A 144,179-nucleotide genomic window follows, 5' to 3' on the forward strand; every position below is an offset into this window, starting at 1 on the left:
CTCTGAGAATTCCTGTCACGAGATCTAAGTTATGTTGGAAATCTCGAGAAATTAGGCTAAAAATCTATGAAAGTTCCTCTTCCGTGAGTTGGATCTTGATGTTGTAAGCTAGATGTCGCGGGAAAAAATCCTGCACGAGATCTATCTCAAGTTAGAAACCTCATTGAGTTAAGCAAGAAATCTCTGAGAATTTCTGTCACCAAATATAAGTCAAGTTAGAAATCTCATCGAGTTAAACTAGTAGTCTCCTAGAATAACTGTCACGAGATCTAAGTTATTCTGGAAAGCTCCAAAATTAAGCAATAAAGCTAAAAATCTCATGTTCCCTGATATAAGTCTTGTTATTGTAAGCTAGAAATCTCGGGAAAAATCCTGTCACGAGATCTAATTCGGGTTAGAAATCTTAATAATTTAAGCTAGAAATCTTGAAAAAATTCCGGTCCAGATATCCAAGTCAAGTTAGAAATCTCGATAAGTTAAGCTAGAAGACTCTGAAAATTTCTGTCAACAGATATAAGTCAAGCCAGAAATCTCATTGAGTTAAGCTAAAAACCTCTGAGAACCACTATCACTAGATGTAAGTCAAGTTAGTAATGTCATTGAGTTAAGCTAGAAGTCTCTGAGAATTCCTGTCACGAGATCTAAGTTATGTTAGAAATCTCGAGAAATTAGGCTAAAAATCTATGAAAGTTCCTCATCCCTGAGTTGGGTCTTGATTTTGTAAACTAGATGTCGCGGGAAAAAATCCTGCACGAGATCTATCTCAGGTTAGAAACCTCATTGAGTTAAGAAAGAAATCTCTGAGAATTTCTGTCACAAGATCTGAGTCAAGTTAGAAATCTCTTCAAGTTAAACTAAGAACCTCTGAGATTCATTGTCACCAGATATAAGTCAAGTTAGAAACCTCATTGAGTTAAGCAAGAAATCTCTGATAATTTCTGTCACAAGATCTGAGTCAATTTAGAAATCTCTTCAAGTTAAACTAAGAACCTCTGAGAATCGTTGTCACCACATATAAGTCAAGTTAGAAATCTCATTGAGTTAAGCTATAAGCCTCTGAGAATTCCTGTCACGAGATGTAAGTTATGTTGGAAATCTCGAGAAATTAGGCTAAAATTCTATGAAAATTCCTCTTCCCTGAGTTGGGTCTTGATTTTGTACTCTAGATGTCGCGGGAAAAAATCCTGCACGAGATCTATCTCAAGTTAGAAACCTCATTAAGTTAGGCAAGAAATCTCTGAGAATTTCTGTCACAAGATCTGAGTCAAGTTGGAAGTATCTTCAAGTTAAACTAAAACCCTCTGAGAAGCCTTGTCACAAGTTGTGACTCAATTTAGAAACCTCATTGAGCTAAACTAGAAGTCTCTGAGAATTCTTGTCGCGAGATCTAAGTCAAGTTAGAAATCTCATTGAGTTAAACTAGAAGTCTCTGAACATTACTGTCACCAGGTCTAAGTCAAGTTGGAAATCTCGATAAGTTAGTCTAAAAAACCTCTGAGAATCCTTGTCACCAGATGTAAGTCAAGTTAGAAATCTCATTGAGTTAAGCTAGAAGTCTCTGAGAATTCCTGTCACGAGATCTAAGTTATGTTGGAAATCTCGATAAGTTAGTCTAAAAAACCTCTGAGAATCCTTGTCACCAGATGTAAGTCAAGTTAGAAATGTCATTGACTTACGCTAGAAGTCTCTGAGAATTCCTGTCACGAGATCTAAGTTATGTTGGAAATCTCGAGAAATTAGGCTAAAATTCTATGAAAATTCCTCTTCCCTGAGTTGGGTCTTGATTTTGTACTCTAGATGTCGCGGGAAAAAATCCTGCACGAGATCTATCTCAAGTTAGAAACCTCATTAAGTTAGGCAAGAAATCTCTGAGAATTTCTGTCACAAGATCTGAGTCAAGTTGGAAGTATCTTCAAGTTAAACTAAAACCCTCTGAGAAGCCTTGTCACAAGTTGTGACTCAATTTAGAAACCTCATTGAGCTAAACTAGAAGTCTCTGAGAATTCTTGTCGCGAGATCTAAGTCAAGTTAGAAATCTCATTGAGTTAAACTAGAAGTCTCTGAACATTACTGTCACCAGGTCTAAGTCAAGTTGGAAATCTCGATAAGTTAGTCTAAAAAACCTCTGAGAATCCTTGTCACCAGATGTAAGTCAAGTTAGAAATCTCATTGAGTTAAGCTAGAAGTCTCTGAGAAAAACTGTCATGAGATCTAATTTATTGTGGAAAGCTCGAGAAATTAAGCTAAAAATCTCTGATAATTCCTGTTCCCTGAGTTAGGTCTTGATATTCTCAGCTAGATGTCTCGGGAAAAAATCCTGTCACGAGATCTAACTCAAGTTAGATTTCTCATTGAGTTAAGCTAGAAGCCTCTGATATTTTCTGTCACCAGATATAAGTCAAGTTAGAAACCTCATCGAGTTAAGCTAGAAGTCTCTGAGAATTCCTGTCGCGAGATCTAAGTCAAGTTAGAAATATCATTGAGTTAAAATAGAAGTCTCTGAACATTACTGTCAGTAGTATAGATATACGACACTGGGATCGGGGGGGGTGATCCCTACAGGGATCATTGGGTATAGATTCCTAATGATCCCTATGTAAATATTTATACCTAATGATCCCTATGTAAAATATTTATACCTAATGATCCCTATGTAAAATATTTATACCTAATGATCCCCATGTAAAATATTTATACCTAATGATCCCAATGTATAATTTTTATCCCTAATGATCCCTATGTAAAATATTTATCCCTAATGATCCCTATGTAAAATATTTATCCCTAATGATCCCTATGTAAAATATTTATACCTAATGATCCCAATGTATAATATTTATACCTAATGATCCCAATGTATAATTTTTATACTTAATGATCCCTATGTAAAACTTCGGTAAATTATTGAGTATTCCCACTGAACGTTGTGGAACCGGGAATGGAATTAAGTTTTGGTCGGTGCATATTTTCCCTTCTAAAGTTTGGGGGTATTGGCTTGTTTACATGTAAAAGGACGTTATATATCTATTATATGTAATAGGAAAGCACCAGATTTTGGCAGCGTAGCTTAACTGTTGGCTGCGGTGAACGATTTCCTTCAAAAATGCATGTTTATTGCTGAATCTCAAAGAAAGGAAAATTCGTCAATTGCGGCGGCCGCCACCTCTATTTAGGTAAAAGCTAATGATCAATTTGACCGAAATAAGAATGAAAAGTTTCTTTAAGCCAAATGAAAGTAAAAAACAAAGAAAAATTTTGCAACACTGAAAACTCTAAAATAATGAAATTGGCTTGAAAATTTCGACATTTCCATTTTCCGTGTCTACAGAAGACTGAAAAATAAACGTCTGAAATCTATGACAAAAGCTTTGATTTTATAGAAAGGTTGAAAGAGCTAATAAGTTGTAGTGGGTTAAGATCTTGAAAAACGAGAACACTGATGAAAGCCAAAAGTGCCCAGAATTATTATCAAAACTTGTACCTAACTTGTTACTATAAAATTGAAGTGGATCAAAATTTCTTGGGGTCCGAGTAGAGGAAAACGCATGGCGCTCGACTCTCAGCCGAAAGGCGGCGTTTCGAAACCCGTCCGGAAATTGTACTGAAAGGAGGCAACAGTAGCTGGTATGGTGATATCCCCCCATAGATCGATTTTGTACTTTTTTATCACTTTGAATTAACTTCTCGAATTACTGCTATTCAGTTAACAATTGGGTAAAATTTCAATTACTAAAAGAATGTATTGTTCAAAATGAAATTGTAAAGTGTATAAAACAGCTATATTAAATGGTTAGTTAATGGGTAAGCATGTGAGTTAGGAAACGTTTCAAAACATGATCAGTTATATAAACAAAATCAGAAGCATCACCATTAAAGTTTTTATCAAAAATCAAATGTGCAATATAAATACAAAAAGAACCGCACATGGTAGAGTTTGAGTCTTGCATGGGAAAGTTTGTCATCAATTCAGTCACTTGATGAAAATTCTCGTTCAATCGTTTATACAGATTGGTGTACTGCCAGAGAGGAAGACCGAGAGGATCAGCGAAGTATAAAACATTTCTTCTGTTGCATATCACAATCCAATGTGTCCCCGGAGAATCTGATTTTGAAGTGTTCACAATCATAAAGATGTTGTTTGGGATGTGAGGTGGAAAATTGTCGGCTGCAAATACTCCAAAAAACTTATATTTCAGATGTTTACAATTCTGAATGAGGTCCTGCAACTGGATTTCATCCATTTTCAGACTGTCGAAATGGGAAGGACGTTCTTTGTAACTTTGCGGTCGGAGGTAATAAATACATTGGATGAGCGTATACCCCAAACAAAAATTTCCAGGTTTGCTGTCAAAGCGTTTGAGAATTGAAGATCGAGTGAAACTGAGCAGTTAGTAAGTTCTGGATGCAAGAAGTCATGAGCTGCCTGCTGTGTGCTAGTGAGATCAAAACACATAATAAAGTGCTGTTGGTAGTTATCCAGAGTGATTCCCAGCCCGCAGTGCAACAAACCCAGCGCTGATAGTGTGTTGAAGAAGAGACGCTTATGATCTTGTGTACTGATTGGTGTACTTGCTATTGGTAAACCATTTCGTCTCAAAGTAACTTGCTCCAGTCCAAATTTTTGATAATGAAAAGGATTCGTTCGGTTTGTTCCTAGAAATGCATTATTTGTGTTCAATGCTATGATAATTTGTCTCACCGGTTCACGAGCAAAAATATCTTCCTGTTGCCAGCTGCGCTGACCAGCTGTTGCAAGAAATGTTTTTGTAATTTCTTCTTGATATGGGTAGTTCGCAGGAGTTTTGAGCAAAGTTGATTCAATGGCAGAGAGCACATGGTCGGTCACAGTCATTTTTCTAACATACAGGTTCGCTTCGAGTATTTGCAGCTTGTAATGCTTGGCAGCATCTTCCGATATAATGAGAAAGTCTTCATGAGAACGTCTGTAGGAAAGTCTGAGGGTAACACCGCTCAACAAATGCTTGTCACATGTGAAAAAATCAACTCCAGCGGGTCCATAGAACCAAATTTCATTCGATTCACGGACCAGTTCTCGTTGAGGTGTGAAATCAGCTGCATCTATTGCAGCGGGATTGTTTTCAAAACGATATCCCTGACACTTAAGCCACGAGTCCTTGGCTCCTTTGCTGTTAGAAAATTCTGTTCCAATAAAGCTTTTATGCGCAAAATTACTATTGGCATTTGAGATTTTGAGTCCATTAGCAGAGAGGGTACAGTCAGAGAAAAGGGAATACAGGGAGTTGTTTACGAGGAACGGTGAATCAGACACAGTAGGATCAGTGTTGTCGTATCGCAGATCAGCTCCACTTGATTGCGTTACTTTGCATCGTATTTCCAAATAAATTTTTTGCAGGTCAACAAAATTATTACGGTCACCGGTGATTTCAAATTCAAGCATTGGTCCATTAGGTGAATAGACAGGTCCAATTTTTTGATCAAAAGCGTTTTCAAAAGTAATCAAAAGAGGTTGTTTTTCAAACAAATCCAGAGAGCTATGGGTAGCTTCATTGGGTAACAAATTAGCGATCATTTTTTATGTTTGAGAAAAAATCTGCTCGACTTCTCACTGGTCTGGTTTTTCTTCGAATGATTGTTTTTCTTTTTCGAGCCCCTACTGACCTTCTTCTTCGTAATCCATTCATTGGTGTCTTTCGACGACGTCGTCTACCACCACCGAGTTGTTTTCTTGCAGTTTTTGTGACAGTGTTTTTCAATGCTTGTTTAGGAGACTTCTTTTTCATAGCGACATCAATTAGTTCTGGCGCTGCACTCATCAAAAGTTCTCTGCCCAGTTTTTTCGCAGCCGGTAGAATAACCCGTCGTGCAAACGGTATAGCAACACGACCAATACCAGCAGCCAAAGCGCCAAATCCACTGCCGCGTTGTCGGTAGTGTCCAGAGAAATGAGGAAGTGAAGCTTGCTTTGCATAATATTGTTCCATTGGTTTTCAATCAAAGCGCTTGAATTTTAGAGTCAACACAACTTTACCAGTTCCTGCAAAGGGCACTAGTCTTCCAGTTTCTGTGCGCAACTGTACCGATATTGATTGTACAGATGAAGTGAATAATTTTTTATAGTCTAAATTAGTGAAGTTTTTTCGATGATTAGGTTCAATGCTGCAGGCACTACCGTTTTTGATGCGTCTATTTGAATCAATGACGCGTAACAATGGGGCCTTTGCATCACCAACAGTTTGGTATTGAATAATGTCAATATAGACAAAAATTAGACTTGTCCCACTTGATAAGTCATATGGGAAATGAGATTCGTACAGTTCGTTTCCCTCATAAGATGCATCGAAGGAGGGTATCATTTTGTATCCAATGTGATATTCACCGTTCTCATCAAGCTTTGCATTGTAGCCTAACAGACTGGGTATTTGGGGACTTGGGAATGAGATTCCTTCATTTGCGTTCATCCAAATGCTCATGCTATTCGTGATTTCTTGAGGACTCGCATCAAAATGAATTTTGTCTTTGAGTTTTGTTTTTATCTCATTAATCAATTGTTCTATAAAAGTGTACTCTCCTGATTTGATAAAAACTTTTTCGCCATAGTAGGGTCTGGAAATTGTATTCGGATTGCCAGCGTTGGATTTACTGGCTACTACTTCGGATGCTCTGAAGTACGTAAATTCCTCATCAGTAACATTGTTTAATTTTGTGGGGAAAATTATTTCTGAGAGAGCAACTCTCCAATCTCCGTCTAAAGCTATTTCTTCTTTACAAAAATTTCTAAAACTGGCCAAAGTGTTGTCTGGGAAATAATCCATTGATGCTGTTGAAATCAAATGTACAGTAAACTCATCACTGCCCATTTTCGTTATAATCAGCTTTGTTTCCAATTAAACTAAGTTCTTTTTCATAAAATTTTCCGCTGATTTCTTCCTTTTCCGCATCAATGAGACTGTATGTTGGAGGGTTTACAGTAGGAATGGCAACTATTTCAAAAACTTCGTCTGTAAAAATCTGCTTGTAACCTTTTCTAAAAGGCAAGTCAGTCTTCGCTATTCGCACATAATCACCAACATAAAACTTTGGTTTCTGTACCAACTTCGATGAACTGTTTGCAATTAATGAAACTAAAGCAGGTACATGTTTTCTTGTGACCTTGTTTGGAGCCAATTTTGTAACTCTATTAACGCGTGAGTTAATCGTTTGAACAAAACTTTGTAATTTTTCAATATAACTGTAAGTCCATTCAAACTCCAAATATTTGTAGATAATATTTTTCAGCGATCGAATGTTTCTTTCGGCAAACGCTGATTTTTTTTCACTGTGAGTATTGTATTTGATGATTTCTCGTTTAGTACATAACTTTTCGAACTCTCCTTTAAACTCGGTGCCTTTGTCAACCCAAACTTTTTTTGGTTGTTTTGTTTTGATCATTTTTTTGAAAGCTTCGGTTGTTTCTTTAGCATATTTGGTCTTCAGGGGTTCCACTCGTAAGTAGCGAGAGAGACAATCGACAGCAACTAATAAATATCGTACCCCTCGGTTATATTTAGCCAATTTATCAACATAAGCCAAGTCAAGAGACCAAATTTCGTTGATATCGTTAACAATCACTTTTAGCCGAGGATATGTTTTACGAAACAATCCATACTTTGTATGTGATGATTGAGATCTCAGAAATTTTCTAACTTTTTCTGGTGAGAGTTGACTAGCATTTGTTAAATTTTTAACGCTACCAAATGCAGCTGGACCTTTCGTGTAGAGTAATTTGAGTTTCTTTTCTTCACTGATAGTAGGATTTCCATTCTTTTGTTGACGTTGTCGCAAACGATTCTTTACTGCTTTCATAGTTTTTATCATCGTCGTCATCGTCGTCGTTGGGGAAAAATTCTTTTTTCTTGGTTTTTCTTTTGTCAGATTGCTTGGTTCTGGGTTTGAGAGTTGTCGATCGAGTCTTCGAAGAGGAGGGTTTTGATATCTTCGAGTCCTCAGTTGTCGGGTTGTCGGAGACGAAGGAGGAAGAAGTTGAGGGCTTAGCTGCTTCGCTCTTAAGCGAGCGGAGAATCTGTTTGGCATAAGTGTTAGACACTAAGCTAGGATCAAGATTCAGTTCTTTCAAAATTTGAGGATAAAAAACACCTTCAAGTTTTTTTGTGTTTTGCTGTGTATCGTACAAAAAGGATTCAATTTTAACGAGTGTTGGTTTTCCTTGAATTAGAACATATCCGTCAACGTCTAATGTCAAGGATTCAACTTTGAACAACTGCTTCAGCACTATGTTTGCCCTTTCCAATTTATTAGCTTCCAATAGCTCTTGAATGGATTCCATAATCTTTCGAAACACTTCAGCGGTTTTTCCATAACTTTTTTCATCCTTTTTTTCTAATCTCTTTGAACTTGTCTGCTGCTGAGAATTGTATGATTCAATATTTTCTTCTGCTTCATCATCACCATCACCACTGAAATTAGTAAGCGCAGATAAATTTCTTTTTCGAAGATTTGGTACTACATTACTAGGGGTTAAGGGAATAGGAGATGTTGGGTTTAATGGTGGTGGAGAGTCACGGCTGATATTTCGTTCTCGAAATCGTTGTATGTAATTGAGTTGAGATGATTTGTCGTTAATTAATGGATTATGAAGGATTTGAGATTGTGGTGCAGTTTTTTCATCTGGAGCATATGTTTTTCGAGGAATGAGGATGAATTCTTCAGCATACATGCTTAAGGTTCTAGTTTTTCAGGTAAATGTAACACGATTCTCCGATTGATTTAACCAGTGAAATATTGTTTGCCAGAACTTTTCGTTTTTCTCGGATACTAAACTTAGGGTCAACAATTTTTCCAAATGGTATTTTCTTACTCTCGATGAAACTCTTGTTAGCTGGAACATGTCCCAGAAAAACATTTACAAAACAATCGCAAAGAAATCTAATAAAATTTGAATCAGCTCCTGTCAAAATTGATCTACAATGGCGACTATTGAGCATTTGCTTCAATATACATAATTCTTTCTCTTTCATTTTCAAGAGATGTGATAACTGCTTTTGAGGATGGTAAATAGAAAATGGTTGGTGATGGTGGAACTATGTTTGACGAATAACGAAGACATTCTGAAGTTTTGGGATCCAAGTCTATCAACAGATGACCGAAATCTTCTTTCGTTGCCAACTGATACGCATGACGGAGGAATTTTGCATTATTCAACTGTCTGCCTAAATAATCAATTTGTTGAATGTCTCGAGGTGATTTGAACAAAATTAAATGAGTTGTATTCAAATCTATTGTACGTGATTGCTTACTTTGCTGAAATAAATTGTGCTTGACATAAATAACATGAACATTTTTATGTCGGCCTGCTGTAGCTAATTTAACAAAATCTTTTTCATTAAAAATTTCTTCACAGGTATCATCAAAGACAATCATACAATCCCGTAAGTTATTAACAATTTCAAAGCTGGATAATTTTATAAATTCAATATCAAATTTGTTGTGAGAAACAAAGGAACGGTATTTGGGTTGATCGTGAAGATAAAAATAAAATATCTTGTTATACGATGGATAGAATGTACCTTTGAGAAGCATTTGAAAAATTAAATCAGTTTTGCCAGATCCTGAGGGACCTGAAACGGACATAAACAGACGATCTTTTGTTGAAATGATCTTATTCATTATTATAATTTGGGATTGGGTAACATGTAACCAACTGTACTGGATAGTATTGAAAGCCAAATGGCAGTCTCATCACAACTAAGGTTGTAAAAAGACAATTTTGAAATAGATAAAGAGAGCAAAATGAAAATGAAACAGACTTGCGTGAAAAAGACAACTTCTGCAGACGGAAGAGAAACAGAATTACAAAATTTCCAAGATCTGTTTTCGTGAGATAAAGACTTTTCGGCAACACCAATGTCAACAAAGTCGCAATCATTGTTCTCGACAGTGGTGGTTTCTTCAATTTCCATGTTTACTGGAAGACTTTTTTTGCTTATTTGTATCAAGGTTGATAGTTACAACTGCATACCAATCGCCTTTTTTTCTCTCTGATCTATTGCCGTTTGGTTTGTATTTTATTATATATCTTGCTATGTTTTTGTCTGTCAGAAGTATCCGAACAATTTTTTCTACGTTTCCGGTACTGATTTCGTCTAATAACTCTTTTGGTAAATTCTCACCTGTTAAACTCACATTTTGTGTGTTTTCTTTTGGCAAAAATATTTTTTTGAAATTTTGAATTTTCAAACACGACATGTTAGCAACTAGTAATCTCACAAGATCAAAAGAAAATGAAAACAATCAATAATTATATTTATTATGATTCACAAAACTTGGCATATATATGTGATTCGTCATTTCGGTTCAACAGGCAAATCAACTCCTCGTTCAATGAAGAAAAACTCATACTTTGTGAATTTGTCATGTTTACAATTAGATTTGAACTTTACAACAAAATGAGCAGCAACTCTGATAGTGGCTTGAACTAAATGTATTTCCTCAACGTTATCAGTTTTGACTAATTCTTTCAGTTCAGCTGGAAGCTGATGGTCATGCAAATGGATTTGTCTTCTCTCTCCCAGCTGAGGTTGCAGCCCTTCCAGGTTGAGATTGAACAACGGAATTGACTGGCGAAATTCCTGGAGTCTGGACATTGTACAGGTGAAAGTAGTCAAGAACTGTAAAAAATTTCCGTAAATTATCAATTTCGATATCGTTCAGTGTAATTTGTTCGAATTTTTGTAGGAGAGGTTTTCCTCGACAATCTAATATGCCTGTCCGAGTAAGAGTAACTTTAATTCTTGGTTAATAAACTGTTTTCAGGACTCTGATTAGTCATTGAAGCGTAAACCACCAAATTTGGAGATAAGGTTGTTTGCATCATTGGACAGTTCATTTTGTAACCAATCGAAAAAAACTTTGGATTTTCTACGGGTACAATGCTTTAATAATTGATGCGAGGGAAGTAAATGAGAATGTCGTTTGCAAATATGTTTTTCTTGACCCAATAACTGTTCAATCTTTGGGCAGCCAATATCTTCCAAATTGGTCACGGGTAATTTCAAGTATTCAGCTAATAAAACAGATTTTTGTGTACCTTTAGCAAAAAAATGGGAATTTGGGTTCCTCAAACGAATGCTGTCAAAAATTTGATCCAAGTATGGGTAAGGGTATTCACCTTCGTCCCAACGAAGCCCGTGTAGAAATTTAGATACCCAATTGTACGCTTTTTTCTCTTCTTTTGGTAAATTGTTGAATTGAACTGGTGGCAGAAAATGAATTGTATCAATTGTATTAGCAGAGCAAACGGAAAGTTCCTTTATGATCAAAGGTTTCTTGCCACATTTAAATCCTTCAATATCTAAAATAATGAGATGGTTGAAAAACACTTTTTTAGTTTTCTTTCTTTGGGTAAACATGACTTTCACTCAACATTCCAACAAACGAAATAACTTTGGTCTGAATGTTTTAAGAAATAAGCAAAACGCAATACCTGTCACGTGACCCAGGTAACAGTTTTTTATTGGACAAGGCAAAACATATGTGTACCCAGGACCGGTATGATTTTTTTCTTGCAAATATCCTGCTGCGTCATGCAAAATAGCATGTATTCTAAGAAATTTGAAATGTTTCAAGTGTTTGTCGAGCGACGAATTGTCTATTCCAATTAAACCACCATATGGTCTGTTTTTCAAAACAAAATCCAAATTAATATCAGCATCTAAATACAAACAAGTGGCTAAAAAATACTGAAATCTGACTGATTTGTCTGGATATTGTGATTTTAAGTCTATAAAAATTTCATGAATGAGTTTTAAATCGAAAGTTGAAATCATGTTTACTGAACTCAATATAATGAAAAAGGAATAATGAAAAGTATCAATTAAAACTTAACTTTCTCTTCAACAATAAATTTCACAAACAAAACATCAGTATCTACATCAAGTTTTCCATATCCACTTGTCAAAATATCCATTATTTTACAAAATGCGGCAGAATGGGGTCCATTAATTAAACTTTCAAATCTTTTCAAAGTTTCTGTATTCATCTCATCTGTTTGAACATGTCTGCTTTCTGTATGTTTCTTTGAAACTGAATTCGAAACTCTTACGGATTTGTTTGACGTCGACGATGCAGCATGCGTAACTGTATTATCAATTCGTTTCTGTCCCCCAACGGCCGGAGATTTCTTGCAAACGTTTTGATTTGGTGAAGTTTGTTTGTTAGATGATGTTGTAGAAAGCAATAAATTGGGTAAACGTTTTTTGATTGCAGTGAAATCTAACAAATCGAGATTGGCTGCAACAGGTTGTGCTGAATAAGTGAGAGCTAGTTTAAGCTTGTCAAATAACTCACCGTGTCCTTTGACATCTTTAGCAGGAGAAACTAAGTATTTGAAGCAAGTGAAAATACAAGGAACACTGAAACATTTTTGGGAAGGAAAAAATTGGTTTAATTGTTCCTCTGAATCTACTTGAATCAATATATGGTAATGAGTTTTTTTTTCATTCTCGACTGAAAAAGGGCAATATTCAGATTTGAAGTGGCTTCCAAAAGCATAATTTTTAAAAGTAGATAAATTAGGAATTTTTTCAGTGATAACAAATTTGAAATTTGGTTGAAATTTTTTGAAATAATCAGGTAACACAACTTCGAACATAGCTTCTGCCATTTTGTAAAGGAAAATTAATTCGAGTCGTGCTTGAAATCGTTTGTGTTTGAGGAAAGTTGAGATTTCCTGGCTCGTTTACAGTTAGACTGTGGTTTGTCTTTGTTTTCAACAGTATCAGAAATTTCACTTGTTTGCGCTCGGATTGACTTTCCCGACTTTAGTAATTTTGAAAATTCTTCACTGCTTAAGGAAAGTCTTTGTACACATTCAAATTCAGCGCCTTCAGTTGCTTTTTTGAAAACTTTCAGGAATACATAAGTTCCAGTTTGGTCATATGTTTTCAATGTAGCACGCACTAATCTTTTACTGTTTTCCGAAATATCGAAATAGCAATCGCCAAAATCTTTATCTGCATTTGCTGTGGTGCTTGTTTTTGTTTTATTCATTGTAACGAGTGAGAATTCAAAGTAACTTGATTCAAAACTGAATAGAAAGAAATGAATGGTTTCGATTGATTGTATATGTCTACAAAAGAAAGCGTTGTATCTATTTTAATTTATCTACACATGTAGTTTATATCGCAAAGATATTGGATTGCAATTTAGTTCAAATGGATAAGTATTTTGTGCATGTACAACTGATAAGAATTTTAATGGGTGTTAAAGGTCACAATGTTTAAACGTTGTTTTTGATACAAGCTATTTGTTTGAATGCAATTTAGATAAACATAGAATACCACGCAAGGTAAAATAAATATTTTACACACCCTCCCGTATTAAACTGATCAAAAACTACATAGGAGGTCTTGAAATTTCTAATTTTAGAAGAACCAATCCCTATTTTAATCTCTTGAGGCGTTTTCACAATTCATTTCAGTTTCATTTCTCTCCGCGTTACGTTTGTCCTTTTCTTCCAACTTTTCTTCAAAAATGCCTTGTTATATTATTGCCGGATATTCCAATCACGAAAGAACCATTTTTTATGAAACCGTTCACGGTAATTTTGTAGCAATAATTAACGAAGAAAAAAGTTTCAATTCTGATGAGTGGACTTGTACTCATCACGTTATGATTCCCAAAAATTTTTTACATTTATTCAGTAAACTTTCCTTAAAAAACTCAAAGAAGGACGAAGAACTGAATATAAAGTATTTGAGTTACCTTACAAATTCCGGTAAATATACGGATCCTGACGAGCCTCTTGCTCTTCAGGTTGATATTTCAACTTTATCAAAACCAGTAAAAAAAATTTTGTATAAATACGATTGTGATGTTACTCCGATGTGTGAAAACCAGTTAGAATACTTTGAAGAAATTGAATTTTTTGATCGTTTATGGGGAATGGAACAGATTGAATCACCATTATTAGTTACCCCGAAAGCTGATCCTTCTCCTACAGTGTCACCATGGCTTGATGAACCAGATTCTTCAACTCCAACGCGCACCCCCGAAGCGACAGTGAGTAATCATATGGAAAATTTGACTCCTTCTCTATGCCTTGCACCAAAGAAAAAACGGAAGCTAACAACACTAGAGAAAGCGCAGGAGTATTTGGACCTTATATAACTTTGAAACTGAGGTTGAGTTTTATTGATTTTTGTTTGTTTTTATTGTGTATAATAAATTAACTTTAAAATTGAGTTTGAGTTTATATCTTGTGTTTGTTCATTATTTATCACACGATTGTGTTCTGATTAAAAATTTAGTATAAAAGCCTTTAAAATTTGAAGTTAAAAAAATCAGTTTTTTTTTCAATTAATTGACTATTTTTTTTTCCAATTAAAAACAAAAAAGTCCGTAAAATTTTCATTTTTTCCACAAATAGGAGTTAACATATTAACATTGATGTTCTTATTTACATGATTGATCTTGAGAAAAATTGAAAAGCATCCATATTTATGCTAATTTTTTTGAAAACAAGATAAAAAAATATCAATTTCGTTTTTTGAAAAAAAAAAAAGATAATTAACGTCAAAAAACTGTAAAAAAATAATTTTGGTTGTAAACCTTTATTGTCATTTGTTTATTCATTTAATGATCATACAAATTGAGTATAATAAGAAATAGTATAAAAGATGTTGAAAACCAACTTTTTGTTAAAAATAAATATTTTTTTAATGTTTTCTAGTTAAAAATTTGATTTTTTAATTACAAAAAGGAAAAAAAAATGCAATAATTTTTTATTTTTCTTCAAATTGGATTTACCATATGATCATTGATACTGTTGTCTCCAAAAATGATCTTTATAAAAAAATACAAGCATTCATCATCATGTTAAATATTTGAGAAAAATAATAAAAATCAAATTTTTTAATTGATGACTCATCGTTTTTTCATTTTTCCGAAAAAATGCGATTTTCAACCAGAAGACGCAATTTTTTATTATGAGCAAGTAGTGTTGTTATGAAAGTGCAATGAGGGGCACAACTAATGAGATTGTGGGAGTAGATGTTTTTTCAATAGTCTTCGAGAAAAACGCTAATCCCCTTAATCCCCCCTAAAACAACAAACTCATTTTTCTTTACAGAAAAGTATTTTTTCTGACTTTTTTTTCATATCGAAAGACAATTGAGACAAATTCATGATGACATGGACCGTGCAACCGCTCCGTGATTGACATCATTGGTAACAATGCGCCTGGAAAGTTAAAAAACTGACAGTTTTTCAGTTTCTGTTTTACTTATTCATCATTTCAACTGTTTTTGATTCAAATTTTGACATTTTTATAGAGTATTCTGTCCCCATGACAATTGGGATATTTAGGATTTATCATGTGTTGTGACATGCTCAACTTTTATTCGCAATTTCGAAAATTTTCTCAACTTATAACTTGAATTGATAAAATAAAAAACTAAAACTTTTATCTCTTGGCTCTAAAATCATTTTGGATAAAAATTTAGCTCAAACTTGATTTGCTTCGATTAACTTTTATCATTTGTAGTAATGATAACAATTCAAACAGCAATTAATCTGTTTCGCCCAATCGAATTTGAGTTTGACAGTTATGGCGGGAAATTCAAATGTAATTCAAATTTCGGCGGGAAAAGAGTTCAAATTCAAAGTTAAGCGGGAAAAGCTATTCAAATTCAAACCGAGAAGGGGAAAAAGGAATCGAAGCGCAGTAATTTAAACTTTTTGGCGTTTGGTTGGGATTCATTCCCTTTCCTGCTTCGCTTTAAAACAGTTCCAGAGCGAAATGGGTTTCAAGTGTAACTATTGTCCCAAAGTTTTTACAATAAAAACTAATAGATCTCGTCATGAACGAAACTTTCACGCTGTTGAAAAAGAATTACCCATTTTTACTTGCTACCATTGTAATTTTAACACTTTACTGCTATCAAAATTACAGCAGCATATTGAATCAGATCATCAAAAATTTAACAATTTATGTCGGTATTGTCGGCTTGGTTTTTGTGAACTTAAAGATTTCAAGGATCACATGCAATCAGAGCATGGGTTACCTGTTTTGGATCAACAACTAACATCACTCAGCAACCCCTCTAGCTCAATCACACAAGCAAGCGATATTGATAACTTTCCAGCTTCAATTGAAGTTCATGAATCAGCCATGAAAAATACGTTAATGACTTTTATTATTCCCAACCAAAATATTGAACATGATCTTATCGAATTTATGACCTTGAAAAAAAATGAGATTCAAAGTTTGATATTAGATAGAACCTGTAATGGACCCTGCAAAGTACAATTTTCGGCTAAACTTACTTTAATCAAGCATGCTACTGTTGTTTCGGACCAAAGCGTGCAACAACCTGAAGACGAACGCATTGAAATTTTCGCTAATTCTATGATGACTCCCCTTTATGCAAACGGTTTGTCTGATGAATTATTTCTCGAAATGCTCGGAAAAATGGAAGCTGTGTTCCAGAATTTTTCAGCCCATGGTAGCGGCTGGGTTCTGCAGCGTGTAAATGAGCTTTACATTAAAATCGGAAAAATGTTACCAATCAGAGGCTCTTCGTTTATACCTCTCCCTGCAAAAATAGCAAATTCGCAACAATTAATTAATATTCGTAATCACAACGACCACAATTGCTTTTTGTTATGCTACACTGCCGCCTATCATCTTAGATATAAGCCTGATCTAATAGTCGGTAGGTTAGTTGATCCTAAACTTGAAGAGACAGATCCACACACCTATACAAAGCCTGGAACGCATCAGGCTTCTGATGATTTCGTTATGCCTATGAGCTTGAACACGATTCCTCAATTCGAGCGACTTAATAACGTTCAAGTAAACGTGTTTCAATATCAAAAAGGAGATCTCATTCCAATGATTGTCTCAAAGTTTGAAAGTTCAGATAATTTTATTATGGATCTGCTTTTGTTATATGAACCCGGAATGCACCACTTTGTTTTGATAAAAGACCTGCTCCGATTTGTTTGTGAAGTTCGAAAGCAAAAATTCCGAAGTTTCCTGCAGTTGTGTCGTAACTGTTTTCAAATTCATTACAATGAAATTGATCATAAAACGCATGAGCGATTATGTAAAGATCATGAACCAGCTGTAGTGATAATGCCAACAGCTGAAAATGGCTGCCACAAGTATAAATTTAAAAACTTTCAAGCTCTCTGGTATGCACCTATTGTTGTTTATTTTGATTTCGAATCGTTCCTGAATCCCGTTACAACATGTATGAACAACCCACAAATTTCCTCATCTCGCGTTCTAGAAAAACATGAACCCTCCGGGTATTCAATGGTTGCTATTGATCATGAGTCCTCAGAACCATTTTTCTTTAGTCTTGACAGCTCTGAAAATTGTTTAGAAAACTTTATCAAAGAGTTACATCTATTAGCCCGAGACGTTTACATCTATAAACGGAAAGTACCACATTATTTGGGAGATCGCAGCCAACTGCGTAAAGAAGAAACTTTAACCTGTTGGATTTGTCAAGAAAACTTCAGTGAAAGCGAAGAAAAGTGCCTGGATCACTGTCACTCTTCGGGAAAATTTCTAGGATGGACCCACGACAAATGTAATTTAGCGCGAAGAAACATAAATTACATTCCAGTCGTGGGACACAATTTGCAGAATTATGACATGCATCATATATGTCTAGCGTTGAACGAATGTGACTCGCGTAGTACAATACAAGTCATTCCATCCACCGATGAGAAATATATTTCACTAATTATCGGAGTAGTGGTTAAAACCATTACACGAAAAGATCAAACAACACAAAACATTTATGAGTATCTTCGTTTTATAGATTCTTTCAAGTTTCTAAACTCATCACTACAAAAGTTAGTTGACAACTTGCCTGACAACAAATTTACAATTCTGGAAAACCACTTTCAAAACGTAAGCCAAACTTGTAGAACTCTCATACGTAGAAAAGGATTCTATCCTTATAATTACATGACCGACCGTAAAAAGTTTGACGAAAAAGAGTTACCGCCTCTCGAAAAGTGGGTGAATAGTTTAGACGGAGATAAAATTGCTATTAGTGCTGATAACTTGGTTGAAGCAAAAGAAGTTTTTAATCAATTCAATTGTCAGAACCTGCGCGACTATCATGACTTATATTTGTCATGTGACACATTGCTCCTAGCCTGTGTCTTTGAGGAATTCCGCTCTATCAGCTATGAAACATACAGCCTTGATTGTGCTCATCATTTCACCGCTTCCAATTTAGCTGGTGACGCTTTCAAGCGGGTATGTAAAGCTGATGTTGAATTGCTAACGGATCGAGATCATTTAGACATGGTTGAAAAAATGATGCGAGGTGGTACTGCATCAATCTTTGAAAAACGACAGTTCACTGCAAACAACAGGCAAATGAACGAAACATTTAATTCGAGCGAAGATACTACCTATGGCTTCATGGTTGATGCCAACAACTTATACGGTGGAGTAATGCAAACTCACAAACTGCCTGCACGTCATTTCGAGACAATCGGAGTTAGAAATGAAAGAAATAATCAAGAAAACGAAGATGAGAATTCCATGTCAATAGAAGAAATTTTAGCAACCCCTGACGATTCAGACTACGGTTATATTGTTGAAATTGATTTAAAATACCCTCAATTGTTGCATGAAAGTCACCGTGACTATCCACTGGCACCCACTAAGGAAGTTGTTCAAAAAGATTGGTTGAGCAGATACCAAACAAATATCTCAGAACAAATGAAAAACAATGAAAACTGTGGACCCACAATAGGTAAAGTGAAAAAACTTTTACAAACTCTACATGATAAAACTCATTATATAATTCATTATAAACTCCTGAAACTCTACGTGAAGCTTGGTCTTATCGTTACAAAACTGTATCGCATCGTAAAGTTCAAACAAGAATTGTGGCTCGAACCGTACATAACTCTAAATACAAACAAACGAAAAGCGGCAAAAAACAAGTTTGAAGAAGCCCTGTACAAACTATTGATCAATTCAATTTATGGAAAAATGTGTGAGTCAAAAAGAAAGAGAATGAAAATCAAGATTTTACGAGATGCTGAAGAAACAATGCGAAATATAAGTAAGTTTGAATTTGAAACCTACAAAATTTTTGGCGAAGACATGGTTGCATTGACATTAGCACCAACGAAAATCAGATGGGATGTACCCACAATTGTAGGAGCGTGTATACTAGAGCTAGCAAAGTTTGAGATGTACAAATTTCACTACGAGGTTATGAAGCCCAACTTCAACTGTCACCTCTTGTACTCAGACACTGACAGCCTAATGTACGAAATAAAAACGGAAAAAAACTCGAATTTTTATGAGAAACTGTACGAGAAACGTGAAATTTTGGACAACTTTGACTTCTCCAATTATCCATCGGACCACTTCCTCTACAATGCAGAAAACAAACTTACAGTTTTAAAGTTTAAAGACGAATTCCCGGGTGATATAATTACAGAATTCGTTGCATTGAAGCCAAAGCTTTATTCAATACTATCGCAAAGTAAGTACATTTCCTTCAATAATACCGGCTCAAAATTGTTCAAACAGCGCTTTTTATTTTCAAAAATTAAAAAATTTCGAAAAATTTTTTTGAAAAATTTTGAAAGAAAAAAAATGTCAAAAATTTTTGTTGGAAAAAAAATTAAAAAAAAATTCGTCAAAAAAAATTTGGTTAAAAAAAAAATGTTAAAAAAAACGTTTTGTAAAAAAAAATTTTTTGTCATCAAAAAAAAAATTTGGAAAAAAAAATTTTAGAAAAAAATTTTGGAAAAAAAAAATTTTTATGAAAAAAAAATTTTGTCATCAAAAAAAAAATTTGGAAAAAAAAAATTGAAAAAAAAATTTTTTGAAAAAAAATTTTTTGAAAAAAATTTTTGAAAAAAAAATTTTGAAAAAAAAAATTTTGAAAAAAAAAATTTTATGAAAAAAATTTTTTGTGAAAAAATTTTTTACTGAGTGAAATTTTTGAGATGACTTAGGTTTTTTGGTGCTTCTGTGGGTGGGGGTAAGGGGGGAGGTATAGGTTAAATGGTTATCACCTTTTTTTTAAATGAGAGGGGGGGGTGTGGATCTTCTGAAAAGGATGCGTTCATACTTTTTTTCTTCAATTTCAAGTATTAGTTTACAAAACATTTAGATATATAATGATTAGTGAGCATCATTTTTTTAATAGATACACGGAAGCACTCAGCAAAAGGAATCACTAAGGTGACTCAACGGTTGCTAACTCATGAAAAATACATCAAAACTCTCGCGTCTGGAAACCTTGTACGAGCCGAAAATACTCGCATCATCTCCGAGAGGCATATTCTGAACACTGTTCGAGCAAACAAAATCGCATTATCAGCCTATGATGATAAGCGATACATCCTCAGCGATGGTATCTCTACATTGCCATACGGTCACTATAGAACAGTAAATGCTTCTATCTTTCCCGATAGCAATCAGGATGATGATGATGATGATAGCGAAAGGAACGTGAGTGAGACTAATAGCACCAGTCACCACAAAGATCAAGATTTAGACGATTGGCTGAAATTTTTCGAGGAAGAAGATGAGATAGTCGACTGGGATCACGAGAGCTCGAACCAAGAAGAAATCTTTACGCAGGATACGAATTATGTGTCAGAAGATAGCTTTCTTGTGTTAGATACTCAACCGAGCCGTTCGTTGAGAGACCTGTTGAATAGTATCACCAGCTATGAAGCTCCAGATCCAGGTAGAGTTCGTGTCACAGAAATTGTTGAGAGTGATATCGAAAGCGATGATTTGGTTGATCCAAATGCAGTTACTTCTTCTTCGTCGTCGGATGATGAATGGTACCTCGACCGCGAAGCAGTTGAAGATTCAGCACCGCAATCAAAAAGACGTAAAACAAACAAAAAACTCTAATGTTGTGTGTTTGATTCAAGTTGAATACAAAATTTAATGTTGTAAATTAGCGTACTGTATTATACTTACTTTCCACGTTTGTTCACTGTTAGGTAATGGCGGGCTACTTTAAATCCACTTTTGGTTTTGTGTTACTATTTTATCTGGAGTGGTTTTGAGAGTTTTCATTTTGGAATTGACCCCAAACTGCTTTTGGTGCGTTTAACCGACACTTACTTCAGAAGATTGTGTGTATAATTCAACCATTTCAGTTCATATCTCTTTTCACCAAGACCAAAGCGTTTGTAGAAACATTGAAAGAACCAATTCGCAAAGACCTTCAACAGCAAAACACAATGAAAAGTTTTAGTTCAATTGGAATACAACATAGCTTGCCGAGCTATAGGTGGTGGAAAGAAATAATATATCGCCAGTACGATTTTGTTTTAACCAACACAACTTTCACATAGGGATCATTAGGTATAAATATTTTACATAGGGATCATTAGGGATAAATATTTTACATAGGGATCATTAGGGATAAATATTTTACATAGGGATCATTAGGGATAAAAATTATACATTGGGATCATTAGGTATAAATATTTTACATGGGGATCATTAGGTATAAATATTTTACATAGGGATCATTAGGTATAAATATTTTACATAGGGATCATTAGGTATAAATATTTACATAGGGATCATTAGGAATCTATACCCAATGATCCCTGTAGGGATCACCCCCCCCCGATCCCAGTGTCGTATATCTATACTACTACTGTCACCAGGTCTAAGTCAAGTTGGAAATCTCGATAAGTTAGTCTAAAAACCTCTGAGAATCCTTGTCACCAGATGTAAGTCAAGTTAGAAATCTCATTCAGTTAAACTTGAAGTCTCTGAGAATTCCTGTCACGAGATTTAAGTTATGTTGGAAAGCTCGAGAAATTAAGCTAAAAATCTATGAAAGTTCCTGTTCCCTGAGTTAGGTCTTGATATTGTAAGCTAGATGTCTCGGGAAAAAATCCTGTCACGAGATCTAACTCAAGTTCGATTTTTCATTGAGTTAAGCTAGAAGCCTCTGATAATTTCTGTCACCAGATATAAGTCAAGTTAGAAACCTCATCGAGTTAAGCTAGAAGTCTCTGAGAATTCCAGTCGCGAGATCTACGTCAAATTAAAAATCTCATTAAGTTAAACTAGAAGTCTCTGAACATTACTGTCACCAGGTCTAAGTCAAGTTGGAAATCTCGATAAGTTAGGCTAAAAACCTCTGAGAATCCTTGTCACCAGATGTAAGTCAAATTAGAAATTTCATTCAGTTAAACTTGAAGTCTCTGAGAATTCCTGTCACGAGATCTAAATTATGTTGGAAAGCTCGAGAAATTAAGCTAAAAATCTATGAAAGTTCCTGTTCCCTGAGTTAGGTCTTGATATTGTAAGCTAGATGTCTCGGGAAAAAATCCTGTCACGAGATCTAACTCAAGTTAGAAATCTCATTGAGTTAAACTAGAAGTCTCTGAACATTACTGTCACCAGTTCTAAGTCAAGTTGGAAATCTCGATGAGATAGGCTAAAAAACTCTGAGAATCCTTGTCACCAGATGTAAGTCAAGTTAGAAATCTCATTGAGGTAAACTAGAAGTCTCTGAGAATTCCTGTCACGAGATTTAAGTTATGTTGGAAAGCTCAAGGAATTAAGCTAAAAATCTATGAAAGTTCCTGTTCCCTGAGTTAGGTCTTGATATTGTAAGCTGGATGTCTCGGAAAAAAACTCTGCCTGAGATCTAACTCAAGTTAGAAACCTCATTGAGTTAAGCTAGAAATCTCTTCAAGTTGAACTAAAAACTTCTGAGAACAATTGTCACCAGATGTAAGTCAACTTAAAAATATCATTGAGGTAAACTAGAAGTCTCTGAGAGTTCCTGTCACGAGATCTAAGTTATGTTGGAAAGCTCGAGAAATTAGGCTAAAAATCTATGAAAATTCCTCTTCTCTGACTTAGGTCTTGATATTGTAAGCTCGATGTCTCGAGAAAAAATCCTTTCACGAGATCTAACTCAAGTTAGAAACCTCATTGAGTTAAGCTAGAAGATTCTGATAATTTCTGTCACCAGATACAAGTCAAGTTAGAAATCTCATTGAGTTAAGCTAGAAATCTCTTCAAGCTAAACTAAAAACCTCTGAGAATCCTTGTCACAAGATGTAAGTCAAGTTAAAAACGTCATTAAGTTAAACTAAAAGCCTCTGAGAATCCTTGTCACGAAATGTAATTCAAGTTAGAAACCTCATTGAGTTAAACTAGAAGTCTCTGAGAATTCCTATTGCGAGATCTAAGTCAAGTTAGAAGTGTCGATAATTTAGGCTAAAAACCTCTGAAAATACTTGTCACCAGATGTAAGTCAAGTTAGAAATCTTTTTGAGTTAAAAAAAGAACCTCTGAGAATCCTTGTCACTAGATATAGGTCAAGTTAGAAATCTAATTGAAATAAACTAAAACCTCTGAGACTTCTTGTCACAAGATATAATTCAAGTTAGAAACCTCATTGAGTTGAAATAGAAGACTCTGAGAACTCCTGTCGCGAGATCTAAGTCAAGTGAGAAACCTCATTGAGTTAAGCTAGAAGTCTCTGAACATTACTGTCACCAAGTATAAGTCAAGTTAGAAATCTCATTGAGATAAGCTAGACATCTCTGCAAAATTTTGTCACAAGATCTGAGTCAAGTTAGAAATATCTTCAAGTTAAACTAAAAGCCTCTGAGAATCCTTGTCACGAGATGTAATTCAAATTAGAAACCTCATTGAGGTAAACTAGAAGTCTCTGAGAATTCCTGTCGCGAGATCTAAGTCAAGTTAGAAATCTCATTGAGTTAAACTAGAAGTATCTGAACATTACTGTAACCAGGTCTAAGTCAAGTTGGAAATCTCGATAAGTTAGGCTAAAAACCTCTGAAAATTCTTGTCACCAGATGTAAGTCAAGTTAGAAATCTCATTGAGTTAAACTGGAAGTCTCTGAACATTACTGTCACCAGGTCTAAGTCAAGTTGGAAATCTCGATAAGTTAAGCTAAAAACCTCTGAGAATCCTTGTCACCAGATGTAAGTCAATTTAGAAATGTCATTGACTTACGCTAGAAGTCTCTGAGAATTCCTGTCACGAGATCTAAGTTATGTTGGAAAGCTCGAGAAATTAGGCTAAAAATCTATGAAAGTTCCTCTTCCCTGAGTTGGATCTTGATATTGTAAACTAGATGTCGCGGGAAAAATCCTTGACGACATGTATCTGAAGTTAGAAACCTCATTGAGTTAAGCAAGAAATCTTTGAAAATTTATGTCACAAGATCTGAGTCAAGTTAGAAATCTCTTCAAGTTAAACTAGGAACCTCTGAGAATCCTTGTCACCGGATATAAGTCAAGTTAGGAATCTCATTGAGTTAATCTAGAATTCTCTGAGAGTTTTTGTCACGAGATCTGAGTCAAGTTAGAAATCTCTTCAAGTTAAACAAAAGGCCTCTGAGCATCCTTGTCACAAGATGTAACTCAAGTTAGAAACCTCATGGAATTAAACTAGAAGTCTCTGAGAATTCCTGTCGCGAGATCTAAGTCAAGTTAGAAATCTCATTGAGTTAAACTAGAAGTCTCTGAACATTATTGTCACCAGGTCTGAGTCAAGTTAGAAATCTCGATAAGTTAGGCTAAAAACCTCTGAGATTTTTTGTCACCAGATGTAAGTCAAGTTAGAAATTTCATTGAGTTAAACTGGAAGTCTCTGAACATTACTGTCACCAGGTCTAAGTCAAGTTGGAAATCTCGATAAGTTAAGCTAAAAACCTCTGAGAATCCTTGTCACCAGATGTAAGTCAAGTTAGAAATGTCATTGACTTACGCTAGAAGTCTCTGAGAATTCCTGTCACGAGATCTAAGTTATGTTGGAAAGCTCGAGAAATTAGGCTAAAAATCTATGAAAGTTCCTCTTCCCTGAATTGGGTCTTGATATTGTAAACTAGATGTCGCGGGAAAAATCCTTGACGACATGTATCTGAAGTTAGAAACCTCATTGAGTTAAGCAAGAAATCTTTGAAAATTTATGTCACAAGATCTGAGTCAAGTTAGAAATCTCTTCAAGTTAAACTAGGAACCTCTGAGAATCCTTGTCACCGGATATAAGTCAAGTTAGGAATCTCATTGAGTTAATCTAGAATTCTCTGAGAGTTTTTGTCACAAGATCTGAGTCAAGTTAGAAACCTCTTCAAGTTAAACTAAAGGCCTCTGAGCATCCTTGTCACAAGATGTAACTCAAGTTAGAAACCTCATTGAATTAAACTAGAAGTCTCTGAGAATTCCTGTCACCAGGTCTAAGTCAAGTTGGAAATCTCGATAAGTTAAGCTAAAAACCTCTGAGAATCCTTGTCACCAGATGTAAGTCAAGTTAGAAATCTCATTGAGGTAAACTAGAAGTCTCTGAGAATTCCTGTCACGAGATTTAAGTTATGTTGGAAAGCTCAAGGAATTAAGCTAAGAATCTATGAAAGTTCCTGTTCCCTGAGTTAGGTCTTGATATTGTAAGCTGGATGTCTCGGAAAAAAACTCTGCCTGAGATCTAACTCAAGTTAGAAACCTCATTGAGTTAAGCTAGAAATCTCTTCAAGTTGAACTAAAAACTTCTGAGAACAATTGTCACCAGATGTAAGTCAACTTAGAAATATCATTGAGGTAAACTAGAAGTCTCTGAGAGTTCCTGTCACGAGATCTAAGTTATGTTGGAAAGCTCGAGAAATTAGGCTAAAAATCTATGAAAATTCCTCTTCTCTGACTTAGGTCTTGATATTGTAAGCTCGATGTCTCGAGAAAAAATCCTTTCACGAGATCTAACTCAAGTTAGAAACCTCATTGAGTTAAGCTAGAAGACTCTGATAATTTCTGTCACCAGATACAAGTCAAGTTAGAAATCTCATTGAGTTAAGCTAGAAATCTCTTCAAGCTAAACTAAAAACCTCTGAGAATCCTTGTCACAAGATGTAAGTCAAGTTAGAAACGTCATTAAGTTAAACTAAAAGCCTCTGAGAATCCTTGTCACGAAATGTAATTCAAGTTCGAAACCTCATTGAGTTAAACTAGAAGTCTCTGAGAATTCCTATTGCGAGATCTAAGTCAAGTTAGAAGTGTCGATAATTTAGGCTAAAAACCTCTGAAAATACTTGTCACCAGATGTAAGTCAAGTTAGAAATCTTTTTGAGTTAAAAAAAGAACCTCTGAGAATCCTTGTCACTAGATATAGGTCAAGTTAGAAATCTCATTGAAATAAACTAAAACCTCTGAGACTTCTTGTCACAAGATATAATTCAAGTTAGAAACCTCATTGAGTTGAAATAGAAGACTCTGAGAACTCCTGTCGCGAGATCTAAGTCAAGTGAGAAACCTCATTGAGTTAAGCTAGAAGTCTCTGAACATTACTGTCACCAAGTATAAGTCAAGTTAGAAATCTCATTGAGATAAGCTAGACATCTCTGCAAAATTTTGTCACAAGATCTGAGTCAAGTTAGAAATATCTTCAAGTTAAACTAAAAGCCTCTGAGAATCCTTGTCACGAGATGTAATTCAAGTTAGAAACCTCATTGAGGTAAACTAGAAGTCTCTGAGAATTCCTGTCGCGAGATCTAAGTCAAGTTAGAAATCTCATTGAGTTAAACTAGAAGTATCTGAACATTACTGTAACCAGGTCTAAGTCAAGTTGGAAATCTCGATAAGTTAGGCTAAAAACCTCTGAAAATTCTTGTCACCAGGTGTAAGTCAAGTTAGAAATCTCATTGAGTTAAACTGGAAGTCTCTGAACATTACTGTCACCAGGTCTAAGTCAAGTTGGAAATCTCGATAAGTTAAGCTAAAAACCTCTGAGAATCCCTGTCACCAGATGTAAGTCAATTTAGAAATGTCATTGACTTACGCTAGAAGTCTCTGAGAATTCCTGTCACGAGATCTAAGTTATGTTGGAAAGCTCGAGAAATTAGGCTAAAAATCTATGAAAGTTCCTCTTCCCTGAGTTGGGTCTTGATATTGTAAACTAGATGTCGCGGGAAAAATCCTTGACGACATGTATCTGAAGTTAGAAACCTCATTGAGTTAAGCAAGAAATCTTTGAAAATTTATGTCACAAGATCTGAGTCAAGTTAGAAATCTCTTCAAGTTAAACTAGGAACCTCTGAGAATCCTTGTCACCGGATATAAGTCAAGTTAGGAATCTCATTGAGTTAATCTAGAATTCTCTGAGAGTTTTTGTCACGAGATCTGAGTCAAGTTAGAAATCTCCTCAAGTTAAACAAAAGGCCTCTGAGCATCCTTGTCACAAGATGTAACTCAAGTTAGAAACCTCGTGGAATTAAACTAGAAGTCTCTGAGAATTCCTGTCGCGAGATCTAAGTCAAGTTAGAAATCTCATTGAGTTAAACTAGAAGTCTCTGAACATTATTGTCACCAGGTCTGAGTCAAGTTAGAAATCTCGATAAGTTAGGCTAAAAACCTCTGAGATTTTTTGTCACCAGATGTAAGTCAAGTTAGAAATTTCATTCAGTTAAACTGGAAGTCTCTGAACATTACTGTCACCAGGTCTAAGTCAAGTTGGAAATCTCGATAAGTTAAGCTAAAAACCTCTGAGAATCCTTGTCACCAGATGTAAGTCAAGTTAGAAATGTCATTGACTTACGCTAGAAGTCTCTGAGAATTCCTGTCACGAGATCTAAGTTATGTTGGAAAGCTCGAGAAATTAGGCTAAAAATCTATGAAAGCTCCTCTTCCCTGAATTGGGTCTTGATATTGTAAACTAGATGTCGCGGGAAAAATCCTTGACGACATGTATCTGAAGTTAGAAACCTCATTGAGTTAAGCAAGAAATCTTTGAAAATTTATGTCACAAGATCTGAGTCAAGTTAGAAATCTCTTCAAGTTAAACTAGGAACCTCTGAGAATCCTTGTCACCGGATATAAGTCAAGTTAGGAATCTCATTGAGTTAATCTAGAATTCTCTGAGAGTTTTTGTCACAAGATCTGAGTCAAGTTAGAAACCTCTTCAAGTTAAACTAAAGGCCTCTGAGCATCCTTGTCACAAGATGTAACTCAAGTTAGAAACCTCATTGAATTAAACTAGAAGTCTCTGAGAATTCCTGTCACCAGGTCTAAGTCAAGTTGGAAATCTCGATAAGTTAAGCTAAAAACCTCTGAGAATCCTTGTCACCAGATGTAAGTCAAGTTAGAAATCTCATTGAGGTAAACTAGAAGTCTCTGAGAATTCCTGTCACGAGATTTAAGTTATGTTGGAAAGCTCAAGGAATTAAGCTAAAAATCTATGAAAGTTCCTGTTCCCTGAGTTAGGTCTTGATATTGTAAGCTGGATGTCTCGGAAAAAAACTGTGCCTGAGATCTAACTCAAGTTAGAAACCTCATTGAGTTAAGCTAGAAATCTCTTCAAGTTGAACTAAAAACTTCTGACAACAATTGTCACCAGATGTAAGTCAACTTAGAAATATCATTGAGGTAAACTAGAAGTCTCTGAGAGTTCCTGTCACGAGATCTAAGTTATGTTGGAAAGCTCGAGAAATTAGGCTAAAAATCTATGAAAATTCCTCTTCTCTGACTTAGGTCTTGATATTGTAAGCTCGATGTCTCGAGAAAAAATCCTTTCACGAGATCTAACTCAAGTTAGAAACCTCATTGAGTTAAGCTAGAAGACTCTGATAATTTCTGTCACCAGATACAAGTAAAGTTAGAAATCTCATTGAGTTAAGCTAGAAATCTCTTCAAGCTAAACTAAAAACCTCTGAGAATCCTTGTCACAAGATGTAAGTCAAGTTAGAAACGTCATTAAGTTAAACTAAAAGCCTCTGAGAATCCTTGTCACGAAATGTAATTCAAGTTCGAAACCTCATTGAGTTAAACTAGAAGTCTCTGAGAATTCCTATTGCGAGATCTAAGTCAAGTTAGAAGTGTCGATAATTTAGGCTAAAAACCTCTGAAAATACTTGTCACCAGATGTAAGTCAAGTTAGAAATCTTTTTGAGTTAAAAAAAGAACCTCTGAGAATCCTTGTCACTAGATATAGGTCAAGTTAGACATCTCATTGAAATAAACTAAAACCTCTGAGACTTCTTGTCACAAGATATAATTCAAGTTAGAAACCTCATTGAGTTGAAATAGAAGACTCTGAGAACTCCTGTCGCGAGATCTAAGTCAAGTGAGAAACCTCATTGAGTTAAGCTAGAAGTCTCTGAACATTACTGTCACCAAGTATAAGTCAAGTTAGAAATCTCATTGAGATAAGCTAGACATCTCTGCAAAATTTTGTCACAAGATCTGAGTCAAGTTAGAAATATCTTCAAGTTAAACTAAAAGCCTCTGAGAATCCTTGTCACGAGATGTAATTCAAGTTAGAAACCTCATTGAGGTAAACTAGAAGTCTCTGAGAATTCCTGTCGCGAGATCTAAGTCAAGTTAGAAATCTCATTGAGTTAAACTAGAAGTATCTGAACATTACTGTAACCAGGTCTAAGTCAAGTTGGAAATCTCGATAAGTTAGGCTAAAAACCTCTGAAAATTCTTGTCACCAGGTGTAAGTCAAGTTAGAAATCTCATTGAGTTAAACTGGAAGTCTCTGAACATTACTGTCACCAGGTCTAAGTCAAGTTGGAAATCTCGATAAGTTCAGCTAAAAACCTCTGAGAATCCTTGTCACCAGATGTAAGTCAATTTAGAAATGTCATTGACTTACGCTAGAAGTCTCTGAGAATTCCTGTCACGAGATCTAAGTTATGTTGGAAAGCTCGAGAAATTAGGCTAAAAATCTATGAAAGTTCCTCTTCCCTGAGTTGGGTCTTGATATTGTAAACTAGATGTCGCGGGAAAAATCCTTGACGACATGTATCTGAAGTTAGAAACCTCATTGAGTTAAGCAAGAAATCTTTGAAAATTTATGTCACAAGATCTGAGTCAAGTTAGAAATCTCTTCAAGTTAAACTAGGAACCTCTGAGAATCCTTGTCACCGGATATAAGTCAAGTTAGGAATCTCATTGAGTTAATCTAGAATTCTCTGAGAGTTTTTGTCACGAGATCTGAGTCAAGTTAGAAATCTCTTCAAGTTAAACAAAAGGCCTCTGAGCATCCTTGTCACAAGATGTAACTCAAGTTAGAAACCTCATGGAATTAAACTAGAAGTCTCTGAGAATTCCTGTCGCGAGATCTAAGTCAAGTTAGAAATCTCATTGAGTTAAACTAGAAGTCTCTGAACATTATTGTCACCAGGTCTGAGTCAAGTTAGAAATCTCGATAAGTTAGGCTAAAAACCTCTGAGATTTTTTGTCACAAGATCTAAGTCAAGTTAGAAATCTCGACAAGTTAAGCTAAAACCTCTGAGAATCCTTGTCACAAAATGTAATTCAAGTTAGAAACCTCGTTGAGTTAAACTAGAAGTCTCTGAGAATTCCTGTCACGAGATCTAAGTCATGTTAGAAATCTCATTGAGTTAAACTGGAAGTCTCTGAACATTACTGTCACCAGGTCTAAGTCAAGTTGGAAATCTCGATAAGTTAAGCTAAAAACCTCTGAGAATCCTTGTCACCAGATGTAAGTCAAGTTAGAAATGTCATTGACTTACGCTAGAAGTCTCTGAGAATTCCTGTCACGAGATCTAAGTTATGTTGGAAAGCTCGAGAAATTAGGCTAAAAATCTATGAAAGTTCCTCTTCCCTGAGTTGGGTCTTGATATTGTAAACTAGATGTCGCGGGAAAAATCCTTGACGACATGTATCTCAAGTTAGAAACCTCATTGAGTTAAGCAAGAAATCTTTGAGAATTTATGTCACAAGATCTGAGTCAAGTTAGAAATCTCTTCAAGTTAAACTAGGAACCTCTGAGAAGCCTTGTCACCGGATATAAGTCAAAATAGGAATCTCATTGAGTTAATCTAGAAACCTCTGAGATTTTTTGTCACAAGATCTAAGTCAAGTTTAGAAATCTCGATAAGTTAAGCTAAAACCTCTGAGAATCCTTGTCACAAAACGTAATTCAAATTAGAAACCTCGTTGAGTTAAACTAGAAGTCTCTGAGAATTCCTGTCACGAGATCGAAGTTATGTTGGAAAGCTCGAGAAATTGAGCTACAAAACTGTGAAAATTCCTGTTCCCTGATATAGGTCTTGATATTGTAAGCTAGATGTCTCGGGAAAAAATCCTGTCACAAGATCTAATTCGGTTAAGAAATCTCAATAATTTAAGCTAGAAATCTTTAAAAAATTCCGGTCCAGATATCTAAGTCAAGTTAGAAATCTCGATAAGTTAAGCTAGAAGACTCTGAAATTTTCTGTCAACAGATATAAGTCAAGTTAGAAATTTCATTGAGTTAAACTAGTAGTCTCTTAGAATAACTGTCACAAGATCTAAGTTATTCTGGAAAGCTCCAAAATTAAGCAATAAAGCCTAAAATCTCATGTTCCCTGATATAAGTCTTGTTATTGTAAGCTGGAAATCTCGGGAAAAATCCTGTCACGAGATCTAATTCGGTTAAGAAATCTCAATAATTTAAGCTAGAAATCTTTAAAAAATTCCGGTCCAGATATCTAAGTCAAGTTAGAAATCTCGATAAGTTAAGCTAGAAGACTCTGAAATTTTCTGTCAACAGATATAAGTCAAGTCAGAAATCTCATTGAGTTAAGCTAAAAACCTCTGAGAACCACTGTCACTAGATGTAAGTCAAGTTGGTAATGTCATTGAGTTCAGCTAGAAGTATCTGAGAATTCCTGTCACGAGATCTAAGTTATGTTAGAAATCTCGAGAAATTAGGCTAAAAATCTATGAAAGTTCCTCTTCCCTGAGTTGGGTCTTGATGTTGTAAACTAGATGTCGCGGGAAAAAATCCTGCACGAGATCTATCTCAAGTTAGAAACCTCATTGAGTTAAGCAAGAAATCTCTGAGAATTTCTGTCACAAGATCTGAGTCAAGTTAGAAATATCTTCAAGTTAAACTCAGAACCTCTGAGAATCATTGTCACCAGATATAAGTCAAGTTAGAAACCTCCTTGAGTTAAGCATGAAATCTCTGAGAATTTCTGTCACAAGATCTGAGTCAAATTAGAAATCTCTTCAAGTTAAACTAAGAACCCCTGAGAATCTTTGTCACCACATATAAGTCAAGTTAGAAATCTCATTGAGTTAAGCTAGTAGCCTCTGAGAATTCCTGTCACGAGATCTAAGTTATGTTGGAAATCTCGAGAAATTAGGCTAAAATTCTATGAAAGTTCCTCTTCCCTGAGTTGGGTCTTGATGTTGTAAGCTAGATGTCGCGGGAAAAAATCCTGTCACAAGATCTAACTCAAGTTAGAAACCTCATTGATTTAAGCTAGAAGACTCTGAACATTACTGTCACCAGGTCTGAGTCAAGTTAGAAATCTCGATAAGTTAGGCTAAAAACCTCTGAGAATTTTTTTCACAAGATCTGAGTCAAGTTAGAAATCTCGATAAGTTGAGCTAAAACCTCTGAGAATCCTTGTCACAAAATGTAATTCAAGTTAGAAACCTCGTTGAGTTAAACTAGAAGTCTCTGAGAATTCCTGTCACGAGATCTAAGTTATGTTACAAATCTCGAGAAATAAGGCTAAAAATCTATGAAAGTTCCTCTTCCCTGAGTTGGGTCTTGATGTTGTAAACTAGATGTCGCGGGAAAAAATCCTGCACGAGATCTATCTCAAGTTAGAAACCTCATTGAGTTAAGCAAGAAATCTCTGAGATTTTCTGTCACCAAATATAAGTCAAGTTAGAAATTTCATTGAGTTAAACTAGTAGTCTCTTAGAACAACTGTCACGAGATCTAAGTTATTCTGGAAAGCTCCAAAATTAAGCAATAAAGCTAAAAATTTCATGTTCCCTGATATAAGTCTTGTTATTGTAAGCTAGAAATCTCGGGAAAAATCCTGTCACGAGATCTAATTCGGGTTAGAAATCTCAAAAATTTAAGCTAGAAATCTTTAAAAAATTCCGGTCCAGATATCTAAGTCAAGTTAGAAATCTCGATAAGTTAAGCTAGAAGACTCTGAAAATTTCTGTCAACAGATATAAGTCAAGCCAGAAATCTCATTGAGTTAAGCTAAAAATCCTCTGAGAACCACTGTCACTAGATGTATGTCAAGTTAGTAATGTCATTGAGTTAAGCTAGAAGTCTCTGACAATTCCTGTCACGAGATCTAAGTTATGTTAGAAATCTCGAGAAATTAGGCTAAAAATCTATGAAAGTTCCTCTTCCCTGAGTTGGGTCTTGATGTTGTAAACTAGATGTCGCGGGAAAAAATCCTGCACGAGATCTATCTCAAGTTAGAAACCTCATTGAGTTAAGCAAGAAATCTCTGAGAATTTCTGTCACAAGATCTGAGTCAAGTTAGAAATCTCTTCAAGTTAAACTAAGAACCTCTGAGATTCATTGTCACCAGATATTAGTCAAGTTAGAAACCTCATTGAGTTAAGCAAGAAATCTCTGAGAATTTCTGTCACAAGATCTGAGTCAATTTAGAAATCTCTTCAAGTTAAACTAAGAACCTCTGAGAATCGTTGTCACCACATATAAGTCAAGTTAGAAATCTCATTGAGTTAAGCTAGAAGCCTCTGAGAATTCCTGCCACGAGATCTAAGTTATGTTGGAAATCTCGAAAAATTAGGCTAAAATTCTATGAAAGTTCCTCTTCCCTGAGTTGGGTCTTGATGTTGTAAACTAGATGTCGCGGGAAAAAACCCTGCACGAGATCTATCTCAAGTTAGAAACCTCATTGAGTTAAGCAAGAAATCTCTGAGAATTTCTGTCACAAGATCTGAGTCAAGTTAGAAGATCTTCAAGTTAAACTAAAACCCTCTGAGAAGCCTTGTCACAAGTTGTGACTCAATTTAGAAACCTCATTGAGCTAAACTAGAAGTCTCTGAGAATTCCGGTCGCGAGATCCAAGTCAAGTTAGAAATCTCATTGATTTAAACTAGTAGTCTCTGAACATTACTGTCACCAGGTCTAAGTCAAGTTGGAAATCTCGATATGTTAGTCTAAGAAACCTCTGAGAAACCTTGTCACCAGATGTAAGTCAAGTTAGAAATCTCATTGAGTTAAGCTAGAAGTCTGTGAGAAAAACTGTCACGAGATCTAATTTATTTTGGAAAGCTCGAGAAATTAAGCTAAAAATCTCTGATAATTCCTGTTCCCTGAGTTAGGTCTTGATATTGTAAGCTAGATGTCTCGGGAAAAAATCCTGTCACGAGATCTAACTCAAGTTAGATTTCTCATTGAGTTAAGCTAGAAGTCTCTGAGAAATACTGTCGCGAGATCTAAGTCAAGTTAGAAATCTCATTGAGTTAAAATAGAAGTCTCTGAACATTACTGTCACCAGGTCTAAGTCAAGTTGGAAATCTCGATAAGTTAGTCTAAAAACCTCTGAGAATCCTTGTCACCAGATGTAAGTCAAGTTAGAAACCTCATTGAGTTAAGCTAGAAGACTCTGATAATTTCTGTCACCAGATGCAAGTCAAGTTAGAAATCTCATTGAGTTAAGCTAGAAATCTCCTCAAGCTAAACTAAAAATCTCTGAGAATCCTTGTCACAAGATGTAAGTCAAAATAGAAACGTCATTAAGTTAAACTAAGAGCCTCTGAGAATTCCTGTCGCGAGACCTAAGTCAAGTTAAAAATCTCATTGAGTTAAAATAGAAGTCTCTGAGAATTCCTGTCACGAGATCTAAGTCTGATAATTTCTGTCACCAGATGTAAACCACGTAGGAAATCTCATTTAGTTAACCTTGAAATCTCTGAAAATTTCTGTCACGAGATCTAAGTCAAGTAAGAAATCCCATTAATTTAAGCTAGAAACCCCTGAGATTTTCTGTCACAAGATCTGAGTCGAGTTAAAAAAACTCATCGAGTTAAACTAAAAAACTCTGAGAATCCCTATCACTAGATGTAACTCGATTTAGAAAACTCATTGAGTTAAGCTAGATGTGTCTGGAATTCCTTGTCACGAGATCTAAGCTATTTTGAAAAGCTCGAGAAACGAAGCTAAAAATCTCCTGTTCCCTGATACAAGTTTTGATAATGTAGAGATCTCGGGAAAAATCTTGTCACGAGATTTAACTCAAGTTGGAAATCTCCTTGAGTTAGGCCAGAAATTTCTGGAATTTCCTGTCACGAGATCTAAGTCAAGTTAGAAATCTCGATAATTTAAGATAGAATACTCTGAAAAATTCTGTCTCGGGGTTCAAGTCAAGTTAGAAATCTCATTGAGTTATGCTAGAAGTCTCTGAGAATTCCTGTCACGTGATCTAAGTTAAGTTAGAAACGTCATTGAGTTAAACTAGAAGTCTCTGAGAATTCCTGTCGCGAGATCTAAGTCAAGTTAGAAATCTCATTGAGTTAAACTAGAAGTCTCTGAGATTTCCTGTCACGAGATCTAAGACTGATAATTTCTGTCACAAGATGTAAACCACGTAGGAAATCTCATTTAGTTAACCTATAAATCTCTGAAAATTTCTGTCACGAGATCTAAGTCAAGTAAGAAATCTCATTGATTTAAGCTAGAAAGCCCTGAGATTTTCTGTCACAAGATCTGAGTCGAGTTGAAAATCTCTTCGAGTTAAGCTAAAAAAAACTCTGAGAATCCCTATCACTAGATGTAACTCGAGTTAGAAAGCTCATTGAGTTAAGCTAGATGTCTCTGGAATTTCCTGTCACGAAATCTAAGTTATGTTGGAAAGCTCGAGAAACGAAGCTAAAAATATCCTGTTCCCTGATACAAGTTTTGATAATGTAGAAATCTCAGGAAAAATACTTGCCACGAGATTTAACTCAAGTTGGAAATCTCATTAATTTAAGCCAGAAATTTCTGGAATTTCCTGTCACGAGATCTAAGTCAAGTTAGAAATCTCAATAATTTAAGATAGAAGACTCTGAAAAATTCTGTCACGAGATCTAAGTCAAGTTAGAAGTCTCGATGAGTTAGGCTAAATCTCGGGGGAAAAAATCTGTCACCAGATCTAAGTCAAGTTTAAAATCTCGGTGAGTTAAGCTAGAAGACTCTGATAATTCCTGACAAGAGATCTAAGTCAAGTTAGAAATCTCATTGTATTTAGCTAGAATTCTCTGATAATTTCGTTCACGAGTTCTACGTCAAGTTTGAAATCTCTTCAAGTTAAACCGAAAACCTCCAATAATCCCTGTCACCAGATGTTAGTCAAGATAGAAATCTCATTTACTTAAGCTAGAAGTCTCTGAGAACTCCTGTCACGGGATCTAAGTTAAGTTAGAAATCTCGATAAGGTAAGCCAGAAGTCTCGGGAAAAAATCCTGTCACGAGATCTAACTCAAGTTAGAAACTTCATTGAGTCGAGCTAGAAATCTCTGAGAATTTTTGTCACAAGATCTATGTTAAGTAAGAAGTCTCGATGAGTTAGCCTAGCAATCTCGATAAATTAGAAATCTTGATAAGTTACGCTAAATTCTCTGAAAAAAAAATCTGGCACAAAATTTAAGTCAAGTTAAAAGCTTCGATGAGCTAAGCTAGATGACTCTGATAATTCCTGTCAAGAGATCTAAGTCAAGTTAGAAATCTCATTGTATTAAGCTAGAATTTTCTGAGAATTTCCTTCACAAGATCTACCTCAAGTTTGAAATCTCTTCAAGTTAAACTGAAAACCTCCAATAATCCCTGTCACCAGATGTTAGTCAAGATAGAAATCTCATTTACTTAAGCTAGAAGTCTCTGAGAACTCCTGTCACGAGATCTAAGTTAAGTTAGAAATCTCGATAAGTTAAGCTTGCAATCTTTTAAAATTCCTGTCACGAGATCTAAATCATGTTAGAAATCTTGATAAGGTAAGCCAGAAGTCTCGGGAAAAAATCCTGTCACGAGATCTAACTCAAGTTAGAAACCTCATTGAGTCGAGCTAGAAATATCTGAGAATTTTTGTCACAAGATCTAAGTTAAGTAAGAAGTCTCGATGAGTTAGCCTAGCAATCTCGGTAAGTTAGAAATCTTGATAAGTTACGCTAAATTCTCTGAAAAAAAAATCTGGCACAAAATTTAAGTCAAGTTAAAAGCTTCGATGAGCTAAGCTAGATGACTCTGATAATTCCTGTCAAGAGATCTAAGTCAAGTTAGAAATCTCATTGTATTAAGCTAGAATTCTCTGAGATTTTCCTTCACAAGATCTACGTCAAGTTTGAAACCTCTTCAAGTTAAACTGAAAACCTCCGGGAATCCCTGTCACCAGACGTTAGTCAAGTTAGAAATCTCATTTACTTAAGCTAGAAATCTCTGAGAATTCCTGTCACGAGATCCAAGTTAAGTTAGAATTCTCGATAAGTTAAGCTAGAAGATTCTCAGAATTCTTGTCACCAGATCTAAGTTATGTTGGAAAGCTCGAGAAATTAGGCTGAATTTCTCTGAAAGTTCCTGCTCTCTAAAATAAGTCTGGATATTGTAAGCTAGAAATCTCGAGAAAAATTCTGACAAGAGATCTAATTCAAGTTAGAAATCTCATTAAGATAAGCTAGATTTTTCTGAGAATTTCTGTCACGAGATCTAAGTCAAATTAGAAGTCTCGATGGGTTAAGCTAGCTATCCCTTAAAATTCCTATCACGAGATCCATATCATGGTAGAAATCTTGATTTGTAAAGCTAGAAATCTCGGGGAGAAATAATGTCACGAGATCTACGTCAAATTAGAAATCTCGATAATTTAAGCTAGAAATATCTGAGATTTCCTGTAACCAGATCTAAGTCAAGTTAAAAACCTCTCAATGAGTTAAGCTAGAAGTATCTGCGAATAACTGTCACGAGATCTAAGTTACTTTGGAAAGCTCAAGAAATTAAGCTACAACTCTCTGAAAGTTCCTGTTCCCTAATATAAGTCTTGATAAAGTATGCTGAAAATCTCAGGAAAAATTCTGCCACCAGATTTAGGTCAATTTAAAAATCTCGATAAGTTAAGCTGGAAGATTCTTGGAAAAATCTGGAGATTTTCTACCTCTGAAACCTCTTGTCACGAGATCTAAGTCAAGTTAGAAATCTCAATAATTTGAGCTAGAAGATTCTGAAATTTTCTGTCACCAGATGTAAATTTAATTAGAAATCTCATTGAGTTAAACTAGTAATCTCTGAAAGTTCCTGTTACGAGATATAAATCAAGTCAGAAGTCTCGAGAAAGTAGGCTAGCAATCTCTGAAAATTCCTGTCACGAGATCTATGTCATACTAGAAATCTTGATAATGTAAGCTAGAAATCCCGGGAAAAAATCCTGTCAACAGATCTAACTCAAGTTAGAAATCTTATTGAGCTAAGCTAGAATTCTCTGAAGTTTCCTGTCACGAGATCTAAGTCAAGTTAGAAATATCGATAAATTAAGCTAGAATTCTCTGAGAATTTCTGTCACAAGATATAAGTCAAGTTGAAAATCTCCCTAAGATAAGCAAAAAACTCTGAGAATTCCTGTCAGCAGATTTAAGTCAAAATAGAAACCTTAATGAGTTAGGCTACAAATCTTTGAGATTTTCTGTCACAAGCTCTAATTCAATTCAGGTCTCGATGAGTTAGGCTAGCAATCTCTTAAAATTGCTGTCAAGATATCTATATCATGTTATAAATCTGGTTAAGTTAAGCTAGAAAACCTAGGGATAAATTCTGTCACCAGATCTAAGTCAATTTAAAAATTTCGATAATTTAAGCTAGAAGACTCTGAAAATTTCTGTCACCAGATGTAAGTTTAATTAGAAATCTCATTGAGTTAAGCTAGTAATATTTGAAACTTCCTGTCACGAGATCTAAATCAAGTTAGAAGTCTCGAGAAAGTAGGCTAGCAATCTCTGAAATTTCCTGTGTCAGGTCTAAATCAAGTTAGAAATCTCTATAAGTTGAGCTTGAAGACTCTGAAAGTTCCTGTCACCAGATGTATGTCACATAAGAAATCTCATTTGGTTAAGCTAGAAATCTCTGAAAGTTCCTGTAACGAGATCCAAGTCAAGTTAGAAATCTCAATAAGTTAAGCCAGAAGACTCTGAGAATTTCTGTCACCAGATGTAAGTCAAGTTAGAAACCTCTTTCAGTTAAGCTAAAAACCTTTGAGAATTCCTGTCACCAGATGTGAGTCAAGCTAGAAACGTCATTGAGTTAAGCTAGAAATCTCAGAGAATTTCTGTCACGAGATATATGTCATACTAGAGATCTTGATAATGTAAGCTTGAATTCTTGGGAAAAAATCCTGTCAACAGATCTAACTCAAGTTAGAAATCTTATTGAGCTAAGCTAGAATTCTCTGAAGTTTCCTGTCACGAGATCTAAGTCAAGTTAGAAATCTCGATAAATTAAGCTAGAATTCTTTGAGAATTTCTGTCACAAGACCTAAGTCAAGTTGAAAATCTCCTTAAGTTAAGCAAAAAACCTCTGAGAATTCAGTATTTTAGCAGATTTAAGTCAGTATAGAAACCTTATTGAGTTAGGCTAGAAGTCTTTGAGAATTTCTGTCACAAGATCTAATTCAATTTAGAAGTCTTGATAAGTTAGGCTAGAAATCTCGGGAAAAATCCTGTCACGAGATCTATGTCAAGTTAGAAATCTCAAAATTTTAAGCTAGAAATCTCTGAGATTTCCTGTCAACAGATCTAAGTCAAGTTGAAATTCTCATTAGGTTAAGCTAGAAATCTCTGAAAGTTTCTGTCACGAGATCTAAGTCAAGTTAGAAGTCTCGATGAGTTAAGCTAGAAATCTCTGGAAATTCAAGTCACGAGATCTAGGTCAAAAAGATTTCTCGCTAAGTTAAGCTGGAAATCTCTGAAAATTTCTGTCACGAGATCTATGTCATGTTACATATATTGATAAGTAAAGCTAGAAATCTCGGGAAAATTTCCTATCACGAGAACTATGACAAAATAGAAATCTCAATGATTTAAGCTATAAAACTCTGAGTTTTCCTGTCAATAAATCTAAGTCAAGTTAAAGTTCACATTAAGTTAAGCTAGAAATCTTTGAAAGTTTCTCTCACGAGAAACAAGTCAAGTTAGCAAACTCGATAAATTAAGCTTTTCTTTCTGATAATTTCTGTCACCAGATGTAAGTCAAGTTAGAAATCTCATTGAGTTAAGATAGAAACTTCTACCAATGCCTGTCACGAAAGTCATGAAAGAAATCTCGATAAGTTTAGCAAGGAGTTTCTAAAAAATCCTGTTACGAGATCTAAGTTAAAATAGAAGTCTCGTTGAGTTAAGCTAGAAATCTCTGAGAATTCCTGTCACGAGACCTAAGTCAAGAAGATATCTTACTAGGTTACACTAGTAATCTCTGAAAGTTCCTGTCACTAGATCTATGTCATGTTAGATACCTTGATAAGTTAAGGTAAAATCTGAGGGAAATTATCCTGTCACGAGATCTAAGTCAAGTTAGAAATCTCGATAATTTAAGTTATGAAACTCTGAAGTTTCCTGACACCAGGTCTGAGTCAAGTTATAATCCTCATAAAATTAAGCTAGAAATCTATGAAAATTCCTGTCGAGAGATCTAAGTCAAGAAGATATCTCAGTAGGTTACACTAGTAATCTCTGAAAATTCCTGTCACGAGATCTATGTCATGCTAGAAATCTTGATAAATTAAGCTAGAAATCTCAAGGAAAAAATTCTGTCACGAGATCTAAGTCAAGTTAGAAAACTCGATAAATTAAGCTTTTATTTCTGATAATTTCTGTCGCCTGAATTAAGTCAAGTTAGAAATCTCATTGAATAAGATAGAAACTTCTGACAATGCCTGTCACGAAAAACAAGGTAGAAATCTCGATATCTTAAGCAAGACGTTTCTAAAAATTCCTCTCACGAGATCTATGTCATGCTAGAAATCTTGATAAATTAAACTAGAAATCTCAAGGAAAAAATTCTGTCATGAGATCTAAGTCAAGTTAGAAATCTCGATAATTTAAGCTAAAAAACTCTGAGATTTCCTTGCACCAGACCTATGTCGAGTTAAAATTTTCATAAAATTAAGCTAGAAATCTCTGAAAATTCCTCTCACGAGATCTAAGTCAAGTTAGAAAACTCGATAAATTAAGCTTTTATTTCTGATTATTTCTGTCGCCTGATGTAAGTCAAGTTAGAAATCTCATTGAATAAGATAGAAACTTCTGACAATGCCTGTCACGAAAAACAAGGTAGAAATCTCGATAACTTAAGCAAGACGTTTCTAAAAATTCTTGTCACGAGATCTATGTCATGCTAGAAATCTTGATAAATTAAGCTAGAAATCTCAAGGAAAAAATTCTGTCACGAGATCTAAGTCAAGTTCGAAATCTCGATAATTTAAGCTAAAAAAACTCTGAGATTTCCTTGCACCAGACCTATGTCGAGTTAAAATCTTCATAAAATTCAGCTAGAAATCTCTGAAAATTCCTCTCATGAGATCTAAGTCAAGTTAGAAAACTCAATAAATTAAGCTTTTATTTCTGATAATTTCTGTCGCCTGATGTAAGTCAAGTTAGAAATCTCATTGAATAAGATAGAATTTTCTGACAATGCCTGTCACGAAAAACAAGGTAGAAATCTCGATAAATTCAGCAAGAGGTATCTAAAAGTTCCTGTCACGAGATCTATGTCATGCTAGAAATCTTGATAAAATAAGCTATAAATCTCAAGGAAAAAGTTCTGTCACGAGATCTAAGTCAAGTTAGAAATCTCGATAATTTAAGCTAGAAATCTAAAAGAATAAAGTCTGTCACGAGATCTAAGTCAAGTTAGAAATCTCGATAGTTTAAGCAATAAAACTCTTAGATTTCCTGACACTAGGTCTAAGTCAAATTAAAATCTTCATGAAACTAAAATAGAAAATCTATGAAAAATCCTGTCGAGAGATCTTAATCAAGTCTCGATGAGTTAAACTAGACTTAAATAGAAGTCTCGATGAGTAAAGCTAGAAATCTCTGAAAATTCACGTCACGAGATCTGAGTCAAGAAGATCTCTTGCTGAGTTAAGCTGGAAATCTCTTAAATTTTTGTCACGAGATCTATGTCATGTTAGAAATCTTGATAAATTAAGCTAGAAATCTCGGCGAAAAAATTCAAGTCACGAGATCTAAGTCAAGTCAGAAATCTCGATAATTTAAGCTAGAAATCTAAAAGAAAAAATTCTGTCACGAGATCTAAGTCAAGTTAGAATTCTCGATAGTTTAAGCAATAAAACTCTTAGATTTCCTGACACTAGGTCTAAGTCAAATTAAAATCTTCATAAAATTAAAATAGAAAATCTATGAAAAATCCTGTCGAGAGATCTTAATCAAGTCTCAATGAGTTAAACTAGAGTTAAATAGAAGTCTCGATGAGTAAAGCTAGAAATCTCTGAAAATTCACGTCACGAGATCTAAGTCAAGAAGATCTCTTGCTGAGTTAAGCTGGAAATCTCTGAAATTTTTTGTCACGTGATCTGTGTCATGTTAGGAACCTTGATAAATTAGGCTAGAAATCTCAGCTAAAAAAACTCTGAGATTTCCTTGCACCAGACCTATGTCGAGTTAAAATCTTCATAAAATTAAGCTAGAAATCTCTGAAAACTCCTCTCACGAGATTTAAGTCAAGTTAGAAAACTCGATAAATTAAGCTTTTATTTCTGATAATTTCTGTCGCCTGATGTAAGTCAAGTTAGAAATCTCATTGAAGAGGATAGAAACTTCTGACAATGCCTGTCACGAAAAACGAGTTAGAAATCTCGATAACTTAAGCAAGACGTTTCTAAAAATTCCTGTCACGAGATCTATGTCATGCTAGAATTCTTGATAAAATAAGCTAGAAATCTCTAGGAAAAAATTCTGTCACGAGATCTAAGTCAAGTTAGAAATCTCGATAATTTAAGCTAAAAAACTCTGAGATTTCCCTGCACCAGACCTATGTCGAGTTAAATTTTTCATAAAAATAAGCTAGAAATCTCTGAAAATTCCTCTCACGAGATCTATGTCAAGTTAGAAAACTCAATAAATTAAGCTTTTATTTCTGATAATTTCTGTCGCCTGATGTAAGTCAAGTTAGAAATCTCATTGAATAAGATAGAAACTTCTGACAATGCCTGTCACGAAAAGCAAGGTAGAAATCTCGAAAATTCAGCAAGACGTTTCTAAAAATTCCTGTCACGAGATCTAAGTCAAGAAGAGATCTCACGAGGTTACACTAGTACTCTCTGAAAATTCCTGTCACGAGATCTATGTCAAGCTAGAAATTTTGAAAAATTAAGCGAGAAATCTCAAAGAAAAAATTCTGTCACGAGATCTAAGTCAAGTTAGAAATCTCGATAATATAAGCTAGAAATCTAAAAGAAAAAAGTCTGTCACGAGATCTAAGTCAAGTTAGAAATCTCGATAGTTTAAGCAATAAAACTCTTAGATTTCCTGACACTAGGTCTAAGTCAAATTAAAATCTTCATAAAATTGAAATAGAAAATGTATGAAAAATCCTGCCGAGAGATCTAAATCAAGTCTCGATGAGTTAAGCTAGAGTTAAATAGAAGTCTCGATGAGTAAAGCTAGAAATCTCTGAAAATTCACGTCACGAGAGCTAAGTCAAGAAGATCTCTCGCTAAGTTAAGCTGGAAATCTCTTAAATTTTTGTCACGAGATCTATGTCATGATAGAAATCTTGATAATTTAAGCTAGAAATCTCGGCGAAAAAATTCAAGTCACGAGATCTAAGTCAAGAAGATCTCTCGCTAAGTTAAGCTGGAAATCTCTTAAATTTTTTGTCACGTGATCTGTGTCATGTTAGGAACCTTGATAAATTAAGCTAGAAATCTCAGGGAAAAAACTCTGTCACGAGATCTAAGTCCAGTTAGAAGTCTCGTTGAGTTAAGCTAGAAATCTCCGAAAATTCAAGTCACGAGATCTAAATCAAGTTAAACTTCTCCTTAAATTAAGCTGGAAATCTCTGAAAGTTTCTGTCACGAGATCTAAGTCAAGTTAGAAATCTTGATAAATTAAGCTAGAAATCTCAAGGAAAAAATTCTGTCACGAGATCTAAGTCAAGTTAGAAATCTCGATAATTTAAGCTAAAAAAACTCTGAGATTTCCTTGCACCAGACCTATGTCGAGTTAAAATCTTCATAAAATTCAGCTAGAAATCTCTGAAAATTCCTCTCATGAGATCTATGTCAAGTTAGAAAACTCAATAAATTAAGCTTTTATTTCTGATAATTTCTGTCGCCTGTTGTAAGTCAAGTTAGAAATCTCATTGAATAAGATAGAATTTTCTGACAATGCCTGTCACGAAAAACAAGGTAGAAATCTCGATAACTTCAGCAAGAGGTTTCTAAAAGTTCCTGTCACGAGATCTATGTCATGCTAGAAATCTTGATAAAATAAGCTATAAATCTCAAGGAAAAAGTTCTGTCACGAGATCTAAGTCAAGTTAGAAATCTCGATAATTTAAGCTAGAAATCTAAAAGAATAAAGTCTGTCACGAGATCTAAGTCAAGTTAGAAATCTCGATAGTTTAAGCAATAAAACTCTTAGATTTCCTGACACTAGGTCTAAGTCAAATTAAAATCTTCATGAAACTAAAATAGAAAATCTATGAAAAATCCTGTCGAGAGATCTTAATCAAGTCTCGATGAGTTAAACTAGAGTTAAATAGAAGTCTCGTTGAGTTAAGCTAGAAATCTCCGAAAATTCAAGTCACGAGATCTAAATCAAGTTAAACTTCTCCTTAAATTAAGCTGGAAATCTCTGAAAGTTTCTGTCACGAGATCTAAGTCAAGTTAGAAATCTTGATAAATTAAGCTAGAAATCTCAAGGAAAAAATTCTGTCACGAGATCTAAGTCAAGTTAGAAATCTCGATAATTTAAGCTAAAAAAACTCTGAGATTTCCTTGCACCAGACCTATGTCGAGTTAAAATCTTCATAAAATTCAGCTAGAAATCTCTGAAAATTCCTCTCATGAGATCTATGTCAAGTTAGAAAACTCAATAAATTAAGCTTTTATTTCTGATAATTTCTGTCGCCTGTTGTAAGTCAAGTTAGAAATCTCATTGAATAAGATAGAATTTTCTGACAATGCCTGTCACGAAAAACAAGGTAGAAATCTCGATAACTTCAGCAAGAGGTTTCTAAAAGTTCCTGTCACGAGATCTATGTCATGCTAGAAATCTTGATAAAATAAGCTATAAATCTCAAGGAAAAAGTTCTGTCACGAGATCTAAGTCAAGTTAGAAATCTCGATAATTTAAGCTAGAAATCTAAAAGAATAAAGTCTGTCACGAGATCTAAGTCAAGTTAGAAATCTCGATAGTTTAAGCAATAAAACTCTTAGATTTCCTGACACTAGGTCTAAGTCAAATTAAAATCTTCATGAAACTAAAATAGAAAATCTATGAAAAATCCTGTCGAGAGATCTTAATCAAGTCTCGATGAGTTAAACTAGAGTTAAATAGAAGTCTCGATGAGTAAAGCTAGAAATCTCTGAGAATTTCTGTCACAAGATCTGAGTCAAGTTAGAAATATTTTCAAGTTAAACTCAGAACCTCTGAGAATCATTGTCACCTGATATAAGTCAAGTTAGAAACCTCCTTGAGTTAAGCATGAAATCTCTGAGAATTTCTGTCACAAGATCTGAGTCAAATTAGAAATCTCTTCAAGTTAAACTAAGAACCCCTGAGAATCTTTGTCACCACATATAAGTCAAGTTAGAAATCTCATTGAGTTAAGCTAGTAGCCTCTGAGAATTCCTGCCACGAGATCTAAGTTATGTTGGAAATCTCGAGAAATTAGGCTAAAATTCTATGAAAGTTCCTCTTCCCTGAGTTGGGTCTTGATGTTGTAAGCTAGATGTTGCGGGAAAAAATCCTGTCACAAGATCTAACTCAAGTTAGAAACCTCATTGATTTAAGCTAGAAGACTCTGAACATTACTGTCACCAGGTCTGAGTCAAGTTAGAAATCTCGATAAGTTAGGCTAAAAACCTCTGAGAATTTTTTTCACAAGATCTGAGTCAAGTTAGAAATCTCGATAAGTTGAGCTAAAACCTCTGAGAATCCTTGTCACAAAATGTAATTCAAGTTAGAAACCTCGTTGAGTTAAACTAGAAGTCTCTGAGAAATCCTGTCACGAGATCTAAGTTATGTTAGAAATCTCGAGAAATAAGGCTAAAAATCTATGAAAGTTCCTCTTCCCTGAGTTGGGTCTTGATGTTGTAAACTAGATGTCGCGGGAAAAAATCCTGCACGAGATCTATCTCAAGTTAGAAACCTCATTGAGTTAAGCAAGAAATCTCTGAGATTTTCTGTCACCAAATATAAGTCAAGTTAGAAATTTCATTGAGTTAAACTAGTAGTCTCTTAGAACAACTGTCACGAGATCTAAGTTATTCTGGAAAGCTCCAAAATTAAGCAATAAAGCTAAAAATCTCATGTTCCCTGATATAAGTCTTGTTATTGTAAGCTAGAAATCTCGGGAAAAATCCTGTCACGAGATCTAATTCGGGTTAGAAATCTCAAAAATTTAAGCTAGAAATTTTTAAAAAATTCCGGTCCACATATCTAAGTCAAGTTAGAAATCTCGATAAGTTAAGCTAGAAGACTCTGAAAATTTCTGTCAACAGATATAAGTCAAGCCAGAAATCTCATTGAGTTAAGCTAAAAAACTTCTGAGAACCACTTTCACCAGATGTATGTCAAGTTAGTAATGTCATTGAGTTAATCTAGAAGACTCTGACAATTCCTGTCACGAGATCTAAGTTATGTTAGAAATCTCGAGAAATTAGGCTAAAAATCTATGAAAGTTCCTCTTCCCTGAGTTGGGTCTTGATGTTGTAAACTAGATGTCGCGGGAAAAAATCCTGCACGAGATCTATCTCAAGTTAGAAACCTCATTGAGTTAAGCAAGAAATCTTTGAGAATTTCTGTCACAAGATCTGAGTCAAGTTAGAAATCTCTTCAAGTTAAACTAAGAACCTCTGAGATTCATTGTCACCAGATATAAGTCAAGTTAGAAACCTCATTGAGTTAAGCAAGAAATCTCTGAGAATTTCTGTCACAAGATCTGAGTCAATTTAGAAATCTCTTCAAGTTAAACTAAGAACCTCTGAGAATCGTTGTCACCACATATAAGTCAAGTTAGAAATCTCATTGAGTTAAGCTAGAAGCCTCTGAGAATTCCTGCCACGAGATCTAAGTTATGTTGGAAATCTCGAAAAATTAGGCTAAAATTCTATGAAAGTTCCTCTTCCCTGAGTTGGGTCTTGATGTTGTAAACTAGATGTCGCGGGAAAAAATCCTGCACGAGATCTATCTCAAGTTAGAAACCTCATTAAGTTAAGCAAGAAATCTCTGAGAATTTCTGTCACAAGATCTGAGTCAAGTTAGAAGATCTTCAAGTTAAACTAAAACCCTCTGAGAAGCCTTGTCACAAGTTGTGACTCAATTTAGAAACCTCATTGAGCTAAACTAGAAGTCTCTGAGAATTCCGGTCGCGAGATCTAAGTCAAGTTAGAAATCTCATTGATTTAAACTAGAAGTCTCTGAACATTACTGTCACCAGGTCTAAGTCAAGTTGGAAATCTCGATATGTTAGTCTAAGAAACCTCTTAGAAACCTTGTCACCAGATGTAAGTCAAGTTAGAAATCTCATTGAGTTAAGCTAGAAGTCTGTGAGAAAAACTGTCACGAGATCTAATTTATTTTGGAAAGCTCGAGAAATTAAGCTAAAAATCTCTGATAATTCCTGTTCCCTGAGTTAGGTCTTGATATTCTAAGCTAGATGTCTCGGGAAAAAATCCTGTCACGAGATCTAACTCAAGTTAGATTTCTCATTGAGTTAAGCTAGAAGTCTCTGAGAAATCCTGTCGCGAGATCTAAGTCAAGTTAGAAATCTCATTGAGTTAAAATAGAAGTCTCTGAACATTACTGTCACCAGGTCTAAGTCAAGTTGGAAATCTCGATAAGTTAGTCTAAAAACCTCTGAGAATCCTTGTCACCAGATGTAAGTCAAGTTAGAAACCTCATTGAGTTAAGCTAGAAGACTCTGATAATTTCTGTCACCAGATGCAAGTCAAGTTAGAAATCTCATTGAGTTAAGCTAGAAATCTCTTCAAGCTAAACTAAAAACCTCTGAGAATCCTTGTCACAAGACGTAAGTCAAAATAGAAACGTCATTAAGTTAAACTAAGAGCCTCTGAAAATTCCTGTCGCGAGATCTAAGTCAAGTTAAAAATCTCATTGAGTTAAAATAGAAGTCTCTGAGAATTCCTGTGAAGAGATCTAAGTCTGATAATTTCTGTCACCAGATGTAAACCACGTAGGAAATCTCATTTAGTTAACCTTGAAATCTCTGAAAATTTCTGTCACGAGATCTAAGTCAAGTAAGAAATCCCATTAATTTAAGCTAGAAACCCCTGAGATTTTGTGTCACAAGATCTGAGTCGAGTTAAAAAAACTCATCGAGTTAAACTAAAAAACTCTGAGAATCCCTATCACTAGATGTAACTCGATTGAGAAAACTCATTGAGTTAAGCTAGATGTGTCTGGAATTCCTTGTCACGAGATCTAAGCTATTTTGGAAAGCTCGAGAAACGAAGCTAAAAATCTCCTGTTCCCTGATACAAGTTTTGATAATGTAGAGATCTCGGGAAAAATCTTGTCACGAGATTTAACTCAAGTTGGAAATCTCATTGAGTTAAGCCAGAAATTTCTGGAATTTCCTGTCACGAGATCTAAGTCAAGTTAGAAATCTCGCTAATTTAAGATAGAATACTCTGAAAAATTCTATCTCAGGGCTTAAGTCAAGTTAGAAATCTCATTGAGTTATGCTAGAAGTCTCTGAGAATTCCTGTCACGTGATCTAAGTTAAGTTAGAAACGTCATTGAGTTAAACTAGAAGTCTCTGAGAGTTCCTGTCGCGAGATCTAAGTCAAGTTAGAAATCTCATTGAGTTAAACTAGAAGTCTCTGAGATTTCCTGTCACGAGATCTAAGACTGATAATTTCTGTCACCAGATGTAAACCACGTAGGAAATTTGATTTAGTTAACCTATAAATCTCTGAAAATTTCTGTCACGAGATCTTAGTCAAGTAAGAAATCTCATTGATTTAAGCTAGAAAGCCCTGAGATTTTCTGTCACAAGATCTGAGTCGAGTTGAAAATCTCTTCGAGTTAAGCTAAAAAAGCTCTGAGAATCCCTATCACTAGATATAACTCGAGTTAGAAAGCTCATTGAGTTAAGCTAGATGTCTCTGGAATTTCCTGTCACGAAATCTAAATTATGATGGAAAGCTCGAGAAACGAAGCTAAAAATATCCTGTTCCCTGATACAAGTTTTGATAATGTAGAAATCTCAGGAAAAATACTTGCCACGAGATTTAACTCAAGTTGGAAATCTCATTAATTTAAGCCAGAAATTTCTGGAATTTCCTGTCACGAGATCTAAGTCAAGTTAGAAATCTCAATAATTTAAGATAGAAGACTCTGAAAAATTCTGTCACAAGATTTAAGTCAAGTTAGAAATCTTATTGAGTTATGCTAGAAGTCTCTGAGAATTCCTGTCACGAGATCTAAGTCAAGTTAGAAGTCTCGATGAGTTAGGCTAAATCTCGGGGGAAAAAATCTGTCACCAGATCTAAGTCAAGTTTAAAATCTCGGTGAGTTAAGCTAGAAGACTCTGATAATTCCTGACAAGAGATCTAAGTCAAGTTAGAAATCTCATTGTATTTAGCTAGAATTCTCTGATAATTTCGTTCACGAGTTCTACGTCAAGTTTGAAATCTCTTCAAGTTAAACTGAAAACCTCCAATAATCCCTGTCACCAGATGTTAGTCAAGATAGAAATCTCATTTACTTAAGCTAGAAGTCTCTGAGAACTCCTGTCACGAGATCTAAGTTAAGTTAGAAATCTCGATAAGTTAAGCTAGCAATCTTTTAAAATTCCTGTCACGAGATCTAAATCATGTTAGAAATCTTGATAAGGTAAGCCAGAAGTCTCGGGAAAAAATCCTGTCACGAGATCTAACTCAAGTTAGAAACCTCATTGAGTCGAGCTAGAAATATCTGAGAATTTTTGTCACAAGATCTAAGTTAAGTAAGAAGTCTCGATGAGTTAGCCTAGCAATCTCGGTAAGTTAGAAATCTTGATAAGTTACGCTAAATTCTCTGAAAAAAAAATCTGGCACAAAATTTAAGTCAAGTTAAAAGCTTCGATGAGCTAAGCTAGATGACTCTGATAATTCCTGTCAAGAAATCTAAGTCAAGTTAGAAATCTCATAGTATTGAGCTAGAATTTACTGAGAATTTCCTTCACAAGATCTACCTCAAGTTTGAAATCTCTTCAAGTTAAATTGAAAACCTCCAATAATCCCTGTCACCAGATGTTAGTCAAGATAGAAATCTCATTTACTTAAGCTAGAAGTCTCTGAGAACTCCTGTCACGAGATCTAAGTTAAGTTAGAAATCTCGATAAGTTAAGCTAGCAATCTTTTAAAATTACTGTCACGAGATCTAAATCATGTTAGAAATCTTGATAAGGTAAGCCAGAAGTCTCGGGAAAAAATCCTGTCACGAGATCTAACTCAAGTTAGAAACCTCATTGAGTCGAGCTAGAAATCTCTGAGAATTTTTGTCACAAGATCTAAGTTAAGTAAGAAGTCTCGATGAGTTAGCCTAGCAATCTCGATAAATTAGAAATCTTGATAAGTTACGCTAAATTCTCTGAAAAAAAAATCTGGCACAAAATTTAAGTCAAGTTAAAAGCTTCGATGAGCTAAGCTAGATGACTCTGATAATTCCTGTCAAGAGATCTAAGTCAAGTTAGAAATCTCATTGTATTAAGCTAGAATTTTCTGAGAATTTCCTTCACAAGATCTACCTCAAGTTTGAAATCTCTTCAAGTTAAACTGAAAACCTCCAATAATCCCTGTCACCAGATGTTAGTCAAGATAGAAATCTCATTTACTTAAGCTAGAAGTCTCTGAGAACTCCTGTCACGAGATCTAAGTTAAGTTAGAAATCTCGATAAGTTAAGCTAGCAATCTTTTAAAATTCCTGTCACGAGATCTAAATCATGTTAGAAATCCTGATAAGGTAAGTAAGCCAGAAGTCTCGGGAAAAAATCCTGTCACGAGATCTAACTCAAGTTGTAAACCTCATTGAGTCGAGCTAGAAATCTCTGAGAATCTTTGTCACAAGATCTAAGTTAAGTAAGAAGTCTCGATGAGTTAGCCTAGCAATCTCGGTAAGTTAGAAATCTTGATAAGTTACGCTAAATTCTCTGAAAAAAAAATCTGGCACAAAATTTAAGTCAAGTTAAAAGCTTCGATGAGCTAAGCTAGTTGACTCTGATAATTCCTGTCAAGAGATCTAAGTCAAGTTAGAAATCTCATAGTATTAAGCTAGAATTTTCTGAGAATTTCCTTCACAAGATCTACCTCAAGTTTGAAATCTCTTCAAGTTAAACTGAAAACCTCCAATAATCCCTGTCACCAGATGTTAGTCAAGATAGAAATCTCATTTACTTAAGCTAGAAGTCTCTGAGAACTCCTGTCACGAGATCTAAGTTAAGTTAGAAATCTCGATAAAATAAGCTAGCAATCTTTTAAAATTCCTGTCACGAGATCTAAATCATGTTAGAAATCTTGATAAGGTAAGTAAGCCAGAAGTCTCGGGAAAAAATCCTGTCACGAGATCTAACTCAAGTTGTAAACCTCATTGAGTCGAGCTAGAAATCTCTGAGAATTTTTGTCACAAGATCTAAGTTAAGTAAGAAGTCTCGATGAGTTAGCCTAGCAATCTCGGTAAGTTAGAAATCTTGATAAGTTACGCTAAATTATCTGAAAAAAAAATCTGGCACAAAATTTAAGTCAAGTTAAAAGCATCGATGAGCTAAGCTAGATGACTCTGATAATTTCTGTCAAGAGATCTAAGTCAAGTTAGAAATCTCATTGTATTAAGCTAGAATTCTCTGAGATTTTCCTTCACAAGATCTACGTCAAGTTTGAAACCTCTTCAAGTTAAACTGAAAACCTCCGGGAATCCCTGTCACCAGACGTTAGTCAAGTTAGAAATCTCATTTACTTAAGCTAGAAATCTCTGAGAATTCCTGTCACGAGATCTAAGTTAAGTTAGAATTCTCGATAAGTTAAGCTAGAAGATTCTCAGAATTCTTGTCACCAGATCTAAGTTATGTTGGAAAGCTCGAGAAATTAGGCTGAAATTCTCTGAAAGTTCCTGCTCTCTAAAATAAGTCTGGATATTGTAAGCTAGAAATCTCGAGAAAAATTCTGACATGAGATCTAATTCAAGTTAGAAATCTCATTAAGATAAGCTAGAATTTTCTGAGAATTTCTGTCACGAGATCTAAGTCAAATTAGAAGTCTCGATGGGTTAAGCTAGCTATCCCTTAAAATTCCTATCACGAGATCCATATCATGGTAGAAATCTTGATATGTAAAGCTAGAAATCTCGGGGAGAAATAATGTCACGAGATCTACGTCAAATTAGAAATCTCGATAATTTAAGCTAGAAATATCTGAGATTTCCTGTAACCAGATCTAAGTCAAGTTAAAAACCTCTCATTGAGTTAAGCTAGAAGTATCTGCGAATAACTGTCACGAGATCTGAGTTACTTTGGAAAGCTCAAGAAATTAAGCTACAACTCTCTGAAAGTTCCTGTTCCCTAATATAAGTCTTGATAAAGTATGCTGAAAATCTCAGGAAAAATTCTGCCACCAGATTTAGGTCAATTTAAAAATCTCGATAAGTTAAACTGGAAGATTCTTGGAAAAATCTGGAGATTTTCTACCTCTGAAACCTCTTGTCACGAGATCTAAGTCAAGTTAGAAATCTCAATAATTTGAGCTAGAAGATTCTGAAAATTTCTGTCACCAGATGAAAATTTAATTAGAAATCTCATTGAGTTAAGCTAGTAATCTCTGAAAGTTCCTGTCACGAGATATAAATCAAGTTAGAAGTCTCGAGAAAGTAGGCTAGCAATCTCTGAAAATTCCTGTCACGAGATCTATGTCATACTAGAGATCTTGATAATGTAAGCTAGAAATCCCGGGAAAAAATCCTGTCAACAGATCTAACTCAAGCTAGAAATCTTATTGAGCTAAGCTAGAATTCTCTGAAGTTTCCTGTCACGAGATCTAAGTCAAGTTAGAAATATCGATAAATTAAGCTAGAATTCTCTGAGAATTTCTGTCACCAGATGTAAGTCAAGTTAGAAACCTCTTTCAGTTAAGCTAAAAAACCTTTGAGAATTCCTGTCACCAGATGTGAGTCAAGCTAGAAACGTCATTGAGTTAAAATTTCGATAATTTAAGCTAGAAGACTCTGAAAATTTCTGTCACCAGATGTAAGTTTAATTAGAAATCTCATTGAGTTAAGCTAGTAATATTTGAAACTTCCTGTCACGAGATCTAAATCAAGTTAGAAGTCTCGAGAAAGCAGGCTAGCAATCTCTGAAAATTCCTGTGTCAGGTCTAAATCAAGTTAGAAATCTCTATAAGTTGAGCTTGAAGACTCTGAAAGTTCCTGTCACCAGATGTATGTCACATAAGAAATCTCATTTGGTTAAGCTAGAAATCTCTGAAAGTTCCTGTAACGAGATCCAAGTCAAGTTAGAAATCTCAATAAGTTAAGCTAGAAGACTCTGAGAATTTCTGTCACCAGATGTAAGTCAAGTTAGAAACCTCTTTCAGTTAAGCTAAAAAACCTTTGAGAATTCCTGTCACCAGATGTGAGTCAAGCTAGAAACGTCATTGAGTTAAGCTAGAAATCTCAGAGAATTTCTGTCACGAGATATATGTCATACTAGAGATCTTGATAATGTAAGCTAGAATTCTCGGGAAAAAATCCTGTCAACAGATCTAACTCAAGTTAGAAATCTTATTGAGCTAAGCTAGATTTCTCTGAAAATTCCTGTCACGAGATCTAAGTCAAGTTAGAAATCTCGATAAATTAAGCTAGAATTCTTTGAGAATTTCTGTCACAAGACCTAAGTCAAGTTGAAAATCTCCTTAAGTTAAGCAAAAAACCTCTGAGAATTCAGTATTTTAGCACATTTAAGTCAGTATAGAAACCTTATTGAGTTAGGCTGGAAGTCTTTGAGAATTTCTGTCACAAGATCTAATTCAATTTAGAAGTCTCGATGAGTTAGGCTAGCAATCTTCCTGCAATCTCTAAAAATTCCTGTCACGAGATCTATGTCAAGTTAGGTATCTTGATAATTTAGGCTAGAAATCTCGGGAAAAATCCTGTCACGAGATCTATGTCAAGTTAGAAATCTCAAAAATTTAAGAGTTTTCCTGTCAACAGATCTAAGTCAAGTTGAAATTCTCATTAGGTTAAGCTAGAAATATCTGAAAGTTTCTGTCACGAGATCTAAGTCAAGTTAGAAGTCTCGATGAGTTAAGCTAGAAATCTCTGGAAATTCAAGTCACGAGATCTAGGTCAAAAAGATTTCTCGCTAAGTTAAGCTGGAAATCTCTGAAAATTTCTGTCACGAGATCTATGTCATGTTACATATCTTGATAAGTAAAACTAGAAATCTCGGGAAAATTTCCTGTCACTAGAACTATGACAAAATAGAAATCTCAATGATTTAAGCTATAAAACTCTGAGTTTTCCTGTCAATAAATCTAAGTCAAGTTAAAGTTCACATTAAGTTAAGCTAGAAATCTTTGAAAGTTTCTCTCACGAGAAACAAGTCAAGTTAGCAAACTCGATAAATTAAGCTTTTCTTTCTGATAATTTCTGTCACCAGATGTAAGTCAAGTTAGAAATCTCAATAATTTGAGCTAGAAGATCCTGAAAATTTCTGTCACCAGATGAAAATTTAATTAGAAATCTCATTGAGTTAAGCTAGTAATCTCTGAAAGTTCCTGTCACGAGATATAAATCAAGTTAGAAGTCTCGAGAAAGTAGGCTAGCAATCTCTGAAAATTCCTGTCACGGGATCTATGTCATACTAGAGATCTTGATAATGTAAGCTAGAAATCCCGGGAAAAAATCCTGTCAACAGATCTAACTCAAGCTAGAAATCTTATTGAGCTAAGCTAGAATTCTCTGAAGTTTCCTGTCACGAGATCTAAGTCAAGTTAGAAATATCGATAAATTAAGCTAGAATTCTCTGAGAATTTCTGTCACAAGACATAAGTCAAGTTGAAAATCTCCCTAAGATAAGCAAAAAACTCTGAGAATTCCTGTCAGCAGATTTAAGTGAAAATAGAAACCTTAATGAGTTAGGCTAGAAATCTTTGAGATTTTCTGTCACAAGCTCTAATTCAATTCAAGTCTCGATGAGCTAGGCTAGCAATCTCTTAAAATTGCTGTCACGATATCTATATCATGTTATAAATCTGGTTAAGTTAAGCTAGAAAACCTAGGGAGAAATTCTGTCACCAGATCTAAGTCAATTTAAAAATCTCGATAAGTTAAGCTGGAAGACTCTGAGATTTTCTGTCACCAGATGTAAGTTTAATTAGAAATCTCATTGAGTTAAGCTATTATTATTTGAAACTTCCTGTCACGAGATCTAAATCAAGTTAGAAGTCTCGAGAAAGTAGGCTAGCAATCTCTGAAAATTCCTGTGTCAGGTCTAAATCAAGTTAGAAATCTCTATAAATTGAGCTTGAAGACTCTGAAAGTTCCTGTCACCAGATGTATGTCACATAAGAAATCTCATTTGGTTAAGCTAGAAATCTCTGAAAGTTCCTGTAACGAGATCCAAGTCAAGTTAGAAATCTCAATAAGTTAAGCTAGAAGACTCTGAGAATTTCTGTCACCAGATGTAAGTCAAGTTAGAAACCTCTTTCAGTTAAGCTAAAAACCTTTGAGAATTCCTGTCACCAGATGTGAGTCAAGCTAGAAACGTCATTGAGTTAAGCTAGAAATCTCAGAGAATTTCTGTCACGAGATATATGTCATACTAGAGATCTTGATAATGTAAGCTAGAATTCTCGGGAAAAAATCCTGTCAACAGATCTAACTCAAGTTAGAAATCTTATTGAGCTAAGCTAGAATTCTCTGAAGTTTCCTGTCACGAGATCTAAGTCAAGTTAGAAATCTCGATAAATTAAGCTAGAAATCTTTGAGAATTTCTGTCACAAGACCTAAGTCAAGTTGAAAATCTCCTTAAGTTAAGCAAAAAACCTCTGAGAATTCAGTATTTTAGCACATTTAAGTCAGTATAGAAACCTTATTGAGTTAGGCTAGAAGTCTTTGAGAATTTCTGTCACAAGATCTAATTCAATTTAGAAGTCTCGATGAGTTAGGCCAGCAATCTTCCTGCAATCTCTAAAAATTCCTGTCACGAGATCTATGTCAAGTTAGGTATCTTGATAAGTTAGGCTAGAAATCTCGGGAAAAATCCTGTCACGAGATCTATGTCAAGTTAGAAATCTCAAAAATTTAAGAGTTTTCCTGTCAACAGATCTAAGTCAAGTTGAAATTCTCATTAGGTTAAGCTAGAAATCTCTGAAAGTTTCTGTCACGAGATCTAAGTCAAGTTAGAAGTCTCGATGAGTTAAGCTAGAAATCTCTGGAAATTCAAGTCACGAGATCTAGGTCAAAAAGATTTCTCGCTAAGTTAAGCTGGAAATCTCTGAAAATTTCTGTCACGAGATCTATGACAAAATAGAAATCTCAATGATTTAAGCTATAAAACTCTGAGTTTTCCTGTCAATAAATCTAAGTCAAGTTAAAGTTCACATTAAGTTAAGCTAGAAATCTTTGAAAGTTTCTCTCACAAGAAACAAGTCAAGTTAGCAAACTCGATAAATTAAGCTTTTCTTTCTGATAATTTCTGTCACCAGATGTAAGTCAAGTGAGAAATCTCATTGAGTTAAGATAGAAACTTCTACCAATGCCTGTCACGAAAGTCAGGAAAGAAATCTCGATAAGTTTAGCAAGAAGTTTCTAAAAAATCCTGTTACGAGATCTAAGTTAAAATAGAAGTCTCGTTGAGTTAAGCTAGAAATCTCTGAGAATTCCTGTCACGAGACCTAAGTCAAGAAGATATCTTACTAGGTTACACTAGTAATCTCTGAAAGTTCCTGTCACTAGATCTATGTCATGTTAGATACCTTGATAAGTTAAGGTAAAATCTGAGGGAAATTATCCTGTCACGAGATCTAAGTCAAGTTAGAAATCTCGATAATTTAAGTTATGAAACTTTGAAGTTTCCTGACACCAGGTCTGAGTCAAGTTATAATCCTCATAAAATTAAGCTAGAAATCTATGAAAATTCCTGTCGAGAGATCTAAGTCAAGAAGATATCTCAGTAGGTTACACTAGTAATCTCTGAAAATTCCTGTCACGAGATCTATGTCATGCTAGAAATCTTGATAAATTAAGCTAGAAATCTCAAGGAAAAAATTCTGTCACGAGATCTAAGTCAAGTTAGAAAACTCGATAAATTAAGCTTTTATTTCTGATAATTTCTGTCGCCTGAAGTAAGTCAAGTTAGAAATCTCATTGAATAAGATAGAAACTTCTGACAATGCCTGTCACGAAAAACCAGGTAGAAATCTCGATAACTTAAGCAAGACGTTTCTAAAAATTCCTGTCACGAGATCTATGTCATGCTAGAAATCTTGATAAATTAAACTAGAAATCTCAAGGAAAAAATTCTGTCACGAGATCTAACTCAAGTTAGAAATCTCGATAATTTAAGCTAAAAAACTCTGAGATTTCCTTGCACCAGACCTATGTCGAGTTAAAATCTTCATAAAATTAAGCTAGAAATCTCTGAAAATTCCTCTCACGAGATCTAAGTCAAGTTAGAAAACTCGATAAATTAAACTTTTATTTTTGATTATTTCTGTCGCCTGATGTAATTCAAGTTAGAAATCTCATTGAATAAGATAGAAACTTCTGACAATGCCTGTCACGAAAAACAAGGTAGAAATCTCGATAACTTAAGCAAGACGTTTCTAAAAATTCTTGTCACGAGATCTATGTCATGCTAGAAATCTTGATAAATTAAGCTAGAAATCTCAAGGAAAAAATTCTGTCACGAGATCTAAGTCAAGTTAGAAATCTCGATAATTTAAGCTAAAAAAAACTCTGAGATTTCCTTGCACCAGACCTATGTCGAGTTAAAATCTTCATAAAATTCAGCTAGAAATCTCTGAAAATTCCTCTCATGAGATCTAAGTCAAGTTAGAAAACTCAATAAATTAAGCTTTTTTTTCTGATAATTTCTGTCGCCTGATGTAAGTCAAGTTAGAAATCTCATTGAATAAGATAGAAACTTCTGACAATGCCTGTCACGAAAAGCAAGGTAGAAATCTCGAAAATTCAGCAAGACGTTTCTAAAAATTCCTGTCACGAGATCTAAGTCAAGAAGAGATCTCACGAGGTTACACTAGTATTCTCTGAAAATTCCTGTCACGAGATCTATGTCAAGCTAAAAATTTTGAAAAATTAAGCTAGAAATCTCAAAGAAAAAATTCTGTCACGAGATCTAAGTCAAGTTAGAAATCTCGATAATATAAGCTAGAAATCTAAAAGAAAAAAGTCTGTCACGAGATCTAAGTCAAGTTAGAAATCTCGATAGTTTCAGCAATAAAACTCTTAGATTTCCTGACACTAGGTCTAAGTCAAATTAAAATCTTCATAAAATTGAAATAGAAAATGTATGAAAAATCCTGCCGAGAGATCTTAATCAAGTCTCGATGAGTTAAGCTAGAGTTAAATAGAAGTCTCGATGAGTAAAGCTAGAAATCTCTGAAAATTGACGTCACGAGATCTAAGTCAAGAAGATCTCTCGCTAAGTTAAGCTGGAAATCTCTTAAATTTTTGTCACGAGATCTATGTCATGTTAGAAATCTTGATAATTTAAGCTAGAAATCTCGGCGAAAAAATTCAAGTCACGAGATCTAAGTCCAGAAGATCTCTCGCTAAGTTAAGCTGGAAATCTCTTAAATTTTTTGTCACGTGATCTGTGTCATGTTAGGAACCTTGATAAATTAAGCTAGAAATCTCAGGGAAAAAACTCTGTCACGAGCTCTAAGTCCAGTTAGAAGTCTCGTTGAGTTAAGCTAGAAATCTCCGAAAATTCAAGTCACGAGATCTAAATCAAGTTAAACTTCTCCTTAAATTAAGCTGGAAATCTCTGAAAGTTTCTGTCACGAGATCTAAGTCAAGTTAGAAATCTTGATAAATTAAGCTAGAAATCTCAAGGAAAAAAGTCTGTCACGAGATCTAAGTCAAGTTAGAAATCTCGATAATTTAAGCTAAAAAAAACTCTGAGATTTCCTTGCACCAGACCTATGTCGAGTTAAAATCTTCATAAAATTCAGCTAGAAATCTCTGAAAATTCCTCTCATGAGATCTAAGTCAAGTTAGAAAACTCAATAAATTAAGCTTTTTTTTCTGATAATTTCTGTCGCCTGATGTAAGTCAAGTTAGAAATCTCATTGAATAAGATAGAAACTTCTGACAATGCCTGTCACGAAAAGCAAGGTAGAAATCTCGAAAATTCAGCAAGACGTTTCTAAAAATTCCTGTCACGAGATCTAAGTCAAGAAGAGATCTCACGAGGTTACACTAGTATTCTCTGAAAATTCCTGTCACGAGATCTATGTCAAGCTAAAAATTTTGAAAAATTAAGCTAGAAATCTCAAAGAAAAAATTCTGTCACGAGATCTAAGTCAAGTTAGAAATCTCGATAAAGTAAGCTAGAAATCTAAAAGAAAAAAGTCTGTCACGAGATCTAAGTCAAGTTAGAAATCTCGATAGTTTCAGCAATAAAACTCTTAGATTTCCTGACACTAGGTCTAAGTCAAATTAAAATCTTCATAAAATTGAAATAGAAAATGTATGAAAAATCCTGCCGAGAGATCTTAATCAAGTCTCGATGAGTTAAGCTAGAGTTAAATAGAAGTCTCGATGAGTAAAGCTAGAAATCTCTGAAAATTGACGTCACGAGATCTAAGTCAAGAAGATCTCTCGCTAAGTTAAGCTGGAAATCTCTTAAATTTTTGTCACGAGATCTATGTCATGTTAGAAATCTTGATAATTTAAGCTAGAAATCTCGGCGAAAAAATTCAAGTCACGAGATCTAAGTCCAGAAGATCTCTCGCTAAGTTAAGCTGGAAATCTCTTAAATTTTTTGTCACGTGATCTGTGTCATGTTAGGAACCTTGATAAATTAAGCTAGAAATCTCAGGGAAAAAACTCTGTCACGAGCTCTAAGTCCAGTTAGAAGTCTCGTTGAGTTAAGCTAGAAATCTCCGAAAATTCAAGTCACGAGATCTAAATCAAGTTAAACTTCTCCTTAAATTAAGCTGGAAATCTCTGAAAGTTTCTGTCACGAGATCTAAGTCAAGTTAGAAATCTTGATAAATTAAGCTAGAAATCTCAAGGAAAAAAGTCTGTCACGAGATCTAAGTCAAGTTAGAAATCTCGATAATTTAAGCAAGACGTTTCTAAAAATTCCTGTCACGAGATCTATGTCATGCTAGAAATCTTGATAAATTAAACTAGAAATCTCAAGGAAAAAATTCTGTCACGAGATCTAAGTCAAGTTAGAAATCTCGATAATTTAAGCAAAAACTCTGAGATTTCCTTGCACCAGACCTATGTCGAGTTAAAATTTTCATAAAATTAAGCTAGAAATCTCTGAAAATTCCTATCATGAGATCTAAGTCAAGTTAGAAAACTCGATAAATTAAGTTTTTATTTCTGATTATTTCTGTCGCCTGATGTAAGTCAAGTTAGAAACCTCATTGAATAAGATAGAAACTTCTGACAATGCCTGTCACGAAAAACAAGGTAGAAATCTCGATAACTTAAGCAAGACGTTTCTAAAAATTTCTGTCACGAGATCTATGTCATGCTAGAAATCTTGATAAATTAAGCTAGAAATCTCAAGGAAAAAATTCTGTCACGAGATCTAAGTCAAGTTAGAAATCTCGATAATTTAAGCTAAAAAAACTCTGAGATTTCCTTGCACCAGACCTATGTCGAGTTAAAATCTTCATAAAATTCAGCTAGAAATCTCTGAAAATTCCTCTCATGAGATCTAAGTCAAGTAAGAAAACTCAATAAATTAAGCTTTTATTTCTGATAATTTCTGTCGCCTGATGTAAGTCAAGTTAGAAATCTCATTGAATAAGATAGAATTTTCTGACAATGCTTGTCACGAAAAACAAGGTAGAAATCTCGATAACTTCAGCAAGACGTTTCTAAAAGTCCCTGTCACGAGATCTAAGTCATGCTAGAAATCTTGATAAAATAAGCTATAAATCTCAAGGAAAAAGTTCTGTCACGAGATCTAAGTCAAGTTAGAAATCTCGATAATTTAAGCTAGAAATCTAAAAGAATAAAGTCTGTCACGAGATCTAAGTCAAGTTAGAAATCTCGATAGTTTAAGCAATAAAACTCTTAGATTTCCTGACACTAGGTCTAAGTCAAATTAAAATCTTCATGAAACTAAAATAAAAAATCTATGAAAAATCCTGTCGAGAGATCTTAATCAAGTCTCGATGAGTTAAACTAGAGTTAAATAGAAGTCTCGATGAGTAAAGCTAGAAATCTCTGAAAATTCACGTCACGAGATCTAAGTCAAGAAGATCTCTTGCTGAGTTAAGCTGGAAATCTCTGAAATTTTTGTCACGTGATCTGTGTTATGTTAGGAATCTTGATAATTTAAGCTAGAAATCTCGGCGAAAAAATTCAAGTCACGAGATCTAAGTCCAGAAGATCTCTCGCTAAGTTAAGCTGGAAATCTCTTAAATTTTTTGTCACGTGATCTGTGTCATGTTAGGAACCTTGATAAATTAAGCTAGAAATCTCAGGGAAAAAACTCTGTCACGAGCTCTAAGTCCAGTTAGAAGTCTCGTTGAGTTAAGCTAGAAATCTCCGAAAATTCAAGTCACGAGATCTAAATCAAGTTAAACTTCTCCTTAAATTAAGCTGGAAATCTCTGAAAGTTTCTGTCACGAGATCTATGTCATGCTAGAAATCTTGATAAATTAAACTAGAAATCTCAAGGAAAAAATTCTGTCACGAGATCTAAGTCAAGTTAGAAATCTCAATAATTTAAGCAAAAACTCTGAGATTTCCTTGCACCAGACCTATGCCGAGTTAAAATTTTCATAAAATTAAGCTAGAAATCTCTGAAAATTCCTATCATGAGATCTAAGTCAAGTTAGAAAACTCGATAAATTAAGTTTTTATTTCTGATTATTTCTGTCGCCTGATGTAAGTCAAGTTAGAAACCTCATTGAATAAGATAGAAACTTCTGACAATGCCTGTCACGAAAAACAAGGTAGAAATCTCGATAACTTAAGCAAGACGTTTCTAAAAATTTCTGTCACGAGATCTATGTCATGCTAGAAATCTTGATAAATTAAGCTAGAAATCTCAAGGAAAAAATTCTGTCACGAGATCTAAGTCAAGTTAGAAATCTCGATAATTTAAGCTAAAAAAACTCTGAGATTTCCTTGCACCAGACCTATGTCGAGTTAAAATCTTCATAAAATTCAGCTAGAAATCTCTGAAAATTCCTCTCAAGAGATCTAAGTCAAGTTAGAAAACTCAATAAATTAAGCTTTTATTTCTGATAATTTCTGTCGCCTGATGTAAGTCAAGTTAGAAATCTCATTGAATAAGATAGAATTTTCTGACAATGCTTGTCACGAAAAACAAGGTAGAAATCTCGATAACTTCAGCAAGACGTTTCTAAAAGTCCCTGTCACGAGATCTAAGTCATGCTAGAAATCTTGATAAAATAAGCTATAAATCTCAAGGAAAAAGTTCTGTCACGAGATCTAAGTCAAGTTAGAAATCTCGATAATTTAAGCTAGAAATCTAAAAGAATAAAGTCTGTCACGAGATCTATGTCAAGTTAGAAATCTCGATAGTTTAAGCATTAAAACTCTTAGATTTCCTGACACTAGGTCTAAGTCAAATTAAAATCTTCATGAAACTAAAATAAAAAATCTATGAAAAATCCTGTCGAGAGATCTTAATCAAGTCTCGATGAGTTTAACTAGAGTTAAATAGAAGTCTCGATGAGTAAAGCTAGAAATCTCTGAAAATTCACGTCACGAGATCTAAGTCAAGAAGATCTCTTGCTGAGTTAAGCTGGAAATCTCTGAAATTTTTGTCACGTGATCTGTGTTATGTTAGGAACCTTGATAAGTTAAGCTAGAAATCTCAGCTAAAAAAACTCTGAGATTTCCTTGCACCAGACCTATGTCGTGTTAAAATCTTCATAAAATTAAGCTAGAAATCTCTGAAAATTCCTCTCACGAGATCTAAGTCAAGTTAGAAAACTCGATAAATTAAGCTTTTATTTCTGATAATTTCTGTCGCCTGATGTAAGTCAATTGAGAAATCTCATTGAATAAGATAGAAACTTCTGACAATGCCTGTCACGAAAAGCAAGGTAGAAATCTCGATAATTCAGCAAGACGTTTCTAAAAATTCTTGTCACGAGATCTAAGTCAAGAAGAGATCTCACTAGGTTACACTAGTATTCTCTGAAAATTCCTGTCACGAGATCTATGTCATGCTAGAAATTTTGATAAATTAGGCTAGAAATCTCGGCGCAAAAATTCTGTCACGAGATCTAAGTCAAGTTAGAAATCTCGATAATATAAGCTAGAAATCTGAAAGAAAAAAGTCTGTCACGAGATCTAAGTCAAGTTAGAAATCTCGATAGTTTAAGCAATAAAACTCTTAGATTTCCTGACACTAGGTCTAAGTCAAATTAAAATCTTCATAAAATTAAAATAGAAAATCTATGAAAAATCCTGTCGAGAGATCTTAATCAAGTCTCGATGAGTTAAACTAGAGTTAAATAGAAGTCTCGATGAGTAAAGCTAGAAATCTCTGAAAATTCACGTCACGAGATCTCTTCAAGAATATCTCTTGCTGAGTTAAGCTGGAAATCTCTGAAATCTAAGTCAAGAAGATCTCTTGCTGAGTTAAGCTGGAAATCTCTGAAATTTTTTGTCACGTGATCTGTGTCATGTTAGGAACCTTGATAAATTAAGCTAGAAATCTCGGCGAAAAAATTCAAGTCACGAGGTCTAAGTCAAGAAGATCTCTCGCTAAGTTAAGCTGGAAATCTCTGAAATTTTTTTGTCACGTGATCTGTGTCATGTTAGGATCCATGATAAATTAAGCTAGAAATCTCAGGGAAAAAACTCTGTCACGAGATCTAAGTCCAGTTAGAGGTCTCGTTGAGTTAAGCTAGAAATTCAAGTCACGAGATCTAAATCAAGCTAAAATTCTCACTAAGTTAAGCTGTAAATCTCTGAAAGTTTCTGTCACGAGATCTAAGTCAAGTTAGAAATCTCGATGATTTAAGCTATAAAACTCTGAGAACACCTTACACCAGACCTATGTCGAGTTAAAATCCTCATAAAATTAAGCTAGAAATCTCTGAAAATTTCTCTCACGAGATCTAAGTCAAGTTAGAAAACTCGATAAATTAAGCTTTTTTTTCTGATAACTTTTGTCACCAGATGTAAGTCAAATTAGATAGAAATCTCATTGAGTTAAGATAGAAACTTCTGACATTTTCTGTCACGAAAGTCAAGGTAGAAACCTCGATTAGTTAAGCAAGAAGTTTCCGAAAACTCCTGTCACGAGATCTAAGTCAAGTTAGAAGTCTCATTGAGTTAAGCTAGAACTCTCTGAGTTTTCCGGTCAATAGATCTAAGTCAAGTTGAAATTCTCATTAAGTTAAGCTAGAAACCTCTGAAAATTTCTGTCACGAGATCTAAGTCAAGTTAGAGGTCTCGATGAGTTAAGCTAGAAATCTCTGGAAATTCAAGTCACGAGATTTAAGTCAAGAAGATCTCTCGCTAAGTTAAGCTGGAAATCTCTGAAAGTTTCTGTCACGAGATCTAAGTCAAGTTAGAAATCTCGATAATTTAAGCTAGAAATCTCTGAACTTTTCTGTCAATAGATATAAGTCATGAAGATCTCTCGCTAAATTAAGCTGAAAAGCTCTGAACGTTTCTGTCACGAGATCTAAAGTAAGTTCCATCAGTTCTCGATGAGTTCTCGATGAGTTCGGCTAGCAATCTCTGAAACTTCCTGTCAGGAGATCAAAGTCAAGTTAGGAATCTCGATAAGTTAAGCTAGATATCTCTGAGATTTCGTATCACCAGATCTAAATTAAGTTCGAAATCTCGATACGGTAAGCTAGAAGACTCTGATAAATTCTGCCACCAGATGTAAGTCACGTAAGAAGTCTCATTGAGCTAAGCTAGAAATCTCGTGAAAAAATCCTGTAACGAAATCTATGTCAAGTTAGAAATCTCAATAATTTAAGCTGGAAATCTCTGAGTTTTCCGGTCAATAGATCTAAGTCAAGCTGAAATTCTCATTAAGTTAAGCTAGAAACCTCTGAAAATTTCTGTCACGAGATCTAAGTCAAGTTAGAGGTCTCGATGAGTTAAGCTAGAAATCTCTGGAAATTCAAGTCACGAGATTTAAGTCAAGAAGATCTCTCGCTAAGTTAAGCTGTAAATCTCTGAAAGTTTCTGTCACGAGATCTAAGTCAAGTTAGAAATCTCGATAATTTAAGCTATAAAACTCTGAGAATACCTTACACCAGACCTATGTCGAGTTAAAATCCTCATAAAATTAAGCTAGAAATCTCTGAAAATTCCTCTCACGAGATCTAAGTCAAGTTAGAAAACTCGATAAACTAAGCTTTTTTTTCTGATCACTTTTGTCCCCAGGTGTAAGTCAAATTAGATAGAAATCTCATTGAGTTAAGATAGAAACTTCTGACCTTGCCTGTCACGAATTTCAAGGTAGAAACCTCGATAAGTTAAGCAAGAAGTTTCTGAAAATTCCTGTCACGAGATCTAAGTCAAGTTAGAAGTCTCGTTGAGTTAAGCTAGAAATCTCTGAAAATTCCTGTAACGAAATCTAAGTCAAGAAGATATCTCGCCAAGATACGCTAGTAATCTCTGAAAATTCCTGTCACGAGATCAATGTCATGTTAAATATCTTGATAAGTTAAAATAAAACTCTGGTGAAAAAATCCTGTCACGAGATCTATGTCAACTTTGAAATCTCAATAATTTAAGCTAAAAATCTCTGATCTTTTCTGTCAATAGATCTAAGTCAAGAAGATCTCTCGCTAAGTTAAGCTGAAAATCTCTGAACGTTTCTGTCACGAGATCTAAAGTAAGTTCGATGAGTTCTCGATGAGTTCGGCTAGCAATCTCTGAAACTTCCTGTCAGGAGATCAAAGTCAAGTTAGGAATCTCAATAAGTTAAGCTATAAAACTCTGAGATTTCCTTACACCAGATCTATTTCGAGTTAAAATCCTCATAAACTTAAGCTGAAATCTCTGAAATTTTCTCTCACAAGATCTAAGTCAAAATAGAAAATTCGATAAATTAAGCTTTTATTTCTGATAAATTCTGTCACCAGATGTAAGTCAAATTAGATAGAAATCTCATTGAGTTAAGATAGAAACTTCTGACATTTTCTGTCACGAAAGTCAAGGTAGAAACCTCGATTAGTTAAGCAAGAAGTTTCTGAAAATTCCTGTCAAGAGATCTAAGTCAAGTTAGAAGTCTCGTTGAGTTAAGCTAGAATTCTCTAAGTTTTCCGGTCAATAGATATAAGTCAAGTTGAAATTCTCATTAAGTTAAGCTAGAAACCTCTGAAAATTTCTGTCACGAGATCTAAGTCAAGTTAGAGGTCTCGATGAGTTAAGCTAGAAATCTCTGGAAATTCAAGTCACGAGATTTAAGTCAAGAAGATCTCTCGCTAAGTTAAGCTGGAAATCTCTGAAAGTTTCTGTCACGAGATCTAAGTCAAGTTAGAAATCTCGATAATTTAAGCTAGAAATCTCTGAACTTTTCTGTCAATAGATCTAAGTCAAGAAGATCTCTCGCTAAGTTAAGCTGAAAATCTCTGAACGTTTCTGTCACGAGATCTAAATAAGTTCCATGAGTTCTCGATGAGTTCTCGATGAGTTCGGCTAGCAATCTCTGAAACTTCCTGTCAGGAGATCAAAGTCAAGTTAGGAATCTCGATAAGTTAAGCTAGATATCTCTGAGATTTCGTATCACCAGATCTAAATTCAGTTCGAAATCTCGATACGGTAAGCTAGAAGACTCTGATAAATTCTGCCACCAGATTTAAGTCACGTAAGAAGTCTCATTGAGCTAAGCTAGAAACCTCGTGAAAAAATCCTGTCACGAAATCTATGTCAAGTTAGAAATCTCAATAATTTAAGCTGCAAATCTCTGAACTTTTCTGTCAATAGATCTAAGTCAAGAAGATCTCTCGCTAAGTTAAGCTGAAAATCTCTGAACGTTTCTGTCACGAGATCTAAGTCAAGAAGATATCTCGCTAAGTTACGCTAGTAATCTCTGAAAATTCATGTCATGAGATCTGTGCCATGTTAGATATCTCGATAAGTTAAGCTTTTATTTCTGATAATTTCTGTCACCAGATGTAAGTCAAGTTAGAAATCTCATTGAGTTAGTGATGAAACTGCTGACAATGCCTGTCACCAAGAACAAGGTAGAAATCTCGATAAATTTAGCAAAAAGTTTCTGAAAATTCCTGTCACGAGATCTAAGTCAAGTTAGAAGTCTCGTTGAGTTAAGCTAGAAATCTCTAAAAAATTTTGTCCTGAGATCTAAGTCAAGAAGATCTCTCGCTAAGTTAAGCTGAAAATCTCCGAACGTTTCTGACACGAGATCTAAAGTAAGTTCCATGAGTTCTCGATGAGTTCGGCTAGCAATCTCTGAAACTTCCTGTCAGGAGATCAAAGTCAAGTTAGGAATCTCAATAAGTTAAGCTATAAAACTCTGAGATTTCCTTACACCAGATCTATTTTGAGTTAAAATCCTCATAAAATTAAGCTGAAATCTCTGAAATTTTCTCTCACAAGATCTAAGTCAAAATAGAAAATTCGATAAATTAAGCTTTTATTTCTGATAAATTCTGTCACCAGATGTAAGTCAAATTAGATAGAAATCTCATTGAGTAAAGATAGAAACTTCTGACATTTTCTGTCACGAAAGTCAAGGTAGAAACCTCGATTAGTTAAGCAAGAAGTTTCTGAAAATTCCTGTCACGAGATCTAAGTCAAGTTAGAAGTCTCGTTGAGTTAAGCTAGAATTCTCTGAGTTTTCCGGTCAATAGATCTAAGTCAAGTTGAAATTCTCATTAAGTTAAGCTAGAAACCTCTGAAAATTTCTGTCACGAGATCTAAGTCAAGTTAGAGGTCTCGATGAGTTAAGCTAGCAATCTCTGGAAATTCAAGTCACGAGATTTAAGTCAAGAAGATCTCTCGCTAAGTTAAGCTGGAAATCTCTGAAAGTTTCTGTCACGAGATCTAAGTCAAGTTAGAAATCTCGATAATTTAAGCTAGAAATCTCTGAACTTTTCTGTCAATAGATCTAAGTCAAGAAGATATCTCGCTAAGTTAAGCTGAAAATCTCTGAACGTTTCTGTCACGAGATCTAAGTCAAGAAGATATCTCGCTAAGTTACGCTAGTAATCTCTGAAAATTCCTGTCACGAGATCTGTGTCATGTTAGATATCTCGATAAGTTAAGCTTTTATTTCTGATAATTTCTGTCACCAGATGTAAGTCAAGTTAGAAATCTCATTGAGTTAGTGATGAAACTGCTGACAATGCCTGTCACGAAGAACAAGGTAGAAATCTCGATAAATTTAGCAAAAAGTTTCTGAAAATTCCTATCACGAGATCTAAGTCAAGTTAAAAGTCTCGTTGAGTTAAGCTAGAAATCTCTAAAAAACTTTGTCCTGAGATCTAAGTCAAGAAGATCTCTCGCTAAGTTAAGCTGAAAATCTCCGAACGTTTCTGTCACGAGATCTAAAGTAAGTTCCATGAGTTCTCGATGAGTTCGGCTAGCAATCTCTGAAACTTCCTGTCAGGAGATCAAAGTCAAGTTAGAAATCTCGATAAATTAAGCTAGAAATCTCTGAACTTTTCTGTCAATAGATCTAAGTCAAGAAGATCTCTCGCTAAGTTAAGCTGAAAATCTCTGAACGTTTCTGTCACGAGATCTAAGTCAAGAAGATATCTCGCTAAGTTACGCTAGTAATCTCTGAAAATTCCTGTCACGAGATCTGTGTCATGTTAGATATCTCGATAAGTTAAGCTTTTATTTCTGATAATTTCTGTCACCAGATGTAAGTCAAGTTAGAAATCTCATTGAGTTAGTGATGAAACTGCTGACAATGCCTGTCACGAAGAACAAGGTAGAAATCTCGATAAATTTAGCAAAAAGTTTCTGAAAATTCCTATCACGAGATCTAAGTCAAGTTAAAAGTCTCGTTGAGTTAAGCTAGAAATCTCTAAAAAACTTTGTCCTGAGATCTAAGTCAAGAAGATCTCTCGCTAAGTTAAGCTGAAAATCTCCGAACGTTTCTGTCACGAGATCTAAAGTAAGTTCCATGAGTTCTCGATGAGTTCGGCTAGCAATCTCTGAAACTTCCTGTCAGGAGATCAAAGTCAAGTTAGAAATCTCGATAAATTAAGCTAGAAATCTCTGAACTTTTCTATCAATAGATCTAAGTCAAGAAGATCTCTCGCTAAGTTAAGCTGAAAATCTCTGAACGTTTCTGTCACGAGATCTAAGTCAAGAAGATATCTCGCTAAGTTACGCTAGTAATCTCTGAAAATTCCTGTCACGAGATCTGTGTCATGTTAGATATCTCGATAAGTTAAGCTTTTATTTCTGATAATTTCTGTCACCAGATGTAAGTCAAGTTAGAAATCTCATTGAGTTAGTGATGAAACTGATGACAATGCCTGTCACGAAGAACAAGGTAGAAATCTCGATAAATATAGCAAAAAGTTTCTGAAAATTCCTATCACGAGATCTAAGTCAAGTTAAAAGTCTCGTTGAGTTAAGCTAGAAATCTCTAAAAAATTTTGTCCTGAGATCTAAGTCAAGAAGATCTCTCGCTAAGTTAAGCTGAAAATCTCCGAACGTTTCTGTCACGAGATCTAAAGTAAGTTCCATGAGTTCTCGATGAGTTCGGCTAGCAATCTCTGAAACTTCCTGTCAGGAGATCAAAGTCAAGTTAGGAATCTCGATAAGTTAAGCTAAACATCTCTGAGATTTCGTATCCCCAGATCTAAATCAAGTTCGAATTCTCGATAAGTTAAGCTAGAAGACTCTGATAATTTCTGCCACCAGATGTAAGTCACGTAAGAAGTCTCATTGAGTAAAGCTAGAAATCTCGGGAAAAAATCTTGTCACGAGATCTACGTCAAGTTAGAAATCTCAATAATTTAAGCTGGAAATCTCTGAGTTTTCCGGTCAATAGATCTAAGTCAAGTTAAAATTCTCAATAAGTTAAGCTAGAAACCTCTGAAAGTTTCTGTCACGAGATCTAAGTCAAGTTAGAGGTCTCGAAGCGTTAAGCTAGAAATCTCTGAAAATTCAAGTCACGAGATCTAATTCAAGTTAAAGTTCTCACTAAGTTAAGCTGGAAATCTCTGAAAGTTTCTGTCACGAGACCTAAGTCAAGTTAGAAATCTCGATAATTTAAGCAATAAAACTCTTAGATTTCCTGACACCAGGTCTAATTCAAATTGAAATCCTCATAAAATTAAGCTAGAAAATCTATGAAAAAACCTGTCGAGATATCTTAATCAAGTCTCGATGAGTTAAGCTAGAGATAAATAGAGTCTCGATGAGTTAAGCTAGAAATCTCTGATAATTCAAGTCGCGAGATCTAAGTCAAGAAGATTTCTCGCTAAGTTAAGCTGGAAATCTCTGAAAGTTTCTGTCACGAGATCTAAGTCAAGTTAGAATTCTCGATAATTTAAGCAATAAAACTCTCAGGTTTCCTGACACCAGGTCTTAGTACAATTAAAATCCTCATAAAATTAAGCTAGAGAATCTATGAAAAATCCTGTCGCGAGATCTTAATCAAGTCTCGATGAGTTAAGCTAGAGATGAATAGAAGTCTCGATGAGTTAAGCTAGAAATCTCTAAAAATTCTCGATAATTTAAGCAGAAGTCTCGATAATTTTAGTAGAAGTTAGAAATCTCGATAATTTAAGCAATAAAACTCTTAGATTTCCTGACACCAGGTCTAATTCAAATTAAAATCCTCATAAAATTAAGCTAGAAAATCTATGAAAAATCCTGTCGAGAGATCTTAATCAAGTCTCGATGAGTTAAGCTATAGATAAATAGAGTCTCGATGAGTTAGGCTAGAAATCTCTGATAATTCAAGTCACGAGATCTAAGTCAAGAAGATTTCTCGCTAAGTTAAGCTGGAAATCTCTGAAAGTTTCTGTCACGAGGTCTAAGTCAAGTTAAAATTCTCGATAATTTAAGCACTAAAACTCTTAGGTTTCCTGAAACCAGGTCTTAGTCAAATTAAAATCCTCATAAAATTAAGCTAGAAAATCTATGAAAAAACCTGTCGAGATATCTTAATCAAGTCTCGATGAGTTAAGCTAGAGATAAATAGAGTCTCGATGAGTTAAGCTAGAAATCTCTGATAATTCAAGTCGCGAGATCTAAGTCAAGAAGATTTCTCGCTAAGTTAAGCTGGAAATCTCTGAAAATTTCTGTCACGAGGTCTAAGTCAAGTTAGAATTCTCGATAATTTAAGCAATAAAACTCTTAGGTTTCCTGACACCAGGTCTTAGTCAAATTAAAATCCTCATAAAATTAAGCTAGAAAATCTATGAAAAATCCTGTCGAGAGATCTTAATCAAGTCTCGATGAGTTAAGCTAGAGATAAATAGAAGTCTAGATGAGTCAAGCTAGAAATCTCTAAAAATTCTCAATAATTTAAGCAGAAGTCTCGATAATTTTAGCAGAAGTTAGAAATCTCGATAATTTAAGCAATAAAACTCTTAGATTTCCTGACACCAGGTCTAATTCAAATTAAAATCCTCATAAAATTAAGCTAGAAAATCTATGAAAAATCCTGTCGAGAGATCTTAATCAAGTCTCGATGAGTTAAGCTAGAGATAAATAGAGTCTCGATGAGTTAAGCTAGAAATCTCTGATAATTCAAATCACGAGATCTAAGTCAAGAAGATTTCTCGCTAAGTTAAGCTGGAAATCTCTGAAAGTTTCTGTCACGAGGTCTAAGTCAAGTTAGAATTCTCGATAATTTAAGCAATAAAACTCTTAGGTTTCCTGACACCAGGTCTTAGTCAAATTAGAATCCTCATAAAAGTAAGCTAGAAAATCTATGAAAAATCCTGTCGAGAGATCTTAATCAAGTCTCGACGAGTTAAGCTAGAGATAAATAGAAGCCTCGATGAGTTAAGCTAGAAATCTCTGAAAATTCACGTCACGAGATCTAAGTCAAAAATATCTCTCGCTAAGTTAAGCTGGAAATCTCTGAACTTTTTTGTCACATGATCTGTGTCATGTTAGAAACGTTGATAAATTAAGCTGGAAATCTCAGGGAAAAAATTCAGTCACGAGATCTAAGTCCAGTTAGAAGTCTCGTTGAGTTAAGCTAGAAATCTCTGAAATTTCCTGTCACGAGATCTAGGTCAAGAAGATATCTCGCTAAGTTACGCTAGTAATCTCTGAAAACTCCTGTCACGAGATCTACGCCATGTTAGATATCTTGATAAGTTAAGCTAGAAATCTCGGGACAAAATCCTGTCACGAGATTTATGTAAAGTTAGAAATTTCAATAATTTAAGCTAGAAATCTCTGAGTTTTCCTGTCAATAGATCTAAGCCAAGTTAAAATTCTCATTAAGTTAAGCTAGAATTCTCTGAAAGTTTCTGTCACGAGATCTAAGTCAAGTTAGAGGACTCGATGAGTTAAGCTAGAAATCTCTGAAAATTCACTTCACGAGATCTAAGTCAAGAAGATCTCTCGCTAATTTAAGCTGGAAACCTCTGAAATTTTTGTCACGAGATCCATGTCATGTTAGAAATCTTGATAAATTAAGCTAAAAATCTCGGGGAGAAAATTCAAGTCACGAGATCTAAGTCAAGAAGATCTCTCGCTAAGTTAAGCTGGAAATCTCTTAAATTTTTTGTCACGTGATCTGTGTCATGTTAGGAACCTTGATAAATTAAGCTAGAAATCTCAGGGAAAAAACTCTGTCACGAGCTCTAAGTCCAGTTAGAAGTCTCGTTGAGTTAAGCTAGAAATCTCCGAAAGTTCAAGTCACGAGATCTAAATCAAGTTAAATTCTCCTTAAATTAAGCTGGAAATCTCTGAAAGTTTCTGTCACGAGATCTAAGTCAAGTTAGAAATCTTGATAAATTAAGCTAGAAATCTCAAGGAAAAAAGTCTGTCACGAGATCTATGTCATGTTAGATATTTTGATAAGTTAAGCTTTTATTTCTGATAATTTCATGTCACGAGATCTAAGTCAAGAAGATATCTCGCTAAGTTACGCTAGTAATCTCTGAAAACTCTTGTCACGAGATCTATGTCATGTTAGATATCTCGATAAGTTAAGCTTTTTTTTCTGATAATTTCTGTCATCAGATGAAAGTCAAGTTAGAAGTTTCATTGAATTAAGGTAGAAACTGCTGACAATGCCTGTCACGAAGATAAAGGTAGAAATCTCAATAAGTTTAGCAAGAAGTTTTTGAAAATTCCTGTCACGAGATCTAAATCAAGTTAGAAGTCTCGTTGAGTTAAGCTAAAAAGCTCTAAAAATTCCTGTCACGAGATCTAAGTCAAGAACATATCTCGCTAAGTTACGCTAGTAAACTCTCAAAATTCCTGTCACGAGATCTACGCCATGTTAGATATCTTGATAAGTTAAGCTAGAAATCTCGGGACAAAATCCTGTCACGAGATTTATGTAAAGTTAGAAATCTCAGTAATTTAAGCTAGAAATCTCTGAAAGTTTCTGTCACGAGATCTAAGTCAAGTTAGAGGTCTCGATAATTTAAGCAACAAAACTCTTAGATTTCCTGACACCAGGTCTAAATCAAATTAAAATCCTCATAAAACTAAGCTAGAAAATATATGAAAAATCCTGTCGAGAGATCTAAATCAAGTCTCGATGAGTTAAACTAGAGTTAAATAGAAACCTCTATGAGTTAAGCTGGAAATCTCTGAAAATTCACGTCACGAGATCTAAGTCAAGAAGATCTCTCGCTAAGTTGAGCTGGAAATCTCTGAAATTTTTTGTCACGAGATCTATGTCAAGTTAGAAATCTCGATAATTTAAGCAACAAAACTCTTAGATTTCCTGACACCAGGTCTAAGTCAAATTAAAATCCTCATAAAACTAAGCTAGAAAATATATGAAAAATCCTGTCGAGAGATCTAAATCAAGTCTCGATGAGTTAAACTAGAGTTAAATAGAAGTCTCTATGAGTTAAGCTAGAAATCTCTGAAAATTCAAGTCACGAGATCTAAGTCAAGAAGATCTCTCGTTAAGTTAAGCTGGAAATCTCCAAAATTTTCTGTCACGAGATCTAAGTCAAGTTAGAAATCTCGATAATATAAGCAATAAAACTCTTAGATTTCCTGACACCAGGTCTAAGTCAAATTAAAATCCTCATAAAATTAAGCTAGAAAGTATATGAAAAATCCTGTCGAGAGATCTAAATCAAGTCTCGATGAGTTAAACTAGAGTTAAATAGTAGTCTCTATGAGTTAAGCTAGAAATCTCTGAAAATTCACGTCACGAGATCTAAGTCAAGAAGATCTCTCGCTAAGTTGAGCTGGAAATCTCTGAAATTTTTTGTCACGAGATCTATGTCAAGTTAGAAATCTTGATAAATTAAGCTAGAAAATTCAGGGGAAAAATTCTGTCACGAAATCTAAGTCAAGTTAGAAACATCGATTGTTCAAGCTATTAAACTCTGAGATTTCCTGACACCATATCTAAGTCGAGTTAAAAATTTCATAAAATTAAGCAAGAAATCCCTGAAAATTCCTCTCACGTGATCTAAGTCAAGTTAGAAAACTCGATAAGTTAAGCTTTTATTTCTAATAATTTCTGTCACCAGATGTAAGTCAAGTTACAAATTTCATTGAGTAAAGATAAAAACTTCTGAAAATTCTCGTTACGAGATCTAAGTCAAAAAGATCTCTCGCTAAGTTAAGCTGAAAATCTCTTAAGTTTTCTTTCACGAGATCTATGTCATGTTAGATATATTGATAAATTAAGCTAGAAGTCTCAGGGAAAAAATTATATCACAAGGTCTAAGTCAAGTTAGAAATCTCGATAAATTAAGCTATAAAACTTTGAGATTTCCTGACACCAGATCTATGTCGAGTTAAAAAAAAATCATAAAATTAAGCCAGAAATCCCTGAAAATTCCTCGCACGCGATCTAAGTCAAGTTAGAAATCTCGATAAGTTAAGCTAGATATCTCTGAGATTTCCTGTCACCAGATCTAAATCAAATTCGAAATCTCGATACGGTAAGCTAGAAGACTCTGATATTTTCTGCCACCAGATGTAAGTCACGTAAGAAGTCTCATTGAGTAAAGCGCTAGAAATATCGGGAAAAAATCTTGTCACGAGATCTATGTCAAGTTAGAAATCTCAATAATTTAAGCTGGAAATCTCTGAGTTTTCCGGTCAATAGATCTAAGTCGAGTTAAAATTCTCACTAAGTTAAGCTGGAAATCTCTGAAAGTTTCTGTCACGAGACCTAAGTCAAGTTAGAAATCTCGATAATTTAAGCAATAAAACTCTTAGATTTCCTGACGCCAGGTCTAATTCAAATTAAAATCCTCATAAAATTAAGCTAGAAAATCTATGAAAAAACCTGTCGAGATATCTTAATCAAGTCTCGATGAGTTAAGCTAGAGATAAATAGAGTCTCGATGAGTTAAGCTAGAAATCTCTGATAATTCAAGTCACGAGATCTAAGTCAAGAAGATTTCTCGCTAAGTTAAGCTGGAAATCTCTGAAAGTTTCTGTCACGAGATCTAAGTCAAGTTAGAATTCTCGATAATTTAAGCAATAAAACTCTTAGATTTCCTGACACCAGGTCTAAGTCAAATTAAAATCCTCATAAAACTAAGCTAGAAAATATATGAAAAATCCTGTCGAGAGATCTAAATCAAGTCTCGATGAGTTAAACTAGAGTTAAATAGAAGTCTCTATGAGTTAAGCTAGAAATCTCTGAAAATTCACGTCACGAGATCTAAGTCAAGAAGATCTCTCGCTAAGTTTAGCTGGAAATCTCTGAAATTTTTCTCACGAGATCTATATCATGATAGCAACCTTGATAAATTAAGCTAGAAATCTCGGGGAAAAAATTCAAGTCACGAGATCGAAGTCAAGAAGATCTCTCGCTAAGTTAAGCTGGAAATCTCTGAACTTTTTTGTCACGTGATCTGTGTCATGCTAGAAACTTTGATAAATTAAGCTAGAAATCTCAGGGAAAAAATTCAGTCACGAGATCTAAGTCCAGTTAGAAGTCTCGTTGAGTTAAGCTAGAAATCTCTGAAATTTCCTGTCACGAGATCTAGGTCAAAAAGTTATCTCGCTAAGTTACGCTAGTAATCTCTGAAAACTCCTGTCACGAGATCTATGTCATTGTAGATATCTCGATAAGTTAAGCTTTTATTTCTGATAATTTCTGTCACCAGATAAAAGTCAAGTTAGAAGTTTCATTGAATTAAGGTAGAAACTGCTGACAATGCCTGTCACGAAGAAAAAAGTAGAAATCTCAATAAATTTAGCAAGAAGTTTCTGAAAATTCCTGTCACGAGATCTAAATCAAGTTAGAAGTCTCGTTGAGCTAAGCTAGAAAGCTCTAAAAAATCCTGTCACGAGATCTAAGTCAAGAACATATCTCGCTAAGTTACGCTAGTAAACTCTGAAAATTCCTGTCACGAGAGCTACGCCATGTTAGATATCTTGATAAGTTAAGCTAGAAATCTCGGGACAAAATCCTGTCACGAGATTTATGTAAAGTTAGAAATCTCAATAAATTAAGCTAGAAATCTCTGAAAGTTTCTGTCACGAGATCTAAGTCAAGTTAGAGGTCTCGATAAATTAAGCAATAAAACTCTTAGATTTCCTGACACCAGGTCTGAGTCAAATTAAAATCATCATAAAATTAAGCTAGAAAATATACGAAAAATACTGTCGAGAGATCTAAATCAAGTCTCGATGAGTTAAACTAGAGTTAAATAGAAGTCTCTATGAGTTAAGCTAGAAATCTCTGAAAATTCACGTCACGAGATCTAAGTCAAGAAGATCTCTCGCTAAGTTGAGCTGGAAATCTCTGAAATTTTCTGTCACGAGATCTAAGTCAAGTTAGAAATCTCGATAATTTAAGCAATAAACTCTTAGATTTCCTGACACCAGGTCTAAGTCAAAATAAAATCCTCATAAAAATAAGCTAGAAAATATATGAAAAATCCTGTCGAGAGATCTAAATCAAGTATCGATGAGTTAAACTAGAGTTAAATAGAAGTCTCTATGAGTTAAGCTAGAAATCTCTGAAAATTCACGTCACGAGATCTAAGTCAAGAAGATCTCTCGCTAAGTTGAGCTGGAAATCTCTGAAATTTTTTGTCACGAGATCTATGTCAAGTTAGAAATCTTGATAAATTAAGCTAGAAAATTCAGGGGAAAAATTCTGTCACGAAAGCTAAGTCAAGTTAGAAACATCGATTGTTCAAGCTATTAAACTCTGAGATTTCCTGACACCAGATCTAAGTCGAATTAAAAATTTCAAAAAATTAAGCAAGAAATCCCTGAAAATTCCTCTCACGTGATCTAAGTCAAGTTAGAAAACTCGATAAGTTAAGCTTTTATTTCTAATAATTTCTGTCACCAGATGTAAGTCAAGTTACAAATTTCATTGAGTAAAGTTAAAAACTTCTGAAAATTCTCGTCACGAGATCTAAGTTAAGAAGATCTCTCGCTAAGTTAAGCTGGAAATCTCTTAAGTTTTCTTTCACGAGATCTATGTCATGTTAGATATCTTGATAAATTAAGCTAGAAGTCTCAGGGAAAAAATTATATCACAAGGTCTAAGTCAAGTTAGAAATCTCGATAAATTAAGCTATAAGACTCTGAGATTTCCTGGCACCAGATCTATTTCGAGTTAAAAAAAATTCATAAAATTAAGCCAGAAATCCCTGAAAATTCCTCGCACGCGATCTAAGTCAAGTTAGAAATCTCGATAAGTTAAGCTTTTATTTCTAATAATTTCTGTCACCAGATGTAAGTCAAGTTAGAAATCTCATTGAGTTAAGATAAAAACTTCTGAAAATTCCTGTCACGAGACCTATGTCATGTTAGATATCTTGATAAGTTAAGCTTGAAATCTCTGGAAAAACCCTGTCACGAGATCTAAGTCAAGTTATAAATCTCATTGAGTTAAGCTAGAGTTCTCTGAGAATTCTTGTCACGAGATCTAAGTCATGTTCGAAGTCTCGATGAGTTAGGTTAGCAATCTCTTAAAATTCCTGTCACGAGATCTATGTCATGTTAGATATCTTGATAAGTTAAGCTAAAAGTTTCGGGAAAAAATCCTGTCACGAGATCTATGTCAAGAAGATCTCTCGCTAAGTTAAGCTGGAAGTCCCTGAAAAGTTCGGTCACGAGATCTCTGTCATGTTAAAAACCTTGATAAATTAAGCTAAAAATCTCGGGAAAAAATCCCGTCACAAAAATTGTAGAAATCTCGATAAGTTAAGCTGAAAATTTCTGAGAATTCCTGTCACCGGATCGAGGTCATGTTAGAAACCTTGATAATTTAAGCTAGAAATCTCGGGAAAAAATTCTGTCACGGGTTCTATGTCAAGTTGAAATCTCAATAATTTAAGCTAGAAATCTCTGAGTTTTTCTGTCAATAGATCTAAGTCAAGTTAAATTTCTCATTAAGTTAGGCAACAAATATCTGAAAATTCCTGCCACGAGATCTATGTCAAAAAGATCTCTCGCTAAGTTAAGCTGGAAGTCTCTGAAAATTTTGGTCACGAGATCTCTGTCATGTTGAAAACCTTGATAAATTAAGCTAGAAATCTCTGAGTTTTTCTGTCAATAGATCTAAGTCAAGTTAAATTTCTCATTAAGTTAAGCTCGCAATCTCTGATATTTTCTGTCACGAGATCTAATTCAAGTAAAGCTGAAAATCTCTGAGAATTCCTGTCACCGGATCTAGGTCATGTTAAAAATCTTGATAATTTAAGCTAGAAATCTCGGGACAAATTTCTGTTACGAGATCTATGTCAAGTTTGAAATCTCAATAATTTAAGCTAGAAATCTCTGAGTTTTTCTGTCAATAGATTTAAGTCAAGTTAAATTTCTCATCAAGTTAGGCAAGAAAAATCTGAAAATTCCTGCCACGAGATCTATGTCAAGAAGATCTCTCGCTAAGTTAAGCTGGAAGTCTCTGAAAATTTCGGTCACGAGATCTCTGTCATGTTAAAAACCTTGATAAATTAAGCTAAAAAGCTAAGGGAAAAAATCCCGTCACGAGATCTTTGTCAAGTTTGAAATCTCAATAATTTTAGGCTAGAAATCTCTGAGTTTTTCTGTCAATAGATCTAAGTCAATTTAAATTTCTCATTGAGTTAAATAGCAATCTCTGAACTTTCCTGTCACGAGATCTAATTTAAATTAGAAATCTCGATAAGTTAAGCTGAAAATTTCTAAGAATTCCTGTCACCGGATCTATGTCATGTTGGAAATCTTGAAAATTAAAGCTAGAAATCTCGGGAAAAAGTTGTGTCACGAGATCTAGGTCAAGTTAGAAATTTCGATAATTTAAGCTATAAAACTCTGAACATTCCTGTCACGAGATCTAAGTCAAGAAGATATCTCGCTAAATTACGCTAGTAATCTCTGAAAATTCCTGTCACGAGATCTATGTCATATTAGAAATCATGATAAACTAAGCTAGAAATCTCAGGGAAAAAATTCTGTCGCGAGATCTAAGTCAAGTTAGAAATCTCGATAATTTAAGCTATAAAACTCTGAGATTTCCTAACACCAGCTCTAAATCGAGTTAAAGTCCACATAAAATTCAGCTAGAAATCTCTGAAAATTCCTCTCACGAGATTTAAATCAAGTTAGAAGTCTCGATAGTTTGAGCTATAACACTCTGAGGTCTCCTGAACCCGGATCTAAGTCGAGTTAAAAACAACATAAAATTAAGCTAGAAATCTATGAAAACTCCTGTCGAGAGATCTAAATCAAGCCTCGATGAGTTGAGCTAGAGCTAAAAAGAAGTCTCGATGAGTTAAGCTAGAAATCTCTGAAATTTCCTGTCACGGGATCTAAGTCAAGAAGATATCTCGCTAAATTACGCTAGTAATCTCTAAAAATTCCCGTCACGAGATCTATGTCATGTTAGAAATCTTGATAAATTAAGCTAGAAATCTCAGGGAAAAAATTCTGTCACGAAATCTAAGTCAAGTTAGAAATCTCGATATTTTAAGCTATAAAACTCTGGGATTTCCTGACACCAGATCTAATCGAGATAAAATCCTCATGAAATTAAGCTAGAAATTTCTGAAAATTCCTCTCACGAGATTTAAATCAAGTTAGAAGTCTCGATAGTTTAAGCTATAAAACTCTGAGATTTCCTGACACCAAATCTAAGTCGAGTTCAAATCAACAAAAAATTAAATTAAAAATCTATGAAAACTCCTGTCGAGAGATCTAAATCAAGCCTCGATGAATTGAGCTAGAGTTAAATAGAAGTCTCGATGAGATAAGCTAGACTTCTCTGAAAATTCACTTCACGAGATCTAAGTCAAGAAGATCTCTCGCTAAGTTAAGCTGGAAATCTCTGGATTTTTCTGTCACGAGTTCTACGTCATGTTAGATACCTTGATAAATTAAGCTAGAAGTCTCAGGGAAAAAATTATATCACAAGGTCTAAGTCAAGTTAGAAATCTCGATAAATTAAGCTATAAGACTCTGAGATTTCCTGGCACCAGATCTATGTCGAGTTAAGAAAAATTCATAAAATTAAGCCAGAAATCCCTGAAAATTCCTCGCACGCGATCTAAGTCAAGTTAGAAATCTCGATAAGTTAAGCTTTTATTTCTAATAATTTCTGTCACCAGATGTAAGTCAAGTTAGAAATCTCATTGAGTTAAGATAAAAACTTCTGAAAATTCCTGTCACGAGACCTATGTCATGTTAGATATCTTGATAAGTTAAGCTTGAAATCTCTGGAAAAACCCTGTCACGAGATCTAAGTCAAGTTATAAATCTCATTGAGTTAAGCTAGAGTTCTCTGAGAATTCTTGTCACGAGATCTAAGTCATGTTCGGAGTCTCGATGAGTTAGGTTAGCAATCTCTTAAAATTCCTGTCACGAGATCTATGTCATGTTAGATATCTTGATAAGTTAAGCTAAAAGTTTCGGGAAAAAATCCTGTCACGAGATCTATGTCAAGAAGATCTCTCGCTAAGTTAAGCTGGAAGTCCCTGAAAAGTTCGGTCACGAGATCTCTGTCATGTTAAAAACCTTGATAAATTAAGCTAAAAATCTCGGGAAAAAATCCCGTCACAAAAATTGTAGAAATCTCGATAAGTTAAGCTGAAAATTTCTGAGAATTCCTGTCACTGGATCGAGGTCATGTTAGAAACCTTGATAATTTAAGCTAGAAATCTCGGGAAAAAATTCTGTCACGGGTTCTATGTCAAGTTGAAATCTCAATAATTTAAGCTAGAAATCTCTGAGTTTTTCTGTCAATAGATCTAAGTCAAGTTAAATTTCTCATTAAGTTAGGCAAGAAATATCTGAAAATTCCTGCCACGAGATCTATGTCAAAAAGATCTCTCGCTAAGTTAAGCTGGACGTCTCTGAAAATTTTGGTCACGAGATCTCTGTCATGTTGAAAACCTTGATAAATTAAGCTAGAAATCTCTGAGTTTTTCTGTCAATAGATCTAAGTCAAGTTAAATTTCTCATTAAGTTAAGCTCGCAATCTCTGATATTTTCTGTCACGAGATCTAATTCAAGTAAAGCTGAAAATCTCTGAGAATTCCTGTCACCGGATCTAGGTCATGTTAAAAATCTTGATAATTTAAGCTAGAAATCTCGGGACAAATTTCTGTTACGAGATCTATGTCAAGTTTGAAATCTCAATAATTTAAGCTAGAAATCTCTGAGTTTTTCTGTCAATAGATTTAAGTCAAGTTAAATTTGTCATCAAGTTAGGCAAGAAAAATCTGAAAATTCCTGCCACGAGATCTATGTCAAGAAGATCTCTCGCTAAGTTAAGCTGGAAGTCTCTGAAAATTTCGGTCACGAGATCTCTGTCATGTTAAAAACCTTGATAAATTAAGCTAAAAAGCTAAGGAAAAAAATCCCGTCACGAGATCTTTGTCAAGTTTGAAATCTCAATAATTTTAGGCTAGAAATCTCTGAGTTTTTCTGTCAATAGATCTAAGTCAATTTAAATTTCTCATTGAGTTAAATAGCAATCTCTGAATTTTCCTGTCACGAGATCTAATTTAAATTAGAAATCTCGATAAGTTAAGCTGAAAATTTCTAAGAATTCCTGTCACCGGATCTATGTCATGTTGGAAATCTTGAAAATTAAAGCAAGAAATCTCGGGAAAAAGTTGTGTCACGAGATCTAGGTCAAGTTAGAAATTTCGATAATTTAAGCTATAAAACTCTGAACATTCCTGTCACGAGATCTAAGTCAAGAAGATATCTCGCTAAATTACGCTAGTAATCTCTGAAAATTCCTGTCACGAGATCTATGTCATATTAGAAATCATGATAAACTAAGCTAGAAATCTCAGGGAAAAAATTCTGTCGCGAGATCTAAGTCAAGTTAGAAATCTCGATAATTTAAGCTATAAAACTCTGAGATTTCCTAACACCAGCTCTAAATCGAGTTAAAGTCCACATAAAATTCAGCTAGAAATCTCTGAAAATTCCTCTCACGAGATTTAAATCAAGTTAGAAGTCTCGATAGTTTGAGCTATAACACTCTGAGGTCTCCTGAACCCGGATCTAAGTCGAGTTAAAAACAACATAAAATTAAGCTAGAAATCTATGAAAACTCCTGTCGAGAGATCTAAATCAAGCCTCGATGAGTTGAGCTAGAGTTAAAAAGAAGTCTCGATGAGTTAAGCTAGAAATCTCTGAAATTTCCTGTCACGGGATCTAAGTCAAGAAGATATCTCGCTAAATTACGCTAGTAATCTCTGAAAATTCCTGTCACGAGATCTATGTCATATTAGAAATCATGATAAACTAAGCTAGAAATCTCAGGGAAAAAATTCTGTCGCGAGATCTAAGTCAAGTTAGAAATCTCGATAATTTAAGCTATAAAACTCTGAGATTTCCTAACACCAGCTCTAAATCGAGTTAAAGTCCACATAAAATTCAGCTAGAAATCTCTGAAAATTCCTCTCACGAGATTTAAATCAAGTTAGAAGTCTCGATAGTTTGAGCTATAACACTCTGAGGTCTCCTGAACCCGGATCTAAGTCGAGTTAAAAACAACATAAAATTAAGCTAGAAATCTATGAAAACTCCTGTCGAGAGATCTAAATCAAGCCTCGATGAGTTGAGCTAGAGTTAAAAAGAAGTCTCGATGAGTTAAGCTAGAAATCTCTAAAAATTCCCGTCACGAGATCTATGTCATGTTAGAAATCTTGATAAATTAAGCTAGAAATCTCAGGGAAAAAATTCTGTCACGAAATCTAAGTCAAGTTAGAAATCTCGATATTTTAAGCTATAAAACTCTGGGATTTCCTGACACCAGATCTAATCGAGATAAAATCCTCATGAAATTAAGCTAGAAATTTCTGAAAATTCCTCTCACGAGATTTAAATCAAGTTAGAAGTCTCGATAGTTTAAGCTATAAAACTCTGAGATTTCCTGACACCAAATCTAAGTCGAGTTCAAATCAACAAAAAATTAAATTAAAAATCTATGAAAACTCCTGTCGAGAGATCTAAATCAAGCCTCGATGAATTGAGCTAGAGTTAAATAGAAGTCTCGATGAGATAAGCTAGACTTCTCTGAAAATTCACTTCACGAGATCTAAGTCAAGAAGATCTCTGGCTAAGTTAAGCTGGAAATCTCTGGATTTTTCTGTCACGAGATCTACGTCATGTTAGAAATCTTGATAAATTAAGCTAGAAATCTCAGGGAAAAAGTTCTGTCACGAGATCTAAGTCAAGTTATTAATCTCAATAATTTAAGCTATAAAACTCTGAGATTTCCTAACACCAGCTCTAAATCGAGTTAAAGTCCACATAAAATTCAGCTAGAAATCTCTGAAAATTCCTCTCACGAGATTTAAATCAAGTTAGAAGTCTCGATAGTTTGAGCTATAACACTCTGAGGTCTCCTGAACCCGGATCTAAGTCGAGTTAAAAACAACATAAAATTAAGCTAGAAATCTATGAAAACTCCTGTCGAGAGATCTAAATCAAGCCTCGATGAGTTGAGCTAGAGTTAAATAGAAGTCTCGATGAGTTAAGCTAGAATTCTCTGAAAATTCACTTCACGAGATCTGAGTCAAGAAGATCTCTCGCTATGTTAAGCTGAAAATCTCTGGAATTTTCTGTCACGAGATCTATGTCATGTTAGAAATCTTGATAAATTAAGCTAAAAATCTCAGGGAAAAAATTCTGTCACGAGATCTAAGTCAAGAAGATCTCTCGCTATGTTAAGCTGGAAATCTCTGGAATTTTCTGTCACGAGATCTATGTCATGTTAGAAATCTTGATAAATTAAGCTAAAAATCTCAGGGAAAAATTTCTGTCACGAGATCTAAGTCAAGAAGATCTCTCGCTATGTTAAGCTGGAAATCTCTGGAATTTTCTGTCACGAGATCTATATCATGTTAGAAATCTTGATAAATTAAGCTAGAAACCTCAGGGAAAAAATTCTGTCACGAGATCTAAGTCAAGAAGATATCTCGCTAAATTACGCTAGTAATCTCTGAAAATTCCTGTCACGAGATCTATGTCATGTTAGAAATCTTGATAAATTAAGCTAGAAATCTCAGGGGAAAAATTCTGTCGCGAGATCTAAGTCAAGTTAGAAATTTCGATAATTTAAGCTGTAAAACTCTGAGATTTCCTGACACCAGATCTAAATCGAGTTAAAATCCTCATAAGATTCAGCTAGAAATCTCTGAAATTTCCTCTCACGAGATTTAAATCAAGTTAGAAGTCTCGATAGTTTGAGCTATAACACTCTGAGGTCTCCTGACACCAGATCTAAATCGAGTTAAAATCCTCATAAAATTCAGCTAGAAATCTCTGAAAATTCCTCTCACGAGATTTAAATCAAGTTAGAAGTCTCGATAGTTTGAGCTATAACACTCTGAGGTCTCCTGACACCAGATCTAAGTCGAGTTAAAATCAACATAAAATTAAGCTAGAAATCTATGAAAACTCCTGTCGAGAGATCTAAATCAAGCCTCGATGAGTTGAGCTAGAGTTAAATAGAAGTCTCGATGAGTTAAGCTAGAATTCTCTGAAAATTCACTTCACGAGATCTGAGTCAAGAAGATCTCTCGCTATGTTAAGCTGAAAATCTCTGGAATTTTCTGTCACGAGATCTATGTCATGTTAGAAATCTTGATAAATTAAGCTAAAAATCTCAGGGAAAAAATTCTGTCACGAGATCTAAGTCAAGAAGATCTCTCGCTATGTTAAGCTGGAAATCTCTGGAATTTTCTGTCACGAGATCTATGTCATGTTAGAAATCTTGATAAATTAAGCTAAAAATCTCAGGGAAAAATTTCTGTCACGAGATCTAAGTCAAGAAGATCTCTCGCTATGTTAAGCTGGAAATCTCTGGAATTTTCTGTCAAGAGATCTATATCATGTTAGAAATCTTGATAAATTAAGCTAGAAACCTCAGGGAAAAAATTCTGTCACGAGATCTAAGTCAAGAAGATATCTCGCTAAATTACGCTAGTAATCTCTGAAAATTCCTGTCACGAGATCTATGTCATGTTAGAAATCTTGATAAATTAAGCTAGAAATCTCAGGGGGAAAATTCTGTCGCGAGATCTAAGTCAAGTTAGAAATTTCGATAATTTAAGCTGTAAAACTCTGAGATTTCCTGACACCAGATCTAAATCGAGTTAAAATCCTCATAAAATTCAGCCAGAAATCTCTGAAATTTCCTCTCACGAGATTTAAATCAAGTTAGAAGTCTCGATAGTTTTAGCTATAAAAATCTGAGGTCTCCTGACACCAGATCTAAGTCGAGTTAAAATCCTCATAAAATTAAGCTAGAAATCTCTGAAAATTCCTCTCACGAGATTTAAATCAAAATAGAAGTCTCGATAGTTTAAGCTATAAAACTCTGAGATTTCCTGACACCAGATCTAAGTCGAGTTAAAATCAACATAAAATTAAGCTAGAAATCTATGAAAACTCCTGTCGAGAGATCTAAATCAAGCCTCGATGAGTTGAGCTAGAGTTAAAAAGAAGTCTCGATGAGTTAAGCTATAATTCTCTGAAAATTCCTGTCACGAGATCTAAGTCAAGAAGATATCTCGCTAAATTACGCTAGTAATCTCTAAAAATTCCTTTCACGAGATCTATGTCATGTTAGAAATCTTGATAAATTAAGCTAGAAATCTCAGGGAAAAAAATTCTGTCACGAGATCTAAGTCAAGTTAGAAATCTCGATAATTTAAGCTATAAAACTCTGGGATTTCCTGACATCAGATCTAATCGAGTTAAAATCCTCATAAAATTAAGCTAGAAATCTCTGAAAATTTCCCTCACGAGATTTAAATCAAAATAGAAGTCTCGATAGTTTAAGCTATAAAACTCTGAGATTTCCTGACACCAGATCTAAGTCGAGTTAAAATCAACGAAAAATTAAGCTAGAAATCTATGAAAACTCCTGTCGAGAGATTTAAATCAAGCCTCGATGAGTTGAGCTAGAGTTAAAAAGAAGTCTCGATGAGTTAAGCTAGAATTCTCTGAAAATTCCGAGATCTAAGTCAAGAAGATATCTCGCTAAATTACGCTAGTAATTTCTAAAATTTCCTGTCACGAGATCTATGTCATGTTAGAAATCTTGATAAATTAAGCTAGAAATCTCAGGGAAAAAAATTCTGTCACGAGATCTAAGTCAAGTTAGAAATTTTGATAAATTAAGCTAGAAATCTCAGGGAAAAAATTCTGTCACGAGATCTAAGTCAATTTAGAAATCTCGATAATTTAAGCTATAAAACTCTGGGATTTCCTGACACCAGATCTAATCGAGTTAAAATCCTCATAAAATTAAGCTAGAAATCTCTGAAAATTCCTCTCACGAGATTTAAATCAAAATAGAAGTCTCGATAGTTTAAGCTATAAAACTCTGAGATTTCCTGACATCAGATCTAAGTCGAGTTAAAATCTACATAAATTTCAGCTAGAAATCTATGAAAAGTCCTGTCGAGCAATCTAAATCAAGCCTCGATGAGTTGAGCTAGAGTTAAATAGAAGTCTCGATGAGTTAAGCTAGAATTCTCTGAAAATTCAATTCACGAAATCTAAGTCAAGAAGATCTCTCGCTAATTTAAGCTGGAAATCTCTGGTTTTTTCTGTCACGAGATCTATGTCATGTTAGAAATCTTGATATACTAAGCAAGAAATCTCAGGGAAAAATCTGTCACGCAATCTAAGTCAAGTTAGAAAACTAGACAATTTAAGCTTTTATTTCTGATAATTTCTGTCACCAGATGTAAACCAATTTAGAAATCTCTTGATTTGAGACAGAAATTTCTGACAATACCTGTCACGAAAGTCAAGGTAGAAAACTCGATAGTTAAGCAAGAAGTTTCTGAAAATTCCTGTCACGAGATCTAAGTCAAGAAGATATTTCGCTAAGATACGCAAGTAATCTCTGAAAGTTCCTGTCACGGGATTTATGTCATGTTAGATATCTTGATAAGTTAAGCTAAAAATCTCTGTTTTTCCTGTCACCAGATCTAAGTCAAGTTAAAATTTTCATTAAATTAAGCTAGAAATCTCAAAAAATTTCTGTCACGAGATCTAAATCGAGTTCGATGAGTTCGGCTAGCAATCTCTGAAACTTCTATCTCTGATCTATGTCATGTTAGAAATCTTGATAAGTTAAGCTAAATATCTCAGGGAAAAATTTCTGTCACGAGATCTAAGTCAAGTTAGTAATCTCGATAATTTAAGCTATAAAACTCTGAAATTTCCTGACACCAGTTCTGAGTCAAGTTAAAATCCTCATAAAATTAAGCTAGAAATCAATGAAAAGTCCTGTCGAGAGATCTAAATCAAGTCTCGATGAGTTAAACTAGAGTTAAATAGAAGACAAGAAGATCTCTCACTAAGTTAAGATGGAAATCTCTGAAATTTTCTGTCACGAGATCTATGTCATGTTAGAAATCTTGATAAGTTAAGCTAGATATCTCAGGGAAAAACTTCTGTCACGAGATGTAAGACAAGTTAGAAATCTAGATAATTTAAGCTAGAAGTCTAAAGGAAAAAATTCTGTCACGAGATCTAAGTCAAGTTAGAAATCTCGATAATTTAAGCTATACAACTCTGAGATTTTCTTACACCAGGCTTATGTCGAGTTAAAATCCTCATAAAATTAGGCTAGAAATCTCTGAAATTTCCTCTCACGAGATCTAATTCAAAATAGAAAATTCGATAAATTAAGCTTTTTGTCTGATAATTTCTGTCACCAGATGTAAACCAAGTTAGAAATCTCATTGAGTTCAGATAGAAACTTCTGACAATGCCTGTAACGAAAGTCAAGGTAGAAATCTCGATAAGTTAAGCGAGAAAATTCTGAAAATTCCTGTCACGGGATCAAAGTCAAGAAGATATCTCGCTAAGATACGCTAATAATCTCTGAAAGTTCCTGTCACGAGATCTATGTCATGTTAGATATCTTGATAAATTAAGCTAAAAATCTCGGGAAAAAATCATGTCACGAGATCTATGTCAAGTTAGAAATCTAGATAACTTAAGCTATAAAACTCTGAGATTTCCTTACACCAGGCTTATGTCGAGTTAAAATCCTCATAAAATTAGGCTAGAAACCTCTGAAATTTTCTCTCACGAGATCTAACTCAAAATAGAAAACTCGATAAATAAAGCTTTTTGTCTGATAATTTCTGTCACCAGATGTAAACCAAGTTAGAAATCTCATTGAGTTCAGATAGAAACTTCTGACAATGCCTGTAACGAAAGTCAAGGTAGAAATCTCGATAAGTTAAGCAAGAAGTTTCTGAAAATTCCTGTCACGGGATCAAAGTCAAGAAGATATCTCGCTAAGATACGCTAATAATCTCTGAAAGTTCCTGTCACGAGATCTATGTCATGTTAGATATCTTGATAAATTAAGCTAAAAATCTAAAGGAAAAAATTCTGCTACGAGATCTAAGTCAAGTTAGAAATCTCGATAACTTAAGCTATAAAACTCTGAGATTTCCTTACACCAGGCTTATGTCGAGTTAAAATCCTCATAAAATTAGGCTAGAAATCTCTGAAATTTTCTCTCACGAGATCTAACTCAAAATAGAAAACTCGATAAATAAAGCTTTTTGTCTGATAATTTCTGTCACCAGATTTAAACCAAATTAGAAATCTTATTGAGTTCAGATAGAAACTTCTGACAATGCCTGTAACGAAAGTCAAGGTAGAAATCTCGATAAGTTAAGCAAGAAGTTTCTGAAAAGTCCTGTCACGGGATCAAAGTCAAGAAGATATCTCGCTAAGATACGCTAATAATCTCTGAAAGTTCCTGTCACGAGATCTACGTCATGATAGATATCTTGATAAATTAAGCTAAAAATCTCGGGAAAAAATCATGTCACGAGATCTATGTCAAGTTAGAAATCTAGATAATTTAAGCTTGAAATCTAAAGGAAAAAATTCTGCAACGAGATCTAAGTCAAGTTAGAAATCTCGATAACTTAAGCTATAAAACTCTGAGATTTCCTTACACCAGGCTTATGTCGAGTTAAAATCCTCATAAAATTAGGCTAGAAATCTCTGAAATTTTCTCTCACGAGATCTAACTCAAAAAAGAAAACTCGATAAATAAAGCTTTTTGTCTGATAATTTCTGTCACCAGATGTAAACCAAGTTAGAAATCTCATTGAGTTCAGATAGAAACTTCTGACAATGCCTGTAACGAAAGTCAAGGTAGAAATCTCGATAAGTTAAGCAAGAAGTTTCTGAAAATTCCTGTCACGGGATCAAAGTCAAGAAGATATCTCGCTAAGATACGCTAATAATCTCTGAAAGTTCCTGTCACGAGATCTATGTCATGTTAGATATCTTGATAAATTAAGCTAAAAATCTAAAGGAAAAAATTCTGCTACGAGATCTAAGTCAAGTTAGAAATCTCGATAACTTAAGCTATAAAACTCTGAGATTTCCTTACACCAGGCTTATGTCGAGTTAAAATCCTCATAAAATTAGGCTAGAAATCTCTGAAATTTTCTCTCACGAGATCTAACTCAAAATAGAAAACTCGATAAATAAAGCTTTTTGTCTGATAATTTCTGTCACCAGATTTAAACCAAATTGGAAATCTCATTGAGTTCAGATAGAAACTTCTGACAATGCCTGTAACGAAAGTCAAGGTAGAAATCTCGATAAGTTAAGCAAGAAGTTTCTGAAAAATCCTGTCACGGGATCAAAGTCAAGAAGATATCTCGCTAAGATACGCTATTAATCTCTGAATTTTCCTGTCACGAGATCTATGTCATGTTAGATATCTTGATAAATTAAGCTAAAAATCTCGGGAAAAAATCATGTCACGAGATCTATGTCAAGTTAGAAATCTAGATAATTTAAGCTTGAAATCTAAAGGAAAAAATTCTGCTACGAGATCTAAGTCAAGTTAGAAATCTCGATAACTTAAGCTATAAAACTCTGAGATTTCCTTACACCAGGCTTATGTCGAGTTAAAATCCTCATAAAATTAGGCTAGAAATCTCTGAAATTTTCTCTCACGAGATCTAACTCAAAATAGAAAACTCGATATATTAAGCTTTTTGTCTGATAATTTCTGTCACCAGATGTAAACCAAGTTAGAAATCTCATTGTCTCATTGAGTTCAGATAGAAACTTCTGACAATGCCTGTAACGAAAGTCAAGGTAGAAATCTCGATAAGTTAAGCAAGAAGTTTCTGAAAAATCCTGTCACGGGATCAAAGTCAAGAAGATATCTCGCTAAGATCGCTAATAATCTCTAAAAGTTCCTGTCACGAGATCTATGTCATGTTAGATATCTTGATAAATTAAGCTAAAAATCTCGGGAAAAAATCATGTCACGAGATCTATGTCAAGTTAGAAATCTAGATAATTTAAGCTTGAAATCTAAAGGAAAAAATTCTGCTACGAGATCTAAGTCAAGTTAGAAATCTCGATAACTTAAGCTATAAAACTCTGAGATTTCCTTACACCAGGCTTATGTCGAGTTAAAATCCTCATAAAATTAAGCTAGAAATCTCTGAAAATTCCTCTCACGAGATTTAAATCAAAATAGAAGTCTCGATAAATAAAGCATTTTGTCTGATAATTTCTGTCACCAGATGTAAACCAAGTTAGAAATCTCATTGAGTTCAGATAGAAACTTCTGACAATGCCTGTAACGAAAGTCAAGGTAGAAATCTCGATAAGTTAAGCAAGAAGTTTCTGAAAATTCCTGTCACGGGATCAAAGTCAAGAAGATATCTCGCTAAGATCGCTAATAATCTCTGAAAGTTCCTGTCACGAGATCTATGTCATGTTAGATATCTTGATAAATTAAGCTAAAAATCTCGGGAAAAAATCATGTCACGAGATCTATGTCAAGTTAGAAATCTAGATAATTTAAGCTTGAAATCTAAAGGAAAAAATTCTGCAACGAGATCTAAGTCAATTTAGAAATCTCGATAACTTAAGCTATAAAACTCTGAGATTTCCTTACACCAGGCTTATGTCGAGTTAAAATCCTCATAAAATTAAGCTAGAAATCTCTGAAATTTTCTCTCACGAGATCTAACTCAAAAAAGAAAACTCGATAAATAAAGCTTTTTGTCTGATAATTTCTGTCACCAGATGTAAACCAAGTTAGAAATCTCATTGAGTTCAGATAGAAACTTCTGACAATGCCTGTAACGAAAGTCAAGGTAGAAATCTCGATAAGTTAAGCAAGAAGTTTCTGAAAATTCCTGTCACGGGATCAAAGTCAAGAAGATATCTCGCTAAGATACGCTAATAATCTCTGAAAGTTCCTGTCACGAGATCTATGTCATGTTAGATATCTTGATAAATTAAGCTAAAAATCTAAAGGAATAAATTCTGCTACGAGATCTATGTCAAGTTAGAAATCTCGATAACTTAAGCTATAAAACTCTGAGATTTCCTTACACCAGGCTTATGTCGAGTTAAAATCCTCATAAAATTAGGCTAGAAATCTCTGAAATTTTCTCTCACGAGATCTAACTCAAAATAGAAAACTCGATAAATAAAGCTTTTTGTCTGATAATTTCTGTCACCAGATTTAAACCAAATTGGAAATCTCATTGAGTTCAGATAGAAACTTCTGACAATGCCTGTAACGAAAGTCAAGGTAGAAATCTCGATAAGTTAAGCAAGAAGTTTCTGAAAATTCCTGTCACGGGATCAAAGTCAAGAAGATATCTCGCTAAGATACGCTAATAATCTCTGAAAGTTCCTGTCACGAGATCTATGTCATGTTAGATATCTTGATAAATTAAGCTAAAAATCTCGGGAAAAAATCATGTCACGAGATCTATGTCAAGTTAGAAATCTAGATAATTTAAGCTTGAAATCTAAAGGAAAAAATTCTGCTACGATATCTAAGTCAAGTTAAAACTCTCGATAACTTAAGCTATAAAACTCTGTGATTTCCTTACACCAGGCTTATGTCGAGTTAAAATCCTCATAAAATTAGGCTAGAAATCTCTGAAATTTTCTCTCACGAGATCTAACTCAAAATAGAAAACTCGATAAATAAAGCTTTTTGTCTGATAATTTCTGTCACCAGATGTAAACCAAGTTAGAAATCTCATTGTCTCATTGAGTTCAGATAGAAACTTCTGACAATGCCTGTAACGTAAGTCAAGGTAGAAATTTCGATAAGTTAAGCAAGAAGTTTCTGAAAAATCCTGTCACGGGATCAAAGTCAAGAAGATATCTCGCTAAGATCGCTAATAATCTCTAAAAGTTCCTGTCACGAGATCTATGTCATGTTAGATATCTTGATAAATTAAGCTAAAAATCTCGGGAAAAAATCATGTCACGAGATCTATGTCAAGTTAGAAATCTAGATAATTTAAGCTTGAAGCCTAAAGGAAAAAATTCTGCTACGAGATCTAAGTCAAGTTAGAAATCTCGATAACTTAAGCTATAAAACTCTGAGATTTCCTTACACCAGGCTTATGTCGAGTTAAAATCCTCATAAAATTAAGCTAGAAATCTCTGAAAATTCCTCTCACGAGATTTAAATCAAAATAGAAGTCTCGATAAATAAAGCTTTTTGTCTGATAATTTCTGTCACCAGATGTAAACCAAGTTAGAAATCTCATTGAGTTCAGATAGAAACTTCTGACAATGCCTGTAACGAAAGTCAAGGTAGAAATTTCGATAAGTTAAGCAAGAAGTTTCTGAAAATTCCTGTCACGGGATCAAAGTCAAGAAGATATCTCGCTAAGATCGCTAATAATCTCTGAAAGTTCCTGTCACGAGATCTATGTCATGTTAGATATCTTGATAAATTAAGCTAAAAATCTCGGGAAAAAATCATGTCACGAGATCTATGTCAAGTTAGAAATCTAGATAATTTAAGCTTGAAATCTAAAGGAAAAAATTCTGCTACGAGATCTAAGTCAAGTTAGAAATCTCGATAACTTAAGCTATAAAATTCTGAGATTTCCTTACACCAGGCTTATGTCGAGTTAAAATCCTCATAAAATTAAGCTAGAAATCTCTGAAAATTCCTCTCACGAGATTTAAATCAAAATAGAAGTCTCGATAGTTTAGACTATAAAACTCTGAGATTTCCTGACACCAGATCTAAGTCGAGTTAAAATCAACATAAATTTCAGCTAGAAATCTATGCAAAATCCTGTCGAGCAATCTAAATCAAGCCTCGATGAGTTGAGCTAGAGTTAAATAGAAGTCTCGATGAGTTAAGCTAGAATTCTCTGAAAATTCAATTCACGAAATCTAAGTCAAGAAGATCTCTCGCTAATTTAAGCTGGAAATCTCTGGTTTTTTCTGTCATGAGATCTATGTCATGTTAGAAATCTTGATATACTAAGCAAGAAATCTCAGGGAAAAATCTGTCACGCAATCTAAGTCAAGTTAGAAAACTAGACAATTTAAGCTTTTATTTCTGATAATTTCTGTCACCAGATGTAAACCAATTTAGAAATCTCTTGATTTGAGACAGAAATTTCTGACAATACCTGTCACGAAAGTCAAGGTAGAAAACTCGATAGTTAAGCCAGAAGTTTCTGAAAATTCCTGTCACGAGATCTAAGTCAAGAAGATATTTCGCTAAGATACGCAAGTAATCTCTGAAAGTTCCTGTCACGGGATTTATGTCATGTTAGATATCTTGATAAGTTAAGCTAAAAATCTCTGTTTTTCCTTTCACCAGATCTAAGTCAAGTTAAAATTTTCATTAAATTAAGCTAGAAATCTCTGAAAATTTCTGTCACGAGATCTAAATCGAGTTCGATGAGTTCGGCTAGCAATCTCTGAAATTTCCTGTCACGAGATCTATGTCATGTTAGAAATCTTGATAAGTTAAGCTAGATATCTCAGGGAAAAATTTCTGTCACGAGATCTAAGTCAAGTTAGTAATCTCGATAATTTAAGCTATTAAACTCTAAAATTTCCTGACACCAGTTCTGAGTCAAGTTAAAATCCTCATAAAATTAAGCTAGAAATCGACGAAAAGTCCTGTCGAGAGATCTAAATCCAGTCTCGATGAGTTAAACTAGAGTTAAATAGAAGACAAGAAGATCTCTCACTAAGTTAAGATGGAAATCTCTGAAATTTTCTGTCACGAGATCTATGTCATGTTAGAAATCTTGATAAGTTAAGCTAGATATCTCAGGGAAAAACTTCTGTCACGAGATGTAAGACAAGTTAGAAATCTAGATAATTTAAGCTAGAAATCTAAGGGAAAAATTCTGTCACGAGATGTAAGTCAAGTTAGAAATCTCGATAATTTAAGCTATACAACTCTGAGATTTTCTTACACCAGGCTTATGTCGAGTTAAAATCCTCATAAAATTAGGCTAGAAATCTCTGAAATTTCCTCTCACGAGATCTAATTCAAAATAGAAAATTCGATAAATTAAGCTTTTTGTCTGATAATTTCTGTCACCAGATGTAAACCAAGTTAGAAATCTCATTGAGTTCAGATAGAAACTTCTGACAATGCCTGTAACGAAAGTCAAGGTAGAAATCTCGATAAGTTAAGCAAGAAGTTTCTGAAAATTCCTGTCACGGGATCAAAGTCAAGAAGATATCTCGCTAAGATACGCTAATAATCTCTGAAAGTTCCTGTCACGAGATCTATGTCATGTTAGATATCTTGATAAATTAAGCTAAAAATCTCGGGAAAAAATCGTGTCACGAGATCTATGTCAAGTTAGAAACCTAGATAGTTTAAGCTTGAAATCTAAAGGAAAAAATTCTGCTACGAGATCTAAGTCAAGTTAGAAATCTCGATAACTTAAGCTATAAAACTCTGAGATTTCCTTACACCAGGCTCATGTCGAGTTAAAATCCTCATAAAATTAGGCTAGAAATCTCTGAAATTTCATCTCACGAGATCTAATTCAAAATAGAAAATTCGATAAATTAAGCTTTTTGTCTGATAATTTCTGTCACCAGATGTAAACCAAGTTAGAAATCTCATTGAGTTCAGATAGAAACTTCTGACAATGCCTGTAATGAAAGTCAAGGTAGAAATCTCGATAAATTAAGCAAGAAGTTTCTGAAAATTCCTGTCACGGGATCAAAGTCAAGAAGATATCTCGCTAAGATACGCTAATAATCTCTGAAAGATCCTGTCACGAGATCTATGTCATGTTAGATATCTTGATAAATTAAGCTAAAATTCTCGGGAAAAAATCATGTCACGAGATCTATGTCAAGTTAGAAACCTAGATAGTTTAAGCTTGAAATCTAAAGGAAAAAATTCTGCTACGAGATCTAAGTCAAGTTAGAAATCTCGATAACTTAAGCTATAAAATTCTGAGATTTCCTTACACCAGGCTTATGTCGTGTTAAAATCCTCATAAAATTAGGCTAGAAATCTCTGAAATTTTCTCTCACGAGATCTAACTCAAAATAGAAAATTCGATAAATAAAGCTTTTTTTCTGATAATTTCTGTCACCAGATGTAAACCAAGTTAGAAATCTCATTGAGTTCAGTTAGAAACTTCTGACAATGCCTGTAACGAAAGTCAAGGTAGAAATTTTGATAAGTTCAGCAAGAATTTTCTGAAAATTCCTGTCACAGTATCAAAGTAAAGAAGATATCTCGCTAAGATACGCTAATAATCTCGGAAAGTTCCTGTCACGAGATCCATGTCATGTTAGAAATCTTGATAAGCTAAGCTAGAAGTCTCAGGGAAAAAATCTGTTAAAATCTTCATAAAATTAAGCTAGAAATCTCAGAAAATTTGTCTCACGCGATCTAAGTCAAGTTATAAAACTCGATAAGTTAAGCTTTTGTTTCTGATAGTTTCTGTCACCAGATGTTAACCAATTAGAAATCTCATTGAGTTAAGATAGAAACTTCTGGCAATGCCTGTCACGAAATTCAGGGTAGAAATCTCGATAAGTTAAGCAAGAAGTTTCTGAAAATCTTGTCTCGAGATCTAAGTCAAGTTAGAAATCTCATTGAGTTAAGATAGAAACTTCTGGCAATGCCTGTCACGAAATTCAGGGTAGAAATCTCGATAAGTTAAGCAAGAAGTTTCTGAAAATCTTGTCACGAGATCTAAGTCAAGACGATATCTCACTAAGATACGCTAGAAATCTCTCAAAATTCCTGTCACGAGATCTAAGTCAAGACGATATCTCACTAAGATACGCTAGTAATCTCTGAAAGTTCCTGTGACGAGATCTATGTCAAGTTAGAAATCTCGATAGTTTAAGCTATAAAACTCTGAGATTTCCTGTCACCGGATCTAAGTCAAGTTAGAAATCTCGATGAGTTAGGCTAGCAATCTCTTGAAATTCATGTCACGATATCTAAGTCATGTTAGAAACCTTGATAAGTTAAGCTAGAAATCTCGGGAAAAAATCCTGTCACGAGATCTATGTCAAGTTAGAAATCTCGATAGTTTAAGCTATAAAACTCTGAGATTTCCTGAGATCTAAATCAAGTTAGAAATCTCGATAATTTAAGCTATAAAACTCTGAGATTTCCTGACACCAGATCCAAGTCGAGTTAAAATCCTCATAAAAATAAGCTAGAAATCTCTGAAAATTCCTCTCACGAGATTTAAATCAAAATAGAAGTCTCGATAGTTTAAGCTATAAAACTCTGAGATTTCCTGACACCAGATCTAAATCGAGTTAAAATCCTCATAAAATTAGGCTAGAAATCTCTGAAATTTCTTCTCACGAGATCTAAGTCAAAATAGAAAATTCGATAAATTAAGCTTTTTGTCTGATAATTTCTGTCACCAGATGTAAACCAAGTTAGAAATCTCATTGAGTTCAGATAGAAACTTCTGACAATGCCTGTAACGAAAGTCAAGGTAGAAATCTCGATAAGTTAAGCAAGAAGTTTCTGAAAATTCCTGTCACGGGATCAAAGTCAAGAAGATATCTCGCTAAGATACGCTAATAATCTTTGAAAATTCCTGTCACGAGATCTATGTCATGTTAGATATCTTGATAAATTAAGCTAAAAATCTCGGTAAAAAATCATGTCACGAGATCTATGTCAAGTTGGAAATCTAGATAGTTTAAGCTTGAAATCTAAAGGAAAAAATTCTGCTACGAGATCTAAGTCAAGTTAGAAATCTCGATAACTTAAGCTATAAAACTCTGAGATTTCCTTACACCAGGCTTATGTCGAGTTAAAATCCTCATAAAATTAGGCTAGAAATCTCTGAAATTTTCTCTCACGAGATCTAACTCAAAATAGAAAATTCGATAAATAAAGCTTTTTTTCTGATAATTTCTGTCACCAGATGTAAACCAAGTTAGAAATCTCATTGAGTTCAGATAGAAACTTCTGACAATTCCTGTAACGAAAGTCAAGGTAGAAATCTCGATAAGTTAAGCAAGAAGTTTCTGAAAATTCCTGTCACGGGATCAAAGTCAAGAAGATATCTCGCTAAGATACGCTAATAATCTCTGAAAGTTCCTGTCACGAGATCTATGTCATGTTAGATATCTTGATAAATTAAGCTGAAAATCTCGGGAAAAAATCATGTCACGAGATCTATCTCAAGTTAAAAATCTAGATAGTTTAAGCTTGAAATCTAAAGGAAAAAATTCTGCTACGAGATCTAAGTCAAGTTAGAAATCTCGATAACTTAAGCTATAAAACTCTTAGATTTCCTTACACCAGGCTTATGTCGAGTTAAAATCCCCATAAAATTAGGCTAGAAATCTCTGAAATTTTCTCTCACGAGATCTAACTCAAAATAGAAAATTCGATAAATAAAGCTTTTTTTCTGATAATTTCTGTCACCAGATGTAAACCAAGTTAGAAATCTCATTGAGTTCAGTTAGAAACTTCTGACAATGCCTGTAACGAAAGTCAAGGTAGAAATTTTTATAAGTTAAGCAAGAATTTTCTGAAAGTTCCTGTCACAGGATCAAAGTAAAGAAGATATCTCGCTAAGATGCGCTAATAATCTCGGAAAGTTCCTGTCACGAGATCTATGTCATGTTAGATATCTTGATAAATTAAGCTAAAAATCTCGGGAAAAAATAATGTCACGAGATCTATGTCAAGTTCGAAATCTCAATAATTTAAGCTAGAAATCTCTGAGTTTATCTGTCAATAGATCTAAGTCAAGTTAAAATTGTCATTAGATTAAGCTAAAAATCTCTGAAAATTTCTGTCACCAGATCTAAATCAAGTTCGATGAGTTTGGCTAGCAATCTCTGAAATTTCCTGTCACGAGATCCATGTCATGTTAGAAATCTTGATAAGCTAAGCTAGAAATCTCAGGGAAAAAATCTGTTAAAATCTTCATAAAATTAAGCTAGAAATCTCAGAAAATTCGTCTCACGCGATCTAAGTCAAGTTATAAAACTCGATAAGTTGAGTTTTTGTTTCTGATAGTTTCTGTCACCAGATGTTAACCAATTAGGAATCTCATTGAGTTAAGATAGAAACTGCTGGCAATGCCTGTCACGAAATTCAGGGTAGAAATCTCGATAAGTTAAGCAAGAAGTTTCTGAAAATCTCTGTCTCGAGATCTAAGTCAAGTTAGAAGTCTCGTTGAGTTAAGCTAGAAATCTCTCAAAATTCCTGTCACGAGATCTAAGTCAAGACGATATCTCACTAAGATACGCTAGTAATCTCTGAAAGTTCCTGTGACGAGATCTATGTCAGGTTAGATATCTCGATAAATTAAGCTAAAAATCTCGGGAAAAAATCATGTCACGAGATCTATGTCAAGTTAAAAATCTAGATAGTTTAAGCTTGAAATCTAAAGGAAAAAATTCTGCTACGAGATCTAAGTCAAGTTAGAAATCTCGATAACTTAAGCTATAAACTCTGAGATTTCCTTACACCAGGCTTATGTCGAGTTAAAATCCTCATAAAATTAGGCTAGAAATCTCTGAATTTTTCTCTCACGAGATCTAACTCAAAAAAGAAAATTCGATAAATAAAGCTTTTTTTCTGATAATTTCTGTCACAAGATGTAAACCAAGTTAGAAATCTCATTGAGTTCAGATAGAAACTTCTGACAATGCCTGTAACGAAAGTCAAGGTAGAAATCTCGATAGTTTAAGCAAGAAGTTTCTGAAAATTCCTGTCACGGGATCAAAGTCAAGAAGATATCTCGCTAAGATACGCTAATAATCTCTGAAAGTTCCTGTCACGAGATCTATGTCATGTTAGATATCTTGATAAATTAAGCTAAAAATCTCGGGAAAAAATCATGTCACGAGATCTATGTCAAGTTAAAAATCTAGATAGTTTAAGCTTGAAATCTAAAGGAAAAAATTCTGCTACGAGATCTAAGTCAAGTTAGAAATCTCGATAACTTAAGCTATAAAACTCTGAGAGTTCCTTACACCAGGCTTATGTCGAGTTAAAATCCTCATAAAATTAGGCTAGAAATCTCTGAAATTTTCTCTCACGAGATCTAACTCAAAATAGAAAATTCGATAAATAAAGCTTTTTTTCTGATAACTTCTGTCACCAGTTGTAAACCAAGTTAGAAATCTCATTGAGTTCAGTTAGAAACTTCTGACAATGCCTGAAACGAAAGTCAAGGTAGAAATTTTGATAAGTTAAGCAAGAATTTTCTGAAAATTCCTGTCACAGGATCAAAGTAAAGAAGATATCTCGCTAAGATACGCTAATAATCTCGGAAAGTTCCTGTCACGAGATCTATGTAATGTTAGATATCTTGATAAATTAAGCTAAAAATCTCGGGAAAAAATCATGTCACGAGATCTATGTCAAGTTCGAAATCTCAATAATTTAAGCTAGAAATCTCTGAGTTTATCTGTCAATAGATCTAAGTCAAGTTAAAATTGTCATTAGATTAAGCTAAAAATCTCTGAAAGTTTCTGTCACCAGATCTAAGTCGAGTTAAAATCCTCATAAAATTAGGCTAGAAATATCTGAACTTTTCTCTCACGAGATCTAACTCAAAAAAGAAAATTCGATAAATAAAGCTTTTTTTCTGATAATTTCTGTCACCAGATGTAAACCAAGTTAGAAATCTCATTGAGTTCAGATAGAAACTTCTGACAATGCCTGTAACGAAAGTCAAGGTAGAAATCTCGATAAGTTAAGCAAGAAGTTTCTGAAAATTCCTGTCACGGGATCAAAGTCAAGAAGATATCTCGCTAAGATACGCTAATAATCTCTGAAAGTTCCTGTCACGAGATCTATGTCATGTTAGATATCTTGATAAATTAAGCTAAAAATCTCGGGAAAAAATCATGTCACGAGATCTATGTCAAGTTCGAAATCTCAATAATTTAAGCTAGAAATCTCTGAGTTTATCTGTCAATAGATCTAAGTCAAGTTAAAATTGTCATTAGATTAAGCTAAAAATCTCTGAAAGTTTCTGTCACAAGATCTAAATCAAGTTCGATGAGTTTGGCTAGCAATCTCTGAAATTTCCTGTCACGAGATCCATGTCATGTTAGAAATCTTGATAAGCTAAGCTAGAAATCTCAGGGAAAAAATCTGTTAAAATCTTCATAAAATTAAGCTAGAAATCTCAGAAAATTCGTCTCACGCGATCTAAGTCAAGTTATAAAACTCGATAAGTTAAGCTTTTGTTTCTGATAGTTTCTGTCACCAGATGTTAACCAATTAGGAATCTCATTGAGTTAAGATAGAAACTTCTGGCAATGCCTGTCACGAAATTCAGGGTAAAAATCTCGATAAGTTAAGAAAGAAGTTTCTGAAAATCCCTGTCTCGAGATCTAAGTCAAGTTAGAAGTCTCGTTGAGTTAAGCTAGAAATCTCTCAAAATTCCTGTCACGAGATCTAAGTCAAGACGATATCTCACTAAGATACGCTAGTAATCTCTGAAAGTTCCTGTGACGAGATCTATGTCAGGTTAGATATGTTGATATATGAAGCTAAAATTCTCGGGAAAAAATCCTGTCACGAGATTTATGTCAAGTTAGAAATCTCGATAGTTTAAGCTATAAAACTCTGAGATTTCCTGAGATCTAAATCAAGTTAGAAATCTCGATAATTTAAGCTATAAAACTCTGAGATTTCCTGACACCAGATCCAAGTCGAGTTAAAATCCTCATAAAATTAAGCTAGAAACTTCCGAAAATTCCTCTCACGAGGTATGAGTCAAGTTAGAAAACTCGATAAGTTAAGCTCAAGTTTTGAGGCGAAATTCAAGTGAGGTCGGATTATTTATTGGTTTTTTGACAAGTGGGTTGATTTTAAGCAAAAATTGTTGAGGGCTATTTTATTGGTGTTCGGGAGGTCTTCATAGTATTGTTTTCATTTGTTGAATAAATGGGGGTCTCTTTGAAATTCTTGTACTTTAGGCCAAATGATCATGGGTCTTTTTTACCCATGTTTTACCCATGTCAAAGTTTCTGTCACGAGATCTAAATCAATTCGATGAGTTCGGCTAGCAATCTCTAAATTTTCTTGTCACCGGATCTATGGCAAGTTAGAAATCTTGTCAAAATAAGCTAGAAATCTCAGAGAAAAAAATCGGTCACGAGATCTAAGGCAAGATAGAAGTCTCGAAAAGTTAAGATATAAAACTCTGAGATTTCCTGACACCAGATCTAAGTCGAGTTAAAATCCTCATAAAATTAAGCTAGAAACTTCCGAAAATTCCTCTCACGAGGTATGAGTCAAGTTAGAAAACTCGATAAGTTAAGCTCAAGTTTTGAGGCGAAATTCAAGTGTGGTCGAATTATTTATTGATTTTTTGACAAGTGGGTTGATTTTAAGCAAAAATTGTTGAGGGCTATTTTATTGGTGTTCGGGAGGTCTTCATAGTATTGTTTTCATTTGTTGAATAAATGGGGGTATCTTTGAAATTCTTGTACTTTAGGCCAAATGATCATGGGTCTTTTTTACCCATGTTTTACCCATGTCAAAGTTTCTGTCACGAGATCTAAGTCAATTCGATGAGTTCGGCTAGCAATCTCTAAATTTTCTTGTCACCGGATCTATGGCAAGTTAGAAATCTTGTCAAAATAAGCTAGAAATCTCAGAGAAAAAATTCGGTCACGAGATCTAAGGCAAGATAGAAATCTCGAAAAGTTAAGATATAAAACTCTGAGATTTCCTGACACCAGATCTAAGTCGAGTTAAAATCCTCATAAAATTAAGCTACAAATCTCCAAAAATTCCTCTCACGAATTCTAAGTCAAGTTAGAAAATTCGATAAGTTAAGCTTTTATTTCTGATAATTTCTGTGACCAGATATAAGTCAAGTTAGAAATCTCATTGAGTTAAGATAGAAACTTCTGACAATGCCTGTCACAAAAGTCAAGGTAGAAATCTCGATAAGTTAAGCAAGAAGTTTCTGAAAGTTCCTGTCACGAGATATAGGTCAACAAGATATCTCGCTAGGATACGCAAGTAATCTCTGCAAGTTCCTGTCACGAGATCTATGTCAAATTAGATATCTTGATAAATTAAGCTACAAATTTCGGGAAAAACTCATGTCACGAGATCTATGTCAAGTTTGAAATCTCAATAATTTAAGCTAGAAGTCTCCGAGTTTTTCTGTCAATAGATCTAAGTCAAGTTAAAATTCGCAATAAGTTAAGCTAGAAATCTCTGAAAGTTTCTGTCACGAGATCTAAATCAATTCGATGAGTTTCGGCTAGAAATCTCTAAAATTTCTTGTCACCGGATCTATGTCAAGTTAGAAATCTTGATAAATTGAGCTAGAAATCTCAGAGAAAAAATTCGGTCACGAGATCTAAGTCAAGTTAGAAATCTCGATAAGTTAAGCTATAAGACTCTGAGATTTCCTGACACCAGATCTAAGTCGAGTTAAAATCCTCATAAAATTAAGCTAGAATCCTCAGAGAAAAATTGCTCTCACGAGGTCTAAGTCAAGTTAGAAAACTCGAAGTTAAGCTTTTTTTTCTGATAATTTCTGTCACCAGATGTAATTCAAGTTAGAAATCTCATTGAGTTAAGATAAAAACTTCTGACAATGCCTCTCAAGAAATACAAATTAGAAATCTCGATAAGTTAAGGACGAAGTTTCTGAAAATTCCTGCCACGAGATCTAAGTCAAGGTAGAAAGTCTCGCTGAGTTAAGCTAGAAATCTCTGAAAATTCCTGTCACGAGATCTAAGTCAAGAAGATATCTCGCTAAGTTACGCTAGTAATCTCCGAAAATTCCTGTCACGAAGTCTATGTCAGGTTAGATATCTTGATAAGTTAAGCTAGTAGTCTCCGAAAATTCCTCTCACGAGGTCTAAGTCAAGTTAGAAAACTCGAAGTTAAGCTTTTTTTTCTGATAATTTCTGTCACCAGATGTAAGTCAAGTTAAAATTCTCATTAAGTTAAGCTAGAAATCTCTGAAAATTTCTGTCCCAAAATCTAAACCAAGTTCGATGAGTTCGGCTAACATTCTCTGAATCTTCCTGTCTAGTGATCTAATTCAAATTAGAAATCTCGATAAGTTAAGCTAGAAATCTCTGAGAGTTCCTGTCACCGGATCTAAGTCAAGTTAGAAATCTCGATGAGTTAGGCTAGCAATCTCTTGAAATTCATGTCACGATATCTAAGTCATGTTAGAAACCTTGATAAGTTAAGCTAGAAATCTCGGGAAAAAATCCTGTCACGAGATCTATGTCAAGTTAGAAATCTCAATAATTTAAGCTAGAAATATCTGAGTTTTCCTGTCAATAGATCTAAGTCAAGTTGAAATTCTCATTAAGTTAAGTTAGAAATCTCTGAAAGTTTCTGTCACGAAATCTAAGTTAAGTTAGAAGTCTCGATGAGTTAAGCTAGAAATCTCTGGAAATTCAAGTCACGAGATCTAGGTCAAGAAGATTTCTCGCTAAGTTAAGCTGGAAATCTCTGAAAATTTCGGTCACGAGACCTATGTCATGTTAAAAAATTTTGATAACTTAAGCTAAAAATCTCGGTAGAAATTCCTGTCACGAAATCTATGACAAGTTTTTTCTGAGTTTTCCTGTCAATAGATCTAAGTCAAGTTAAAGTTCTCATTAAGTTAAGCTAGAAATCTCTGAGAGTTTCTGTCACGAGATCTAAATCAAGTTCGATGAGTTCGGTTAGCAACCTCTGAATTTTTCTGTCACGAGATCTAATTTATTTTAGAAATCTCGATAAGTTAAGCTAGAAATCTCTGAAAGTTTCTGTCACAAAATCTAAATCAATATCGATGAGTTCGGCTAACATTCTCTGAATCTTCCTGTCTAGTGATCTAATTCAAATTAGAAATCGCGATAAGTTAAGCTAGAAATCTCTGAGAGTTCCTGTCAACGGATCTAAGTCAACTTAGAAATCTCGATGAGTTAGGCTAGCAATCTCTTGAAATTCATGTCACGATATCTAAGTCATGTTATAAACCTTGATAAGTTAAGCTAGAAATCTCGGGAAAACATTCTGTCACGAGATCTATGTCAAGTTAGAAATCTCAATAATTTAAGCTAGAAATAGCTGAGTTTTCCTGTCAATAGATCTGAGTCAAGTTGAAATTCTCATTAAGTTAAGCTAGAAATCTCTGAAAATTCCTGTCACGAGATCTAAGTCAAGAAGATATCTCGCTAAGTTACGCTAGTAATCTCCGAAAATTCCTGTCACGAAGTTTATGTCAGGTTAGATATCTTGATAAGTTAAGCTAAAAATCTCGGGAGAAAATCCTGTCACGAGATCTATGTCAAGGTTGAAATCTCAAAAATTTAAGCTAGAAATCTCTGAGTTTTCCAGTCAATAGATCTAAGTCAAATTAAAATTCTCATTAAGTTAAGCTAGAAATCTCTGAAAGTTTCTGTCCCAAAATCTAAACCAAGTTCGATGAGTTCGGCTAACATTCTCTGAATCTTCCTGTCTAGTGATCTAATTCAAATTAGAAATCTCGATAAGTTAAGCTAGAAATCTCTGAGAGTTCCTGTCACCGGATCTAAGTCAAGTTAGAAATCTCGATGAGTTAGGCTAGCAATCTCTTGAAATTCATGTCACGATATCTAAGTCATGTTAGAAACCTTGATAAGTTAAGCTAGAAATCTCGGGAAAAAATCCTGTCACGAGATCTATTTCAAGTTAGAAATCTCAATAATTTAAGCTAGAAATATCTGAGTTTTCCTGTCAATAGATCTAAGTCAAGTTGAAATTCTCATTAAGTTAAGCTAGAAATCTCTGAAAGTTTCTGTCACGAAATCTAAGTTAAGTTAGAAGTCTCAATGAGTTAAGCTAAAAATCTCTGGAAATTCAAGTCACGAGATCTAGGTCAAGAAGATTTCTCGCTAAGTTAAGCTGGAAATCTCTGAAAATTTCAGTCACGAGACCTATGTCATGTTAAAAAAATTTGATAAATTAAGCTAAAAATCTCGGTAGAAATTCCTGTCACGAAATCTATGACAAGTTTTTTCTGAGTTTTCCTGTCAATAGATCTAAGTCAAGTTAAAGTTCTCATTAAGTTAAGCTAGAAATCTCTGAAAGCTTCTGTCACGAGATCTAAATCAAGTTCGATGAGTTCGGTTAGCAACCTCTGAATTTTTCTGTCACGAGATCTAATTTATTTTAGAAATCTCGATAAGTTAAGCTAGAAATCTCTGAAAGTTTCTGTCACAAAATCTAAATCAAGTTCGATGAGTTCGGCTAAATTTCTGTGAATCTTCTGAAGTTTCTTCTCTGAAGAATCTTCTCTGAAAGTTTCTGTCACTAGATCTAAATCAAGATTTAAATCTCGATATGTTAAGCTAGAAATCTCTGAGAATTCCTGTCACCGGATCTAAGTCAAGTTAGAAATCTCGATAATTTAAGCTAGAAGTCCCTGATATTTTCTGTCACCAGTTGTATGTCACTGATTTTTCATTGTGTTAGGATACAAATCTCTGAAAATGCCTGTCACGAAAGTCAAGGTAGAAATCTTGATAAATTAAGCTAGAAATCTCAGGGAAAAAGTTCTGTCACGAGATCTAAGTCAAGTTAGAAATCTCGATAATTTAAGCTATAAAACTCTGGGATTTCCTGACACCAGATCTAATCGAGTTAAAATCCTGATGAAATTAAGCTAGAAATTTCTGAAAATTCCTCTCACGAGATTTAAATCAGTTAGAAGTCTCGATAGTTTAAGCTATAAAACTCTGAGTTTTCCTGACACCAGATCTAATTCGAGTTAAAATCAACAAAAAATTAAGCTAGAAATCAATGAAAACTCCTGTCGAGAGATCTAAATCAAGCCTCGATGAATTGAGCTAGAGTTAAATAGAAGTCTCGATGAGATAAGCTAGACTTCTCTGAAAATTCATTTCACGAGATCTAAGTCAAGAAGGTCTCTCGCTAAGTTAAGCTGGAAAACTCTGGATTTTCTGTCACGAGATCTATGTCATGTTAGAAATCTTGATAAATTTAGCTAGAAATCTCAGGGAAAAAGCTCTGTCACGAGATCTAAGTCAAGTTATAAATCTCGATAATTTAAGCTATAAAACTCTGAGTTTTCCTGACACCAGATCTAAGTCGAGTTGAAATCTTAATAAAATCAAGCTAGAAACCTCTGAAAATGACTCTCACGCGATTTAAATCAAGTTATAAATCTCGATAATTTAAGCTATAAAACTCTGAGTTTTCCTGACACCAGCTCTAAATCGAGTTGAAATCCTCATAAAATTCAGCTAGAAATCTCTGAAAATTCTTCTCACGAGATCTAAATCAAGTTAGAAGTCTCGATAGTTTGAGCTATAACACTCTGAGGTCTCCTGACACCAGATCTAAGTCGAGTTAAAATCAACATAAAATTAAGCTAGAAATCTATGAAAACTCCTGTCGAGGGATCTAAATCAAGCCTCGATAAGTTGAGCTAGAGTTAAACAGAAGTCTCGATGAGTTAAGCTGGAATTCTCTGAAAATTCACTTCACGAGATCTGAATCAAGAAGATCTCTCGCTATGTTAAGCTGAAAATCTCTGGAATTTTCTGTCACGAGATCTATGTCATGTTAGAAATCTTGATAAATTAAGCTAAAAATCTCAGGGAAATAATTTTGTCACGAGATCTAAGTCAAGGAGATATCTCGCTAAATTACGCTAGTAACCTCTGAAAATTCCTGTCACGAGATCTATGTCATGTTAAAAATCTTGATAAATTAAGCTAGAAATCTCACGGAGAAAATTCTGTCGCGAGATCTAAGTCAAGTTAGAAGTTTCGATAATTTAAGCTATAAAACTCTGAGATTTCCTGACACCAGATCTAAATCGAGTTAAAATCCTCATAAAATTCAGCCAGAAATCTCTGAAATTTCTTCTCACGAGACTTAAATCAAGTTAGAAGTCTCGATAGTTTTAGCTATAAAACTCTGAGGTCTCCTGACACCAGATCTAAGTCGAATTAAAATCCTCATAAAATTAAGCTAGAAATCTCTGAAAATTCCTCTCACGAGATTTAAATCAAAATAGAATTCTCGATAGTTTAAGCTATAAAACTCTGAGATTTCCTGACACCAGATCTAAGCCGAGTTAAAATCAACATAGAATTAAGCTAGAAATCTATGAAAACTCCTGTCGAGAGATCTAAATCAAGCCTCGATGAGTTGAGCTAGAGTTAAAAAGAAGTCTCGATGAGTTAAGCTAGAATTCTCTGAAAATTCCTGTCACGAGATCTAAGTCAAGAAGATATCTCGCTAAATTACGCTAGTAATCTCTAAAAATTCCTGTTACGAGATCTATGTCATGTTAGAAATCTCTGGTAATTTAAGCTAGAAATCTCAGTGAAAAAATTCTGTCACGAGATCCAATTCAAGTTAGAAATCTCGATAATTTAAGCTATCAAACTCTGGGATTTCCTGACACCAGATCTGATCGAGTTAAAATGCTCATAAAATTAAGCTAGAAATCTATGAAAATTCCTCTCACGAGATTTAAATCAAAATAGAAGTCTCGATAGTTTAAGCTATAAAACTCTGAAATTTCCTGACACCAGATCTAAATCGAGTTAAAATCAACATAAAATTAAGCTAAAAATCTATGAAAATTCCTGTCACGAGATCTAAGTCAAGAAGATATCTCGCTAAGATACGCAAGTAATCTCTGAAAGTTCCTGTCACGAGATCTATGTCATGTTAGATATCTTGATAAAATAAGCTGAAAATCTCGGGAAAAATCCCGTCACGAGATCTATGTCAAGTTTGAATTCTCAATAATTTAAGCTAAAAATCTCTGTTTTTCCTGTCACCAGATCTAAGTCAAGTTAAAATTTTCATTAAATTGAGCTAGAAATCTCTGAAAATTTCTGCCACGAGATCTAAATCGGGTTCGATGAGTTCGGCTAGCAATCTCTGAATTTTCCTGTCACGAGATCTAAGTCAAGAAGATATCTCGCTAAATTACGCTAGTAATCTCTAAAAATTCCTGTTACGAGATCTATGTCATGTTAGAAATCTTGATAAATTAAGCTGGAAATCTCAGGGAAAAAATTCTGTCACGAGATCTAAGTCAAGTTAGAAATCTCGATAATTTAAGCTATCAAACTCTGGGATTTCCTGACACCAGATCTAATCGAGTTAAAATGCTAATAAAATTAAGCTAGAAATCTATGAAAACTTCTGTCGAGAGATCTATATCAAGCCTCGATGAGTTGAGCTAGAGTTAAAAAGAAGTCTCGATGAGTTAAGCTAGAGTTCTCTGAAAATTCCTGTCACGAGATCTAAGTCAAGAAGATATCTCGCTAAATTACGCTAGTAATCTCTAAAATTTCCTGTTACGAGATCTATGTCATGTTAAAAATCTTGATAATTTAAGCTAGAAATCTCAGTGAAAAAATTCTGTCACGAGATCTAAGTCAAGTTAGAAATCTCGATAATTTAAGCTATCAAACTCTGGGATTTCCTGACACCAGATCTAATCGAGTTAAAATGCTCATAAAATTAAGCTAGAAATCTCTGAAAATTCCTCTCACGAGATTTAAATCAAAATAGAAGTCTCGATAGTTTAAGCTATAAAACTCTGAGATTTCCTGACACCAGATCTAAATCGAGTTAAAATCAACATAAAATTAAGCTAAAAATCTATGAAAATTCCTGTCACGAGATCTAAGTCAAGAAGATATCTCGCTAAGATACGCAAGTAATCTCTGAAAGTTCCTGTCACGAGATCTATGTCATGTTAGATATCTTGATAAAATAAGCTGAAAATCTCGGGAAAAATCCCGTCACGAGATCTATGTCAAGTTTGAATTCTCAATAATTTAAGCTAAAAATCTCTGTTTTTCCTGTCACCAGATCTAAGTCAAGTTAAAATTTTCATTAAATTAAGCTAGAAATCTCTGAAAATTTCTGTCACGAGATCTAAATTGAGTTCGATGAGTTCGGCTAGCAATCTCTGAATTTTCCTGTCACGAGATCTAAGTCAAGAAGATATATAAGTCGAGATGTATGTCATGTTAGAAATCTTGATAAATTAAGCTGGAAATCTCAGGGAAAAAATTCTGTCACGAGATCTAAGTCAAGTTAGAAATCTCGATAATTTAAGCTATCAAACTCTGGGATTTCCTGACACCAGATCTAATCGAGTTAAAATGCTCATAAAATTAAGCTAGAAATCTCTGAAAATTCCTCTCACGAGATTTAAATCAAAATAGAAGTCTCGATAGCTTAAGCTATAAAACTCTGAGATTTCCTGACACCAGATCTAAGTCGAGTTAAAATCAACATAAAATTAAGCTAGAAATCTATGAAAACTCCTGTCGAGAGATCTAAATCAAGCCTCGATGAGTTGAGCTAGAGTTAAAAAGAAGTCTTGATGAGTTAAGCTAGAATTCTCTCAAAATTCCTGTCACGAGATCTAAGTCAAGAAGATATCTCGCTAATTTAAGCTGGAAATCTCTGGATTTTTCTGTCACGAGATCTATGTCATGTTAGAAATCTTGATATACTAAGCAAGAAATCTCAGGGAAAAAATATGTCACGCAATCTAAGTCAAGTTAGAAAACTAGACAATTTAAGCTTTTTTCTGATAATTTCTGTCACCAGATGTAAGCCAATTTAGAAATCTCATTGAGTTGAGACAGAAACTTCTGACAATGCCTGTCACAAAAGTCAAGGTAGAAAACTCGATAGTGAAGCAAGAAGTTTCTGAAAATTCCTGTCACGAGATCTAAGTCAAGATAGAAGTCTCGTTGAGTTAAGCTAGAAATCTCCGAAAATTCCTGTCACGAGATCTAAGTCAAGAAGATATCTCGCTAAGATACGCAAGTAATCTCTGAAAGTTCCTGTCACGAGATCTATGTCATGTTAGATATCTTGATAAAATAAGCTGAAAATCTCGGGAAAAATCCCGTCACGAGATCTATGTCAAGTTTGAATTCTCAATAATTTAAGCTAAAAATCTCTGTTTTTCCTGTCACCAGATCTAAGTCAAGTTAAAATTTTCATTAAATTAAGCTAGAAATCTCTGAAAATTTCTGTCACGAGATCTAAATTGAGTTCGATGAGTTCGGCTAGCAATCTCTGAATTTTCCTGTCACGAGATCTAAGTCAAGAAGATATATAAGTCGAGATGTATGTCATGTTAGAAATCTTGATAAATTAAGCTGGAAATCTCAGGGAAAAAATTCTGTCACGAGATCTAAGTCAAGTTAGAAATCTCGATAATTTAAGCTATCAAACTCTGGGATTTCCTGACACCAGATCTAATCGAGTTAAAATGCTCATAAAATTAAGCTAGAAATCTCTGAAAATTCCTCTCACGAGATTTAAATCAAAATAGAAGTCTCGATAGTTTAAGCTATAAAACTCTGAGATTTCCTGACACCAGATCTAAGTCGAGTTAAAATCAACATAAAATTAAGCTAGAAATCTATGAAAACTCCTGTCGAGAGATCTAAATCAAGCCTCGATGAGTTGAGCTAGAGTTAAAAAGAAGTCTTGATGAGTTAAGCTAGAATTCTCTCAAAATTCCTGTCACGAGATCTAAGTCAAGAAGATATCTCGCTAATTTAAGCTGGAAATCTCTGGATTTTTCTGTCACGAGATCTATGTCATGTTAGAAATCTTGATATACTAAGCAAGAAATCTCAGGGAAAAAATATGTCACGCAATCTAAGTCAAGTTAGAAAACTAGACAATTTAAGCTTTTTTCTGATAATTTCTGTCACCAGATGTAAGCCAATTTAGAAATCTCATTGAGTTGAGACAGAAACTTCTGACAATGCCTGTCACAAAAGTCAAGGTAGAAAACTCGATAGTGAAGCAAGAAGTTTCTGAAAATTCCTGTCACGAGATCTAAGTCAAGATAGAAGTCTCGTTGAGTTAAGCTAGAAATCTCCGAAAATTCCTGTCACGAGATCTATGTCAAGAAGATATCTCGCTAAGATAAGCAAGTAATCTCTGACAGTTCCTGTCACGAGATCTATATCATGTTAGATATCTTGATAAATTAAGCTAGAAATCTCAGGGAAAAAATTCTGTCACGAGATCTAAGTCAAGTTAGAAATCTCGATAATTTAAGCTATAAAACTCTGGGATTTCCTGACACCAGATCTAATCGAGTTAAAATTTTCATTAAATTAAGCTAGAAATCTCTGAAAATTTCTGTCACGAGATCTAAATCGAGTTCGATGAGTTCGGCTAGCAATCTCTAAATTTTCCTGTCACGAGATCTATGTCATGTTAGAAATCTTGATTAGTTAAGCTAGATATCTCAGGGAAAAATTTCTGTCACGAGATCTAAGTCAAGTTAGTAATCTCGATAATTTAAGCTATAAAACTCTGAAATTTCTTGACACCAGTTCTGAGTCAAGTTAAAATCCTCATAAAATTAAGCTAGAAATCGATGAAAATTCCTGTCGGGAGATCTAAATCAGGTCTCGATGAGTTAAACTAGAGTTAAATAGAAGACAAGAAGATCTCTCACTAAGTTAAGATGGAAATCTCTGAAATTTTCTGTCACGAGATCTATGTCATGTTAGAAATCTTGATAAGTTAAGCTAGATATCTCAGGGAAAAACTTCTGTCACGAGATCTAAGACAAGTTGAAATCTAGATAATTTAAGCTAGAAATCTAAAGGAAAAAATTCTGTCACGAGATTTAAGTCAAGTTAGAAATCTCGATAATTTGAGCTATACAACTCTGAGATTTTTTTACACCAGGCTTATGTCTAGTTAAAATTCTCATAAAATTAGGCTAGAAATGTCTGAAATTTCCTCTCACGAGATCTAATTCAAAATAGAAAATTCGATAAATTAAGCTTTTTTTCTGATAATTTCTGTCACCAGATGTAAACCAAGTTAGAAATCTCATTGAATTCAGATAGAAACTTCTGACAAGGCCTGTAACGAAAGTCAAGGTAGAAATCTCGATAAGGTAAGCAAGAAGTTTCTGAAAATTCCTGTCACGGGATCAAAGTCAAGAAGATATCTCGCTAAGATACGCTAATAATCTCTGAAATTCCTGCACGAGATCTATGTCATGTTAGATATCTTGATAAATTAAGCTAAAAATCTCTGTTTTTCCTGTCACCAGATCTAAGTCAAGTTAAAATTTTCATTAAATTAAGCTAGAAATCTCTGAAAATTTCTGTCACGAGATCTAAATCGAGTTCGATGAGTTCGGCTAGCAATCTCTGAAATTTCCTGTCACGAGATCTATGTCATGTTAGAAATCTTGATAAGTTAAGCTAGATATCTCAGGGAAAAACTTCTGTCACGAGATCTAAGACAAGTTGAAATCTAGATAATTTAAGCTAGAAATCTAAAGGAAAAAATTCTGTCACGAGATTTAAGTCAAGTTAGAAATCTCGATAATTTGAGCTATACAACTCTGAGATTTTTTTACACCAGGCTTATGTCTAGTTAAAATTCTCATAAAATTAGGCTAGAAATGTCTGAAATTTCCTCTCACGAGATCTAATTCAAAATAGAAAATTCGATAAATTAAGCTTTTTTTCTGATAATTTCTGTCACCAGATGTAAACCAAGTTAGAAATCTCATTGAATTCAGATAGAAACTTCTGACAAGGCCTGTAACGAAAGTCAAGGTTGAAATCTCGATAAGGTAAGCAAGAAGTTTCTGAAAATTCCTGTCACGGGATCAAAGTCAAGAAGATATCTCGCTAAGATACGCTAATAATCTCTGAAATTCCTGCACGAGATCTATGTCATGTTAGATATCTTGATAAATTAAGCTAAAAATCTCTGTTTTTCCTGTCACCAGATCTAAGTCAAGTTAAAATTTTCATTAAATTAAGCTAGAAATCTCTGAAAATTTCTGTCACGAGATCTAAATCGAGTTCGATGAGTTCGGCTAGCAATCTCTGAAATTTCCTGTCACGAGATCTATGTCATGTTAGAAATCTCGATAAGTTAAGCTAGAGATCTCAGGGAAACATTTCTGTCACGAGATCTAAGTCAAGTTAGTAATCTCGATAATTTAAGCTATAAAACTCTGAAATTTCCTGACACCAGTTCTGAGTAAAGTTAAAATCCTCATAAAATTAAGCTAGAAATCGATGTAAAGTCCTGTCGAGAGATCTAAATCAAGTCTCGATGAGTTAAACTAGAGTTAAATAGAAGACAAGAAGATCTCTCACTAAGTTAAGATGGAAATCTCTGAAATTTTCTGTCACGAGATCTATGTCATGTTAGAAATCTTGATAAGTTAAGCTAGATATCTCAGGGAAAAACTTCTGTCACGAGATCTAAGACAAGTTAGAAATCTAGATAATTTAAGCTAGAAATCTAAAGGAAAAAATTCTGTCACGAGATCTAAGTCAAGTAAGAAATCTCGATAATTTAAGCTATACAACTCTGAGACAGATTTCCTTACACCAGGCTTATGTCGAGTTAAAATCCTCATAAAATTAGGCTAGAAATCTCTGAAATTTCCTCTCACGAGATCTAATTCAAAAAAAATTCGATAAATTAAGCTTTTTTTTCTGATAATTTCTGTCACCAGATGTAAACCAAGTTAGAAATCTCATTGAGCTCAGATAGAAACTTCTGACAATGCCTGTAACGAAAGTCAAGGTAGAAATCTCGATAAGTTAAGCAAGAAGTTTCTGAAAATTCCTGTCACGGGATCAAAGTCAAGAAGATATCTCGCTAAGAAACGCTAATAATCTCTGAAAGTTCCTGTCACGAGATCTATGTCATGTTAGATATCTTGATAAATTAAGCTAAAAACCTCGGGAAAAAATCATGTCACGAGATCTATGTCAAGTTAGAAATCTAGATGATTTAAGCTTGAAATCTAAAGGAAAAAATTTTGCTACGAGATCTAAGTCAAGTTAGAAATCTCGATAATTTAAGCTATAAAACTCTGAGATTTTCTTACACCAGGCTTATGTCGAGTTAAAATCCTCATAAAATTAGTCTAGAAATCTCTGAAATTTCCTCTCACGAGATCTAACTCAAAATAGAAAATTCGATAGAAAAAGCTTTTTTTCTGATAATTTCTGTCACCAGATGTAATCCAAGTTAGAAATCTCATTGAGTTCAGTTAGAAACCTCTGACAATGCCTGTAACGAAAGTCAAGGTAGAAATTTCGATAAGTTAAGCAAGACTTTTCTGAAAATTCCTGACACAGGATCAAAGTCAAGAAGATATCTCGCTAAGATACGCTAAAAATCTCTGAAAGTTCCTGTCACGAGATCTATGTCATGTTAGATATCTTGATAAATTAAGCTAAAAATCTCGGGAAAAAATCATGTCACGAGATCTATGTCAAGTTTGAAATCTCAATAATTTAAGCTAGAAATCTCTGAGTTTATCTGTCAATAGATCTAAGTCAAGTTTAAATTGTCATTAGATTAAGCTAGATATCTCCGAAATTTCGTCTCACGCGATCTAAGTCAAGTTATAAAACTCGATAAGTTAAGCTTTTGTTTCTGATAGTTTCTGTCACCAGATGTTAACCAATTAGAAATCTCATTGAGTTAAGATAGAAACTTCTGGCATTGCCTGTCACGAAATTCAGGGTAGAAATCTCGATAAGTTAAGCAAGAAGTTTCTGAAAATCCCTGTCACGAGATCTAAGTCAACTTAGAAGTCTCGTTGACTTAAGCTAGAAATCTCTCAAAATTCCTGTCACGAGATCTAGGTCATGAAGATATCTCGCTAAGATACGCAAGTAATCTCTGAAAGTTCCTGTCACGAGATCTATGTCATGTTAGAAATCTCGATAATTTAAGCTATAAAACTCTGAGATTTCCTGACACCAGATCCAAGTCGAGTTAAAATCCTCATAAAATTAAGCTAGAAACTTCCGAAAATTCCTCTCACGAGGTATGAGTCAAGTTAGAAAACTCGATAAGTTAAGCTCAAGTTTTGAGGCGAAATTCAAGTGTGGTCGAATTATTTATTGATTTTTTGACAAGTGGGTTGATTTTAAGCAAAAATTGTTGAGGGCTATTTTATTGTTGTTCGGGAGGTCTTCATAGTATTGTTTTCATTTGTTGAATAAATGGGGGTTTCTTTGAAATACTTGTACTTTAGGCCAAATGATCATGGGTCTTTTTTACCCATGTTTTACCCATGTCAAAGTTTCTGTCAACGATGTCTAAGTCAAGTTAGAAAACTCGATAAGTTAAGCTTTTTTTTCTGATAATTTCAGTCACCAGATGTAAGTCAAGTTAGAAATCTCATTGAGTTAAGAGATAAACTTCTGACAATGCCTGTCACGAAATACAAGTTAGAAATCTCGATAAGTAAAGCAAGAAGTTTTTGAAAATTCCTGTCACGAGATATAAGTCAACAAGATATCTCGCTAAGATACGCTAGTAATCTCTGCAAGTTCCTGTCAGGAGATCTATGTCATGTTAGAAAACTCGATAAGTTAAGCTTTTATTTCTGATAATTTCAGTCACCAGATGTAATTCAAGTTAGAAATCTCATGAGTTAAGATTGAAACTTCTGACAATGCCTGTCACAAAAGTCAAGGTAGAAATCTCGATAAGTAAAGCAAGAAGTTTTTGAAAATTCCTGTCACGAGATATAAGTCAACAAGATATCTCGCTAAGATACGCTAGTAACCTCTGCAAGTTCCTGTCAGGAGATCTATGTCATGTTAGATATCTTGATAAATTAAGCTACAAATTTCGGGAAAAACTCATGTCACGAGATCTATGTCAAGTTTGAAATCTCAATAATTTAAGCTAGAAGTCTCCGAGTTTTTCTGTCAATAGATCTAAGTCAAGTTAAAATTCGCAATAAGTTAAGCTAGAAATCTCTGAAAGTTTCTGTCACGAAATCTAAATCAATTCGATGAGTTTCGGCTAGCAATCTTTAAAATTTCTTGTCATCGGATCTATGTCAAGTTAGAAATCTTGATAAATTAAGCTAGAAAACTCAGAGAAAAAATTCGGTCACGAGATCTAAGTCAAGTTAGAAATCTCGATAAGTTAAGCTATAAAACTCTGAGATTTCCTGACACCAGATCTAAGTCGAGTTAAAATCCTCATAAAATTAAGCTAGAAATCTCAGATAAAAATTCCCCTCACGATGTCTAAGTCAAGTTAGAAAACTCGATAAGTTAAGCTTTTTTTTCTGATAATTTCAGTCACCAGATGTAAGTCAAGTTAGAAATCTCATTGAGTTAAGAGATAAACTTCTGACAATGCCTGTCACGAAATACAAGTTAGAAATCTCGATAAGTAAAGCAAGAAGTTTTTGAAAATTCCTGTCACGAGATATAAGTCAACAAGATATCTCGCTAAGATACGCTAGTAATCTCTGCAAGTTCCTGTCAGGAGATCTATGTCATGTTAGATATCTTGATAATTTAAGCTACAAATTTCGGGAAAAACTCCTGTCACGAGATCTATGTCAAGTTTGAAATCTCAATATTTTAAGCTAGAAGTCTCTGAGTTTTTCTGTCAATAGATCTAAGTCAATTCGATGAGTTTCGGCTAGCAGTCTCTGAGTTTTTCTGTCAATAGATCTAAGTCAATTCGATGAGTTTCGGCTAGCAATAACTTAAAATTCGCAATAAGTTAAGCTAGAAATCTCTGAAAGTTTCTGTCACGAGATCTAAATCAATTCGATGAGTTTCGGCTAGCAATCTTTAAAATTTCTTGTCACCGGATCTATGTCAAGTTAGAAATCTTGATAAATTAAGCTAAAAAACTCAGAGAAAAAATTCGGTCACGAGATCTAAGTCAAGTTAGAAATCTCGATAAATTAAGCTATAAAACTCTGAGATTTCCTGACACCAGATCTAAGTCGAGTTAAAATCCTCATAAAAATAAGCTAGAAATCTCAGATAAAAATTCCTCTCAAGATGTCTAAGTCAAGTTAGAAAACTCGATAAGTTAAGCTTTTTTTTCTGATAATTTCTGTCACCAGATGTAAGTCAATTTAGAAAACTCATTGAGTTAAGATAGAAACTTCTGACAATGCCTGTCACGAAATACAAGTTAGAAATCTCGATAAGTTGAGGACGAAGTTTCTGAAAACTCCTGCCACGAGATCTAAGTCAAGATAGAATGTCTCGCTGAGTTAAGCTAGAAATCTCTGAAAATTCCTGTCACGAGATCTAAGTCAAGAAAAAATCTCGCTAAGTTACGCTAGTAATCTCTGAAAATTCCTGTCCCGAAATCTATGTCAGGTTATATATCTTGATAAGTTAAGCTAAAAATCTCGGGAAACAATCCTCTCACGAGATCTATGTCAAGTTTGAAATCTCAAAAATTTAAGCTAGAAATCTCTGAGTTTTCCTGTCAATAGATCTAAGTCAAGTTAAAATTCTCATTAAGTTAAGCTAAAAAATCTCTGAAAATTTCTGTCACGAAATCTAAATCAAGTTCGATGAGTTCGGCTAACATTCTCTGAATCTTCCTGTCTAGTGATCTAATTCAAATTGAAAATCTCGATAAGTTAAGCTAGAAATCTCTGAGAGTTCCTGTCACCGGATCTAAGTCAAGTTAGAAATCTCGACGAGTTTATCTAGCAATCTCTTGAAATTCATGTCACGATATCTAAGTCATGTTAAAAAATCTTGATAAGTTAAGCTAGAAATCTCGGGAAAAAATCCTGTCACGAGTTCGATGAGTTCGGCTAACATTCTTTGAATCTTCCTGTCTAGTGATCTAATTCAAATTAGAAATCTCGATAAGTTAAATTACAAATCTCTGAGAGTTCCTGTCACCGGATCTAAGTCAAGTTAGAAATCTCGACGAGTTTATCTAGCAATCTCTTGAAATTCATGTCACGATATCTATGTCAAGTTAGAAATCTCAATAATTTAAGCTAGAAATCTCTGAGTTTTCCTGTCAATAGATCTAAGTCAAGTTGAAATTCTCATTAAGTTAAGCTAGAAATCTCTGAAAGTTTCTTTCACGAAATCTAAGTTAAGTTAGAAGTCTCGATGAGTTAAGCTAGAAATCTCTGGAAATTCAAGTCACGAGATCTAGGTCAAGAAGATTTCTCGCTAAGTTAAGCTGGAAATCTCTGAAAATTTCGGTCAGAAATTCGATGAGTTCAAGAGCTAAAAATCTCGGGAAACAATCCTGTCACGAGATCTATGTCAAGTTTGAAATCTCAAAAATTTAAGCTAGAAATCTCTGAGTTTTCCTGTCAATAGATCTAAGTCAAGTTAAAATTCTCATTAAGTTAAGCTAGAAATCTCTGAAAATTTCTGTCACGAAATCTAAATCAAGTTCGATGAGTTCGGCTAACATTCTCTGAATCTTCCTGTCTAGTGATCTAATTCAAATTAGAAATCTCGATAAGTTAAGCTAGAAATCTCTGAGAGTTCCTGTCACCGGATCTAAGTCAAGTTAGAAATCTCGACGAGTTTATCCAGCAATCTCTTGAAATTCATGTCACGATATCTAAGTCATGTTAGAAATCTTGATAAGTTAAGCTAGAAATCTCGTGAAAAAATCCTGTCACGAGTTCGATGAGTTCGGCTAACATTCTCTGAATCTTCCTGTCTAGTGATCTAATTCAAATTAGAAATCTCGATAAGTTAAACTAGAAATCTCTGAGAGTTCCTGTCACCGGATCTAAGTCAAGTTAGAAATCTCGACGAGTTTATCTAGCAATCTCTTGAGATTCATGTCACGATATCTATGTCAAGTTAGAAATCTCAATAATTTAAGCTAGAAATCTCTGAGTTTTCCTGTCAATAGATCTAAGTCAAGTTGAAATTCTCATTAAGTTAAGCTAGAAATCTCTGAAAGTTTCTTTCACGAAATCTAAGTTAAGTTAGAAGTCTCGATGAGTTAAGCTAGAAATCTCTGGAAATTCAAGTCACGAGATCTAGGTCCAGAAGATTTCTCGCTAAGTCAAGCTGGAAATCTCTAAAAATTTCGGTCACGAGACCTATGTCATGTTAAAAATTTTGATAAATTAAGCTAAAAATCTCGGTAGAAAGTCCTGTCAGGAAATCTATGACAAGTTTTCTCTGAGTTTTCCTGTCAATAGATCTAAGTCAAGTTAAAGTTCTCATTAAGTTAAGTTAGAAATCTCTGAAAGTTTCTGTCACGAGATCTAATTCAAGATTTAAATCTCGATACGTTAAGCTAGAAATCTCTGAGAATTCCTGTCACCGGATCTAAGTCAAGTTAGAAATCTCGATAATTTAAGCTAGAAAACCCTGATATTTTCTGTCACCAGTTGTATGTCACTGATTTCTCATTGAGTTAGCATACAAATCTCTGAAAATGCCTGTCACGAAAGTCAAGGTAGAAATCTTGATAAGTTAAGCTAAAAATCTCGGAAAAAGTCCTGTCTCGAGATCTATGTCAAGTTTGAAATCTCAAAAATTTAAACTAGAATTCTCTGAGTTTTTCTGTCAAAAGATCTAAGTCAAGTTAAAATTCTCATTAAAATAAGCTAGACATCTCTGAAAATTTCTGTCACGAGATCTAAATCCAGGTCGATGAGTTCGGCTAGCGGTCTCTGATATGATATTTCCTGTCACGAGATCTAATTCAAAATAAAAATCTCGAGAAGTTAAGCTAGAAATCTCTGAAAGTTTCTGTCACGAGATCTAAATCAAGTTCGATGAGTTCGGCTAGCAATCTCTGAAATTTCCTGTCACAAGATCTAATTCATGTTAGAAATCTGGATAAGTTAAGCTAGAGATCTCTGAGAATTCCTGTCACCGGATCTATGTCAGGTTAGAAATCTTAATAATTTAGGCTAGACATATCAGGGAAAAACTTCTGTCACGAGATCTAATTCAAGCTAGAAATCTCGATAATTTAAGCTATAAAACTCTGAGATTTCCTGACACCAGATCTAAGTCGAGACAAAATCAACATAAAATTCAGCTAAAAATCTATGAAAACTCCTGTCGAGAGATCTAACTCAAGCCTCGATGAGTTGAGCTAGAGTTAAATAGAAGTCTCGATGAGTTAAGCTAGAACTCTCTGAAAATCCACTTCACGAGATCTAAGTCAAGAAGATATCTCGCTAAATTACGCTAGTAATCTCTGAAAACTCCTGTCACGAGATCTATTTCATGTTAGAAATCTTGATAAATTAAGCTAGAAATCTCTGAGTTTTTCTGTCAATAGATCTAAGTCAAGTTAAATTTCTCATTAAGTTAAGCTAGCAATCTCTGAAATTTCCTGTCACGAGATCTAATTCAAATTAGAAATCTCGATAAGTTAAGCTGAAAATCTCTAAGAATTCCTGTCACCGGATCTATGTCATGTTAGAAATCTTGAAAATTTTAGCTAGAAATCTCGGGAAAAAGTTCTGTTACGAGATCTAGGTCAAGTAAGAAATTTCGATAATTTAAGCTATAAAACTCTGAGGTCTCCTGACACCAGATCTAAGTCGAGTTAAAATCAACATAAAATTAAGCTAGAAATCTATGAAAACTCCTGTCGAGAGATCTAACTCAAGCCTCGATGAGTTGAGCTAGAGTTAAATAGAAGTCTCGATGAGTTAAGCTAGAACTCTCTGAAAATCCACTTCACGAGATCTAAGTCAAGAAGATATCTCGCTAAATTACGCTAGTAATCTCTGAAAACTCCTGTCACGAGATCTATTTCATGTTAGAAATCTTAATAAATTAAGCTAGAAAACTCAGGGAAAAAGTTCTGTCACGAGATCTAAGTCAAGTTAGAAATCTCGATAGTTTAGGATATAAAACTCTGGGATTTCCTGACACCAGATCTAAGTCGAGTTAAAATCCTCAATAAATTAAGCTAGAAATCTCTGAAAATTCCTCTCAAGAGATTTAGATGAAAATGGAAGTCTCGATAGCTTAAGCTATAAAAATGTGAGATTTCCTGACACCAGATCTAAGTTGAGTTAAAATCAACGTAAAATTAAGCTAGAAATCTATGAAAACTCCTGTCGAGAGATCTAACTCAAGCCTCGATGAATTGAGCTAGAGTTAAATGGAAGTCTCGATGAGTTAAGCTAGAATTCTCTGAAAATTCACTTCACGAGATCTAAGTCAAGAAGATATCTCGCTAAATTACGCTAGTAATCTCTGAAAACTCCTGTCACGAGATCTATGTCATGTTATACATCTTGATAAATTAAGCTAGAAATCTCAGGGAAAAAGTTCTGTCACGAGATCTAAGTCAAGTTATAAATCTCGATAATTTAAGCTATAAAACTCTGAGATTTCCTGACACCAGATCTAAGTCGAGTTGAAATCCTCATAAAATTAAGCTAGAAACCTCTGAAAATTCCTCTCACGAGATTTAAATTAAGTTAGAAGTTTCCATAGTTTAAGCTATAAATTTCTGAGTTTTCCTGACACCAGATCTAAGTCGAGTTAAAATCAACATAAAATTAAGCTAGGAATCTATGAAAATTCCTGTCGAGAGATCTAATTCAAGCCTCGAATAGTTGAGCTAGAAGTCTCTGAAAATTCACGTCACGAGATCTAAATCAAGAAGATCTCTCGCTAAGTTAAGCTGAAAATCTCTTGATTTTTCTGTCACGAGATCTATGTAATGTTAGAAATCTTGATATATTAAGCAAGAAATCTCAGGGAAAAAATCTGTCACGCAATCTAAGTCAAGTTAGAAAACTAGATAATTTAAGCTTTTATTTCTGATAATTTCTGTCACCAGATGTAAGCCAATTTAGATATTTCATTGAGTTGAGACATAAACTTCTGACAATTCCTGTCACGAAAGTCAAGGTAGAAATCTCGATAGTTAAGCAAGAAGTTTCTGAAATTTCCTGTCACGAGATCTAAGTCAAGTTAGAAGTCTCGTTGAGTTAAGCTAGAAATCTCTGAAAGTTCCTGTGACGAGATCTATGTCAGGTTAAATTCATGTCACGATAAAATTCATGTCATGATAACTAAGTCATGTTAGAAATCTTGATAAGTTAAGCTAGAAATCTCGGGAAAAAATCCTGTCACGAGATCTATGTCAAGTTAGAAATCTCAATAATTTAAGCTAGAAATCTCTGAGTTTTCCTGTCAATAGATCTAAGTCAAGTTGAAATTCTCATTAAGTTTAGCTAGAAATCTCTGAAAGTTTCTGTCACGAAATCTAATTCAAGATTTAAATCTCGATATGTTAAGCTAGAAATGTCTGAGAATTCCTGTCACCGGATCTAAGTCAAGTTAGAAATCTCGATAATTTAAGCTAGAAAACCCTGATATTTTCTGTCACCAGTTGTATGTCACTGATTTCTCATTGAGTTAGCATACAAATCTCTGAAAATGCCTGTCACGAAAGTCAAGGTAGAAATCTTGATAAGTTAAGCTAAAAATCTCGGAAAAAGTCCTGTCGCGAGATCTATGTCAAGTTTGAAATCTCAAAAATTTAAACTAGAATTCTCTGAGTTTTCTGTCAAAAGATCTAAGTCAAGTTAAAACTCTCATTAAAATAAGCTAGACATCTCTGAAAATTTCTGTCACGAGATCTAAATCCAGGTCGATGAGTTCGGCTAGCGGTCTCTGATATGATATTTCCTGTCACGAGATCTAATTCAAAATAAAAATCTCGAGAAGTTAAGCTAGAAATCTCTGAAAGTTTCTGTCACGAGATCTAAATCAAGTTCGATGAGTTCGGCTAGCAATTTCTGAAATTTCCTGTCACAAGATCTAATTCATGTTAGAAATCTGGATAAGTTAAGCTAGAAATCTCTGAGAATTCCTGTCACCGGATCTATGTCAGGTTAGAAATCTTGATAATTTAGGCTAGACATCTCAGTGAAAAACTTCTGTCACGAGATCTAATTCAAGCTAGAAATCTCGATAATTTAAGCTATAAAACTCTGAGATTTCCTGACACCAGATCTAAGTCGAGACAAAATCAAGTTTTATATCTCGATATGCTAAGCTAGAAGTCCCTGAAATTTTCTGTCACCAGTTGTATGTCACCTAAGATTTTTCATTCAGTTAGGATACAAATCTTTGACAATACCTGTCACGAAAGTCAAGGTAGAAATCTTGATAAGTTAAGCTAAAAATCTCGGAAAAAGTCCTGTCGCGAGATCTATGTCAAGTTTGAAATCTCAAAAATTTAAACTAGAATTCTCTGAGTTTTCTGTCAAAAGATCTAAGTCAAGTTAAAACTCTCATTAAAATAAGCTAGACATCTCTGAAAATTTCTGTCACGAGATCTAAATCCAGGTCGATGAGTTCGGCTAGCGGTCTCTGATATGATATTTCCTGTCACGAGATCTAATTCAAAATAAAAATCTCGAGAAGTTAAGCTAGAAATCTCTGAAAGTTTCTGTCACGAGATCTAAATCAAGTTCGATGAGTTCGGCTAGCAATTTCTGAAATTTCCTGTCACAAGATCTAATTCATGTTAGAAATCTGGATAAGTTAAGCTAGAAATCTCTGAGAATTCCTGTCACCGGATCTATGTCAGGTTAGAAATCTTGATAATTTAGGCTAGACATCTCAGTGAAAAACTTCTGTCACGAGATCTAATTCAAGCTAGAAATCTCGATAATTTAAGCTATAAAACTCTGAGATTTCCTGACACCAGATCTAAGTCGAGACAAAATCAAGTTTTATATCTCGATATGCTAAGCTAGAAGTCCCTGAAATTTTCTGTCACCAGTTGTATGTCACCTAAGATTTTTCATTCAGTTAGGATACAAATCTTTGACAATACCTGTCACGAAAGTCAAGGTAGAAATCTTGATAAGTTAAGCTAAAAATTTCGGAAAAATTCCTGTGACGAGATCTATGTCAAGTTTGAAATCTCAAAAACATAAACTAGAATTCTTTGAGTTTTACTGTCAAAGATCTAAGTCAAGTTAAAATTCTTATTAAAATAAGCTAGAAATCTCTGAAAATTTCTGTCACGAGATCTAAATCAAGTTCGATGAGTTCGGCTAGCGATCTCTGGTATGATATTTCCTGTCACGAGATCTAATCCAAGTTAAAAATCTCGATAAGTTAAGCTAGAAATCTCTGAAAGTTTCTGTCACGAGATCTAAATCAAGTTCGATGAGTTCGGCTAGCAATCTCTGAAATTTCCTGTCACCTGATCTAATTCAAGTTAGAAATCTGGATAAGTTAATCTAGAAATCTCTGAGAATTCCTGTCACCGGATCTATGTCAGGTTAGAAATCTTGATAAATTAGGCTAGAACTCTCAGTGAAAAACTTCTGTCACGAGATCTAAGTCAAGCTAGAAATCTCGATAATTTAAGCTATAAAACTCTGAGATTTCCTGACACCAGATCTAAGTCGAGACAAAATCAAGTTTTATATCTCGATATGCTAAGCTAGAAGTCCCTGAAATTTTCTGTTACCAGTTGTATGTCACCTAAGATTTTTCATTCAGTTAGGATACAAATCTTTGACAATACCTGTCACGAAAGTCAAGGTAGAAATCTTGATAAGTTAAGCTAAAAATCTCGGAAAAAGTCCTGTGACGAGATCTATGTCAAGTTTGAAATCTCAAAAACATAAACTAGAATTCTCTGAGTTTTACTGTCAAAAGATCTAAGTCAAGTTAAAATTCTTATTAAAATAAGCTAGAAATCTCTGACAATTTCTGTCACGAGATCTAAATCAAGTTCGATGAGTTCGGCTAGCGATCTCTGGTATGATATTTCCTGTCACGAGATCTAATCCAAGTTAAAAATCTCGATAAGTTAAGCTAGAAATCTCTGAAAGTTTCTGTCACGAGATCTAAATCAAGTTCGATGAGTTCGGCTAGCAATCTCTGAAATTTCCTGTCACCTGATCTAATTCAACTTAGAAATCTGGATAAGTTAATCTAGAAATCTCTGAGAATTCCTGTCACCGGATCTATGTCAGGTTAGAAATCTTGATAAATTAGGCTAGAACTCTCAGTGAAAAACTTCTGTCACGAGATCTAAGTCAAGCTAGAAATCTCGTTAATTTAAGCTATAAAACTCCTGACACCAGATCTAAGTCGAGTTAAAATCAACATAAAATTCAGCTAGAAATCTATGAAAACTCCTGTCGAGAGATCTAAATCAAGCCTCGATGAGTTGAGCTAGATTTAAATAGAAGTCTCGATCAGTTACGCTAGAAATCTCTGAATACTCACGTCACGAGATCTAAGTCAAGAAGATATCTCGCTAAGTTAAGCTGGGAATCTCTTAAGTTTTCTGTCACGTTAGATAAGATCTATAAGATCTATGTCATGTTAGATATCTTGATAAATTAAGCTAGAAGTCTCAGGGAAAAAATTCTATCACGAGGTCTAAGTCAAGTTAGAAATCTCGATTAATTAAGCTATAAAACTCTGAGATTTCCTGACACCAGATCTATGTCGAGTTAAAAATTTCATAAAATTAAGCAAGAAATCTCTGAAAATTCCTCTCACACGACCTAAGTCAAGTTAGAAAACTCGATAAGTTAAGCTTTAATTTCTAATAATTTCTGTCATCAGATGTAAGTCAAGTTAGAAATCTCATTGAGTTAAAATAAAAACTTCTGAAAACTCGTGTCACGAGACCAATGTCATGTTAGATATCTCGATAAGTTAAGCTTGAAATCTCTGAAAAATCCTGTCACGAGATCTAAGTCAAGTTAGAAATCTCATTGAGTTAAACTAGAACTCTCTGAAATTTACTGTCACGAGATATAAGTCAACTTAGAAATCTCATTGAGTTAAGCTCGAGTTCTCTGAGAATTCTTGTCACGAGATCTACGACATGTTCGAATTTTCGATGAGTTAGGTTACCAATCTCTTAAAATTCCTGTCACGAGATCTATGTCATGTTAGATATCTTGATAGGTTAAGCTAAAAGTTTCGGGAAAAAATCCTGTCACGAGATCTATGTCAAGTTTGAAATCTCAATGAATTAAGCTAGAAATATCTGAGTTTTTCTGTCAATAGATCTAAGTCAAGTTAAATTTCTCATTAAGTTAGGCAAGAAATATCTGCAAATTCCTGCCACGAGATCTATGTCAAGAAGATCTCTCGCTGCGTTAAGCTGGAAGTCTCTGAAAACTTCGGTCACGAGATCTCTGTCATGTTAAAAACCTTGATAAATTAAGCTAGAAATCTCTGAGTTTTTCTGTCAATAGATCTAAGTCAAGTTAAATTTCTCATTAAGTTAAGCTAGCAATCTCTGAAATTTCCTGTCACGAGATCTAATTCAAATTAGAAATCTCGATAAGTTAAGCTGAAAATCTCTAAGAATTCCTGTCACCGGATCTATGTCATGTTAGAAATCTTGAAAATTTTAGCTAGAAATCTCGGGAAAAAGTTCTGTCACGAGATCTAGGTCAAGTAAGAAATTTCGATAATTTAAGCTATAAAACTCTGAGGTCTCGTGACACCAGATCTAAGTCGAGTTAAAATCAACATAAAATTAAGCTAGAAATCTATGAAAACTCCTGTCGAGAGATCTAACTCAAGCCTCGATGAGTTGAGCTAGAGTTAAATAGAAGTCTCGATGAGTTAAGCTAGAACTCTCTGAATACTCACGTCACGAGATCTAAGTCAAGAAGATATCTCGCTAAGTTAAGCTGGGAATCTCTTAAGTTTTCTGTCACGTTAGATAAGATCTATAAGATCTATGTCATGTTAGATATCTTGATAAATTAAGCTAGAAGTCTCAGGGAAAAAATTCTATCACGAGGTCTAAGTCAAGTTAGAAATCTCGATTAATTAAGCTATAAAACTCTGAGATTTCCTGACACCAGATCTATGTCGAGTTAAAAATTTCATAAAATTAAGCAAGAAATCTCTGAAAATTCCTCTCACACGACCTAAGTCAAGTTAGAAAACTCGATAAGTTAAGCTTTGTTTTCTAATAATTTCTGTCATCAGATGTAAGTCAAGTTAGAAATCTCATTGAGTTAAGATAAAAACTTCTGAAAACTCGTGTCACGAGACCAATGTCATGTTAGATATCTCGATAAGTTAAGCTTGAAATCTCTGAAAAATCCTGTCACGAGATCTAAGTCAAGTTAGAAATCTCATTGAGTTAAACTAGAACTCTCTGAAATTTACTGTCACGAGATATAAGTCAACTTAGAAATCTCATTGAGTTAAGCTAGAGTTCTCTGAGAATTCTTGTCACGAGATCTACGTCATGTTCGAATTCTCGATGAGTTAGGTTACCAATCTCTTAAAATTCCTGTCACGAGATCTATGTCATGTTAGATATCTTGATAGGTTAAGCTAAAAGTTTCGGGAAAAAATCCTGTCACGAGATCTATGTCAAGTTTGAAATCTCAATGAATTAAGCTAGAAATATCTGAGTTTTTCTGTCAATAGATCTAAGTCAAGTTAAATTTCTCATTAAGTTAGGCAAGAAATATCTGAAAATTCCTGCCACGAGATCTATGTCAAGAAGATCTCTCGCTAAATTAAGCTGGAAGTCTCTGAAAACTTCGGTCAATAGATCTCTGTCATGTTAAAAACCTTGATAAATTAAGCTAGAAATCTCTGAGTTTTTCTGTCAATAGATCTAAGTCAAGTTAAATTTCTCATTAAGTTAAGCTAGCAATCTCTGAAATTTCCTGTCACGAGATCTAATTCAAATTAGAAATCTCGATAAGTTAAGCTGAAAATCTCTAAGAATTCCTGTCACCGGATCTATGTCATGTTAGAAATCTTGAAAATTTTAGCTAGAAATCTCGGGAAAAAGTTCTGTTACGAGATCTAGGTCAAGTAAGAAATTTCGATAATTTAAGCTATAAAACTTTGAGGTCTCCTGACACCAGATCTAAGTCGAGTTAAAATCAACATAACATTAAGCTAGAAATCTATGAAAACTCCTGTCGAGAGATCTAACTCAAGCCTCGATGAGTTGAGCTAGAGTTAAATAGAAGTCTCGATGAGTTAAGCTAGAACTCTCTGAAAATCCACTTCACGAGATCTAAGTCAAGAAGATATCTCGCTAAGTTACGCTAGTAATCTCTGAAAACTCCTGTCACGAGATCTGTGTCATGTTAGAAATCTTGATAAGTTAAGCTAGAAAACTCAGGGAAAAAGTTCTGTCACGAGATCTAAGTCAAGTTAGAAATCTCGATAATTTAGGATATAAAACTCTGGGATTTCCTGACACCATATCTAAGTCGAGTTGAAATCCTCATTAAATTAAGCTAGAAATCTCTGAAAATTCCTCTCAAGAGATTTAGATGAAAATGGAAGTCTCGATAGCTTAAGCTATAAAAATCTGAGATTTCCTGACACCAGATCTAAGTTGAGTTAAAATCAACGTAAAATTAAGCTAGAAATCTATGAAAACTCCTGTCGAGAGATCTAACTCAAGCCTCGATGAATTGAGCTAGAATTAAATGGAAGTCTCGATGAGTTAAGCTAGAATTCTCTGAAAATTCACTTCACGAGATCTAAGTCAAGAAGATATCTCGCTAAATTACGCTAGTAATCTCTGAAAACTCCTGTCACGAGATCTATGTCATGTTATACATCTTGATAATTTAAGCTAGAAATCTCAGGGAAAAAGTTCTGTCACGAGATCTAAGTCAAGTTATAAATCTCGATAATTTAAGTTTTAAAAAACTCTGAGATTTCCTGACACCAGATTTAAGTCGAGTTAAAATCAACATAAAATTAAGCTAGAAATCTATGAAAACTCCTGTCGAGAGATCTAACTCAAGCCTCGATGAGTTGAGCTAGAGTTAAATAGAAGTCTCGATGAGTTAAGCTAGAACTCTCTGAAAATCCACTCCACGAGATCTAAGTCAAGAAGATATCTCGCTAAATTACGCTAGTAATCTCTGAAAACTCCTGTCACGAGATCTGTGTCATGTTAGAAATCTTGATAAATTAAGCTAGAAAACTCAGGGAAAAAGTTCTGTCACGAGATCTAAGTCAAGTTAGAAATCTCGATAATTTAGGATATAAAACTCTGGGATTTCCTGACACCATATCTAAGTCGAGTTAAAGTCCTCATTAAATTAAGCTAGAAATCTCTGAAAATTCCTCTCAAGAGATTTAGATGAAAATGGAAGTCTCGATAGCTTAAGCTATAAAAATCTGAGATTTCCTGACACCAGATCTAATTTGAGTTAAAATCAACGTAAAACTAAGCTAGAAATCTATGAAAACTCCTGTCGAGAGATCTAACTCAAGCCTCGATGAATTGAGCTAGAGTTAAATGGAAGTCTCGATGAATTAAGCTAGAATTCTCTGAAAATTCACTTCACGAGATCTAAGTCAAGAAGATATCTCGCTAAATTACGCTAGTAATCTCTGAAAACTCCTGTCACGAGATCTATGTCATGTTATACATCTTGATAAATTAAGCTACAAATCTCAGGGAAAAAGTTCTGTCACGAGATCTAAGTCAAGTTATAAATCTCGATAACTTAAGCTATAAAACTCTGAGATTTCCTGACACCAGATCTAAGTCGAGTTGAAATCTTCATAAAATTAAGCTAGAAACCTCTGAAAATTCCTCTCACGAGATTTAAATTAAGTTAGAAGTTTCGATAGTTTAAGCAATAAATTTCTGAGTTTTCCTGACACCAGATCTAAGTCGAGTTAAAATCAACATAAAATTAAGCTAGGAATCTATGAAAATTCCTGTCGAGAGATCTAATTCAAGCCTCGATGAGTTGAGCTAGAAGTCTCTGAAAATTCACGCCACGAGATCTAAATCAAGAAGATCTCTCGCTAAGTTAAGCTGAAAATCTCTTGATTTTTCTGTCACGAGATCTATGTAATGTTAGAAATCTTGATATATTAAGCAAGAAATCTCAGGGAAAAAATCTGTCACGCAATCTAAGTCAAGTTAGAAAACTAGATAATTTAAGCTTTTATTTCTGATAATTTCTGTCACCAGATGTAAGCCAATTTAGATATCTCATTGAGTTGAGACAGAAACTTCTGACAATTCCTGTCACGAAAGTCAAGGTAGAAATCTCGATAGTTAAGCAAGAAGTTTCTGAAATTTCCTGTCACGAGATCTAAGTCAAGTTAGAAGTCTCGTTGAGTTAAGCTAGAAATCTCTGAAAGTTCCTGTGACGAGATTTATGTCAGGTTAGATATCTTGATAAATTAAGCTAAAATTCTCGGGAAAAAATCCTGTCACGAGATCTAAGTCAAGTTAGAAATCTCGATAAGTTAAGCTATGAAACTCTGAGATTTCCTTACACCGGATCCAAGTCGAGTTAAAATCCTCATAAAATTAAGCTAGAAATCTCCGAAAATTCCTCTCACGAGGTCTAAGTCAAGTTAGAAAACTCGATAAGTTAAGCTTTTATTTCTGATAATTTCTGTCACCAGATGTAAGTCAAGTTAGAAGTCTCATTGAGTTAAGATAGAAACTTCTGACAATGCCTTCACGAAAGTCAAGGTAGAAATCTCGATAAGTTAAGCAAGAAGTTTCTGAAAATTTCTGTTGCGAGATCTAAGTCAACAAGATATCTCGCTAAGATACGCTAGTAATCTCTGCAAGTTGCTGTCACGAGATCAATGTCATGTTAGATATCTTGATAAATTAAGCTACGACTTTCGGGAAAAAACTCCTGTCACGAGATTTATGTCAAATTTGAAATCTCAATAATTTAAGCTAGAAGTCTCTGAGTTTTTTTGTCAATAGATCTAAGTCAAGTTAAAAATCGCAATAAGTTAAGCTAGAAATCTCTGAAAGTTTCTGACACGAGAGCTAAGTCAATTCGATGAGTTCGGCTAGCAATCTAAAATTTCTCGTCACGGGATCTATGCCAAAGTAGAAATCTTGATTAGAAATCTCAGAGAAAAAATTCGGTCAGGATATCTAAGTCAAGTTAGAAATCTCGATAAGTTAAGCTATAAAACTCTGAGATTTCCTGACACCAGATGTAAGTCGAGTTAAAATCCTCATTAAATTAAGCTAGAAATCTCTGAAAATTCCTCTCAAGAGATTTAGATGAAAATGGAAGTCTCGATAGCTTAAGCTATAAAAATCTGAGATTTCCTGACACCAGATCTAAGTTGAGTTAAAATCAACGTAAAATTAAGCTAGAAATCTATGAAAACTCCTGTCGAGAGATCTAACTATAGCCTCGATGAGTTGAGCTAGAGTTAAATAGAAGTCTCGTTGAGTTAAGCTAGAATTCTCTGAAAATTCCTGTCACAAGATCTGAGTCAAGAAGATATCTCGCTAAATTACGCTAGTAATATCTGAAAACTCCTGTCACGAGATCTGTGTCATGTTAGAAATCTTGATAAATTAAGCTAGAAAACTCAGGGAAAAAGTTCTGTCACGAGATCTAAGTCAAGTTAGAAATCTCGATAATTTAGGATATAAAACTCTGGGATTTCCTGACACCATATCTAAGTCGAGTTAAAATCCTCATTAAATTAAGCTAGAAATCTCTGAAAATTCCTCTCAAGAGATTTAGATGAAAATGGAAGTCTCGATAGCTTAAGCTATAAAAATCTGAGATTTCCTGACACCAGATCTAAGTTGAGTTAAAATCAATGTAAAATTAAGCTAGAAATCTATGAAAACTCCTGTCGAGAGATCTAACTCAAGCCTCGATGAATTGAGCTAGAGTTAAATGGAAGTCTCGATGAGTTAAGCTAGAATTCTCTGAAAATTCACTTCACGAGATCTAAGTCAAGAAGATATCTCGCTAAATTACGCTAGTAATCTCTGAAAACTCCTGTCACGAGATCTATGTCATGTTATACATCTTGATAAATTAAGCTAGAAATCTCAGGGAAAAAGTTCTGTCACGAGATCTAAGTCAAGTTATAAATCTCGATAATTTAAGCTATAAAACTCTGAGATTTCCTGACACCAGATCTAAGTCGAGTTGAAATCTTCATAAAATTAAGCTAGAAACCTCTGAAAATTCCTCTCACGAGATTTAAATTAAGTTAGAAGTTTCGATAGTTTAAGCAATAAATTTCTGAGTTTTCCTGACACCAGATCTAAGTCGAGTTAAAATCAACATAAAATTAAGCTAGGAATCTATGAAAATTCCTGTCGAGAGATCTAATTCAAGCCTCGGTGAGTTGAGCTAGAAGTCTCTGAAAATTCACGCCACGAGATCTAAATCAAGAAGATCTCTCGCTAAGTTAAGCTGAAAATCTCTTGATTTTTCTGTCACGAGATCTATGTAATGTTAGAAATCTTGATATATTAAGCAAGAAATCTCAGGGAAAAAATCTGTCACGCAATCTAAGTCAAGTTAGAAAACTAGATAATTTAAGCTTTTATTTCTGATAATTTCTGTCACCAGATGTAAGCCAATTTAGATATCTCATTGAGTTGAGACAGAAACTTCTGACAATTCCTGTCACGAAAGTCAAGGTAGAAATCTCGATAGTTAAGCAAGAAGTTTCTGAAATTTCCTGTCACGAGATCTAAGTCAAGTTAGAAGTCTCGTTGAGTTAAGCTAGAAATCTCTGAAAGTTCCTGTGACGAGATTTATGTCAGGTTAGATATCTTGATAAATTAAGCTAAAATTCTCGGGAAAAAATCCTGTCACGAGATCTAAGTCAAGTTAGAAATCTCGATAAGTTAAGCTATGAAACTCTGAGATTTCCTTACACCAGATCCAAGTCGAGTTAAAATCCTCATAAAATTAAGCTAGAAATCTCCGAAAATTCCTCTCACGAGGTCTAAGTCAAGTTAGAAAACTCGATAAGTTAAGCTTTTATTTCTGATAATTTCTGTCACCAGATGTAAGTCAAGTTAGAAGTCTCATTGAGTTAAGATAGAAACTTCTGACAATGCCTTCACGAAAGTCAAGGTAGAAATCTCGATAAGTTAAGCAAGAAGTTTCTGAAAATTTCTGTTGCGAGATCTAAGTCAACAAGATATCTCGCTAAGATACGCTAGTAATCTCTGCAAGTTCCTGTCACGAGATCAATGTCATGTTAGATATCTTGATAAATTAAGCTACAAATTTCGGGAAAAAACTCCTGTCACGAGATCTATGTCAAATTTGAAATCTCATTAATTTAAGCTAGAAGTCTCTGAGCTTTTCTGTCAATAGATCTAAGTCAAGTTAAAAATCGCAATAAGTTAAGCTAGAAATCTCTGAAAGTTTCTGACACGAGAGCTAAGTCAATTCGATGAGTTCGGCTAGTAATCTAAAATTTCTCGTCACCGGATCTATGCCAAGTTAGAAATCTTGATTAGAAATCTCAGAGAAAAAATTCGGTCAGGAGATCTAAGTCAAGTTAGAAATCTCGATAAGTTAAGCTATAAAACTCTGAGATTTCCTGACACCAGATCTAAGTCGAGTTAAAATCCTCATAAAAATAAGCTAGAAATCTCCGATAATTCCTCTCACGAGGTCTAAAACAATTTAGAAAACTAGATAAGTTCAGCGTTTATTTCTGATTATTTCTTTCACTAGATGTAAGTCAAGTTAAAAATCTCATTGAGATAACATAGAAACTTCTGACAATGCCTGTCACGAAAGAGAAGGTAGAAATCTCGGCTCTTTTCCAGTTCCCCCCCCTTTCAAATTCAATACTGAAAAGTCTATTTAACGTTGTCATAATGCATGAAATTTGGCGTGGTGAACAAATCAACAATTCTGAACAGATTTGTTCTTCATACTTTACAGCGTAACATCACGCATTTAGCCATCATAACACGTAAAACAAACATAAAACTCGGTATTTTGAAAGGGGGGAACTAGAAAAGAGCCGAAATCTCGATAAGTTGAGCAAGAAGTTTCTGAAAATTCCTGTCACGAGATCTAAGTCAACAAGATATCTCGCTAAGATACGTTAGTAAACTCTGCAAGTTCCTGTCACGAAATCTATGTCATGTTAGGTATCTTGATAAATCAAGCTACAAATTTCGGGAAAAACTCCTGTCACAAGATCTATATCAAGTTTGAAATCTCAATAATTTAAGCTAGTAGTCTCTGAGTTTTTCTGTCAATAGATCTAAGTCAAGTTAAAATTCGCAATAAGTTAAGCTAGAAATCTCTGAAAGTTTCTGTCACGAGATCTAAATCAATTCGATGAGTTCGGCTAGCAATCTCTAAAATTTCTTGTCACGAGATCTAAGTCAACAAGATATCTCGCTAAGATACGTTAGTAAACTCTGCAAGTTCCTGTCACGAAATCTATGTCATGTTAGGTATCTTGATAAATCAAGCTACAAATTTCGGGAAAAACTCCTGTCACAAGATCTATATCAAGTTTGAAATCTCAATAATTTAAGCTAGTAGTCTCTGAGTTTTTCTGTCAATAGATCTAAGTCAAGTTAAAATTCGCAATAAGTTAAGCTAGAAATCTCTGAAAGTTTCTGTCACGAGATCTAAATCAATTCGATGAGTTCGGCTAGCAATCTCTAAAATTTCTTGTCACCGGATCTATGTCAAGTTAGAAATCTTGATAAATTAAGCAAGGAAATCTCAGAGAAATAATTCGGTCACGAGATCTAAGTCAAGTTAGAAATCTCGTTAAGTTAAGCTATAAAACTCTGAGATTTCCTGACACCAGATCTAAGTCGAGTTAAAATCCTCATTAACTTAAGCTAGAAATCTCCGAAAATTGCTCTCACGAGGTCTAAGTCAAGTTAGAAAACTCGATAAGTTGAGCTTTTATTTCTGATAATTTCTGTCACCAGATGTAATTCAAGTTAGAAATCTCATTGAGTTAAGATAGAAACTTCTGACAATGCCTGTCAGGAAAATCAGGGTAGAAAATTCAATAAGTTAAGCACGAAGTTTCTGAAAATTCCTGTCACGAAATCTAATTCAAGCTAGAAGTCTCGTTGAGTTAAGCTAGAAATCTCTGAAAATTCCTGTCACGATATCTAAGTCAAGAAGATATCTCGCCAAGATACGCTAGTAATCTGTGAAAATTCAAGTCACCAGATGTAGGTCAAGAAGATTTCTTGCTAAGTTAAGCTGAAAATCTCTGAAAGTTTCTGTCACGAGATCTATGTCATTTTAGATATCTTGATAAGTAAAGCTAGAAATCTCGGGAAAAAACCCTGTCAGGAGATCTATGTCAAGTTTGAATTCTCATTAATTTAAGCAAGAAATCTCTGAAAGTTTCTTTCACGAGATCTAAATCAAGTTAGAAATCTCGATAAGTTAAGCTAGAAATCTCTGAGAATTCCTGTCATCGGATCTCTGTCATGTTAGAAAACTTGTTAAATCAAGCTAAAAAACCCAGGGAAAAAATTGTGTCAAGAGATCTAAGTCAATTTAGAGATCTCGATAATTTAGGCTATAAAACGCTGAGATTTACTGACACCACATCTAAGTCAAGTTAAAATCCTCATAAAATTAAGCTAGAGATCTTTCAAAATTCTTCTCACGAGGTCTAAGTCAAGTTAGAAAATTCGATAAGTTAAGCTTTTATTTCTGATAATTTCTATCACCAGATGTAGGTCAAGTTAGAAATCTCACTGAGTGAAGATAGAAACATCTGACAATGACTGTCACGAAAATCAAGGTAGAAATCTCGATAAGTTAAGCAAGAGGTTTCTGAAAATTCTTGTCACGAGATCTAAGTCGAGAAGAGATCTCTCTAAGTTACGCTAGTAATATCTGAAAATTCCTGTCACGAAATCTATGTCAGATTAGAAATCATGAAAATTTAAGCTAGAAATCTCGGGAAAAAGTTCTGTCACGAGATCTAGGTCAAGTTAGAATTTCGATAATTTAAGCTAGAAATCTCTGAAAATTCGTGTCACGAGATCTAAGTCAAGAAGAGATCTCGCTAAGTTACGCTAGTAATCTCTGAAAATTCCTGTCACGAAATCTATGTCAGGTTAGATATCTTGATAAGTTAAGCTAAACATCTCGGGAAAAAATCCTGTCACGAGATCTATGTCAAGTTTGAAATCTCAAAAATTTAAACTAGAAATCTCTGAGTTTTTCTGTCAATAGATCTAAGTCAAGCTAAAATTCTCATTAAGTTAAGCTAAAAATCTCTGAAAGTTTCTGTCACGAGATCTAAATCAAGTTCGTTGAGTTCGGCTAGCAATCTCTGAATCTTCCTGTCTAGTGATCTAATTCAAACTAGAAATCTCGATAAGTTAAGCTAGAAATCTTTGAGAGTTCTTGTCACCGAATCTAAGTCAAGTTAGGAATCTCGATAAATTAAGCTAGAAGTCCCTGTTATTTTCTGTCACCAGTTGTATGTCACCTAAGATTTCTCATTGAGTTAGGATACAAATCTCTGACAATGCCTGTCACGAAAGTCAAGGTAGAATTCTTGATAAGTTAAGCTAAAAACCTCGGAAAAATTCCTGTCACGAGATCTATGTCAAGTTTGAAATCTCAAAATTTTAAACTAGAATTCTCTGAGTTTTTCTGTCAAAAGATCTAAGTCAAGTTAAAATTCTCATTAAAATAAGCTAGAAATCTCTGAAAATTTCTGTCACGAGATCTAAATCAAGTTCGATGAGTTCGGCTAGCGATCTCTGATATTTCCTGTCACGAGATCTAATTCAAGTTAAAAATCTCGATAAGTTAAGCTAGAAATCTCTGAAAGTTTGTGTCATGAGATCTAAATCAAGTTCGATGAGTTCGGCTAGCAATCTCTGAAATTTCCTGTCACAAGTACTAATTAAAGTTAGAAATTTGGATAAGTTAAGCTAGAAATCTCTGAGAATTCCTGTCACCGGAACTATGTCAATTTAGAAATCTTGATAAATAAGGCTAGGAATCTAAGGGAAAAACTTCTGTCACCATATCTAAGTAAAGCTAGAAATCTCGATAATTTAAGCTATAAAACTCTGAGATTTCCTGACACCAGATCTAAGTCCAGTTAAAGTTTTCATAAAATTACGCTAGAAATCTCCGAAAATTCGTCTCACGCGATCTAAGTCAAGTTAGAAAACTCGATAAGTTAAGCTTTTGTTTCTGATAATTTCTGTCACCAGACGTAAACCAAGTTAGAAATCTCATTGAGTTAAGATAGAAACTTCTGACAATGCCTGTCACGAAAGTCAGGGTAGAAATCTCGATAAGTTAAGCAAGAAGTTTCCGAAAAAACCTGTCACGAGATCTAAGTTACGTTAGAAGTCTCGTTGAGTTAAGCTAGAATTCTCTGAAAATTCCTGTCACGAGATCTAAGTCAAGAAGATATCTCGCTAAGATACGCTAGTAATCTCTGAGAGATCCTGTCACGAGATCAATGTCATGTTAGATATCTTGATAAATTAAGCTGAAAATCTCAGGAAAAATCCTGTCATGAGATCTATGTCAAGTTTGAATTCTCAATAATTCAAGCTAGAAATCTCTGAGAAATTCTGTCAATAGATCTAAGTCAAGTTAAAATTTTCATTGAGTTAAGGTAGGAATCTCTGAAAGTTTCAGTCACAAGATCTAAATCAAGTTCGATGAGTTCGGATAGCAACCTCTGAATTTTTCTGTCACGAGATTTAATTTAATTTAGAAATCTCGATAAGTTAAGCTAGAAATCTCTGAAAGTTTCTGTCACGAGATCTAAATCAAGTTCGATGAGTTCAGCTAGCAATCTCTGAAATTTCCTGTCACAAGATCTAATTAAAGTTAGAAATCTGGATAAGTTAAGCTAGAAATCTCTGAGAATTCCTGTCACCGGAACTATGTCAATTTAGAAATCTTGATAAATTAGGCTAGAAATCTAAGGGAAAAACTTCTGTCACCAGAACTAAGTAAAGCTAGAAATCTCGATAATTTAAGCTATAGCACTCTGAGATTTCCTGACACTAGATCTAAGTCCAGTTAAAGTTTTCATAAAATTAAGCTAGAAATCTCCGAAAATTCGTCTCACGCGATCTAAGTCAAGTTAGAAAACTCGATAAGTTAAGCTTTTGTTTCTGATAATTTCTGTCACCAGACCTAAACCAAGTTAGAAATCTCATTGAGATAAGATAGAAACTTCTGACAATGCCTGTCACGAAAGTCAGGGTAGAACTCTCGATAAGTTAAGCAAGAAGTTTCCGAAAACTCCTGTCACGAGATCTAAGTTAAGTTAGAAGTCTCGTTGAGTTAAGCTAGAATTCTCTGAAAATTCCTGTCACGAGATCTAAGTCAAGAAGATATCTCGCTAAGATACGCTAGTAATCTCTGAGAGATCCTGTCACGAGATCTATGTCATGTTATATATCTTGATAAATTAAGCTGAAAAACTCGGGAAAAATCCTGTCATGAGATCTATGTCAAGTTTGAATTCTCAATAATTCAAGCTAGAAATCTCTGAGAATTTCTGTCAATAGATCTAAGTCAAGTTCGATGAGTTCGGATAGCAACCTCTGAATTTTTCTGTCACGAGATCTAATTCAATTTAGAAATCTCGATAAGTTAAGCTAGAAATCTCTGAGAATTCCTATCACCGGATCTATGTCATGTTAGATATCTTGATAAGTAAAGCTAGAAACCTCGGGAAAAAATTCTGTCAATAGATCTAAGTCAAGTTAAAATTTTCATTAAGTTAAGGTAGAAATCTCTGAAAGTTTCTGTCACGAGATCTAAATCAAGTTTGATGAGTTCGGATAGCAACCTCTGAATTTTTCTGTCACGAGATCTAATTCAATTTAGAAATCTCGATAAGTTAAGCTAGAAATCTCTGAGAATTCCTATCACCGGATCTATGTCATGTTAGATATCTTGATAAGTAAAGCTAGAAACCTCGGGAAAAAATTCTGTCAATAGATCTAAGTCAAGTTAAAATTTTCATTAAGTTAAGGTAGAAATCTCTGAAAGTTTCTGTCACGAGATCTAAATCAAGTTCGTTGAGTTCGGATAGCAACCTCTGAATTTTTCTGTCACGAGATCTAATTCAATTTAGAAATCTCGATAAGTTAAGCTAGAAATCTCTGAGAATTCCTATCACCGGATCTATGTCATGTTAGAAATCTTGATAAAGTAAGCCAGAACTCTCAGGGAAAAAATTCTGTCATGAGATCTAAGTCAAGTTAGAAATCTCGATAATTTAGGCTATAAAACTCTGAGACTTTCTGACACCAGATCTAAGTCGAGTTAAAATCCTCATAAAATTAAGCTAGAAATCTCTGAAAATTCCTCCCACGAGGTTTAAGTCAAGTTAGAAAACTCGATAAGTGAAGTTTTTATTTCTGAAAATTTCTGACACCAGATGTAAGTCAAGTTAGAAATCTCATTGAGATAAGATCGAAACTTCCGACAATGCCTGTCATGAAAGTCAAGGTAGAAGTCTCGATAAGTTAAGCAAGAAGTTTCTGAAAATTCCTGTCACGAGATCTAAGTTAAGTTAGAAGTCTCGGTGAGTTAAGCTAGAAATCTCTGAACATTCCTGTCACGAGATCTAAGTCAAGAAGATATCTCGCTAAGATGCGCTAGTAATCTCTGAGAGTTCCTGTCACGAGATCTATGTCATGTTAGATATCTTGATAAAATAAGCTGAAAATCTCGGGAAAAACCCCGTCACGAGATCTATGTCAAGTTTGAATTCTCAATAATTTAAGCTAGAAATCTCTGAGAATTTCTGTCAATAGATCTAAGTCAAGTTAAAAATCCCATTAAGTTAAGCTAGAAATCTCTGAAAGTTTCTGTCACGAGATCTAAATCAAGCTCGATGAGTTCGGCTAGCAATCTCTGAATTTTCTTGTCACGAGATCTAATTTAATTTAGAAAGCTCGATAAGTTAAGCTAGAAATCTCAGGGAAAAAATTCTGTCATGAGATCTGAAACTCAATAAGTTAAGCTTTTATTGCTGGAAATTTCTGACACCAGATGTAAGTCAAGTTAGAAATCTCATTGAGATCAGATAGAAACTTCCGACAATGCCTGTCACGAAAGTCAAGGTAGAAATCTCGATAAGTTAAGCAAGAAGTTTCTGAAAATTCCTGTCACGACATCTAAGTCAACAAGATATCTCGCTAAGATACGCTATAAATCTCTGCAAGTTCCTGTCACGAGATCTATGTCATGTTAGATATCTTGGTAAGTTAAGCTAGAAATCTCGGGACAAAATCCTGTCACGAGATTTATGTAAAGTTAGAAATTTCAATAATTTAAGCTAGAAATCTCTGAGTTTTCCTGTCAATAGATCTAAGCCAAGTTAAAATTCTCATTAAGTTAAGCTAGAATTCTCTGAAAGTTTCTGTCACGAGATCTAAGTCAAGTTAGAGGAATCGATGAGTTAAGCCAGAAATCTCTGAAAATTCACTTCACGAGATCTAAGTCAAGAAGATCTCTCGCTAATTTAAGCTGGAAACCTCTGAAATTTTTGTCACGAGATCCATGTCATGTTAGAAATCTTGATAAATTAAGCTAAAAATCTCGGGGAGAAAATTCAAGTCACGAGATAGAAGTCAAGAAAATCTCTCGCTAAGTTAAGCTGGAAATCTCTAAAAATTTTTGTCACGTGATCTGTGTCATGTTAGAAACCTTGATAAATTAAGCTAGAAATCTCAGGAAAAAAATTCAGTCATGAGATCTAAGTCCAGTTAGAGGTCTCGTTGAGTTAAGCTAGAAATCTCTAAAAATTCCTGTCACGAGATCTATGTCATGTTAGATATCTTGATAAGTTAAGCTTTTATTTCTGATAATTTCATGTCACGAGATCTAAGTCAAGAAGATATCTCGCTAAGTTACGCTAGTAATCTCTGAAAACTCTTGTCACGAGATCTATGTCATGTTAGATATCTCGATAAGTTAAGCTTTTATTTCTGATAATTTCTGTCACTAGATGTAAGTCAAGTTAGAAATCCTGTTGAATTAAGGTAGAAACTGCTGACAATGCCTGTCACGAAGAACAAGGTAGAAATCTCGATAAGTTTAGCAAGAAGTTTCTGAAAATTCCTGTCACGAGATCTAAGTCAAGTTAGAAGTCTCGTTGAGTTAAGCTAGAAAGCTCTAAAAATTCCTGTCACGAGATCTATGTCATGTTAGATATCTTGATAAGTTAAGCTAGAAATCTAGGGAAAAAATCCTGTCACGAGATTTATGTAAAGTTAGAAATCTCAATAATTTAAGCTAGAAATCTCTGAGTTTTCCTGTCAATAGATCTAAGCCAATTAAAATTCTCATTAAGTTAAGCTGGAAATCTCTGAAAGTTTCTGTCACGAGATCTAAGTCATGTTAGAGGTCTCGATGAGTTAAGCTAGAAATCTCTGAAAGTTCAAGTCACGAGATCTAAGTCAAGAAGATCTCTCGCTAAGTTAAGCTCGAAATCTCTGAAAGTTTCTGTCACGCTATCTAAGTCAAGTTAGAAATCTCGATAATTTAAGCAATAAAACTCTTAGATTTCCTGACACCAGGTCTAAGTCAAATTAAAATCCTCATAAAATTAAGCTAGAAAATCTATGAAAAATCCTGTCGAGAGATCTAAATCAAGTCTCGATGAGTTAAGCTAGAGTTCAATAGAAGTCTCTATGAGTTAAGCTAGAAATCTCTGAAAATTCACGTCACGAGATTTAAGTCAAGAAGATCTCTCGCTAAGTTAAGCTGGAAGTCTCTGAAAATTTTTGTCACGAGATCTATGTCATGATAGATATCTTGATTAAATAAGCTAGAAAATTCAGGGAAAAAAATTTTGTCAGGAGATCTAAGTCTAGTCAGAAATATCGATAGTTCAAGCTATTAATCATTGAGGTTTCCTGACACCAGATCTATGTCGAGTTAAAATTTTCATAAATTTAAGCAAGAAATCTCTGAAAAGTCCTCTCACGCGATCTAAGTCAAGTTAGAAAACTCGATTAATTAAGCTTTTATTTCTAATAATTTCTGTCACCAGATGTATGTCAAGTTAGAAATCTCATTGAGTTAAGATAAAAACTTCTAAAAACTCCTGTCATGAGACCTATCTCATGTTAGATATCTTGATAAGTTAAGCTTGAAATCTCTGGAAAAATCCTGTCACGAGATCTAAGTCAAGTTAGAAATCTCATTGAGTTAAGCCATAACTCTCTGAAATTTACTGTCACGAGATATAAGTCAAGTTAGAAATCTCATTGAGTTAAGCTAGATTTCTCTGAGAATTCTTGTCACGAGATCTAAGTCATGTTCGAAGTCTCTTTGAGTTAGGTTAGCAATATCTTAAAATTCCTGTCACGAGATCTATGCCATGTTAGATATCTTGATAAGTTAAGCTAAAAGTTTCGGGAAAAAATCCTGTAATGAGATCTATGTCAAGTTTGAAATCTCAATGAACTAAACTAGAAATATCTGAGTTTTTCTGTCAATAGATCTAAGTCAAGTTAAATTTCTCATTAAGTTAGGCAAGAACCATCTGAAAATTCCTGCCGCGAGATCTATGTCAAGAAGATCTCTCGCTAAGTTAAGCTGGAAGTCTCTGAAAAATTAGTTCACGAGATCTCTGTCATGTTAAAATCCTTGATAAATTAAGTTAAAATTTCGGGAAAAAAATCCCGCAAAAATCGTAGAAATCTCGATAAGTTAAGCTGAAATTCTCTGAGATTTCCTGTCACCGGATCTAGGTCATGTTAGAAATCTTGATAATTTAAGCTAGAAATCTCGGGAAAAATTTCTGTCACGAGATCTATGTCAAGTTTGAAAACTCAATAATTTAAGCTAGACATCTCTTAGTTTTTCTGTCAAAAGATCTAAGTCAAGTTAAGTTTCTCATTAAGTTAAAATAGCAATCTCTGAAATTTCTTGTCACGAGATCTAATTCAAATTAGAAATCTCGATAAGTTAAGCTGAAAATCTCTGAGAATTCCTGTCACCGGATCTAGGTCATGTTAGAAATCTTGATAATTTAAGCTAGAAATCTAGGGAAAAAGTTTTGTCACGAGATCTATGTCAAGTTTGAAATCTCAATAATTTAAGCTAGAAATCTCTGAGTTTTCTGTCAATAGATATAAGTCAAGTTAAATTTCTCATTTAGATAGGCAAGAAATATCTGAAAATTCCTGCCACGAGATCTATGTCAAGAAGATCTCTCGCTAAGTTAAGCTGGAATTCTCTGAAAAATTCGGTCACGAGATCTCTGTCATGTTACAAACCTTGATAATTTAAGCTAAAAATCTCGGGAAAAAATCCCGTCACGACATCTATGTCAAGTTTGAAATCTCAATCATTTAAGCTAGCAATCTCTGAAATTTCCTGTCACGAGATCTAATTCAAATTAGAAATATCGATAAGTTAAGCTGAAAATCTCTGAGAATTCCTGTCACCGGATCTATGTCATGATAGAAATCTTGAAAATATCAGCTAGAAATCTCGGGAAAAAGTTCTGTCACGAAATCTAGGTCAAGTTGGAAATTTAGATAATTTAACCTATAAAACCCTGAGATTTCCTGACACCAGATCTGAATCGAGTTAAAATCCTCATAAAAATC

Source organism: Symsagittifera roscoffensis, chromosome 8 (genome assembly GCF_963678635.1).
Source record: "Symsagittifera roscoffensis chromosome 8, txSymRosc1.1, whole genome shotgun sequence".
NCBI lineage: Eukaryota > Metazoa > Xenacoelomorpha > Acoela > Convolutidae > Symsagittifera > Symsagittifera roscoffensis.